Source organism: Trichosurus vulpecula, chromosome 8 (genome assembly GCF_011100635.1).
Source record: "Trichosurus vulpecula isolate mTriVul1 chromosome 8, mTriVul1.pri, whole genome shotgun sequence".
NCBI classification, from domain to species: domain Eukaryota; kingdom Metazoa; phylum Chordata; class Mammalia; order Diprotodontia; family Phalangeridae; genus Trichosurus; species Trichosurus vulpecula.
The window spans coordinates 194,000,358-194,144,536 of record NC_050580.1 but is presented as its reverse complement, the minus strand read 5'-3'; the positions used below and the strand labels follow the sequence as shown (position 1 = coordinate 194,144,536).

The window sequence follows — 144,179 nt, the reverse complement described above, 5'->3', positions numbered from 1 at the left end:
GGGGACTCACTGATCGGGCCTCCCTAATCAATCCTCCACTATACCAAGTTTAAGTTTATCTAGGAAGAGATCGAGGGTTAAGGAGAGTAAATTATGGACCAAGAAGAGGTGAGAAGTGAATCCTAGAAAGTGAAGGACATTCTTATTTGGGAAATCCCTTAAAAAAGGGCCTGCAGCAGCTCTTGGGGTTTCCCTGCTATTATCGCTGCTTCTTCAGAGACTTTTCCTAGGAAAGCCTTCGAATAGTCAGTCAGCTGAGAGAGCATTTCAGGAACACAAGAAGTATATAAAAATTAATAATGATGATGATGATAAGGATGATAGCATTTACAGAGCTCTTGAAAACTTGCAAAATACTGTACATAGATTATCTCTCTTGAACCTCATAACTCAGAGGTAGAATCTAGTAATATAACCATTTTATAGGCGAAGAAACTGAGGCTGAGAAGCTAAGCGATTTGCCCAGGCTCACACAGCGGTATCTCATTCACCACGATCCTTCTTCTGGTTTATTCCAATGCCCAGAGCCCCTTCACGACGGTAGCAAGCACTTCTTAACATAGTAGTTTGTACTAGCTTGGATTCTGAGACCAAGCTCTGGGTTCAAGCCCTACTTCAGCTACTTACTACTTTGTGTGAACTTGAATAAGTCATTCAAGTGATTAGCACAGGGCCTGGAAACACAGTAGGTGCTTAATAAATGTTTAATGACTGACTTAACCTGGCAGGGCCTTCATGTCCTTTCCTGTAAAATGAGAGGGCTGGCCTAGGCCAACATGAGGGTCGCTTCTAATTCTAAATCCCATAAGGATGAGCAGCCTGGCATAGTTTAGGGGAAGCATGCCTGAAGGCCTGGAGCAGGGCCAGCAGACCTCTTGATGCCGCTCTCATTGAGAGCTTTCTCCTTGTCTTTCATCGGCTAGCCTCCGAGTCAGAGATCAGCTGAAGTCAGAGTTGCCTTCTCCGGCGGCGGACAGTTTATTCTCCCCTATGATGATTTGGTGTTTAGCTTAGGGAGCAGCTAGGTGGCTCGGCTGATAAATCATTGTCTCCCCTCCCCCACCCCCACCCCCCAGTCAGGAAGACCTGAGTTCAAATCCAGCCTCAGACACTTACTCGGTATGAGCCCCTGGGCAAATCACTTAACCCTGTTTCCTTATCTGTAAAATGAGCTGGAGAAGGAAATGGCTGACTATTCCAGTAACTTTGCCACGAAAACCCCAAATGCGGTCAAGAGAGTTGGACAGGATTGAACAGCATCATAGCCATGGAAGCCTAGACAACATCTGGTTAAACACACTTATCTTCTCTCAGAAGAAAAATGGGACCAGGGTGTGGTAGATGGTGCCAGGTTTAATCAGTCTTTGCTTGATCTCATAAATGTTGTGACCCCTTCTCTACCACCCCACCCCCAACAAATGAGATAATATTTACAAAGTACTTAGCACAGTGCCGGGCACATAGTAGGTGCTTCTTCCTTCCCTCTCCACGTGAGCTCCTTGAGGGAAAACACTGTTGTTGGTTTTTAAATTTTGTCTTTGTACCACCAACGTATAGCATGGTGCTTTGTATGTAATAGATATTTAATAACTAACGTTTATATGGATTTAAACATTGCAAAATGCCTTACATTACCTCACTTGAACCTGGCAACAACCACATGAGGTCGGCACAACAGGCATTATTAGCTCCCTTTTACAGAGGAGGAAACTGAGGGTCCCAGAGGTTGAATTACTCACCTACCGTTACACAGAAAATAAGAAGCCGGATCTGAACCTATGTCTTCTTGACCCCAGGCCTAACACTCTTCCTACTACAACACGGTATTTATTTAATAAATTTTATTTAAATAATCCATTTATTAAACAAATGCCTCCTGAACTTATTTGGTAGAAGCGCTTGCTCCAGGACGCGGATGGAGGCCTTTCTTGGGCAAAAAGTAGGATGACTCTGACCCTGTGACCATTCAGAGCTATGGGTCCTCAATCCAAACCAGATATGACGAGACAGAGTAGAGAGACTTTTTTTTTTAAAGAAATAAACCAGGACTTTGACATTCAAATAAATGCTGTCTACTTCCAAATTGCCACCTTGGGAGGACTCCACGCTCAGCTGTGACTGTGCTGGAATTGCACAAAGCATTTTTGGAGATCCTCATTTGGAAGTGGCTTCAGAGTCTGTTTCCAAGCCACAAAGAGAAAATGAGTCTCCGTACCTTACAGTCATGACTCATTCCCTCGGACTCCAAACAGCACCACTGTGCTCCCGCACCCACTTCATTCTCCAGTTTTAGGATCATACAGTCAGAGCTCTGGGGCTCGAGGGGATCTTGGAGCCAGCTAATCCAACCCTCTCATTTTACAGACGAGGGAACTGAAGCTCAGGGAAGGAAGGCTCTACCTCCCCAATGTCCTTCCCGTCTGTCCTCTTCCCCTTAACTCCACTGCCACGTGCCCTCTCTCTTCATCTCCACCTTTCTGAATTCTTATCTTCCCATTCTTTAAGGCTCGTCTCAGGTACTGCTTCTGCCTTGAAACCTTCCCTATTGCCTGGATGTTAGCACTCTCCCTCAACTATTCCAAATGATTTGGTTCCTTTTGATTTAGGGCTATTTTAAAAAAAATATAAAATACACACTTGTCATTAGAAAAAACAAAACATGCATTGGGTTCCAAAGGCAATTCCCAAAGAGAATCCAAAACAGTTTGGAGCAATGGGGGCAGAGTTAGAGTTAAGTACTGGCCTCCTCGGGTAATAACCGAAGGAAGGGGATAGTGCTTATCTTCATGTGTTCATTCTGGCCTATTTGTTTAAAAGTCAGTCATGTGACTTTTATAGTTCATCGCTCAGCCTTGATGAATTGGTTTGGAACCTGGCCAACTGCTCCCAGTAACAGGACTACTGGAAGAATCCTTTCGGGCTTGTTTCCAGACACCAGAGTCCCCAAGGCTCACCATTCATCACCAAGTGGTTTCAAGAGGGTGAGAAACATTCCCATCCATCAAAGACCTATGGACACTCAGCATTCCAGTTAACAAAGACATTCAGGTGGGAATGAATCAGAGGAGAGGAGCATCAGAAAGAACCTGAGGGGACGGGGGAGGAAAGAATATAGTGGGAAATCTAGGTAAAAACAAAAGCTATCAATAAAAAAAAATATTTCTTTTGAAAGAAGGTATCTGAAGCTATCAAATCCAACCTATATACATATAAGAATCTCCTCCATAACACCCCTAATAAGTGGTAACCTAGCCTTTCCTTGAAGAACTTTCTCAAGAGAGGAATTTACTACCTCCCACCACAGCCCATGTATTCCTTCCATACAACCTGTACCTGTGGGCCAGCCTGGCCTGCTGAAACCATGTGCCAGGCGACTTCAGGGACGGCCAGAAGAGATTAGGGCTTTGGGTATGTGGGTCAAGGAGAGAAGAAGGGTAGTAAATGGAGGAGTCTAGGGTTCCTGTGGTGACTAAAAACATCATAGATTTAGAACCAGAAGGGGCCTCAGAGAACATCTTTTCTGACCCTCTCCCCCTCATTTTACAGTTGGGGAAACAGAGGCTCATCTGGGGAGTTTAGGGGACTTATCCAAAGTCACATAGGCTACTTCAGAGGTGGGATTTGTAACTGTGTCTTTCTGATTCTGATACTGGTTATGTGAAAGTAGCCACCACTCTTTTCTACACCTTAGGGTCCCCATCACGGGGAATGGGAATGATGTCACTTGTCCCCTGTGAGCATCATCCTCAGAAGCTGTCAAGGAGGAAGCGATAACTACCCAGCTCTCAGAGCAATTTTTAATAGGCTGAAGTCATCTGACCTCTATGAGGTTTCTGATCCATCTTAGTCAAGAGATTTTGGAGGAAAGTTTTTTCTAAGGTGCTTGGAGGTGCCCTATGCCCTCTGACCTCGATTAATTTCTACAACTCCGGGGATAACACCCCAGGAAAAAAACCTGTGGGGATAAAATTTTCCCTGATTTTCTCCTAAATTCTGTATGGGGTCTCAATGAACCCACTTCATTCACTAAATATACAACAGGCCTTCAGGTATCTTGCCCTGGTTAAGTTCCAGCCTGCCAGGGGTATGTATGTATAGGAAGCATAGAGCTGTAAGAGACCTCATATTCACCTACCACCTCATCTTACAGATGAGGAAACTGAGACCCAGAGAGGTTTGAGACCTTGCCTAAGGTAGAAAGTGCCACAAGTGGGATTCGAACCTGGATCTTGACTCTAGAGCCAGTGATCTTTCCACTATACTCAGGTAGGCCTAGTGAAGCCTGTCCTGTAGATGCCTTGGAGAGATTATAGATGGGATAGCAAGAGACCAAGGCAAGTCCAACAATCATAGGTTTGGGCCTTACCAGTCATCCATTCCAGTTCCTTCCTTTTAAAGATGAGTTAACTAAAATATGGAAAATAATGTGATTTAGCCCAAACTCACTTAGGTAGGTAGAAAGTAGCCTTAGAGCCCCTAATAGTTCAGGCTGGTTGGCTAGGGAGACTAAGAGAAACTCTCTTTGGGCTTCCTATTTTTCTCCATTCAAGTAACATCAAGTCCTGACAATTCTGGTAACAAAGCCCATTTAATCTCTTATGTCAACATTCTGTCCTCTGGGAGGCCGAACCTTGGGATCAGCACAATGCAGTTAATATTGATCCAGGGCTAGCAACTTTAGAGCTCTCCCTTGCTACTCAAAGCTGGGAATAGGTTCCTGGGGCTCCCACTAAGGTCATTCTTCTCTTCTTATTTGACAGGCTTGATTAAGATCCTAACCTTTGCTCTGATCCACAGCATCAGAAGAGGTAGCATCAGTTCTACAGAACTTGAACCTTTACGGGTGCAGGGCACAGGCTGCAGACCTCTCTTGCTCCATCCAGCACTCCAGGGCAGCCTGTACCTCAATGTGGTAAAGCAACTTGCAGCTGCTCCCACTGCCCGGATGAGCAGGGAACCACCAACTAGAATCTTTCTGGTGACAATGGTAATTCTTGAGTCATTTTTCAATCGTTTTTGATTCCTTGTGACTCCATTTGGGGTTTTCTTGGCAAAGATGCTGGAGTGGTTTACCATTTCCTTCTCCAGCTCATTTTACAGATCAGAAACTGAGACAACCCAGAGTCGCACAGCTAGTAAGTGTCTGAGGCCAGATTTAACTCAGGAAGACAAGTCTTCCTGACTTTAGGCCTGGCCCTCTTTCTGCTGCACCACCTAGCTGCCTAATAATAATAACAGTTGTCATTTATATAAGCACTCTAAAGATTTCAAAGCACTTTAGATATATTACATCTTTGGACAAGGTAGAGGACTACCAGCCCTTACTATCTACCCTGCTACAGCATCCCAAGGCCCTGGGCTTTAGCATCTGTCCTGTTGCTATGCTCTCTTTAATCCTGGGCACTGCTACCTAATCTGCAGATGCATCCTAAGGATGCCATAGGCCTTGCCATCCAACCCTAGGGCATCTGTACATTTCCATCTACTCTGTAGCTAACCTTTTATATATATATACATACATATGTATTTTATATATAAAATATATAAATCATATATTTTATATATATAATATATAGAAATATATGATATATATATATATATATAAATATATAGTATTCTCCAGTTAGATTGTGAGCTCCTTGAGGACTCACATTTTTTATTTGTATCTCTAGCACATAGTAAAGCATTTGGCAGAGAGTAAATGTGAAATAAATGATCACTCATTCATTTAAAAAATTGTACTCCCAATCACTAGATCCTGGATGCTCAAATGGACACTGCCCTTTCCCCACCTCTGAAATAATGGAATAGGAATATCACCTTTCTTGCCAATTTATAGAATCTTTTTGTAGGGAAATCTAGGAGTACACAGTAAAAGTTATGAAAATAACTTCTCTCTTTGCCCCAATGATTTCACTGTTGGGACTGTGTATACCCTGAAGATGTTCATAGTGGTTCTGAAAGGGTGTGCCCCGAGTGTGCTGGGTGAGCTCCTCTTGGCTAGCATCTACATATATGATCACACACAGAGGCTCTCCCAGGGAGCCAGATTCCTCCTGGCAAAAATAATAATGACGATGACGATGATGATGATACTGTATCATAGGCAAATGAAAAAAGTCCCCACTGGATCGCAGAATCCTAAGGTCATTGGTTTAAAGTACAGCTAAGAGAGACCTCAGAGGCCATCTCATTTTGCAGATGAGAAACCTGAGGTCCAAGGAAGCTAAGTCTTATAATAGAACAAAACAAAAACAGGAAAAAAAGGCTGTTTTCCAAAGACTTCCATAGTAGCTTTAGATGTAATTGCGAAACAGCCTATATGTCCAACGGCTGGGGAAATGGTCAAAGACATTATAGTCATCAAGTCAGTAGGATGCTACAACATAATTAAAATGGACAAGTTTGAGAGCACAAAGAAACCTGGTATGACATTTATTAAATAATGCAAACCTCAGCCAAGGGCCAGGGGCACCAGTCTGCTTTCTAGTCCCACAAGGGCCACCAGATACACGGACATTTCAAGAAGGCACTAGGCATCCCTCATAGCTACATCAAACCATATGTCCCATACGTCCAATCCAAGGTCTGAAAGTTCAAGTGGGCCTTCTTTCCATCCTTTTCTTGAGGGGTGGGATGGAGGGGAAGGTTGATCAGGGTCCAAAAATCTTTGATACAACAGGAAGGAAAGGAATTAGCATTTGTAGCCTTAACTGGCATGGTAGCCCATGATTATAAAAATTGTAATGACATTTTTTTTTGAAGGGGGGAAGGCAAGGCAATTTGGGTTAAGTGACTTGCCCAAGGTCACACAGCTAGTCAATGTGTCAAGTGTCTGAGAGTGGATTTGAACTCAGGTCCCCCTGACTCCAGGGTCGGTATTCTGCTCACTGCGCCACCTAGATGCCCCTGTAATGACATTTTATTTAAAATAGGCAGCTTGGTGATGCAGTGGATAGAGAGCTGGGTTTGGAATCAGGAAGACCTGAGTTCAAATGTGACCTCAGACATTTACTAGCTGTGACCCTGGGCAAGTAATCTAATCTCTATTTGCCCCAGTTTCCTCATTTGTAAAATGGGGATAATAGTAACCCCTACCTCCTAGGGTTGTTGTGAGAATGAAATGGGATAATAATTAGAAAGCATTTAGCATAGTGCCTGCCACACAGTAGCCTCCATATAAACATCAGCTATTATTAGATATAAATAGTTATTAAGCAGGCTTAGCTAGTTATATGCATGCTCAATGTTACGATTTTAATTACACATTTAATATTTTAAACATACCACATTCCTTTTTGAAGCTCTTGTACAGTCTCATTTCATGATGTCCACATCCCAAACCCCTGAGCAAGCAACCAGGGGTAATGATATCACCTCCATTTTACAGATGAAGAAACTGGAGTCCAAGTGACCTCCCCAAGGTCACACTGCTAGCAAGTGGCAGGCAGACCCCTGAAGCGGAGTCTAGGCTTCTAGACCTCCTAGCCAAGGTTTGTTCCTGTACCCCCAGGCTGGATAGCATCTAACCCCACTAGGCCTGGCAAAGTCAGAACCTATGATTAGTGCGCTCCTGGAGTCTCTGGACACCTAAGTGGCTGTGTGAATGGGAGTGCTGTTGGGGTCTGGGCATCAGATTCTTCATCTCTAAGAGGAGTGGGGTTAGATTAAATTATGTCTAAGATCCCTTTTGGTTCTAGTATTCTCAGGGGGGTGGATAGACTAGCGGACCTGGCATCAAGGTTTTAATCCTTCTGTGGATGCTTAGCAGTTTGGGGACCTAGAAGAAATTACCGAACCTCACTGACCCCGTCTCTTCATCCACAAAAGGAGGATTGCTGAAAAGCTTAAAAGAAATAATGTATTAAAGCACTTTGCAAACCTTAAAGCGCTTTATAAATGTGAGCTATGATTATTATCATTCCTTTCCACTCCCCTCCTGAAAATACTAATCATAGTTCACATGTAAATGGTGCTTTATGCACAACCCTATTACAAGCTCCATTTGGCTTGTTTGCTTTGGTTTGGTTTTTCAATCCAATAAATACTTGTTAAGTGCCTACTGTATGTCAGGCACTGTGGATATAATTAATAAGAAGGAGCTTACAGTCTAAAGGGGAAGACAACACACAAATGGAGGCAGGAAAGTGGGGGACCAGGGGCACCAGAGGCACCCTGAATAGAGGCATCTTGTTCTGTGGAATTGAAATCGGGCAGGGCAGCAGACACAAAGTAGAATGACTCTATTTGGCTTTTAAAGCCCTTCACACCCTGGCCCTGACCTACCTTTTCTGTCTTCCTACACTTCACTGCCCTCCACTTTCTTGATGGTCCGACAACACTGGCCTTCTCGACATCCCTTGGACACCACCTCCATCTCCAGATTTTCATTGGCCTGGAATGCTCTGCCTCACTGCCTCTACTTCCTGGTTTCCCTGCTTCCTTCCAAGCTCAGCTCAAATTCCACTTCTTTTTGGTTTTGCCTTTTTTTTTTTTTTTTTTGGTATCTCCAGAGCTTCGCACAGTGCCTGACAATATGCAATGTTGACTCGTCCATTGACTGAAGCACAATATCCCTTTAAATCCCCTTAATAGCTCTGTGAGGTAGAGTGTATTTTCAGCTTCATCTTAAAGAAGGAACTGAAAGATGAAGTGAGCATAAAGCAAACAAATAAACAAAAAACCCAACCAAAAACCAGAGAATACTAAAAGAAGCCAGGTATGTCTGAAGTAGGAACAAGAAAGGAAACAAAACCTGCCAGCCATTGTCCTGGTGTCTGCTCCAAGATATCCAGATTCATTCATTGCCACAATTTGTATTCTAGGGGTGTTGCTCCCTTACTGTGAGAAGGGCTTGATAAAGGGAATTTGACAGGATTAATCAGCTTGGCTGGGATGAAGCAGCCAAAGTATCAGTTTGCTGAAGAGTGGAGATCAGCCTTCCAGGCACCAGAAATCCAACTATGTCGCTAAGAATGTTTCCCCCTTCCTTCTGGGCTCTGGGTTAGCAGGAGACAGTTTCCCAATCTTATTTCCCAACCTGTGAACTCAGAACCGTGATCTGGGTGACGTGACTTTACCCCAAGGATGGAAACCAGAACTGATAAGTAGCAATAGCCCCTGCCAGGTGTGTGTAATGGGGATGGGGAGCAAGGATATGGACCAGAGTATGGGGCCGAGTTTGCTGAAGGAATGAGCTCATGAATACCCATCCGTGCTCAAAAAATGAGAACTTTTACCTTTTTTTTAAGGGATTATTTCTACCCTTCCCCCCCTCCCCCATTAGCTCCTATGAGACAATTGACTAGCAAGACAAGAAAGAATCCCTGGTGTTCCTAAGAAAGGGACTTCATTATCTAGGGAAGATATCTCCTCTTTGGGACGTCTCCCAGAGAGAATTCCTTCCCACCCAGGGTCTTGCAGGTACAAAAGTTGTACTTACCACTTCCTGGCTTTTCCCCCTCTTTTCCTTCTCTTTCTTGCTCTCTTCACTCCACTGTGGACAGAACTTTCAAAGGTCTGGGAACCACAGGGGAGAGTCCTTAACCACAGGACCTTATTCAATGATCCCCAGATGAATAAAGATGCAGATACTGCCGTTTGCTGAAACAGATCAGAAATAAGTGACGAATATAGCAAATATCTTTCGAAGATTGTGTCACTGGTCAGCTTTCAGGATATTCCAAACCTCCCCTGCTAGATTTCACCTCTGGTGGAAAAGGGGGTGCTGGGTTTCACATTGGGTACAAAGTGAGAGGTCAAGAATATTCTATCAAGGTCATGGGTTATAATGCCTCTGATCACAAGATCATAGATCTCCATCTGGAAAGGACCTCAGAAGTGATCTAGCTCATTCTCTCACTTGGCAGATGAGGAAACTGAGGCCCAGGGAGGTTAAGTGACTTGTCCAAGGTCACACAGAGAGGAAGAGTCAGAAGTAGGATTTGAACCCAGGTCCCTTGGTTCCAGAGCCAGTAAAATGTCTTTTCTGCTTCTCTCTCCTAGCCTCGAACAACCTGGAAGGTGCTCTCTTGGCACCAAGGAAAGGGATAAAGTTTATCTTTGTGTGAATATCTTTTGTTAGAAAGCCTGTTAAATTCCAATCCATTTCCATCAATCATTCCTTCTCAGCTGTCTCCTGCACATTCATATTGGTTCCCTGTACCAGAACATCACTACCACCTGGACTCCTCAAAGGCAAGGTCAGCAACCTAGAACCCTTGAAAATACCTAGCCTGGATGATCAGAAAAGCCAGTCGGCCTCTGTAAATCTTGGACCACAAGAAAAACAAACGAGAACAATTCCCATTCTCAAAAGAATCAGATTTCTAGTTTCTTCAGGGAGATGTCTGAGCACACCTTTCCCAACTTCCTTTCTCCTCCACCCTCGGCATAATCAGAGGTAAGCCTTCCTCCCGCCCCACCCCCCCACCCCCAACTCCCACTCCCCCTTCTGCACTCACACCCGGGGCAAAAGGACCTGAGCCAAGGAGACTTGACCGGAGTCTAGCCCTCCACTGGAGAAATCCGACAGACTTGTCAGTCATCGAGCAGGGAGAGAAAGGACAAGCGGGAGGAGTTTTTTCTACCTCCTAGCTCCCTCCGCAGCCGAGCTCGGAGAAGCTTTCCCAGTCCCAGTCCAGGGAAAAAGGGAGGAAGGAACCCCACCTGCCAAGATGTGCTGAGTCCCAGAGAAACTTGTGAGAGGCGGGAGCGCGGCCGGCGGCGGGAGAGGAAAGGTGGGAGGCGGGGAGAGGAGCAGGAAGGAGGCAGAGACCCCGGGCTTACGTGTTTGTACAGTGCTGGCTTCACCTGGCTCAGGTCTGATCTCAGGGTGTGGCATCAGGTGAGGCACAGCCTACATTCATTTAACCAGAGAAAAGCCACGGAGGAAGCTGGCAGGCACACCTAGCTCCGGCCAGACTTCTCTTCTTCCTGGCCCGCTCCCTGGGGAGCGGGAAGGCCGAGGGAAGGAGGCCACCCTCCGCCCCCCTCACCTGGGTGCCACCAGCCATTGGGGGAGAGGTGTCCCCGCCCAACGGCTTTCATCTGGCCTCCCATCCCCAAGCTGCGGCTTGCTTCCGAGACGGGCTGCTCTCTTCCCGGATGCTCGGCCCTCGGGGCCTCGCTCTGCAGTAGCCAAGCGAGGAATCCTGCCGCTGTCACCCTAGACAGTCGGGCATCCCGGCTGGCGGACAGATGCCCAGCTCTGCCAGGCAGGAGCCGGGCCTTGCTGAGAGAGCAGCGGGGCTCGGGCGATCGGCCCCCTAGCTGACTGTATGGTAATTAACTCATTAATTTGCATTGCAGAGGCTCGGCACGTGACTCAGCTCTGTTCTTTCTAGCCTGGATCTGAGTGAGTCTAGTTAGGTCCATCCGAAGGCCACCAGAAAGCCAGTGGGTGAGTTTAACACACACACACCACTGGAATTTGGGCTGCCCTCTCCAATCTTACATGTCTTGCACAGACACACACATACACACCCCACTGGAATTCAGGCCACCCTCTCTAATCTGGACATGTCTTACACACACACACTGGAATTTGGACATGTCTTGCTGTTTATAAGGCAAAGATCAGTACACCTGGTGAAAATAGGAAAAAAGTTTTGAAAGTCATCCAGTTCCAATCCCTCCTCTCCCTGGAATTCCTGGCTCCAGCTGAGATCTCTTGGAAATTGCTGCATGAGTTTAAACAGGGAGTGGAACACTAGAATCTGGCACCTGATGCCAGGCTGCAGCTCCCCAGGAATGTGTTGTTTGTCTTCACTTCTAATTCTCCAAAGGGGTGTGCTCCCCCAGGGAAGGGAGTGGAAGTCCCTGGTCTGGAACCAAAAATCAGGTTGGAATTTCACGGTGGAACGTGTGGAATTTCTCCCCACCTTAATTTGGTTGTTTGGTGAGTGCCAACTGGGCTTTATTGGCTTACCACCTCTTCTCTCTTGTCCATTATAAATGCAGAAGGGAATCCTTGCTAGTGTTTGTCCTTAGTACCATGGATGGGGCTGGAGCTGGGGCTAAATGTTAATATGCCTCTGGCAATGAATGAATGAACTAACATGCATTTATTAAGGGCCTAGTATGTGCCAGGCACTAAGGATACAAAGAAAAAAGTGAGAGTTCCTGTCCTCAAAGACCTTACATTCTAAGAGGAGAGTGCTACAACATAAAGAAGGAAGTAGGAGGCCCATCAATGGGGCAGTGAGGTGGTTCAGTGGATAGAGCACCTGGCCTGGAGTCAGGAAGACTCATCTTACTGAGTTCAAATCCAGCCTCAGACACTTACCAGCTGGGTCACTCTGGACAAGTTACTTAACCCTGTTTGCCTCAGTTTCCACATCTATACAATAAGCTGGAGAAGGAAATGGCAAACCATTCCAGTACCTTTGCCAAGAAAACCCCAAAGGGGGTCATAAAGAGTCATCAGACCAACTGGGATGAACAAAAACAGGGGCCATGAAAGAGATTTTTGTCTGGGGAGCCCCAAGGCTTGGTAGTGGAGCTATAGGGAAGTAGATTGTCATAATCTGCCCAGTGGCAATGATTTGGTTGCTGCTCTCAGAGGATGAATAAAAGGTGGAAGCCAGGTAAAAGTGCTCATGGAAGGTGAAGATAGCACAGTGTTTGGACGAGTAGGCCCTAGTGCACTGGATGGCTGCATGGGATATGACACATGGTCCGCCTCTCTGGGTAGATTGGGTTAGCATTAGATCACTCATTCACTCACCAGATCCGCTCAGTCCCAAGGCTAGAGAGTCAAAAATGAGTGAATCAGCTCTTGGTGCAAGGCTGGGGGCCTTAGTCTCTGGAGGTCTGGGCCAGAAGGTTGCTTTTCTTGGAGCAAACAAGGGAGGCCCCCAAACTAGGGAGATGATAAGATACCCAAACTTTATTTGTCTTGGCTTCCTAGTGGAAGGTTGGATGGGATGAGAAGCATAGTCTGAGGCCGGCTGGGTAAAGTGACCTCTGACCTCCGACTGAAACAGCTTGCATTTGCTCCAGAGAGACAGCACAGAAAGAATGCTGACCTTGGAGTCACAAGAACAGAATTTGGATCTCTGGCCTCTGCCACTAGGAGGTGCAATGGATAAAGAACTGGGCCTGAAATGAGGAAGACCTGAGTTCAAATTTGTGCTCTGATACTTGCAGTTTGATCCTGGGTAAGTCACCTAGCCTCTGCCTCAGTTTCCTCAACTATAAAATGGGATCACAATAGTACCTCACAAGGATCAAAGGAGATAATATCTGTAAAACATTTATTATAGTGCCTGGCACATAATAGGCAGTTAATAAAGGTCTGTTGCCTCCCTACTATCAAATTGATGGGATCTTATGTGGACATTGGGAGTCAACATGGTATAGGAGAGTGGTACAGTGTGGTAGAAAGAGCATTGAATTTAGAGTCAGATACCCTAGGTCTGAGGACCTGGAACAAATTACTTGACCTTTCTGAGCCCCATTTTCTTATGCTGCCTACCTGTAGCAGCAAGCACCCACCAGGATGGCCTGCTAGCACGGGTTCTCTAATCTGCTTTTAAAGGAAAGCCACTTTAAAGGGGTCAACAGTCTTTTTTAATTACATTCACTAGTTTAGCGGAAGGTCAGCACACTGAAGTCAGAGAAAATAGAGAAAAAACATTGGCCAGAAAAAAAAATAAATAAAAGAAAATACAGAGAAAACACAAGCAGAGAAATTAGCACAAAGCCCAACAGACAAGGCTCTGACTGCCTAAATCAAAGCAAATATTCACTTTACCTACACCACTGGATCCAGAGAGCCTGTACAGCTGAGCAGTGCGGGGTCTGAACTGATCAAAAGATCCTTCTCATAAGGGAACCGCCAAAGCAAAATACCAACTTAGAGTATATATACACTTCTCAGAGCCAGAAGGCATCACAACCTTCATGACTCAGTGGCTAATCAAGTTAGTACCAAAAGGTGTGAAAGCCTTCCTACAAGCAAGCCTCCCCTAAGCAAGCTTCCCTTAATGGGATCCACATGAGGTCTACTAATGGGTGGGGAAGATCTTCATACCCCATTAACATTACACTACCTCAAAGGGCTGTTGTAAAGTAAGCATTTTTCAATTATGCAAACGTGGGCTATGATTAGAGAGCAGTTATGATCCAAAGTTTCATTTTGGTTCATTGTTTATCAAATGCCAAATGCTACTAGAGGCCTTTCTTGATCCCCCAAATGCTCCGAAAATTACCTTGCATTTATCTTGTATGTTGTCTATATACACTTATTTTATGTGGACATTTTGTTCCCCCCCCACCAAGAGAACGCTTTGGGGACAATTTTTGTCATTGTATGATCAGGTACTGAACTGGTAAATTTTTATATCTAGCTTTCCATGTTCTTAAGACACATTTTTAAGTTTACTGCATTATTAACATTTTCTTCATTACTTTACACAATCAGCAAAAATGAGAAATCAAACCCTAATTTGTGGTGTTTGCTGATTTCTGAGGTATAGATGCTCATGCTGAAAATTTAACAATTATCTCTCCTGTCGGAGCTGGCTCAGGACCCATGGGAGGTCGTATAGAGTAATGAATAAGGAACTCTCCTCGGGCAGCTAGGTGGCACACTGGATAGAGCATTGCTGAATTCAGATTTAGCCTCAGATACTCACTAACTGTGACACCTTGGGCAAGTCACTGAAAGTCCATCTGCCTCAGTTTCCACATCTGTAAAATGGGGATAATAGCACCTACCTCCCAGGGTTGTTGTGAGGACCAGGTGGGATAATAATTAATAAGCACTTAGCGTGGCACCTAGTAAGCACTACATAAATGTTAGCTATTAATAATAGTAATTATTATCAGTTGTTCATCCTTCATTCTTGAAGAGAACCAATGACATTAGGAGGACAATGTCTTGATTTGCGAATGACCTGGATTTAAGTGAGGCAGGGCTGTGCACAGAAGGAAGTGTGGTGCAGTGGCAGAAACACTTAATTGGGAGTCTGGGTCCTGAGTTCAAATCCTACCTGTGTGATTTGCAGAGGTCACTTTGGAGTTGCACTAGATGGCCTCCAAGATTCCTTCTAACTCTAGGTCTGTGACCCTATGACCTCTAGGACAGTTTCCAACTTTGAGAGTCTCTAATGATAAATGGTTCTATATTTGAAACTACTAGGTTGTGCTTCTGCTCATTGAGGCAGCCAAAGGATGCTGGTGCTCCCCAGAATAGGATCATAGATGTAGGGACCTTAGGAGTCAGGGCTGGTGACCTCTGAGGTCTAAGAGGTCACCAACATTGACCCCTTCATTTTACAAGGGAGAAAACCGAGAGGTGGAAAAGACAAGTGTCCCTAGGGGCGCACAACTGGGAAATGTCAAAGGTTGGTTTTGAACCCATATCTTCTTGATTCTAAGTTCAGTTCCCTATGCACTCTGCCCAGCTGCTTCTTACAGGTGAAATACAGGTGAGAACTGGGTGATTTTTATGCCCCCACATGTCCTATCAACTGCCTATTCCAGCCCCAGGTACTGCCTTTTAGCTTCAGCCAAAGTGGAGAGGGTTGGGCATCACCGAAGGAAGGATCAGTAGGAGGCTACATGACACGGTCCCTTCTTACTGTGTGTCTGGCTCACAGGCATGCCCTGGCCTTGAACCCCCAGCCCATTACTGAGCCACAGGCATAATGCTCAGGGCAGGGAGTGTTGCTTTGACCACTAAAGACTCGAGGAGGTTTTTGGGCACTGTGCCTTAGCATTTCATCCTTAGGGAGTGGCTTGGGATGGAGTGATCATGGGTTAGGTACCTAAGCTCTCTGGGTCTCGGTTTCCTCATCTGTAAAATAAGAAGGCTGAACTTGATGGCTTCTAAGTTACCTTGCAGCTCCAGATCTATGAAGTTATAACACCAGGAAATAAACATTTCTCCCCTAGGGACACCCACGTGAGCCCTGACAGCCAGGGAGACAAACTGAAACCATCTCGGGATACCACGATAGGTGTGACAGAAGGGACAAACCCTTCCCAGCATTCCCTCTCGGTGAAGAGTAGAGCTGTCTGGGCCTGTTGCCACATCCGGAGCAAGCAGTGACAGCCGAGAATACCATGTTAGGGCCAAAGAGGAAAGATACAGATCTATTTGTGGTTATAAATACAAACACATTATCATTTCCTCTACACGTTTGGGTGAAGTGGCTGGAAAACCAGATGGAGGAACTCTGACACCTTCACCTGTGGTGCCTAAAGACCCTAGATGGGTTAGATTGACACCGAGGGCAAAGCAAGAGGGGTGGATGGGTGAGGGACACAGGGACAGGACCAGACCTAACTTCGACTCTGTCTGAAGGATCACTTTTAGCTTGTCATACACAGGCCAAGGCTTCCTGTGCAGCTCAGTAGGAAGCTCCTGGCTTCAAGGGCTGTCCTAACCTAATCTCAGTATGGAATGAGAGCCCAAGGAACAGAGAGAAAGGACTTTTAACCCCTCTGTGACAACATGAACTTGGTCATCCTCAGTTTCCACATTTATAAGAGGAAAGGTTGGATGAGGTGACCTCAGAAGTTTCTTCTAGCTATAATAATTATAATCATAACTAATAATAATAATTATGAGTAATAAATTAATATATAATATAATATATAAATTAATAATTTATACAACCCTTTAAGGTTTGCAAGGTACTTATGTACATATATTTATGTGTATTTCACATATATGTGTATAATCTCATTTTTTCCTCACACCAACTCTGGAACATAGAATCTATTACCATCCTTGTTTTACAGATGAAGACACCAAAGCAGACTTGTCCAAGGTCACACAGGTAGTAAGTATCTAAGGCAGGATTCAAACTCAGGTTTTCCTGACTCTAAGACTCAGGCTGCACCATTACATCCTCTACTGGTCTCTAGAATGGGGATTCTTAACCACAAAACTTCAAGGGGTCAATGGCTAGACTTGACAGGTCCGTAAACTTGGATAAGAAAAATAAAATCTTTAATGGAATTGGTTTTCTTTGTAATCTGCATTTTATTTTATATAAAAATATTGAGAGAAAAGGTACCTGAGCTTCACTGGACTGCCAAAGAGGTCCATGACTAAGAACATCTATTCTAGATAAGATGACCCACGGCTGGAATGGGAAAGGACCCCTTCTCAAGCACACACACACACACACACACACTTACACACACTCGCACACTCACTCATCAAGAGCCATGAAGTATAGGAGGTGAGTTGGGAAAAAAGGGATCTTCTCTCAGAAGGGAGGAGCTTTCCTGAACCTTGTGCTTACAGATGGTGTTGGGTTTACCCAGCCAGGAGCCAATGTCATGCCTGAAATCTTCCCAACAGATTGTCTAGCGCACACAAACAACACATCCAGCCAAGCAGACAGCCTGCCTGCCTGCTGCCAGAATGGGGAGCTGGCCCAGAGAGGGGGCTGTGCACCCACTGGAAGGTTGGGATGGCTGCCTTTCCTCTGAGGCACAAGGGGGAGAAGGCCAACTTCATCGCTAACCTAGCCTAGCCTTGCAGCACCAAAGTAACCAGAGAGCTCATTCTGGGATGCAAGAGACTCCTCCTCACATAGCTCCTTTCACTTTTCAGCTGTCCTCCTCCCTCCTAACTCACCCTCTCCCTTCCTTCAGGAATCTAGAATTTGAACAAACCTTTGGGGCATCTGGTTTAATCCTCTCATTCTACAGACAAGAGAACAGCCTCAAGGACATTAAGTGATTTACCCAAGGTCACATGGGTAGTAAATGTCAGAGGCAAAATTTGAACCCAGGTCCTCTGATTTCAGAGACAGCGGTCTTTCCAACTCAACTCCTGCACAATTCATATAAAGGCATACCTCTCGGTTTTTGTGCTTCACTTCATTGCACTTTGCCGATATCGCATTTTGTACAAATGGAAGGTTTGTGGAAACCCCGAATTGAACAAGTCTATTTTCCCAATAGCGTGTTCTCTGTGTCACCTTTTGGTCTCTTAACATTTCAGACATTTTCATTATTATCGTATCTGTTGTGGTGATCCATGATCTTTAGTGTTACTATGGTAATTGTTTTGGGGCACCACAAATTGAACCCTTATACGACAATGAACTTAATAAATGCTGTGTGTTTGACTGTTCCACTGACTGGCCATTCCCGTCTCTCTCCCTTTTCTCGGGCCTCTCTATTCACTGAGACACAACAATATTGAAATTAGGCCAATGACCTAATGACCCTACGATGACCGCTAAGTGTTCAAGTGAAAGGAAAGATAAATCCATGTGGCAAACTTCGTTGCTGTCTTATTTTAAGAAATTGCCACAAGCCACTTCAACCTGCCATCAACATCGAGGCAAGACCCTCCACCAGCAAAGAGAGTATACTCGCTGATGGTTCAGATGATGGTTAGCATTTTTTTTTAGCAATAAAATATTTTTAAATTAAGGTATGTATATTTTTAAAACATAACATTATTATACACTTAACAGACTACAGCATAATGTAAACCTAACTTTTTATGAACTGGGAAACCAAAAACTCACTTTATTGCGGTGGTCTGGATCTGAACCTGCAATATTGCCAAGGTATGCCTGTGTTTTGCTGGAGACTGTCAATGGGAGAAACATTCAAATAGCCAGATTCCAATGAACTATGCCATTTATAGTGATGGCACTGTAGGAGAAGTGGGAGGAAGAGGGCCTTCAACCTGACATTCCAAAGCCCTCTGGGATCCCTATAGATGGAAGTTTCAGCCATGGGAGTCAGGAGACCTGGACCCTCACAGAGACTTGCCATCGTATGATTCCTGTAAATTTTCTGTACCTCTCTCAAACTCAGTTTCCCCAATGATACAACAGAGAGAAGAGTCTTCTCTCTCTGTACACACCCCAATGCCTCAATGCATTTATATGGCCCTGTATGGGTTTACCAGGCACTTTCCTTACAACAGATGCATTTGACAAATGATATCAGTATTATTATCTGCATTTTACAGCTGAGAAGCCTGAGGCTCAAGAAAGCTTTCCTGAAGGCCCAGAGCTAATAAGCAGTTGCTACCCCTTGGCCTTGTTCCTGACTTTCTGAGCTTCGGTTTCACCCTGAAACTAACCTCTGCCCCTGGAGCCTCCTTGCCCTGGAACATCCTACATCCTCGTGGCCTGCTCACTATGAAATCTCTCTTCCTAAAGCCTGTTCCCATGTGCCCATGGGTGTTCCTACTGGAGCCTCCATTTTGTGGAGGGCCCCAGGCTGACCCTGCCTCTATTACCCTCCCAGATCCATTCCTGCCTTTCTGGACTTTAAAATCCTGCCCCTCTGCTGGGTACTTTCAATTGTCCTGCTACCTCCACCCACTTATCAGTTCTCTTTTGTGTGTTGTCTTCCCTCTTTAGAATGTAAGCGTCTGGAGGGCAGGGTTTTCATTTTGCTTGTATTCAATCCCTAGATTTTGGCTCAATGCCTGGCAAATAGTAAGCACCTAAATAAAGAGATATGGTAGAGACAGAATTTGAACTGGAGTCTTTACTCCAAATCTCTATCTGTTCCAAGGACACCATAGTTAATAAGCTCCTACATAGAGAATACAGAACTTGCTGGGAGAGTGGTATCCTCTGATGAGGCAACTAGATCCTAGCACTAGACTTGTGTGGTGTTGTTGTTCAGTCATATTCATTTGTGTCCTACCCTTCATGACCCCACTTGGAGTTTTCTTGGCAAGGATACTGAAGTGATTTGCCATTTTCTTCTCTAGCTCATTTTACAGATGAGGAAACTGAGGCAAACAGGGTTAAGTGACTTGTCTAGGGTCGTACAGCTAGGAAATATCTGAGGCTGGATTTGAACTCAGGAAGATGAGCTTTTCTGACTCCAGGCCCAGCACTCTATCCACTATGCCACCTAGCTGTACTAATTCTGGTCCAAGTGTGGGGATCCCATGGCACTGAGGCTACATGTGGCCCTTTAAGTCCTCAAGTATGGTCCCTTTGACTGAGTCCAAACTTCGCAGAACAATCCCCTTAATAAAAAGATTTGTTCTGTAAAACTTGGGCTCAGTCAACAGGCTGCACCCAAGGACCTAGAAGGCCACATGTGGCCTTGAGGTCACAGGTTTTCCACCCCTGTATCTGGTCCCAGTTCTCTCAAATGGGACAGCAGAAAGGCCAATCGGTCCAAATTTTAACAGTCAAATTTTCCTGACAAAAAAATGAGTTGCCCAGTGTATTTAAGCCACTTAAATATAGGGCCCCTTCTTCCCGTACCTCAATGTTCCCAGAATCACCATCAGAGAAGGTCTTTTGTACCCTTTCCCAGGGGTACAGTAGATGAACTCACCCTGGGAAGGACTGGGAAACAAGAAAGGCCTGTCTATGCTAATTCCTCTCATTTCAAAGCTATGATGAATTCACTTAATACCTTCTCCTTCCAATGTCTTTGGAGTCCCTGCTCCTGCTGGCCTGTGAAGTCTCAGCCAAAAGCTGTTCTGCCTACAATTTAGATGCTTGGCTGATGTTGCTAAGCCAAGAAGTAATAACAGGAAACCACCTCCTGTCTAGGTCCTTCCCTCCCCTTTCCTTGAAGGCCAATTGCCTCCACGGCTCTGAGAGGTGGTATTATTTTCTGGGACTTAGGGGCCAGTCAGCCAATGAGTCAACAAGCATTCTTAAAATACTTCCTATGTTCCAGGAACTATGCTAATCGCCGGAGATTCAAAGAAAGGCAAAATCATGGTCCCTGCCCTCAAGCAGCTTATTGGAGGGTGCAACATGCAAAAAAATCTATGTATATACGAGAGAGATGGTGTAAATGGCAGACAATCTCAGAGAGAAGGCACTGGCAGCCTGGGGGACCTAGGAAGCCTCATACATAAGCTGGCATTTGGGACGGCTTTGAAGGAAGCTAGGGAAACCAGAAGGTGGAGGTGAGGAGGGAGAACATTCCAGGAATAGGGAGGCACTGAGTCAGAAGATGGACTGTCCGATTCAAGAAAGAGCAAGACAAGCAATGATGGTGGGTCATAGAGTATGTGGAGGAGAGTGATAATATTAGACCACTGGAAAGGTGGGTAGGGGCCAAGTCATAAAGAGCTCTAATGCTAACAGAAGATTTATATTTGATTTTGGAGGTAATAGGGAGCCACTATTTACCAAATAGGGAGGTGACACTACCCTTCCAGCCTTGGAACCACAGCTCAGTTAACTGGCAGGGTCACATACCTGCTCCCTTTGATGGCCAGGACAGATTTTGATATTATCCTGGCTGGTTCCTTAGCCTAGCTGGCTCCCTCCCAGATAGTGGGATGTAGGGTTGGTCTTACACGCAACAGAATTCTACCTCAAGGACATCTATTAGCAAAGACCTGTCTGTTAGCTATGGGGGAGCCCAGGAGAAGAGGACAGGGTTAGTCCAGTGCTACATATCTGTAAGGCTGCCCCAGCGTCTGCCAAGAGGGAAAGCCAGCCTCTGGGATTTGGGGATCTATTCTTGTGTCCGATGTCCTCCTAGAAGTCTTTCCTTGCCTGGATTTGGTGGCTTGCTCCTTGGCTGGCTGGAATTAACTCAGGCTGTACTTGTCCCCGAACCACTGTGGACAACCCACCCACCATGCATGCAGGGCTTAGGTAAATACCTTCATGCTTTTCTTCCTTCAGGCAGTGACATAAATAGTCCCTGTTAAGAGAGCTGGATGTCCCAAGAGGCAACTTTTCTCAACAAGAAATATTTCTTCCTACTGGCAAGGACTTCTCAGCCATCCCTAGTCCTGATGGTTACCTGATTCCCTACAGAAGTCCTGACCTTCCCAGGGAAGTAGTGCAAGGTCTATTTATACTAAGAGTCAGAGAACCTGGGCTCTACTGGTTCTGCTACTGGGAGACCTGGGATAAATCACCAACATCTCCGAGCCTCAGTTTCCTCAACCATAAAGTGAGAGATGGGGACTATATGATTGCTAAGGTTTCTTCAACCTGAAAGTAATTTTTAAAAAAACCCATGAAATATCAGTAAAATTTTAAAAAATTTATAGGAACAAGATAAAATTAAATGCTAAATTATTTAGTACAGACTCTAAACTATAGAAATTTGGAGGAGGGAGGAAATCAATGAGGGTTGGAATAATTAGGAGAGGCTTCGTGGAGGGGATGGGATTTGGGCTGGGCCTTGAAGGATGGGCAGGCTTTGGACTGGCAAAGAAAAGGAAGTATTCTTGTGAGGGTCATGGGGACTGGAGAGGGGATTTTGATCTTCAAGAAGGCTGGCCCTGGAGTAGGAATGAGCATGGAGTGTTTGCTGGTGGGTATGGAGACTGGCCTGACTAGAACCGAAGCAGAGTGGGTGTTACAGATTAGTGGGAGATAAAAACTCTTCAGGTGGGACAGGACCTAAACCAGGCTCAGAGTTAGTTTGATACTATGTAGGGCAGCTGTTTTTGGTCAGTTGTTTCAGTCAAGTCTGACTCTTGGTGACCCCATTTGGGGTTTTTGGCAAAGATACTAGAGTGGTTTGCCATTTCCTTCTCCAGCTCATTTTATAGATGAGGAAACTGAGGCAAACAGGGTGAAGTGACTTGCCCAGGATCACACAGCTAGTAAGTGTCAGAGCCCAGATTTGAACTCAGGTCTTCTTGACTCCAGGCCTGGTGTTCTATCCACCATACCAAATGTGTTCGGTAGAGGTTCCATACGATAGGCAGAGAATCATAGGATTTAGAGCTGGAAGGAACTTTGCAATTGCAGAATTTCAGGATTGGAAGGAAGCTCACAGTTCTTCAAGGCCAACCTGCACCTGAAAAAGTCATCCCCCTCCCCACAGCGTGCCTGATGACTGGTCATCCAGCCTTTGCTTAAAGACCTCTAGAGAAGGTTAGCCCAGTCCCACCCAATGCAGCCCATTAGACTTTTGGACACTGCCAATTATTAGGAATTAATTATTTATTGTTTATTAACAGAACTAAATTGATAAATTAACTATTGCATGACAGCCGACCCACATTTTGCCTGTTTGCATCTTCGACCCATCATTCCTCGTTCTGGCCCCTAGAGCTGAACAGGACAAGGCTAAGCCCTCTTTCACGTGACTGCTCTTCAGATTCTGAAGGACCACTATCACGTGCCCCTCTCAGGCTTCTCTTCTCCAAGCTAAACACACATCTCCACTCCCTTCGGCCTATCCTCACGCGGCATGACCCATCCTGGTGCTTTCCTCTGCATGCTCTCTAGCTTATCGATGTCGTCACTTAAATGTGGTGCCTAGAAATAAACAGTATTTCAGGATCTGATCCGGGTGGCGTGGAGCAGGATTGTCATCTACTGAGTCCTGCACACTGTCAGTGCGGCCTATGTTGCCATAGCTTTCTTGATGCCATGTCATACCATTGATTTGTACTGAGCTTGTAGTCCACTAACACCCCTGCATCTTTTACCAGGGAAAAAAACCCAGTGCTATTGCTAAGCTCTCTTCGTCTTACAACCCTTCATTTTACAAATGAACATAAAGAGAAAGGTTAAATGATTTGCTCAAGTTCACATGGACTATACCTGACAGGGCCAGAACTGGAATCCACGTCTGTGACTCAGTTTCCTCCTCTATAAAGTGAGAGGATTGGGCTTGATTGCCTCTCAGGTTCCTTCCAGCTCTAAATTTATGATCCTCTGATCCTCTGACTTAGAATCCAGAGCTCTTTAGAGGCCCACAAATAAAACTTCAAGGTTAATATTTCTCCCTTTAAAAATATTAAATGTGACATTACATATACATAAAAAAATTTACTACAGGAAAAGAGTGCCAGGCCTGGAGTCGGGAACTCTTCCTGAGTACAAATCTGGTCTCAGATACATCCTAGCTGTGTGACCCTGGGCAAGTCACTTCACCCTGTTTGCCTCAATTTCCTAACTGTCAGATGAGCTGGAAAAGGAAATGGCAAACCCCTCCAGTAGCTTTGCCAAGAAAACCCCAAACGGGGTCACCAAGAGTCGGACATTGACTGAAACGAGTGATCAACAACAGCAAATCCATCAAAGATACTCATTACAGGGATTTGGGAGCACGGTTCAAGTCTTCTAAAATGTCCTCAAAGTCCTTTTATCTGGAGGGTGCTCCATACCAGGGGAAGAGCCTGGGGCAGGGGCGTGCTGGTAAAAATGCTGGACCAAGGGGACATGCCCAAGACACGTGTTTCAGTTTAACCTGCCTTTGTAACATTTGATGCCCATTAACCACTGTCTTAAGTCTAGACAATCAACAGAACAGGAAGGAGGGAACAGGCATCTGCTGAGCACCTGCTCCTGTGTTCTAGGCCTGCTAAGCCTTTTACAATCACCTCTTTCATCCTCACGAGTGCCTTGGGAGGCAGGTGCTTTTATTACACCCATTTTCCAGTTGAGGATACTGAGGCTGAGAGAGGTTAAGCGACAGCTAGTAAACATCTGAGGCTGCTTTTGAACTCAGGTCTTCCTGACACCAGGTACAGCGCTCAATCCAATGCCCTGGGGATGACAGTTAAGGGTGCTAGGAACCAAGGCCTGAGAGTTGAAGAAGGACCTTAGAGATGGTCAAATCCACACCTCTGCCCTGCCCCCACAATTGTACAGAGGAAATTGAAACACGGAGATTAAATGACTTGTCCAAAGTTGTCGTTTTTCAGTCGTGTCCAACTCCTCATGACCCCATTTGGGGTTTTCTTGGCAAAGCTACTGGAGTGGTTCACCATTTCCTTCTCCAACTTATTTTACAGGTGGGGAAATTGAGGCAAACAGTGACGTGACTTGCCCAGGGTCATGGCTAGAAAGTGCCTGAAGCTGGATTTGAACTCAGGAAGATGAATCTTCTTGACTCCAGGCCCAGGGCTCTGTGCACTATGGTGCCACCAAGCTGCCTCATGCAACTTATAGAACCTTATAGAAAGTGAAACCCAGGGCCTGAGGAGTAAAGGGACTCACCCAGGGTCATACAGCCAGTAAATGTCTGAAGTTGGATGCAAATCCAGGTTTTTCCCACTCCAGTGATCTACTCATTACACCAAATTACCTCTACATATGCCCAATGTTCCCATACTACCTCACTCTTATTGGAGAAGGGGATGTTAACAAATTCACATTCACTAAGGCACAATATATTATTCTTCCCAGATGGATGTACGTTTTAAAAGAGGACCAGAGGGAAGGGGCAATAATTAATTCAGAAGAATGAATGACTAATGGTAGGATTTCAGGCATCAGTGGGGGTAATACTTGTTTTGGTGGGGAGAGAGAGTACCCTTACTGGTGCCCCTCATATACGAAAAGGCCTGTTCTTTACAGCTGATCTACTTAGCAGGGCCCCAAGACAATAGAACAGGACAAATGGGTTTAAATCCTGCCTCTGACCTCTTTGGCCTCAGTTTCCTCATCTGTAAAATGAGGGGGTTGGACTAGATGGCCTCTGAGACCCTTCCCAGCTCTAGATCTGTGACCATGGGCTCTTAGTTGAGGTAGGGATCCATGGGTGTGGAACATTGCATATGGCGCCAGATTTTGCTGATGCATGGATTGGTCTTGTTGACTTTTTATTCTTTTCTTCCTATTTGTTTTTAGTTCTGTTATTAGATATAGCTCTTTGGGATGTAAGGGGAAATGTAGGTGACTTAAAACCAAAATATATCAATAAAATTTATTTTGAAAAAAAAAGACCTATGAAAGTGGGAAAGAAGAGGCAAGAATAATGAGTATTAGCCAGGGTTGGGTGAGGTCCCACACTGGGAGGCCCTGGACCACCAGGGAACCATAAGAGGCCCTGCGCACCCCACCAGTGTGGGAAGGAGACAGGGAGGAGTAAGGGAAGGATGATGGAACAGCATTTAAGACTCCCTTTGTTTAGTTCACATGAGGGATGGAATTACTACCAAAAACAAACACCTCCTTCAGAATTTCATGTTAGGGCGGGCCTCCTTCCTCCCCAGTTATATGGGAAAGCACTTTCTAAACTATACATCACTACACAAATAGGTGGGGCTGTTGTTATTCCCCATGAGTTCACAACTCAAGTTTTTTCTCCTTCGTGATCACTCTCTCCTTCATCATTAGCTGGCCTTACTCATAGGCATGGGTGGACAAGGGCATCTCTTTCTTTTTGCTCCAGGCCATGTGCCACCCTTAGAGTGCCCTCTGCCCTTCTGGACAGGTGGCCTGGGAGCCCTTAGACACCATCTTGTGGCTCCAGATTTCCCCAGGGAGACCCTGAGTGGTTTGACCCTGGGTTTGAAAAGGACATGTTCAAGAGAGGGTGGCTCCATCCCTCTAGTGCTCCTCTGCCCCCCAAGTCCTGACCATCACTGGTGGGCAGTCAGGCGGGCAGCAGCTGTTTGGCTACTTCTGGGGGTAATGGAGTGGGGCATGAAACACCTGATAGACTTAGGGAAATGCATTAGGGGCAACCAGGATGAACTGTGTTTCTCTGCATATACTCAGAACCCTGGAACACTAGAGCTGGAAGGGACCTTGGACATCATCTAGTCCCAACCCCTTATTTTACAGATGAGGAAACCGAGGCCCAAGGAGGTAAAATATGTCTTCCAGGAGCATAAGACCACAGGATCAAATTTAGAGTTCATAGAATCATAGCAGCAAATAGAGCCTGGAGCCAGGAAGACCTACGTTCAAATCCAGCCTCACATACTTACTAGCTGTGTGACCCTGGGCAAGTCACTTTACCCCATTTGCCTTGGTTTTCTCATCTGTAAAAATAAGCTGGAGAAGGAAATGGCAAACCACTCCAGTATCTGCCAAGAAAACCCTAAATGGGGCATGAAGAATCTGACACAACTGAAAGGACAAGAATCATAAATTTGGAGATGGAAGGGACTTTAGAAGTCATCTAGTCCGACCCTCTTGTTTTACAGATAGGGAAATTGAGACCCAAAGAGGTGAACTGGCTTTTCCAGGGTGATGGGGTCATAGGTTTAGAGCTCATAGGATCATCAATTCAGAGCCAGAAGGGATCTCAGAGGCCATCTAGTCCAACCCTTTAGTTTTACAAATGATGAAACTGAGTCTCAGGAAAGTCGAGTAGCTAGCCTGAGGTCAGATAGGTACTTAAGTATAAGAAGTGGGATTTGAACCCAAGTCCTTCACCTCCAGAGCCAGGGCTCTCTAGTTAATAGCATAGTCAGGATTAGAGCCTGGATCATCGGTGCTTCTTCCAGCCATGTGTCTGTGATGCTTTGTTGTTACTGTTGAGTCATTTCAGTCGTGTCTGACTCTTTGTGGCCCCATTTGGGGTTTTCTTGGCAGAGATACTGGAGTGGTTTGCCATTTCCTTCTCCAACTCATTTTACAGATGAGGAAACTGAGGCAAATAGGGTGAAGTGACTTGCCCAGGGTAGCACAGGTAGTAAGTGTCTGAGGTTGGATTTGAACTCAGGAAGATGAGTCTTCCTGACTCCAGACCAGGGGTGGGGAACCTTCGGCCTCAAGGCCACATGTGGCTCTCTAGGTCCTCAAGTGTGGCCCTTTTATGGACGTGGAGGCCACAGGTTCCCTGCTCTAGACCCATAACTCTCCACTGCGCCACCTAGCTGCAGCAATAAACTGCTGCCTACCATGAGAAGGCTCTCAATACCTTTAGTTGTCCTGATGACAAAGATGCTGATCTAAGGGGTAGTACAGTATAGCAGAAGTCAGCCCATGTGGGTTGTGGTGCAGCTCTGCAGTGAGATCTTGGACGAGTCAGCGGTCTTCACTGTACTTGTTTCATCATTTGATGAATGAAATGAGGGTTAAACTACACTAGATTCAATTCAATTTAGCCAGCATTTATTAGGTGCCTTCTGTATGCCAGCCACTGGGCAGGCAGAGACAAAGATGAAACAGTTGCTGCCTGGTGGGGGGGGGGAGGTAGCTGTAGAAACAGGCACTCAGAGTGAAGTTCAATAATTTACCCAAGGTCACACAGCTAATAAGTATCTGAGGCAGGATTCAAACCCAGATCTTCCTATCTCCAGGTGCAGCCCTCTGCTTTCTGCACCACCTCTAGACTTTCACTAGATCATAAATCTAAAACTGGAAGGGACCTTAGAAACCAGCTAATGCAAGACGCTTGTTTTACTAGTGAGGTAACTGAGGACAAGGATGGACAAGTGACTTGCCCACAGTCACATGTGGGTGATAAGCATCAAATATAGGATTTGAACTCAGGTCCTCTAACTCCAGAGTCAACATTCTGGACCATATGGTCTCCCCCAACCCCCAAAGAAAGTAAGTTCCATAAACTAAGGGATTGTTTCCCTCTTATCTTTGTGTCCCCAGCTCTAGCACAGCTCCAGGTATACAGTAGGCACTAAATAAATGCTTATTGATGATTTGATTGACTCTAAGGTCTCCTAAGGTCTCTTTCAGGTCTAATATTCTATGATTATATGATGACCCCAGACAGACTATTTTGATGAAAATGAATTCATCTCTGAGCTGACTCTTCTTCCTTTGAACTTTCCCCCACCAACCTGTGAAACACCATAGACAAACCCAGGTACAGCCTCAGCTCTCTCTACCTGGCTGGTCTGTGTCTGTGCAAAAGGGAGCCTACTTTGAAGGGGAAAGAAAATGGAAGGTGGAAAGTTCCTTGTTGGGAGCCAGCAACCTAGAAACCAGTCCTCCCAGTTTTAACCACATAGCCGCTGCAGAAGCAAAGGCCAGAAGCAGAGAACAGGAGCAGGGTGATGAGGCTGGTCTTATTGCCCTCCTGGAGGTTGCCCTGGAAGCTGGACAGGCTGGTCAGACTGGGTTAAGAGATTGGAAAACACTAGCCGACCCTCTGAGTTGAACCCCTGGATTCCAGACTGCCAGATTCACTCCCTGTGGGGCATTAGGAGGACTTTTTCTCTTCAGCTGTTTCCCTGTCTGGGTCAGCAGCACTTGATACCCTTTGGAGAGGTCAAAGGGGAAACATAGCCTCCCCCTTTCTTGTTTCCTTAGCCAGAGTCACATTTAACCCAAATTTTCTGCCAGGCTCATCTCAAGCAACACCTTCTACGTGAGGTCTTTCCTGCTTCCCCTGCTCAATCCTCAGTACCCTGCTCACCTCTTCTCCCTCATCCCTAACATTACATGAAGCAACTGGATGGCAGAGAGGATATTGGACCTGGAGTAAAGAAGATCTCAGTTCAAATCCTACCTCAGACATTTGTTGTTTATCCTTTGTTCTTAGAGAGGACCATTGACATCAGGGGTGATGTCTTGACTTGCGAGTGATTTGATTTAAGTGAAGATGACTTAAGTCTTCGGCCTCACTCTCTTCCTGAGTCATCAAAGTCCAGGCCTGGCCCTGACCCAGACAGGGAAACAGCTGAAGAGAAAAAATCCTCCTAATGCCCCACCAGGAGTGAATCTGGCAGTCTGGAATCCAGGGGTTTGACTATGAGGGTCAGCTGGTGTTTTCCAGTCTCTTAACATCGGGGGGTGATGTCTTGACTTGTGAATGAATTGATTTAAGTGAGGCCTGTTTAAGCCTTCAGCCTCACTCTTTCTTCTTGAGTCATCGAAGTCCAGTGGCAAGAAGACTGGCGATGGCCCAGGATGAAGCGGAAGAGCTTGGTCAGGCCTCTGACTAATCTCCAAGTGCTCCACAGTGACTGCTGCAGCCACTTTCATGGCCTTTGGAACAAATCGTTCTCATCCGCCCATTCCTCAGGGAAAGTCCTCATGTGCTTGGGATAGACATCTCCCTCACTCACCAATGGATCTGAGGCCTGTCGGTTACCCTCACCTTGCTTGTCTGCCAAGATGCTTTACCGAGGTGTGGCCACTGCACATGCTACAGCTTCTTGGAGCCTCAGGTGAGAGTTAGGTGACACAGGTGGACACCAATGGTGGATGAGCAGCCCTGAATAGGATTCAGCATGCCCTCAGACCAGAGGTGCTAGTCCTCCCTAAACGCCCCATGTACCTCCCCTCAGACATTTACGAGCTGCGTGACCCTTGGCACATCATTTACCCTCAGTTATATCATCTGTGGAATGGGGACAATCGCAGCACCCAACCCACAGGGTTGTTATGAGGATCAAATGAGAGAATTTGTGTAAAATGCTTTGAAAACCTTAAATCACAACATAATGTGATTACTTTGTAATTACTTATCTGCATCCGTGCTGTTTCCCCACAATAGACTGTAATCTTGCCGAGGGCAGGCACCTCATTTTTGCCTTTCAGTCCTCAGCTCCTACCTAGCACAGAGTACACACTTAATAAATGCCTTTTTGAATGAATGAACCCACAGGCACAAAGCCAACAAACATGAAAAGGCCAGATGATCAATTAGGCAGCACAGATGTCTCTGAGGCCCTGATCGAGACAGGAAGCCTGCTACCAAGAACCTCCAGGTGAACCATATCATCTAATCCTCATTTTTCATCTCTAAGTACTTGGGCCTCTGCACCTGGCTCTGGAGTTCAACATCTGATCGTACAGAAAATGCCACCTGCCCCGGGAGCCCCTTTAACTGGGCTAACTTCACCTCTCGTCATGTTTCTAACAACAGTTTTCTCATCGTAATTCTCAGCAAAACAATGCTGTTCCAGAGGAAATAAAAAGCATAAGTGTGTGCCCATCTAGATCTCTCTTTCCTTTAAAGGATTCTGGGAGGCAGGATGGTATAGCAGGTAGAGAGCTGGCTTTGAAGCCAGAAAGCCCTGGGTTCAAATCTCCCTACTGGCACATGCTGTGTGATCTTAGACAAACTGCATAACCTCTTGGTGTTCCAAGAAGCCTCTCTGTAACTCAAAGATGCTGACCTACCTGGATAAAGGGACTTTCCTTAAGTTCCAATTTCCTAACCAAAGAAATCCAAGATCAATTAATTAATCAATGAGCTCTTATTAGCTGCCTGCTAGGTGCTAGGGATATGAGCACAAAGAATGAAAACCTCCTTCTTGAAAACAGGTTACCTTCTAACGGAGGAGATAACAAAAATGTGAAGTGAAAATGTAAATATGTATAAAGTAATATTGGGGGAAGGCACTAGCAGCTGAGAAGAATCAGGAAAGACTTCATACAGAATGTGGTGCTAACAGGACCATGGAAACCAGCAGGTCCTACCTTCTTGGTTTATAGACAAGTGCTGGACCTGAATTCCAGTCCAGCCTCAGACACTTACTTGCTGTGTGACTCTGGGCAAGTCACTTACCACCGTCTGCCTCAGTTTCCTCAACTGTAAAACAGGGATAACATTAGTACCTAACTCCCAGGATTGTGGTGAGGGTCAAATGAGGTAATATTTGTAAAGCATTTTAGAAATCTTAAAGTGCTGTCTAAATGCCAGCTGCTATTATTACCATTATTATTATTATTATTATTAATGATAAGGAAACTGAGGTCCCGAGAAGTATAAGTGATCTGCTCAAGGTGACACAGGGAAGCAAGTATCAGACGTAGGAGTTGGTCCCCAGATCTTCTCCCTCCAGAACCAGTGTCTGGTTTTGTTGTTTCATTGTACCAGATTGGGTCCTCCCAGCTTACCCACCCTGGAGAGCTAGTTTCCATAGGCCGTGCTTAGATGATTCTGGAAACTGCAGGTATTTCTATGTTAACCACTGTACCAATCCATAAATCATAAACTGCTGCTGAAGCTACCCAGCCTTTGCTAACCTAGGAGCTGTGTTCTTTTATTTTTGTTTTTGAAGTGTTCACAATGTCAGGGAAATAGGCAGGCAGCAAAGCATTGTTTACCGTCAGCTTTACTTGTCATTCTGTTGCTTAAATAAAGGGACTCAGTCTCAGAGAAGGGTGGAACCAAAACCAGGACTCCAGCCTCCCAGAGTCGCTGCTTCACCCATGAGGTCTATTCGTCTACACTTATTTCCTGGGTCTTTGAAGGAGAAAAGCTCCTCCTTCTTCAATTGATCTGACAGGCCCCTGAGCCTCAGAGGAATCCCCTGGAGATGCCGAAAAGAAGAGAAGAGAGTCCCAGACATCTAACACTGAACCAATAAAATGCACCATTGGCAAAATCATAACCAGTATTACTTTGCTTCCTCAGCTTTTTGCGAAGGGATCAAGCGGCAAATTGGGTATCCAGAAAGAATCGCAACAAACTGTATGCTGTCTGATTAGGATGGCCAGACTTGGCCCCAAAGAAGAGAAGAGAAAATGTAGGGGCAGCTAGGTGGCACGGTGGACTGAACAGCCCTGGAGTCAGGAGGACCTGAGTTCAAATCCTCCCTCAAACACTTACCAGCTGTGTGCCTCTAACAAAAGAAAACGTAACCTCCTCTTAGACAGGCAAGGAAGGTTGCAAATACTGTCAGGCCCAGGTGGTGGATTGGTTAGTTTTGCTGAACTATTCCCTGCTCCTTCTCCCACCTTTTTTTCATTCTTGGTTGAAAGAGTATGGCTCAATGGGAAGGGGGGAGAAATGATGAGGCTATGAAAGATTTCAATAAGAATTGAAACCAAAAAAGTGAGTGTCAAATCTCTTCCTCAAATTCTTAGGTGCGTGCTATAGTGAGAAGAATAAAGGGTATCCATTGCCTTTGAAGAGAACCTTCGAGCTCAGCTTGCCCAGCACCCCCGTGCTGCTAGCGAAAATCAGGGTCCCCTTCTCTGATCCATCACCAACAGTCCACCCTGATGAGGTGCTTTCGCTACCACTCCTGCTGGGCAGCCCGACTGCTCCCTGACCACAAGGGTCAACAACGCAGATGTAAGAAATCCCACCACCTTCCACAAGGTGAGGTTCTTGGAAAATGGCCTCTTTTCCCTTTGCCGGATTCAGTATCCCCCCATAGTCTGGCTGTCTGGGGTGCTAGCACCCTTTGTGAGGCCCACGAACTTGAAGTCACCTGGGAACCACACCTGAATCTTAAGCTGCTATTCATTAGACTTCCCCAACTCCCATGACTGATGGCAAAAATGTTCAGCGTTGACCTGCGGCGTCTCATTGTGTGTGTGTCTGTGTATACACGCATGTGGATGTGGATGCGCTTGTGCGCGTGCGCATGTGTGTGCATGTGTGTGTATTGGGGGGCACACTGAAGGCAGGGACTTCTAAGCTGAGGATATGACACAGGGTACAGCAGAAAGAGCCCTGGATTTTGAGCCAGAGGACCCGGCTTCGTGAGATCATAGATTCAGCAGTGGAAAGGACTCTCTAGGCCATCTCATTTGATAGTCGATCAGAGAGGTTTAGTGACTGTTTATGGTCACACAGGTAGAACCTGACAGGGCCAGCATTTGAACCCGCATATTTTACACTGTGTTCACTCTACCAGATTGCCTACATCCTGTCCTGCTCTTGTGTGATCTCGGGCAGGCCACTTAACCTAGGCAACTAGGAGGTAGTAGGGGGTGCAGCTGGGCCTGGAGTCAGGAAGACCTGAGTTCAAATCTGCCCTCAGACACTTACTAGCTGTGAGACTCCAGGAAGGTCACTTTATTCCTGTCTTCCTCAGTTTCCTCAATTGTACAGTAAGGATAATGATAGAACCTACCTCTCAGAGTTGTTGAGAGGATTGAATGAGACATTTGCAAAGTGCTTGGTATACAGTAGGTGTTTAATGAGTGTTTGTCCCCTTCCCTCCTTTCTGGGCCTCAGTTCCCTCATCTTTAAAATGAAGGCTCAGGCTAGCTGATCTCTAAGGTACTTTTTAGCTCTAAGTCCTCAGATTCCATTTATAACCAGTGGCCCATTAGGCTGTCTTTCTGTTTATTTTCAGGTTGCAGCCAAGGTCCTCTCCCTGGCCAGCAGAGCCCAGCGGCATTCCAACCGGCCTGACAACATAACAAGCTTGAGAGTCCATACTAGGCCCTGTTATGACACATTGTTGAGAATGATACTGTCTGTAGTTGCAGGATTTATTAAAGCCTCTTGGCACCTCGGGGGAAGGACCTTCTGCTCTCTACCTGTCTCCTCCCCATCCTTAACAATGTCTTCCCTGTCCTTGCTTGCTGGCATGGCTCTCGTGCCCTGCCTGTCTGCTCACTCTGCTTGGCACTGCCCTCCCATTGCTGTTCCCTTCCCTGCTGTCGGGCCCTGTCCAGCAGCCACTCTGCCCATCTGCTCTCCGCCTGGCAGGGTCCGGCTGCTGCTCAGCTTGTCCTCCTGATGCCTGGCACTCTACAGCTACTGCTGCTCGGTCTACCTGCTGGCATCCAGCTGTTCCCCAGTTGCTGCCCAGCCTCGTATGCTTGGAATTGGCATTTCATCTGCCCAGAGAGAAAATTCCCAGGGTTGGAGTCACCTTTCAAGAGACAGCAAGCTGGAAGAACCCTCGCTGCCTGGGCATTTCCTTCATTATGGGGCCAAAAGCCTTGCGTCATAGACATCATAGTTGGGGACCTGCCTGCCTCAGTACAAGGGGGAGAGATGTGTTCCTGAGCTTCCCTTCTCACCTGCTGTTTTACCGCTCCTGGAATCAAAGGAGTATTGAGTTATAGCTGGAAGGGAGAATAGAGGCCATTTAGGCAGCTGGGTAGCAGGGAGAGCCTTGGACATGGAGACGGGAAGACCTAAGCTTAAATCCTGCCCCAGACACTTGCTAGCTGTCAGGTGAGTCATTGAATTTCCTCCCCTCAGTTTCCTCATCTGTAAAGCAGTTCATGAGGGCTCCTAGCCCAGGGGACTGTGAGAGAATCAAATGACATACCACATATAGAAGGTACTTTGCAAACCTTGAAATGCCCTAGTAATGTCTGTTACTATTATTACCTAATCTAACTCCATTTTGCCAAGAAGGAAGGTGAAGCGCAGAGATGGGACAGTGATCTCCCTAAAGTTACACTGGTAGTGAGGAGTAGATGTCTGGAAGGATTCAACTTGGACTGTCCCTTTGCAGTATGACCACTGACACTTACACCAGTGTGGATTAGAGCTGGGAAGGAATCACTCTCTCCTTTGGCTTCCTCAACGCTGAGCTTTCCTTTGTCTCCTCTCACCTGTCTGACTAACCTTCATTTTCCTTTGCTGGGTTATCAGCCAATTCCTTCCTCCTTAGTCTGGGGGGGGCTCCCGGGACCTCTTCTTTGTCTACTCTCTCTCCTTCAGTGAGCTTATTCTTTCATGGGTTTTAGTGTTATCAGTACGGAGATGATTCATGGGTCTACATCTCAAGCCTAGGAATGGGGAACCTGGGCCTGGAGGCCACACGTGGCCTTCTAGGTCCTTGGGTTCGGCCTTTTGACTGAGTCCAAGTTTTATAGAACAACTCCTTTTATTAAGGGGATTTGTTCTGTGAAGTTTGGATTCAGTTAAAGGGCTGCACATGAGGACCTAGAGGGCCATATGTGGCCTTGAGGCCGCAGGTTCCCCACCTCTGCTCTAGCCTTTGCTTCTCTCCTGAGCTCCAGGTCTACAAGTCTACTGGATATCTCCTCCTACATGTCTTGCAGGGATCTCAAACTCAAAAAATCTAAAAATCTACCAACATCTTCTCTGCACTGTATGGTCTTAGAGAATTGCCTAGAGCCCCGAGAAGTTAAGTGACTTGCCCAGGGTCACACAGCCAGTCTATATCAAAAGTAAGACTTGAAAGTAGGTCTTTCTGGCTCTAAGAGAGTACCCTAATGGAGAGAGTACTAGTGAGGGGAATCAGGAAGTATTTAATGAAGAAGATGGCGCTTGAGCAAAGATAGACACGGGTTCTGAGATGTGGAGCTGGGGAGGGAGCATCTTCTAGGCACGGGAGATAACTTCTGTGAACGGGGAGGGTCAAGTTCAGGGAAACACTAGTTCGGCTGGAATATTGACTTTGGTAAGAAGAGCAGCTGGATGGTGCAGTGGATAGAGCGCCAGGCCTGGAGTCAGGAAGACTCATCTTCTTGGGTTCAAATCTGGCCTCAGACACTCACTAGCTGTGTGACCCTGGGCGAGTCATTTAACCCTGTTTGCCTCAGTTTCCTCATTTGTCAAATGAGCCAGAGAAGGAGACAACAAACCATTCTGCCAAGAAAATCCCCAATGGGGTCACAAAGAGTGGGATGTGACAGAAACACCTCAACAACAACAACGTTGGTGGAGTAAACTGCGGCAGTCGTGAGTTCCCTACACCTGTGAGATCACAGGTCCAGCCCCCTATCCCTATCCAAGGCTTATTTTTGAGCTTAGGACCACAGATTTGGCTCTGGAAGGGATGTTACCCGCTCATTTTGTAGATAAGAGAGGTGACATTACTCACCCAAGGTCATGCAGCTAGTAAGTGGCAAAGCTGAGATTTGAACCCAGGTCCTTGGCCTCCAAATCCATAACTCTGTCCACAGTATCATGCTGCCCGTGTTGTTTCTCCCGTCCTCCCCCACTAAGATACAGGTTCCCTTGAGGACGGGCTCTTCCATTTTTGTCTTAGCCCAGTGCCTGGCCCATATTAAATGCTTAATAAATGTGCATCGAATTGACTCATCCCTTCCAGCCCCCTCATTTTATAACGAAGAAATTGAGATTCAGAGAGGGTGACAATTTAATGAGTTATTGGCATGGCCAGAAATAGAATTCAGATCTCCCTCCAGCTCAGTAAGACCACCTCTCCTGGATTGGTGATGTCATGTTGGTCCTCTTTGAGTACGAAGAAACCTCCCAAAGAACTAGGAAAAGGCCTATCTGACCAGAGGAATCCATCCAGGCCCCAGTTCCCACGCTAGTGCGACATCATGCAACCACAGAAACTTTAGCAGATGGAGATAAGGATTTCCAACATGAGCCTGGCTCATTATGACCAGACAGCTCCATGGACCTGGCACGATGCTCTATGGTATCATAACCACCTTCCATCTTGGAAAAATGGACATCAGGACTCACTAGACTTGCCGGAGAAAGTCCTCTTTACCAAAGGGGCCTCTTGCCTAATTCTGGCTGTTTGGTACATCAGTCATCCAGACTTCTTATATCCCCAAGCTCAGCATAGTGCCTGGCATATAGTAGGCACTTAATATGTGCTTACTGTCTGACTGATTGACTGATAGACTTCCCAAGGCCTTTTGCCAGGACCAGAGTATGGGACTAGGGGGAAGGTGAATATCCTACCAGGGGACAGTTGACAAGTAAAAACCAATCTTACCTTCCAAGTCTAGATCTCTCATGATGATCTCAAGGAGTGCTAGACTTGGATTCAGGGCACCTAGGTTAGAAGCCTGGCTCTGACACCTCATGGTCATAGGATCTTGGATGAATCTGGCATTAGAGGTCAACAAGTACAACTCCCTCGTTTCACAGATGAGGACACAGCTCCAGAGAAGTTAAATGACTCAGGTAGGGTCACAAAGCTAATATCATGTATGAGATGGGATTAGAATCCAGGTCTTTAGCTATTTCAAGCACAGGTCTGGCCGTATTTGTTCCTTTTCCCCCTCAAACTTAATAAATCCGATTACTTCTGAAATTAAATGCAAATATCTTTGGCATTCTAGATCAGGAGTGGAGAACCGCTGTTTCAAGGCCACATGTGGCCCTCTAGGTCCTCAAGTGTAGCCCTTTGACTGAAACCAAACTTCACAGAACAAATCCCATTAATAAAAGGATTTGTTCTGTAAAACTTGGACGCAGTCCAAAGGCTGCACCAGAGGACCTAGAAGGCCACACGTGGCCTTGAGGCCCTCAGATTCCCCATCCCAGTAGATCTTCACAATCTGGCCCCACACTACCTTTCTTGCATTAATACACATTACTCTCCTCTCTCAACACTGAGATCTGGCCAAATTGGCTATCTCACTCACAACACACACACAACATTCCATCTCTGTCTTTATGTTTTTGCCCAGGCCCCACATTAGAAATGAACTCCTTCTACACCTCTGCCTTTAGGAACCGCTCCCCTCCATACTTTTTCCATCAAAGCCCCACCAAAGCTACATCCTAAATGAGGCTTTCCCTATCACCCCAGCTGCTAGTGAGCCCCCCAAATTATCTCCTATTTGTGTGTCCATGTTGTCTTTTATGTGTCCATATAGAATGTAAGCACTTTCAGTGCAGAGACTACTTCATTCACGTAGCTGTATCACCCTTTATCAGTCCTTAATAAATGCTTGGTGATTAATTGACTAATCAATAGCTGAACATTTTTTAAGCATCTACTCCGGATTGTAAGTTGCTTTTGCTCAGATTCCCAATTTCCTCATTTGTAAACCTGGAATGAACTTGTCCTATCTACTTCATAGGCTTGCCACAAAGAAAGTACTTTGTAAACTATAGAGTACTATGAATGAATGAATGATGAATAAATGAATGAACAATATTTATTAAACAATTGCTTTGTGCCAAGCCCTGGGACGCAAAGAGAAAAGCAAGACAATTGCTGCCCTCAGAGAGCTTGCGTTTAAGAAATACCCTTAACAATCATAAGCTCTAGAACCCTGGTTCTGAGTCCTGTTCCTGAGGTTCTCCCGCTGAGCTGAAGAGCCAACTTCCCTAGCAAGTTCCTCTGGTGCTTCGTGGCAGGATGCGTGGACCCTAAGCAAGAACACTGCACCCAGGTATTTTAGACCCAGGACAGATAATGATGATGACTGCATTGCTGCAGCCTTGCTTCTCTGCTGAGCTCCAAACACTTTGTAAACATGAGCTCATTGGTGCTTACAAAACCCCTGGGAGAAGTGGGGGTCATTAACACAACGTCAGAGGCAGAGCCAGAGGCACAAATGGGGAAGGGATGTGCTCAAATTCCCACCGCAGTGTGGACTAGAACCCAGGTATCCAGCCTCCCAGCATGGCGCAATATTAACTAGGTCAAGCTGCCTCCCTTGCATACCCCAGCAGACTCAGGATTGAGGGAGAAACACTTTTCTCCAGAGAGGGACAGATGGGGACCTATGAGGGAGGGGGAAATGCTTTACCTGCCCCAAAGGGGAGCATTTCTATAAAGGGACCAGGTGCTGCCTGCTTTGGCATAGCTAGCCCAAGAAAAGTGGGAACCAGCTTTTATCCCCTTGAATCTCCTGGCTCCTGCCTGGCTTCCAAGATGCTACAAAGGTCCCTTTAATCATAGAATATTAGCATTGGAAGAGATGTCCCATTTGTAGCCCCTGAGCTTTACAAGGGAGGAAACTGAGGCCAAGAGAGGTCAAGTGACTTGCCCAAGGTCACACAGCCAGCTCAGGGAAGAATCAGAATAGAATCTTGACTCCTTTTCTATTCCGGGCTCTTTGCATTATCTTTCTTTTGTATGCTTGGTACTTTGTAAGTCCATTAATTAGTTAATTAATCACCAAGCATTTATGAAGTACTGACTATGGGCCTGGCATTCCGGATACAATAGCATAAATGGAATATACAGTCTATAAGGAAGACAATATGGACATAGAAGGGCTTTTCATGGCACCTTGATCATTCCTATCTGGTGTCTTTCAGTTCCCAAACACCTGTGGATTTAGGAGAGCACTGACCTTCCCTGGAATCCTACCACTCACCCCTCACCTGGGGACTGGGAACAAATCCCAATCTGGTTTCAGGAACCCACCCCCAGGTATGGGAAGGCTGAAACCACTGGTACTATATAGGATTTCAAGGGTTAAGAGGGCTCTGTCAAATCTTGCCCTTTCAAGTTTAGGACTGAGAGGCCAGTTCTGATTGGCCAAGGTTTAAACCCTAGCTTGGAAAGGGAGTGGCAGGGAACCAAGTAGCTGAGTCCAAACTCCCCAGTCCAGAATCTTTCAGAGATCTCCTTCTCTAATGTCTCTAGAAGAGCTTTTCCTCCTAGCCTGGATATGGAGGAGGCTGGACCACTGTGCTTCCTGCTCCTGGGCCCAGGATGCCCAGGGAGGGAAGCTTACCTGGGACACTGTCCGGTCGGGTTCTCTTGGCTCCTTTCTTTCTCAGCAGCTGGGGCCCTTACAGCTCTCTGTCGGCAGGCTGCTGCATGTCTCCAACCCAGGAAACAGCCCTCCCTTCAGGCAAAAGAAAAAGAAAAAAAAAGAATCTCAGTCCTTTCCTTTCTCAGCTTCTTTCTAAAGCTCCTGGTTTGCTGTAATCCTGTTTCCATATGCATAGCCTCCCTCCAGCTGCTTACTCACCGGCACTAGCTTGCTGCCAGCTGCTGTGGAGGAGGGCAGGAAGGGGGATTGGCGCCCCCTCTCCCTGGCACATGCCAGGGGAGCTACTTTGGGGGCTGAATACTCTGACACAGCAGGTAGAGGGCAGACATTTGACTCATTGCTAGACCTAAATAAAGTTCTGGGCTCTTACTCTCTGGTGAGAATGATGGCTCCCTAGCTGGGGGATACAGTAAGTGAGAGATGCTCCTTGGGACCCCATTAATCGCATGATGCTGGTGTGACTGGTGGAGATTAGGTGCTGACTGACGCTCAGGAAATCAAGATTCCAGGAGAGAAAATGTTGTGGGTTTTTTTTTTCCCAGGTGCCTTGGACTGAACGTGTCCAGTGAAAGTACCTAGTGTACTATTTGCCCCTATGAGGAACATACCCTGGGGCCTCCCACATTAATGCTCCCAGCTGGAAAAATGCTGTCCTGAGCCGCTATAAACTTGAGAAGAGTTCAATGCCCCTGTAGATGCAGAATGAGGCTGGGCCCTGGGAAGGCAGGTGGTTTTTGGTTTGTGTTTTGTGTTTTGTTTCTCTTCTATAATATTGACCAAGTCTAGTGTAGCACAGTGGAAAGACTGCTGGCCTTGGAGGGAGATGTTATAGTTGTTCAGTCATGACCCCAACTGAGGTTTTCCTGGCAAAGATACTGGAGTGGTTTGTCATTTCTTTCTCATTCGTTTTACAGATGAGGAAACTGAGGCAAACAGGGTTAAGTGAATATACCCAGGGTCACACAGTTAGTATCTGAGGCTGAATTTGAACTCAGGTCTTCCTGACTTCACGCCTGGCACTCTATCCATTGCGTCACCTAGCTGCCCTGGAGTGAGATGGCCCAGGTTCAAATCCTGCCTACTTGTGCAGTTTTAGCCAAGCCTCAGCTTCCATAGGTCTCAGTTTCCTCCTCTGTAAAATGAGGAATTTGGTCTAGATGACCACTAAGGTCCCCTAAGAGAGGTAGCCCTGAGTAGCAGATAAGGTACTGGAATTAATATCCGGATAGACCTGGGTTCAAATCCCATCTCAGACACTTATAACAGCTGTGGGACCACAGGGAAGGCATTTGACTTCTTGATGCCTCATCTGTAAAATGAGGAGGTTGGATTCAATGACCTCTAAGGTCATTGTCACCCTATTATCCTTCCAGCTTTAAACCAGTGATTCCTGATAGAAGCCATCCATCCAGGAGCCATACTGGCCCTTTGCCTCGCCTTCCACCGTTAGTCCCAGAGACCTGTGATATCCCAGTGTTTATTGGGATAGAGCCCTCGTGGAGGACCCCGTTATTCACCTGAGCAAACTGCTCCCCTTGGCAATTCCACACACCTGCCTAGACCAGGCCAAGACAATCTAGCACCTTTAGACAAGCGCTTCTCATAACATTAGTTGGCATTCACATAGCACTTTAAAGTTTTGCAGAGATGTATAGACACAGATATAGGTTGATAGATATGTATCTCTCTCTTTTCTCTCTTCATATGTGTGTGTATCCACACCCCACTCCCCACCCCCACCCTCCAGAAATGGGTGCTCTTGTCTCACACCCCCGGTTGTGGTGAGGGTACATGACATCTACCCATTTTACAGATAAAGACTGGGGGCTCAGAGCGGTTGACTTGCCCGTGGCCATACAGCAAGTGTGCAATTCTGAGACAGTTTTCAAATCCCAGTCTTCCTGACTCTAAGCTCAGCGCCCTCTTCCCAATACCACGCTGCCTCTCTCCACAGACTCCGGTTCATAGGAGAAGCAGCCCATTGGAAAAGGAGATGGAACCTCCTGAGCCAGATCGGGTGGAGATTGCCCTTCTTCTCCCAGAATTAGAATTAATGAAATCCACGCACCCCGCCCCCTCCCCTTCTCCCGGCAGCTTTGAAAGGGACAGAAAGGGAAAGTCACCATACCTGCCGTTTGACGCTGCTTCTTCTCTTCTGACCAGAGACACCTCAGGGCCACACAGCGCGTCGGGAACCGCTGGCCGTTCACTCCATCCTCTTAATACCCAGGGGGGAAGGAGGGCGGGAAGAAGGGGAGAGCTGAGATAATCGCTCCAAGTTTCCCAAGCGAAAAAAATCAAATCAAATGAAGACTAAAAAACGGAGGCACATAACCTAGGCGTGAGTCACTGGTCCCCGTTCTCTTGCTTAGTCACCTGGATTGCACGTTAGGGATGGGAAAGAGAACGCCCTGCCCCCCACTTCTCCCCAGCCTCCCTCCTTCTCCTTCCCGCTTTTGACTTAAAAAAGGGAGAGCAGCAGAAGAGGTAAGGCTTCACAAAGCCCTCGTCTCAGACCCCCAAGGCTCTAGCCGATGAAAGCTGCCGCCTGCCAGAGTCCCCGTCACGATTCTCCCCATGTTTCCCCGTAACACACAGGCACCCTTGGCTCTCTCAATTAAACCATCGGGCTCGTTTTGGGGGCACCAAGTCTCTCCAACGTTGCTTGGCAATTTCGATATCGTCGGGAGTTGCCATGGGGAGAACGGTGATGTCATTGACACAAAAAAACCCCACTGAATTTACAAATCTGCCGGGGCTGAAGCTATTTATAAAAAGCCCGTGTGTTCAATTAATTAATTTATTTTAAACCCCTCTCCCTTTCTTTGTTGGCGGAGGGAAGGGAGGGCTCCGTCGCTCATAGACTCCACACCCCACTCCCCACCCCCACCTCCAGCCTCCAGAAATGGGTGCTCTCGTCTCACACACCTGGCTCTTTGGAGCTGCCCGGTTTAGACTTCGCAGGATGCCGTCCAGAGAGCTTGGCTTGAACTCCTCTCGCTGGTTTATTGTCGGTTTTCCCCATGAAGCGGCAAGAGGTGGAGCCCCAGGTAGGCTGGGAATCAGGTAGTCTGGGGTTCTATCTTCAGCTCTATCAAGGAAGAGAAACTGGTCACTCCACCCTTCCGTTTCTGAATTCATGGATCGGGACACGTATTTGTGTGTAAACCGCTCTGAGAGCCTTAATTGGAAATGAGTAACCTTTGGGCCTCAGTTTCCTCATCTGTAAAATGCACCCAAAAAATCTGTAAGATATTTCATCACCAAAAAAGGAGATAACACTGAGGTCCCTTCTAGCTCTATGATCTTAAATGCACCTAATCTGTATTTTCAAAGCTCATATTAGAAGCCAACCTCTTTATCATAGGATTGCCAGGAGGAAGTTCAGAAGCCATCATCTTATGGATGAGAAAACAGAGGCCCAAAGCCACACAACATCGGAGGCAGGATTTGAACCCAGACCCTCACTCTAGAATCGGTGCTCACTCTATTATGCCACACTGCCTTCCTCTCATCCTACCTGTCTTCCTTCCACATCATCCCATTCCTTAACTATAGGATATCCCAAGATTCTAGCTTTGGTCGGTGCTCTGACTCTCTCTCTCTGTCTCTCTCTCTTGTTGGAGAGCGAGGGGAGGCAATCAAGGTTAAGTGACCTGCCCAAGGTCACACAGCTAGTAAGTATCAAGTGTCTGTGGAAGAATTTGAACTCAGGTCCTCCTGACTCCAGGGTGGATGCTCTATTCACTGCTCCACCTAGCTGCCCCTCTTGTTCTCTCTCTTAAAACAAAACCACGAAACCAACACATCCTTTCTAATGACTTTTTTTTTTTTTAAAAGAGCACTAGCTTTGAAGCCAAAGGACCTGGGTTCAAAACTCACCCCTGGCACCTACCGCTGTGTGACCTCCCGCAAGTCACTTAATCTCCCTAGCCTCAGTTATCTCAACTGTAAATTGAAAGAGTTGGACTAATGATGGCCATGGAGGTTTCTTCTAGCTCTAGGTCCATGAGCCTATGAAAATTAAGCTATCGTCTTCTTCCCCCCACCCTGCCCTAACCCCTTAAATCTTCTCCTTCAGATTTCCTACTTCTGTGGAGGGTCCCACCATTCACCCAGGATTTTAGCCTCAGTGGCAGCCTTGATTTTTCCTTCTTCCTCACCCTCCTATGCAATCAGTTATTGATTTTGGTGGATTCTGCCTCTATGACATTTCCCATACCCCTCCCCTCACATGGCTCCTACCCTAGCGTTCAAGCTCTGATTATCTCTGACCGAAGCTTCTTTAATAACTTCCCAACTAGTCTCTCCCAACTTCTTGTCTCTCTACCTTCGCCACGCCATCTTCAACACAAGGGCCAAAACCGTCTTCCTGAAGCTCAAGTCTGACTGTGTAATTCCACTGCTGAGAAGTCTTCAGTGGCTCCCCATTATTTCCAGGATAAAATAGACTACTCAGCCTGGCATTTAAGGTTTCCCACAATCTGGCTTCACTTTACCTTTCACAGTTTTCCCCTTCACACACTCTTCATGCCATCCAAGCTAAACCAATAACTATCCCCAGAGCTGGACATCTCATCTCTCAATTTCAAGTGTTTGCTTAGGAGTGAAACCTTTCACCTCTCAGAATCCTTATTTTTCTTTTAAATGCAAATCAGAAGTTGCCTCCTCCATGAAGCCTTCCTGGATCTCCATGTTATTAGTTGTTCTTTCTCTCCCTTCTCAAAATATCTCTTCTGCATCTGTAGAATTTGTGCAATAGAATGAAAACAAACTTGACTTAGTGAGGGACTGTGTGATTTTTGTCTTTGTTTCTGAGCACAGTGCTTTGCACACAGTAGGTGCTTCATAAGTATGTTCCTTGCTGTGGGCTTCAAGAATTTCCTTTATGTTGGTAAATCTGCACCTCTAGCCTCCATCTCTTATCCAGGATGCAGCATACTCCACATTTCCTGCCTGGGGGACTTTTCCATTTGGATGTTCAGCCAACTGAGAAGACAGTGTATTTAAAACAGAACTCATCTTCCTCACCAAAGCCAGCTTCCTTTTCCAACCTCTCCAATCCCTTTGTTGGCTCCATCATTCTCCTAGTTTCCAAGGCTTGAAGACTCAGAGCCATCTTTGACTCCTTTTCATTTACTCCTCATATCTGAGCAATCAACAGCTCTGGTTGATTCCTCCTTCAAAATGTCTCTTGAATTTATCTTTCTCCGTTCCGACTGCCGCTGCTCTCATCACACACATGGTCTATCCTGACTGCCTCCCAACACTCAACAATCTTACACACTCGCTCCCAGGAGGAATCTCCCTAATATATCATTTTTATGATTTTACTTAAGGTCTCACAATGTTTCCCTATTGCCTATTGCACTGAATCAAAATCCCTCTACCTGGTTTTAAAGATACCAGGGCTGTCCAAAATGCGCCCCTCGGGCCACATGAGGCCCGAGGGGTGATTTATGCGGCCCGCCTACAAGCACAGAAATGTACATAAATGCTTTAGTAAATGAAGCCGAGCTACTGCAGAGCTCTCACTAAAATGGCAAATCAAAATATATTGTCTATTGTTTCAATAAAAACCTAAGGTTGGACAGCCCCACTCTACAAAAGCGTTCCCCTTTTCCATTTTCCTCACTGGCCCACCCTTTCCTCCCTAGACCCAGATTGGTATTCCCAAAGTTTAAGGTCTGGTTTTAGGTCTGGTTTTGTCTTCTCCAACCATCATATTCCTACATCCATTGCCTCCCATTCCCCTCTATCCTGTCTCCTAGGATTAGGGGAAATGAAAGGTCAGAGACTGCAGGGCCTCAGGCTGAGTTCTCTAGGGAATCGATTTCTACCTGTTTGGGGCAAAACTGCCCTATTTGGCAACCTGCCTTTGGCACCATGCCCAGCACACAGCTCTCTGATTCCTTTATCATATCCAAACACAAACAACATTGAAAAACACATACATACATATATACACATAAATGCACACATGTATATGTATGTATGCATGTATTTCGTTAGTTGTTCCATACAGCTGCATTTAATATTTCTTTCATAGCCCAAGGTACCTTGTCCAATGCTAGGGACAGGAAAGATGTTGTTAACATTTACTGACTGGTCAAGTGATGGGGCCCAATCCGCCATTGCTCAGTTCTGCCTACCCACCAGAGACAAAATATTTTCTCCATGATGGAGGCAGGGGCTGGAAGGGAGGAATCAGACATTTTGGTTAAAATTGAAATAAATCTCTTTTAACTTTATCCTATGAAATGAGTTCAAATTGTCATGAATAATCAACAAGCATTTATTAAGTGCCTACTATGTGCCAGACACTGTTCTAGACCTTGAGGATATAAATACAATAAATGAAACAGTCTATACTCACAAGAAGCTGACATCTAACAAGATATACAAGAAGATATAATGGAAGGAATAAGAACACATGTGAATATATAGAGAATAAATGTAAGGATAATAAAACACAAAGAAGTATTAGATAGATCCCAAAAGTATTTATATAAATACTATCGAGCTTTTTGCCCTGACCCGCTGATTCAATAAAATAAAAGTAATTAACAACAACAATATTAACTAGAATTTATATAGCACTTTAAGGCTTGCGAAGCATTTTATAAATATCTCTGTAATGTGATGCGTTGTTTTTGGAATCTTAGATGAATAGGTTTATTACTAACCAATGTGAAGGCTGTGGATCACAGTGGAAAAAGTCCTGGATTTGGAGTTGGGGGGTTTGGGTTCAAATCCTTGCTTTGCCACTTATTAGCAATATGACCAGAGCCAGAAATCTAAACCAAGTCTTCTGACTGCAAAGTAAATATTTATTGACATCTTTTTGTTTTACATTGCATAATTTCCTCTTCTCCCTCTTCTCCATTCCAAAGAGCCATTCTTTATAACAAATAATTTTTCTTAAGAAAAAAAATTAGCAAAAATGAGTAATACAAAGACAAACATCTGACAATATATGCAATGATTCATACCCATGGACCTGCACCTCTGCCAAGGAGGAGCAGCAGGAAGGTGTCTTTTTATATCTCTTTTCTGGGGGCCACACTTGTTCTTCGTAATTTTGGCCATTCGTTTTCAATGGTCTCTTTTTTACTGTCCCACAAGTATTGGTATTTGCCACAAAGCCTATGTGGTACATGCACTTTGTAGCAAAGAAAGAATACTCAGGCCTCTGGAGTGTGTTAAAAGAGTCATGTCTTAGGTCACCAGCATCAGATTCTCAAAGCAGGACGTATTTTTGTCTCTATTCAGTTTTCACTTCTTGCTGTAACTTTGTCAGGAGTGGGGAACCTTTGGCCTTGAGGCCTCATGTGGCCTTCTAGGTCCTCAGGTGTGGCCTTTTGACTGAGTCCAAGTTTTACAGAACAAATCCTTTTATTAAAGGGATTTATTCTGTGAAGTTTGGATTCAATCAAAGGGCCACACTTGAGGACCTAGAGGGCTGCATGTGATCTTGAGGCTACAAATTCCCCACCTCTGGATGAGATGATCTACAAGGTTCTATCAAATGAGATAATTTTTAAAAATTTTTAGTTTTTAAACATTTTTGTTCAAAGTTTTGAGTTCCAAATTCTATCCCTCCCTTTCTCTTTTCCCTCCCCACTCCCTGAGACAGTAAGCAATCAGATATAGGTTAAACATGTGCACTTGTGTAAAATATTTCTGTAATAGTTATTTGTACAAGAATACTTGAATAAAAGAAAAAAATGAAAGAAAGAATGCTATATTTAGTCAATATCAGTTCTTTCTCTGGAGGTGGATAGTATGCTTCATCATTAGTCTTTTGGGATTGTCTTGTTTTACTATGCATCAGTTCATGTAAGTCTTTCCAGGTTTTTCTGAAATGATCCCGCTTGTCATTTCTTGTAGCACAATAATATTCTATTACAACCACATACCACAGCTTGTTTATCCATTCCCCATCTGGTGAGCATCCCTTTGATTTCCAATTCTTAGTCACCACAAAAAGAGTTTCTATAAATATTTTTGTACGAATGGGTCTTTTCCCCTTTTTTTGGATATCTTTGGGATACAGACCTACCAGTGGTATTGCTAAATTAAAGGATATAAACAAAGCCCTTTGGGCATAGTTCCAAATTGCTCTCCAGAATGGTTGGATCAGTTCACAACTCCAACAACAGTGCATCAGTGTTCCAGTTTTCTCACATCCCCTCCATCATCCAACATCCATCCTTTTTTGTCATATTAGGTATGAGGTGGTACCTCAGAGTTGTTTTAATTTGCATTTCTCTAATCAACAGTGATTTAGAGCATTTTTATATGACTATAGATAGCTTTGATTTCTTTGTCTGGAAATTGCCTGTTCATATCTTTGACTATTTATCAATTGGGGGATCATTTGCATTTTTATGAATTTGACTCAGTTGTCTATATATTTGGAAATGAGACATTTATCAGAGATTCTTGTTACAAAAATTTTCCCCTAGTTTTCTGCTTTCCTTATAATTTTGATTGCATTGGTTTTATTTATGCAAAAACTTTAATTTTTATATAATCAAGATTATCTATTTTATATTTTGTGATCCTCTCTATATTTTCTTTGGTCCTAAATTCTTCCCTTATTCATAAATCTTACAGATAAACTATTCTATGCCCTCTTAATTTGTTTATGGTATCACCTTTTACGTATAAATCATGTACACATTTGACCTTATCTTGGTATATGGTGTGAGATGTCAGTCTATACCTAGTTTCTGCCATACTGTTTTTTAGTTTCTCCAGTAGTTTTTGTCAAATAATGATTTTTTGCTCCAAAAGCTTCTATCTTTGGGTTTTTCATATACTAGATTACTATGATTGTTAACTATAATGTAATTTGCACCCAATCTATTCCACTGATCCACTGCTCTACTTCTTAACCAGTACCAGATTGTTTGATAATTACCATTTTATAATACAGTTTGAGATCTTTTACAGCTAAACCACCTTCTTTTGCATTTTTTTCATTGATTCCCTTGATGTCCTGAGCTTTTGTTCTTCCAGATAATTTTTGTTATTATTTTTTCTAGCTCTATAAAATAATTTTTGATAGTTTGGTATGGCACTGAATAAATAGATTAATTTAGGTAGAATTGTCATTTTTTTTTTTTTAATACAGTTAGCTATTAAACCTATTCTTTTAATCAATGATATAGGGAAGCTCTCTATCCTAGATGCATGAGTCACTCCTAATAATACTTTGTGTTGATCAAGTGCCTTTCATCAGAAAGGGTATCGCAGTAGTCTCATAATGTCTTGGTGAAGCAGGCATTAATACTCCCATTTTACAAATGGAAAAAAAAATGGTATTCTCTGGTCAGTGATGTGGGAGTACACCAGGTCATCATAATCATTTCCAGTACTAGGAGCTCCAGTCTCCTCTCTCCTCTCCAATAGACAGTAAGGAGTCTGATCAGAGGAAAATAAACATGAAACTATCAACAATTCACAATCTGTGGCTTGGACAGGCTCAGCTCCCAAGTGAGGTAGTTTAGAAGTGAAATAATTCACCCAAACCACATAGGATATGGGTGAGGCATTTGGAGGATATAGTTTGAAATGCTCTTGGTTCATGTCTCCTTTGTCTTGTCAGAACCATGGCAGGTGGTCAGAGTCCCAACTTCCACTAGCGTGGTGGTCATCAAAGGAGAAGTCAGGCAAGGCCAAGGGGGATTGCCCCTGGAAGCCTTGGAGACCATTTCCAGCTCTCAGTCTTCTTGGAGCACAGGTTTCTTTAGGAAATAGGTCAGCTTTTGGGCCACTATATCCAACTCACTTCTGCTGGCATACTGAAGCATGTTGGTGTCCTTGATGAAAAAGTGTTTCAGGTAGTGCTGGTTCACACACTTGTGTAGTTTACGGACCAGGCGCAAGAAGGCTTTTTTGAAGATACGCCAGTCTTTGGAACGTGGGTACTTTTCACAAGTCCAAAACAGTATAGTCTGAAGATGCTGGGATGTGATGACGGGTCTGTTTCCAGGACACCAAACGTCCTCTTTCATCTGTCTCAGGACCCGGTAACATATCTTTCGGCAGCCGCCATCGTCATCTATCCCCTCCATCAGCATATTCTCAGCTCGGTCGAAGCTCACTTGCCAGTGGTAACTAGAGCGAGCCATCAGGTTAAACCCGAATGACTTAACACACTGTACTTTCTCCCGAGAAGGCCATCGGGAGAAACATCGAGGCCAGTGAGCTTTCTCGCACCAACGGTTGAGGATCTCCACCACCGGAATCAGCTCTACCTCCACCTGAAATTCTGATGTCTCCACCGTCAATCGAACAACAGGGCCAAAACTGTCTAATATGCTGACTTCATCAGAGAGATTGCAGGCTGTAATTGAGTCTTCCACCAGCTTCTGGAACACTTCAACGACCTTAGCTGGCATGATGTCTCCATCCAATGTCACATCCGTTTCATGCCACTGCCGTAGAGTCTTCAAAAACTGATTTATCTCTAGCCATTGGTACATTTCTTCAGGATCCCGAATAGGAGAGAAGAGCTTAGAGCCACTCACGGAATAATACCTCCATCGTCGGGACTGGCTCTTTCTATACCCAAGTAGTCCTTTTATTGGGACTGTGACGACAAACAGGGTGGGTGCCAAAACCTTTAAGTTTTCATTGTGATAGACTGATTTAGAAACGGCTTGGAATCTAATGTCTTTGTAGCTGATTTCTTTGGTCAATCGATGAACGACGTCCTGTACCTCTTCCACAATCTTGGAGAGCAGACGTTGTCTCGGATCCACCTTGTTCATAATATAAAACTTCACAGCTTCTTCTGTTAACGAGTCCATGGTTTCTTTTTTTCTTTCTTTCTTTCTTTCTTTCTTTCTTTCTTTCTTTCTTTCTTTCTTTCTTTCTTTCTTTCTTTCTTTCTTTCTTTCTTTCTTTCTTTCTTTCTTTTTTGTTTCAGATTATGCCTTAGGTTCTTGGGTTGATTCTAACTGCACAGAGAAATGCTGGTGTGCTGTTTGTCTTGAAGCTGTTGTCCACTATCCACATGTTGCCCCTCCCAGTTTCTCTGGGAGTTAAACAAAAGGGCCGTTCCAGCAACACGGGAATCCTTCCTCCTCAGCTCTTGGCTCAAATCGTCTTTTGCAAGTCAGAAGAACATATCTGTCATTTTTCAAAAGAAAAATTACTTTGGGGGTGGGGAGGAAAGAGAGAAATGGAATTTCTCATTCACGCAAGTCTAGGACATTTTTCTAGATTATCCCTGAAGAGTTTGTAATTTTCTAAAACATATTTCCCACTCAAACATTTGAATTTTCTTTTAGAAGACAGTCTTCTAGCCAGCCATCCTTCCAAAACCTCTCCTGAGTTAATCTCTTCCCAACCTCCTTCATTGTATGCAATTTTACGAAGACTAGAGAATTGTCATTTTTATCATATTATCTTGGTCTTCCCATGAGCAATTAATATTTTTCCAATTATTTTAGATCTGACTTTATTTGTATGAAAAGTGTTTTATAGCTGTGTTCATATGGTTCCTGAGTTTGTCTTGGCAGGTAGACTTCCAAGTATTTTACATTGTCTACAGCTATTTTAAATGGAATGTCTTTTATCTCTTGCTGTTGGACTTTGTTGGCAATATATAAAAATGTTGATGATTTATGTGGGTTTATTTTATACCCTGCAACTTTGTGAAAATTGTTAATCATTTCAAGTAATTTTTTAGTTGATTCTCTAGGATTTTCTAAGTATAGCACCATATCTGCAAAAAGTAATAGTTTTGCTTCCTCTTTGCCTATTCTAATTTCTTTGATTTCTTTTTCTTCTCTTATTGCTATAGCTAACATTTCTAGTACAATATTAAATAATAGAGGTGATAATGGGCATTCTTGCTTCGCCCCTGACTGTATTAGGAAGGCTTCTTACTTATCCCCATTACAGATAATGCTTGCCAATTGTTTTAGATAAATATTACTTATTTTAAGGTAAGCTCCATTTATTCCTATGCTCTCTAGTGTTTTTAATAGGAATGGTTTTTGTATTTTGCATCTATTGAGATAATCATATGGTTTCTGTTGGTTTTGTTATTGATATGGTCAATCATGCCAATAGTTTTTCTGCCAAGATTTGCAGCAACATAAATGATTGACCACAAAATTATTCCAATTTCTTATAGGCATTCTCATAGGCAGCTAGGTGGCGTAGTACACAGAGCACTGGGCCTGGATTCAGGAAGACCTGAGTTCAAATCCAGTATCAGACATTTACTAACTACATGAACCTGGGCAAGTCACTTAAACCTCTGCCTGCCTAAGTTTCCTCATCTGTAAAGTGAGGATAATAACCACACCTATCTCCCAGGGTTGCTGTGAGGATCAAATGAGAGAATACTTGTAAAGTGCTTAGCACAGTGCCAGCCAGTAAGTGCTATATATAGTATATACATACATATGCAAATATAATAAGTGCTATATAGAAATATTAGCTATTATTATTTTTATCTTATTGAAGTATTTCACTTTACTTTTCTGTACTTATAAGTGGCAATAGGCTTAGATTCTCAAAACAGTTCATTTTATCTGGGCCTTTTTGTAACCTTTGGATAACAGAAGTGAGGTCTGGTCCAGATATCCTGATTGCTATAGAAAGTTTTATATCCACACTTTCTTATTGCATTAGAAATTTGGAGCGGGAAATGGAAAGGAGGGGCAAAAGGCAGGTATCACTACAGGAATACCTTATTTTAAATATTTTATTCATCAATCTAGAAAAAAAAGAAAAATTCCAAGTCTTTTGTTTGTTTTTTTTTTGTTTGTTTTTAAGGGAAAAACAAAGTGTGAGGTAGGGGTAGGGAAAAAGAGAAAGCTTTTTATTTTTGTTTCCAATTTTTTTTGCAGGCATTTAGAGCTGTTCTCTAAGCAGCTTTCCCTTTAGTGGTGGAGATCTTGTCCAAATGATTTCTGCAAAGTCAGGTTGTGAGTAGGAACCCTATGTGTTTGGGGGCAGGAGGGAAGATGGGGGAGTTTTTTCAACTGTTCCGTTCTCTGGAATGACTGCTGTACTCAGCCTGACTATACTTGCCCATGTTTTCACCTGCCTGTCTAAGAAGAAAAAAGCAGATTCTCCTTTCCCCCAGGGCAGCCTCATAAAGAAAGGAAGGGATTAGATTTGATGGACATATGTTCTCCACCGGATCTGTCAAAGTCAAAAGTGTCCATGAGAGACTCTCAACCAGGGACATCCATGTAGACCAGACATCCCCCAAGGCTCTGTTCAACCCATACCAATTTAATGAAAGTCTGTTCCAGAAGCAAAGATGCTTCCTCTCACATCTGGAATTTCTTTCTCCTTGTGGTAAATGAGGCAGCCAACAAATCTAGTCAACAAACATTTATTAAGCACCTACTATGCACCAGGCACTGTACTAAGCTCTGGGAATATGAAGAAAGGCAAAAGACAGTCCCTGCCCTCCAGGGTGCTCACAATTTAATTAGGGATACAAGATGTGAACGACTATGTACAAACAAGCTGTACACAGGATAAATTTGAGATAATTAGCACAGGAAAGGTGGTAGCACTGAGGGGGACTGGGAAAAGCTCCACGTAGAAAGTGGGATTTTATTTGGAGCTTGAAGGAAGTCAGGAGATAGAGGTGGGGGGGGTAGAGCATTCCAGGCATGGAGACCAACAATGAAAATTCCTAGAGACAAGAGATGGAGTGCCATGGGTTCAAGGAACAGCAAAGAGGCTGGACTGCATATTACATGGAAGAAAATGATGTATAAGAAGACTAGAAAAGTAAAAAAGAACCAGGTTATAAAGGGCTTCAAATGTCAAACACAGCATTTTATACTTGATCCTGGAGAAAGTAGGGAACCACTAAAATTTAGTGAATAAGAGATTGGGGGAGTAACAAGATCAGACCTTGGTTTATTAAGATAGATTTGACAGCTGAATGGAAGATGGGCTGGAGTGGGGAAAGATTTGAGCCAGGGAGACCAACCAGAATAGTCCAACTGTGTGGCAAAGATTTCCTGGGAGGTAGACGAGACCCTCTTTTGGTGTTTGTATTGGACTGAAGGACAGACCTATTTAGATGCAGTACAGTGAGAACAGGAAGCTCATGTCCCAAGGTCGGGTACAGTCACTTACTTACTCCTCTCTGCCTCAGCTTTTACTATGTAAGAGAATGAGGCAAAGGCAGATGCATTTTGGGACCGAGGAAAGCAGTAAGGATGACAATGCAACAAAGGATCCTCTTCATGGTTGCTGCTTCCTTCCAAGCTACTGCCCCAATCTCTAACCAGCTGAGCTGGGAGAGTGTAAAGGGTGGAGAACCTGAAGCCTTGAGGCCACATGTGTCCCTTTAGGTCCTCAAGTGTGGCCTTTTGACTGAGTCCAAGTTTTCCAAAACAAATCCTTTCACAGGGATTTGTTCAGTGAAGTTTGGATTCAGTCAAAGGGTTGCATTTGAGGACCTAGAGGGCCACATGTGGCCTCAAGGCCGCAGGTTCCCCACCCCTGGGTAGGCGATTGTTTCTGTTTAGAAGTGATGGGCATAGGGCAGCTAGGTGGCACAGTGGATAGAGCGCTGGCCCTGGAGTCAGAAGGACCTGAGTTCAAATCCAACCTCAGACACTTTCTAGCTGTGTGATCCTCTGCAAGTCACTTAATCCTGATTGCATTAAAAAAAAAAAAGCTGTGATGGCCATAGGTGCTAGGCTAGTGGAAATTAGGAAATTCCTTGGAAAATAGCCCTTGCTCATCAAAAGTATCAGTTTAGAAAGCCTAAGAGGGGAGTATGACAAAACAGATAAAATCTGGGAGTCAAGTAGATATGGGTTCAAATCTCACCGCTGATGTTTGCTAGCTGTGTGATCTTGGGCAAGTGAATTAACCTCTCTGAGACTTAGTTTCCTCATTTGTAAAATGAGGTGGGGTCGGACTAGTCTCTGAGGTCTCTCCCAACACTACGATCCTATGAATCCTACCTCAGAAACTTAGCAGCTGGGGGTTTCTGGACAAGTCACCTAGGCCATCAGAGCTTGTGCCCTTGAGGCTGCAGGTGGGGTGGATGTGGCTATCCCAATACAGACCTGGAGACTTGAGTTTAAATTCTCCTTCAGATATTTCCTAGCTGCATGACCCTGGATAATTCACTTAACTGCTCAGTTCCTCAGTTTCCTCATTTGTAAAAAGAGGGGAGTTTAACCCTAAGTGCCTTCTGGATCTATGATCCCATGAAACCATCATCCTTTGGGGATAAGATTTTCAACCCTGCCAAGGCCAAGTTACTTAGCTGAATATGAGATCAGTGATGCAGGGGAGATGAACACAGACTCAGATCCTTCGAGATAACCCACATATATTCATAGCTGAGGCCTCAGGGGTGATGACCTTCTTTTTCTTGGGGATAGGTGGGTGGGAGGGGAAGCCGATAGCTGCCTTCAAATATTTGAAGAGTTGGAAGGATGAGACTTGTTCTGTTTGGTCCCAGAGGCCAGAACTAGCAACCACAGGTAGAAATTGCAAAGGCTCAGATTTAGGCTTGAAAACCTTTCCAGTCATTCAGTTGTCCCCAAATGGAATGGCCTGCCTGGAGAAGTGGTGGATTCCTTCTCCATCGAGCTCTTCAAGAGGAGGACTGATGACCATGTACTGTGTAGGTTATAATGGGGATTCCTTCCATGGATAAGCTGGACTAGATGACTGTAGTGTCTTCTAAATCTTAAAATTCTGGGATTCTGTGAGTTTTCCCTTCAGTCATAGCTGAGTTTTCGAGATTAGAATTCCTCTGAGAGAGGATCATAGAATTAGAACTGAAACAGGGTTGGGGAACCTGTGGCCTTGAGGCCACATGTGGCCCACTAGGTCCTCAAGTGTGGCCCTTTGACTGAATCCAAACTTCACAAAACAAATCCCCCCTTAATAAAAGGATTTGTAGAGTAAGGTGTAGACGAGAGTGGAAAGCATTGAGATAGGGAATTCAGACAGGTTTTTGCTTCATTTCCAGCTGGGAACAGTGGACACCTGAGGCCTGTCATGTGTTACCTGGCTGAATGAAGGGTGTGACTGGGCAAGAGGTCTCTGGGACCTGCAGCAACATGACTGCCTGCTCTCAGCTTATCTGCCTCTCACAGTGGATCCAGTAAAGTTAGAAGTACTCCAGGTACCTAGCCTTCTCTTCTGCATATTCTTCCAGGAAAAGAACCAGAACCAGGGGATTAAGGCGCTTGCTTAAAAACCGGATTTTTTTCTCTCTTCTTACCTTCCTATTGTTCAGTGGTTTTTCAGTCACATTCAACTCTTCATGACCCCATTTAGGATTTTCTTGGCAAAGATACTGGAGTGGTTTGCCATTTCCTCTTCCAGCTCATTTTACAGATGAGGAAACTGAGGCAAACGGGGTAAAGTGACTTGCCCAGAGTCACACAGATTTGAACTCTTGACTTCAGGTCCAGTGCTCTATCCACTGCAACACTGAGCTGCCTTATCTTCCTAACCTTCCTATTAACCACTGTCTTAGATCCTGATACTTTACTGAGTAAATAAGCTCCTTTCAGCAGAGATGAGTTAATTCAATTGTTTGTTCCTTCCTTCATTTGTTTAATAAACATTTATTAAGCACCTGTAGTTTCCCCAGCATGGCACTAAGAGCTAAGGGGGATGCACAAGAGGCTCTTTTTTTTAGAGGCAATGTGGTTTAAGGGAAAAAAAAAAACACATTTGAACTGCTTTTCTAGTTGGAGGACATGGGTTCAAATCCTCCCTCTGATATTTATGACCTGGGGCAAGTCACTTTTCTCAATCTATAAAATGAGGAGAGGAGGTGACCTAGAGGACTTCTGAGGTTTTTTCTAGTCATCTTGTGACATGTGCCATCTCCCCTGGCAGCTTAGGTGGCGCCATAGTGCACAGAGTGCTGGACCTGGAGTCAGGAAGACGTATCTTCCTGGGCTCAAATCCAGCCTCGGACACTTACTAGCTGTGTGACCCTGGGCAAATCACTTCACCCTGTTTGCCTCAGTTTCCTCATCTGTCAAGTGAGCCGGAGAAGGAAATCGCAAACCACTCCAGTATCTTTGCCAAGAAAATCCCAAACGGGGTCACAGAGAGTGGGATATGATTGAACTACAACCACCTCCTCTCTTCCCCACTGTCTCAGCTTATAAACTAAAAGATGCTTTTGGACTAAACAGTTCAGCATTTATCAAGTCATGGTTATATGCAAGGCATTGTGCTAGACGATAGGAATAAAATAATCCTTGTCCTTCACATGTGTATGTATGTATATATGCATACACACATATATTTACATATATTCATACACACAGACACATATTTGGGGGGGAACCTAAGAGATCTGTTTAATTGGAACATTATGAACAACAGTGGATAGGGTTGCCAGCTGGCCTGCATTTGACCAACTCTGCGAGTGTTTTGCCAGAGAGGCCTTAGGTTACTCTTACTAACGTGTCATGGTATCCTTTTTGGTTGCGGTTGTTTTGATTTTGGTAACGCTAGAGGATGGAGTAGTTAGACTGAGGGCAGATCTTATGGAACCTAGTCTAGTCCTGGCTTGACTTTGGGCCTTGGTTTGTCATCTAGAAAATGAGTTTAGATCAGGTGGTGGCTAAGGTTTGCTCCAGTTCTAAAAGTTTACGATGCTATGGTTTAAGTTAGTGCCATGCATTCCACGAACAAGACAATCTGGTCTGAAGCTTAGACATGAAATGAGACTTTGATGGACATGACTCAAGTGCTCCAAATGGAACTGTACACTTCATGAAAGAGAGAAGAAGAGAAGAGAAGGGAGGGAGGCAGGCAAATGGTTTGATAAAAGGCCAAGGTTGAGTTTCAGTCTAAAGCAGGGGTTCTTGATCTGGGATCCAATTCTCCCAGATCAATTTTGGTGGTCTGTGAACATGGATAGAAAAAAAAATGCATCTTTATTTTTTGACTTCACAAATTTGGAAATATGATTCTAAGATGGGGTTCACAGGCTTCACCAGACAGCCGGAGGGGTCCATGACACAAATAATGATGAAGCACCCTTGTTCTACAGAAGGGGTGGGGAGCCTGAGGCCTCGAGGCCGCATGGGGCCCTCTAGGTTCTCAAGTATGACCCCTTGACCGAATCCAACCACAGGTTCCCCACCCCTGATCCAGGAACTATTCTGGATTATAAAGACCAATATAAGCACATGCTCAGAAACGAGTTAAACCAGAGATGTCAAATGCCAATCTGAATTTTTTCTACTGAAAAATAAGCACCCGTGCTTGCCTTTAGCCCTGGCTTTAGAGGAACCTGCCCCTTCTTGCCATAGTTCACCACGGTCCGGTGGAAGAAGCTTTCACTTTGGAGTCAGAGAACCTGAGTCCAAAATTCTGGCTTCGCCGCTTACTGCCTGTGTGACCTTGGACAAGTCATTTGACACTGCTAGGCCTGGGTTTCCTCATCTGCAAAATGGACTGGACAACCTTCCAGATCTAACCCTACCATCTTATCATCTCGGTTTTTCCTCTGAAGGCATTTGGTTAATGAGTCAGAAAAGAATAAGGCAGTTCCCAGGCTCTTTCCCAAAAAGACTGAAAAACTATTAAGAAGGACCCCGTTTCTCTTATCTATGTCTCCCCAAATCCTCCCAGGCTTAGATTATTCGTTATCCGTCTTTCTTCTCTTTTCCCTCCTCCATGAAGGCCTCCGGTCTCACAATGATGTCTCCTTTGTGCAATAACTGCTTTCTGAACCCCTATGATATACTGGGCACTGTGGTAGATAGGGATGTAGGCTTCCATCAAGATATCCTTGGTTCAAAATCTCACGGAAGGAGAAGGAAATATGCATTTATTAAGCACCTACTGTGTGTCAGCCACTATTCTAAGCACTTCATAAATGGGATCTCATAGCATTCCGAGAGGCAGGTGCTATTATTACTCCCACTTTACAGACGAGGAAACTGAGGCAAACAGAGGTTAACTGACTTGCCCAGAGTGAAACAATTTGTATCTGAGGCCGCATTTGAACTCAGGGCTTCCTGATCCCAGGCATGGTGCTCTATCCACTGGACCTCCAGCTATCTCTTGGAGGCCTTCGACTTTGGCAGACCTCCGAGAGGGCCCGCATCTGCCCACCAAATCCAGCCCCCTCTCTCTTTCTGAGCCTGTTTTGGGGGCAAAGAATATACTAGTCACATGATACCTTATGGCATTTGTTAAACTGTTTGTTTTGTTATTTGAATGTTCAAGTGTTTGTGTCTTGTCTGCTCAACCGGACTATGATAAATCAGCCAATCTCTGGTGGACCTCATGGGAAAGGATTATTATATTTCCTTGTGCCACACACACGTACACACACACACACACACACACACACACACACAGCGAGAGAGAGCGCTTATCTACCAGATTGTCCTGAACATGATAAAGGCTCAGAAATATTTCATTGCTTTATTGTGTTTGGCTGTGTTCCAAGAGAGGCCGCCTAGTGTAACAGACACAGGGCTGGCTTTGGATTCAGAATAATCTGGCCTGAAGCTCTGCCCCTGATACCTTCTGGCTGGGACGAGTCACTCTCAGTGCCCTGGGCAGCTCTCTAAGACGGTAACTTACAGATGATATGCCAAGTTTCCCATGTCAGGAAAATCACTTAATGAAATCACTGATTCAGAGCCTTTCCACCCCATCCCTAAATAGTTTAAAAATGTTCTGAGATGTCGTAGGGGGTGGAGGGAGATAGCTTTAGACCAAGGGTAAAACTAGATTCCAGGTAAATAAGGACTCAACTTATAGAAGGAATACAATCGGGGTGAATGAAATTTTTAGGAAAACTAGAAGCCAAGTCACCTACTTTGGGACAGAAGGTGCTACAGATAAGACCAAATGACCCAAAAGTGAAATAGGCTAGAGTCAGACTGCGAAAGGCAGGACTGGGGAGGCAAAATGAAAAGTTTAAATTTTATCCTAGAGGCGCTAGCATAGGTTCCTTTATCCAAAGATCCAGTAGAGTTTCTTGAAGAGGGCACTGATAAGGTCAGGCTGGTACTTTAGGTAGATTTTGGAACGTGTGTGTGTGTGTGTGTGTGTGTCTAGGATGGATCAGAGAGGAGAGAGACTAGAATTCACTCCCCAAATCCACTAGACATGTTTGTTCACAAACAGAATTAAGGTGGGTGGGTGTAGATTTGTACAGTCTGGTAAACCATATATCAGAACTAGCTTCTTGCCTTAAGGCTTGTTTAGAATATTATGAGGCAAATCATCCAACCCACTTGCAGCCTTTAGCTTCTTTCAGGATTTTTTTTTAAAAAGCAAGCATGTTTTAGAATTTGAGTATGTGAAAGAGGAAAGGTCTCCTCTCTCTCTGGAGACATTTGTCATTTCATAAAATGAAAGTGATCCATATAACATTAAAATTCCAAATAAATGTCATTTCCCCAGCAGCGTAATAAGCACTTTCAGGTTTTGCTTGTTTGTTTTTGTTTTTCAAGCACAGGGGATATTTGTGTTGATTTGTCTAGTCTCTCATCCCATTGAGTTAGGTAATACAGTGGATAGGGTGCTAGACCTGGAGTGTGGAAGATACGAGTTCAAATTCTCCCTCAAACACCTATTAGCTATGTCATAATGGGCGAGTCATTTAATCTCTTTGATCTCCCTCTCTAAATAGGGATAATAATGATGATGATAGCACCTACCTAACAGAGTTGTATCAAATGAGATAACATAAGTAGAATGCTCTGTAAACCTTAAAGCATTTGACTTAAATGCTAGCTATTATTCTGGGCCAGATAGGTCACTCAGTGGACACAACACTGGGCTTCGAATCAGGAAGTACTACTCTTCTTGAGTTCAAATCTGGCCTCAGACACTTAGTAGCTGTGTGACTGTAGGCAAGTCACTTCACCCTGTTTGCCTCAGTTTCCTCATCTATAAAATGAGCTGGAGTAGGAAATGGCAAACCACTCCAGTATCTTTGCCAAGAAAATGCCAGATGGGGTCACAAAGAGTCAGACACAACTGAAAAAATGACTGAACAGCAACAGCTATTATCCTGTTTAAACTATCTATAAATGGATGGAGAAGGGAGAGAAGGAGAGGGAGAAATGTGTAGGATGGCTGGCTGGGATTAGGGTGCCTTCTGGACCATGGAATTGAGTGAAGATAAATGGTCTTGCTATCTCAGTCGTTTAGGACAAGACCTGAAACATAAATATGTCCAATAAACTCTTTTAGAGGTTTTTTGGGGGAGGGAGAAAGAATAACCTTCCTCAAAAAGCATATAAAGTCAGTGAAATCAGAGAGGATATGATCCAGGATAACCAGACCAGAAGCCAGTCTCACTGTTCACAGTAAGTGAGATGCCAAAAGTTATTTGTGGAAAGGAAGTTTGCTTTGTAAACAATTTCATTTTTAAAATGACATGGATTAAATAGAAAGCCAAGTAAAAACATCTACTGAGAGCAGTGACTGATCTTGGTAATAAACCTTTTAAGTCCAAATCTTTTTGATTCTCAGAAGGTGGCCTTTGTAGATTCTTCTCCTTTATTCAAAATAACTGATCTTCTCTGGTCATTAGGCTCCAGGATTCAGTGGCTATTCTTTCAATGGCCATCATTTAATGGATTGGATTCTTTATTGTACACTCAGTTCCTATGGGTGTTGGCTGTGTTTGTTTCAGAGAAACAGTAGCATAACCGCATCGGGTGGAAAGAGAACCAGTCTTGGAGTCAGAAAGATCTGGTATCAGTTCCTGCCTCCAATATATACTGGGTGACCCTAGCCAAGTCACTTAAACTCTCAGTGCAACTCTCTACGACTATAAATTGCTGAGAAGATGCCAACCTGAATTGGTAGAGGGAATTTCTTCATCTGGAAGTTGCTCATATCAACAAATAAGTGACCAACCCAGTTCCCGTCTCTAACCTATCACCTACATTTTCTAGTATCTCCTCCATTCCCCTCCTACCCAATAAAAGAATTAAAAAAAAAAACCAGTTCAGCAAAACTAACAAACATAGAAAAATCTGACATTATATGCATTACCCCGCCTACATGGTCCTCCAGCTCTGCGAAGAAACAGATGGAAGTCCCTCCTATCTCTTCTTTGGAGACAAACTTGTTCATTATACTTTCCTAACTTTCTGTTTTATTTCATTGCTGTTCTAACAGTTACCATTGGGGCAGTCATTGTATACATCATTCTCCTGGTTCTGCTTACTTTACTCTGCATCAGTTCATATACATCTTCTCATGGTTCTCTTGTCATCATACTCACTTGTTATAGCCTAGCAATATTCTATTACATTCACATACCATAGCCTGTTTAGCCATTCTTCAATAGAAGTGCATAAACAAACTTTGTTACCAGTTCTTTACTATTACAAAAAGTGCTGCTGTAAATATTTTGGTCTGTAGGGGGCCTTTCTTTTTTAACACTGACCTTCTTGGTGTATATTGCCTAGAAGTGGAATCTCTAGGTCAATGCATATGAGTTTTCATCATTTTGTTTGCATAATTCCAATGGTTTTCCTATAATAGTTGAACCATCAGGGTGGGGAATCTGTGGCCCCAAGGTCACCAGTCAAAACGCCTCACTTAAGGACCCAGAGGGCCACATGTGGCCTCGGGGCCACAGGTTCTCCACCCCCGGACCAATTCATAGCTCTACCAACAATGCATAGCTCTTTCTACAAGCCCAATGGTGGCTCCTTATCACTCTTTTTTGTCAGGAATACATTACTGATCTTATACCACAGAAGTACCTACAAATAAAGGTCCATCAGGCAACCTTCAGTTGCCCACTATTTTTCCCCATTGGGAGGCAACCCTGAGGTCAGGGACTGTGTTTCTCATCTTTCTTTATATTCCTAGCAATGCTTAAGAAATGCTTGTTAACAAGCCTCTTATTTTCTGAATTTCATCAGTTACCAGATTCCCTTTGCTATTTTTTCTCTCTCAGACTCATTTCACTGGGTATTTGCTTTCTGTTTTTTGTTTCTGAAAGGCCGGCTGAGTATTTTTGCATCACAGGGCAGGAAAAATTATTTAGGGCAAAGTTCACTTCAGCTACATAAAACCATCATATCCAATGGTTTAATAAAGTATGTTAATAAGCTCATGTAATAGGCGCTTAGTGTTTCCATCTGGATCAAAGGTATGTACATTTTGGTCATTTAAAAAAAAAGTATGATTCCAAATTGCCTTTCAATGGTTGATCAATTCAGAGCTCCACCAATGGTGTTAGTGTCTGTCTTTCTGACACCTCTCCAGCACAGGCCACTTCTCTCTTCTGCCACCTTTGCCAATTTCCTGGGTGTGAGAGTGAAGCCTCAGAGTTGTTTTGACTTGGCTTCTATTATTAGTGATTCATTCAGGCAGAAAGCATTTATTAGGAATAGGGATAGAGACTGAACCTGTGATTTCATTGATATAAGAGCTATATCAGTCAGAACTCCTCCTACCAATGCAGGTCACTACATCTGCAACTTAGAATCTGAGAGATGCCTAATGCAGTGGTATCAAAATCAAAATCCACATCCACTGAACTGTATCTAAGGATCCCTGTGGGCCACATATTGACTTAGAAAAGCATACATTAACATTATCTATATTTTACTGTATTTTATTTGTTAAATACTTCCCAATTATACTTTAATAATCAGGTTGGGCTCCTCTCCAGAGTGTTGTGGGCTGCTTTCATCTGGTAGCTGTGTTTGACACCTTGGGCCTCAAGCATTGAGAGGCTAAGGGGTTTGTTTTGAGACAGAATTAGAACTTGAGCCAAGGACTTCCTGGCTTCAAAGCCAGCAGTCTCTACATTGTACTTTTAAAAATGTTTTAGTAAGAGACCTACCATATGAAAAGAACTGTGCTAAGTACTGTGGAAACAAAGATAAAACCAAAACAATAAGCTCAAGGAGCTTACATTCTATCCAAAGAAACAACAAGAACACATATAAAAAGCCAATCCATCAACTAGCATCTTTTAAAGCCTCTACTACGAGTCAGGTTCTTGTCTAAATACTGGGGATAAAAAAAAGACAAAAACCAGTTTCTGCCTTTTTAAGAGCTCACAGTTGAATCACATGCCTACAACTATACAAATAAGGTATGTACAGGTTATATTGGGGGTAGTCTCAGAAGGAAGATTCTTGTGTTAGTCCTTTGTTTTCAAAGAGGACCATGGCATCAGGCAAATGATGACATGACTTGCAGTTGACTTTGATTTAAGTGAGGGAGGGCTGTGCAAGATCACCAGCCTCATTTTCTCCTCCAGAGCCATCTGGGTCCAGTGACCAGATATTCATCAGGATGACTGGAGATGACCCAGGATGCAATGGGAGACCCTGGCCCTTTTAGGCTAAGGCCTTTTCACATTCTCACTCAGAGTGAGGTAATGCCCATTCAGTGAATAGGCCTCTTTAAGAAGAGAGTCAAGAGATGGCTCCTTTAATTAGAAAAAAAATCAAACTGGGGAAGACCTTCAGGGTTGCTGTTCCAAAGAGAAACAGTCACCATTGACATTCACTATAAGTCAGGAGGGCCCAAAATACAGCCATTAAGCGGAGCTTGGGCAGGGACCTATTGTGGTCCAATCTAAAGGAAGATCTGGGAAAGTTTCTTGTAGGTGAGACTTTATCAGGAGACTGGAAGGAAGCCAGCAATTAGAAAAGGCAGAAATGAAAAAGGAGAGAGTTCCAGACAGGGGAGACAGACGGTGAAAAATCTTGGCGTCTGGAGATGGAGTGTCCTGTGAGAAGAACAGGAAGGAGACCAGTGTCCTTGGATCACAGAGTCTGGAGAAGAGTGACCGGTAAGAAGATTGGAAAGGCAAGAATGGGCCAGGTTATAAAAGGCTTTGGAAGTCAGATGGAGGATTTTATATATGGAATTAACAGGGAGGCACTGAAGTTTACTGAAAGGGAGAAAGGGGTGCGACATTACCTATGCTTCAGGAAGATCACTTTGACAGTTGAGTGGGGGCTGCATTTGAGGCACGGAGGCCAACCAGCAGGCTATCGCAGGTGTGAAGTGATCAGGGCCTGCAGTGGTGGTAGCAGTTGTCGGAGGAGAGAAGAAGGTGTCCATAAGCAATGTCATGAAGGTGGAAATGACAGGACTTGACAAACAACTAGAGCCGAGGGAATCGGGAAGATGGTGGCACCCTCAACCATAATAAAGAAGTAAGAAAGATGGGAAGGTTTGGGGGAAAAGATGAAGAGTTCATCTTTGTCCATGCTGAGTTTAAGATGCTTATGGAACATCAAATTTGAGATATCCAATAGGCAGTTGGAGAAGTTAGGGCTGGATCTGCATAGAGGAGATAATAGAAACCATGGGATCACCAAATGAATGAGACCACTGAGTGAAATAGCATAGAGGCAGAGGAGAAGAGGGCTCAGAGCTTTGTGGGACAGGAGATGAAGATCTAGCAAAGGAGACAAGAGTAAATACAATCTATACAGAAAGGAAATGTAATTTTGAGTCAGGGAGAGACTCTAGCAGATGTGGGAATTTGGAAAAGTCTCGAGGAGAAGGAGGTGGTGTTTGAAATGAGCTTTTAAGAAAGCTAAAGATTTTAAGAGGTAAATGTTAAGTCAAATCAACAAGCATTTGTTAAAGCATTTATTACCATGTGCCAGGCCAAGTACTGGGGATACAACGAAAGGCAAAGTCAGTCTCTGCTTTCATAGAGCACAAAGTCTAATGGAGGTGAGGAGAGAGTGCATTCCAGGCCCTGGGAATAGCCTGTGCAAGGCCAGAGATGGGAAGTGGATTATTGTGTGTGTGGAATATCAGTTTGGCTGGACCACAGAGTCCATAGATGGAGAGTAATGTGTAATAAAGTTGGAAAAGTAGGCTGAAGTCAGAGGGGAAAGAACTTCAAAAGCCAAACAGGAATTTGCATTTGATCCTAGAGGCAAAAGAGAACCTGAGTTTTTTGAGTAGATAAAAGAGACTCAGATCTGTTCTTCCTGGATATCACTTTGGTAGCTGAGTGTAGGATAGATTGGAGTGGAGAGTGATGGAGGCAGGGAGACCAACAGAAAGTGACCACAACAGCGTAGGTGAGAAGTAATAAGGGGGGTAGCTGTTGAATGAATGGAGTAAGAGGCTAGATTTTATGAGAGGTTATAGAGATCAAATCCACAAGACTTGGAAATTAATTGGATATGGAGGTGGAGAGAGAGTGAAGAGTTGGGGATCATGGAAGAAGGGTGTTACCCTTGACAGAAACAAGGATGTTAGAAAGAGATGACTTCAATATAGTCATTCCTAGTTTATAGTTCTTTTGAGAACCATTTGTTCACATCTTTTGTACCAACTAGAGAATGGATTCGGGGCTTACATATTTGTGTCCCCATAATTCTTAGCTATTAGACCCTTATCAGACATATTTGATGCAAAGATTTTTTTTTCCAGGAGAATGTTTCCCTTCTTTTTCCTCACTGCATTTTTCTTAGTCATGCATAAGCCAAAATAAATTTTAATATTCTTTCTTCAAACTATTAAATTGTAGAGATAAATGAATAGTAACAGCCAAAGCCTGCATTCTTCTTTAAAAGCTGCATGCCTGCTTAGAATTCAGTTATACTAGGTAAATTTGCCTGAGGCTGTTCCAGGCCTCGGTTGCTGGAATCTATTTCAATATTCTGGGTGTGGTTTTATTCTGGTGTTCCTTAAACTTAACTTGAAATTCTTTTTTGTGCTTATTTTAGGCTGATTTAAAATTCAATCTCCTCTCCACTCAAATTCCACTGGACCCTTTAGATTATTTTATATTCTGTAGACTGCTGGTCCTCTTTACTCTGAATCTTCCTTTCTCCCATTTGCCATTGTTATTGAGGCCGAAAGCCCCAACTGCAAAACCATAGGTAACAACTAACCACATTGGAGCCATGCCATTTGAGGGTGTGGAGGCGACTCCTTCTATCATCTCAGAGAGAACGCAGCAGAAAAACAAATACATGAGCCAAACATAAAACTGTATGAATATGTACCTCCTACTTAACTAGGTGCTCCTGAATGTGGAAGCAGTTAAATAAAAAATTTACATTAGGATTCCCTCATTTAATATAAGAAATATTTATTAAGTGCTGACTTTGTTTAAGGCACTGTGTTAGGCAATGAAAACACACAGATAAAAAAATCCTTACCTTATACTAGGAGGATAAAGCACATACAGAAGTATATGTGGAGTAATTTCATGAAGGAGAGAGTGCTAATAAATGGAAAGGAAGGAAGTGGCCCCTGAGCTGTGCTTTAAAGGAAATTGAAAATGTACAAAGAAGAGGTATGAAGGGAGAGTAGAAAAAGGTGAGTTGGAATGTTGTTTATACAGAAGGATAGCTCCTAAACTAATTTGACTGTAATAGAAAATATATACAAGGGGAGGTGAGAGCTAGGTGAAAGAGGGCTTTGAATGCTAGGTTGAGCATTGAATTGATAAGGAATTGGTTACTCTAACTTTTTTAAAGGTTCTTTTTTTTGTTTAGTTTGCCATGGTAGTTTTAATTTTTTCCTTGGGAAAAAAATACTTTTTCAACTAAAAAGCATTTCTCTTCTTCCCACCTTCCTATTCTCTCCTCCTCCATCCCATCCACTGAAAAATAAATCACAAAATCTTTGTGATAAATATGCAGTTAAGCAAAAGAAATTACCCTATCATGCTCAAAAATTCATGTCTCTTCTGCACTGAGTCCTTTACCCCTCTGTCAGGAGGCAACATACTCCATCAATGGATTTGTTGGAATAGTGGTTGGTTAAAGTTGTTAAGACTTGCAAAGTTGTCTTTATAATGTTATTATAGTGATGATGATGATGATGATGATGATGATGATAATAGTAATAGCATTTACATAGCACTTTAAGATTTGCAAAGTGAGGGATTACAGGGGATCCTTTGCTGGCACTAGGTGCAGCTGGTGCGGATTGGCAACCCTATTTCCCATAAACCGTTCCAGGTCACAATTCCAGGGCAGAGAGGAGCAGTAGCACTTGTGACTGCAGGAGAACAGAGGGCCCTTCCTGGTTGTAAAGACCAGAGAGCCAACCAGGACAGTAGTGACCACATCTCTCCTTTGATCACACCACCTTCGAAACACTGAAAACTTGCAGACCCAGGGAACTAGCTCTGAAAACAGCAGCATGAAAAAGCCTGAAGCTTGGCACAGTGCCTCTCCACCCCAGGTGATAAGAGCCCAATTTAACATATTAAAGTTCAGGGTCAAGAAATAGGCTGGGAAATGAACAAACAACAAAAAGGAACTTGATCATAAAAAGCTACTACGGTAGCAGAGAAGACATAAACATAGAAGAAGAGAACAATGTTGAAAACAGCTACAAGTAAAGCCTCAAAGAAAAAATGCTAATTGGACCCAGGAATTCCTGGAAGAGTTAAGGAAACAAATAAAAATAGCAGAAGAAAAATTGGGAAAAGAAATAAGAGGGATGTAAGGAAATTATGGAAAGAGAATTAACAGCTTGGTAAAAGAGGCACCAAATTTAAGATACTGAAGAAAATAACATCTTAAAAAACAAAATTGGCCTAGTGGTAAAAGAGGCACAAAAATTCACTATAGAAAAGAACTTGAAAGACAGAATTGGGAGAAACCCCCTCCATCATCTTCTCCCCACACCCTATTTCCCAGGGTGAGGAGAGGACAGGCCCCAGAAAGGAGGCTTGCTACCAAGGAAGAGCCGCTAAGAGGAGTTCAAGATGATAGAGACGCTGGTAAAAACTGAAGCTCAGAAACTGCTGCACCAGCTGAGTGTCCTGTTGGAACAGGAGTCCAGAAGTCAGCCAAAGGTCTGTGGCTTGAGACTAAATGAATCTGTTCATGATAGTGGCTTACGAATGACTGCAAGGGTGAGGGACTTGGAAGTGACAGACCATCTTCGCCTAACTCAGTTCTTTGGTTTTGACACAGAGCCTTTTTCTCTAGCTGTGAAGTTAATGGACAGATTTCTATCCAGAATGAAGGTACACCCCAAACATCTTGGATGTGTGGGATTGAGTTGCTTCTATCTATCTGAAATCAACATAGGAAGAGAGAATGTCCCATCAGCCACTGATTTGATCCGAATAAAACCAATAAAAATTCACAGTTCATCACCTGATGGGAATGGAAAAGATTGTATTAGAGAAGGTGTGCTACTGCTGCCCTTCAGTCTCTACAGCTCTATTATTCACTCATTCATGAAAATTCACCATTTGAAAGGAGAAAGAACCTGAGTTTTGAAAGACCGGAGGAAGTTCCACTTAAGACATGCTCTGGTAGGATTGTTTTCTAAAGCAAAGCCTTCGAAAGCAAAGCAAATGCCTATTGGCATTGTCAATAATTGTACTGGAGATTCCAGGACAGAAATTTATAGTTTTTAGAAATTTATAGAATTGACAGGAGTAGAATGTCTTCAGAAACATTCCAAGATGAATTGCAGAGATCTGACCTTGTAGTAGGAACTTAGAGCAAAGTGCCTAACTGAATACGCATCAAGTAAGTGTGTTAAACCAAATGTTCAGAAGTTGAAGCGGACCGTGTTTAGGAGTACCTGCATGTCAGTTGAAGCATAGTTATTACAAAATTGCTTGTCTTCCAACAATCCCTGAAACTGGGTCTTATGGATTCTCACGGCGAAGAAATTCGACTACTTTGAAGACTTATTTCACGTCAGAACTGTGGACTCCAATGTTAGAATGGGTTTAAGCTGTGAAGCCTGAAACATAGCAACTAGGTTAGCATCGATGTTTTCAGACTTGAGGGGAAAACAGGCTATAGTTGGAAATTGATTATGTGTGTTGCAGTTGGAAATGTGTTCAGGACTAAATTATGATCCTCTTTGAAGTGTATTTGTAAAAACTAAAACTCAAATGTGAAACCCTAATGTAGAATGAGGATAGGAAACTACATTGTGAACTGACAGTTAATATTGATCCAATCTAGTAGCATCTGGATCAGTATACTGATTATAGGTAGTATTGATGGCAAGGTGTGATTGACTTTAATTGATGTTAATTGAATTGTGATATAAGTTCACATAACGTCAGAAAAATTATATGATGCACTTTAGATATAGCCAGGGTTACTGATCTTGGAGGCAACACCTTGTTAAAGCCTTATACAACTAGATAATCCAATAATTTTAAATATTTATTTTTGTTTGGCGCATTATTTTTTTTCATTTAAATTTGAGTTGAATATAAATTCTATTAAAGTTGTAGACAGACATGTTAAATTTAAGTGATCTTCAACATTACCCTAGGGAACAAGTGATGTGATATACAAAGTTTTATACAGAATGATTTTTATCTCAATATCTATCCCCTTAGAAAAAAATTAATTTCTATTGTACAACTCTCATAGTTTGCCAATCCGAAACCTCAGCTATGCCCTCCTGAAGCAATATACGGTAATGCTAACACTTTAGAGCTTTGAAATAAGGATTACTGTTGGCATGAAACTGGACCACTAGTATAGAGCTTTGTATTTAAAAGCAATGCATACGGGATATACTATTATCATAATGCTCTTGTAACAATTCAACTTAGAGAGACTAAAGTGAGTTAGTTGTCTATCCAGATTCAAGTAAGCAGCAATTCAACTGACTAACTACGTGGTAGTTGGAGCACTTAAGGCCAGCTGTAGGTTAATGAATCTAAACTGACATACAGGGTTGGGAAAGCATATAGTTAATCAGTGCAATATATAGCTTAACTTCCACAATAACTACAGCTAGTTCAAATTTCCCTATGACATCATGTCATAGAAAAAAACCAAAAACCTTCCCATTTAAGATAAACCAAAGAACCATGATATGTCTCATTTTTGTAAAGCATTTTGCAGATGTACTCTTCAGTTACTCCTAAACACCTGATTCACTGAATTATTTCTTTTCTAATTCATCGATTCAAACTTAAGGTGGTTGAAGTAACCTAACAAAGTTCCATTATGTTCTGGTGCTTAGAAAGCGATCTTTCAATAAATCTATTGAAGTGTTAAAAAAAAAAAAAACAAACCCCCAAACTCAAACAAATCAAACAAAAAGCCAGAATTGGTCAAATGGAAAAAGAGGTACAAAAGCTCACTGAAGAAAAGTTCCTTAAAAATTAGAATTAGGCAAATGGAAGCTAATGACTCGAGACTTCAAGAAACAAAATGAAGTCAAAAGAAGAAAAAAAAATAGAAAATGTGAAATATCTCATTGGAAAAACAACTGGCTTGGAAAATAGATTGATGAGAAATGTCTTAAGAGTTATTGATTTTAAAAAAGAGCCTAGATGTCATTATTTCAGGAAGTTATAAAGGAAAACTGCCCTCATGTCTTGGATCCAGAAGGTAAAATAGAAATTGAAAGAATCCACCAATCACCTCCTGAAAGAGATTCCCAAATGAAAACTCCCAGGAATATTACAGGTCAAACATCCATTTCTATCTGAGGCTTTTCCTGATTGCTAGTACCTTAACCTCCAAATTACCTACTATCAATTCCGTGTAGTTACCTGAATTTTGATTTCATCATCCCTGTCCCATTAGAATGTAAGTTCCTCAAGAATAAAGCTATTCATTTTTATCTTTGTGCCTGATATACATAGTAGGAACTTAAGGATTAAAAAAATTTGCAAAGTGCTTTATATTTGTTATCTCATTTGATCCTCATAATAACTCTGTGAGGTAGATGCTATTATTCTCATTTTATAAATAAGGAAACCAAAGCACAGAGAAGTTGCGACTTGTCCAGGCTCAAACAGCTAGTAAGTGTCTGAGGCAGGACCAGAACTCAGGTCATCTACTGCTCTAATACCTGTTCCAGCCAGCTCTGTTCATTTCATTCTGCATCAGTTCATAAATCTTCCCAGGTGTCTCTGAAACTATCCCCTTTGTCATTTTTTATGGCACAGTAGGATTCTATTACATATGCCATAACCTGTTGAGCCATTGCCCAAATGATGGGCATCCCCTTAGTTTCCAATTTTTTAGTACCACAGAAGAAGCTGCTATGAATATTTTTGTGTGTATGTGTCTTTTTTCCTCTTTCTTTGATCTCTTTGGGGTATGAATCTAGTAGTGGTGAGCCAAAGGGTATCTACAGTTCAGTAATTTTTTTTGTAATTTAGTAAATTTTTGTCCATAGTTCCATTTCCAGAATGGCTGTACCAATTTATAGCTCTATCAATAAAACATTAATGTGCCTGTTTTCCTGCAGCCCCTCCAACATTTATTATTTTCCTTTTTCGTTAATTTTGTCTCAAAGTAGAACCTCAGGGTTGCTTCAGTTTGCATTTCTCTATTTAGTGACTCAGAGCACTTTTTCACATGGATATTCAGTTTGGATTTCTTCCTATAAAAATGGCCTGTTGATGTCCTTTGCTCATTTATTAATTGGGAAAATTAAGGTTTTGGAGATTATGGAATAATCAAGTACTAGATTCTAGGAATACTTCCTTTTGGCCAGCTGAAAAAAATCAGACTGGTCATTAATTTGCTAAGATGAAGTCTTTCTGGGACGACTTCCTCACTACAGAAGAGTCTCAGATAAGCCCTAATTACATTAGAATTACTACAATCAAGCTGGAATTCTTCTTTATATACAACAGGATAAGAAAGAACTGCTTTCTTCCCAGCTTTGCAAAATCCAGGTGACAGCTTAAAGACCATTTCACCTGCAACCATTTGAAAGCCTCATGTTAAGCTTTTCTACCTCCTTTAGGTGGGCAGCCTAGCAACAATCCAACGCAGTCTTAAGAGATACACATCTTCACTTTTCAGAGTCACATTTGTCCCAAGGAAGCTATGCATTTAGTTACATGGGTAGAAACAATAAAGTGTTTTGTATAGGGGGAATCTAACAGCATGTAAGTTTGCAATAACTGGATTCTAATACTGAAACCTGTTGTTATTTTCTGATCCATTTCTAGTGAAGACTTTGAAAAATGTTTGCGGTGAAAGGCAGTGTGACACAGTTGATGGAGAACCAGATTTGGATTCCAGAAAATCCTTCCTGGGTCCAAGTCTCACTTCAACACAAACTGGCTATGTGACCACGGACAAACATTCAACCTCTTGGTACCCAGGCAACTCTAAGACTACTGCAGAATTGATGCACACTTGTTATGGTAAAGCAAATTAGTTGTCTATATCAATGAAGTATGCACATGCGCACGCACGCAAACACACACACACACACACACACACACACACACGGATTGTGGGGAAGAAATGAATAATTCTTATATAGTTGAGTACTAGCTTTAGTCAGGAAGAGCTAAGTAAAATCTGCCTCTGACACTAGCTGTGTCACCATGGGCAAGTCTTAACCTCTCTGTTTCATTTTGCTCATCTATAAAAAGAGAACTTAGATGCCTCTAAGGTCCCTTCCAGGTCTAAAAATATGATCCCATCTTTTTAGCTTTTCTGAGGGGATCCGCCCTCACATCACCCACTCAATGAGACAGTGAAAGAATCCACTAAAGTTTATACTGGAAAATAAAACTTAAGCAATTTAACCCTGGCAAAATGGACACACATCCATTTGATACTTAACCTTAGCCAAAGAGACCACTCCCAACTAAGCTATGCACGGGTCAGGGGTTCTTATTCCACCACTAAGAGAAGGATAGGGAGCCAAGGTCAAAGATTCCAAATCAAGCCATTTCTTTAGACAGCTTTTCCTGCATTGTTTCATGGACTAAGTTCCCCCATAGGAAGAACAGATTTGATTTTAGTAGCATCTTGGCCAAGAATAAATACTGAAAAATTTACCAGATGGGAAAAGGCGGTCACAAGCAAAGCCAGCACCAGTACAGACAACCAAGTTGGTAGCCTCCCAAGGCAACTAGAGACAGGCCAGAGACATAAGTAGCCAGGGGCCTTGGAAGTAGTAGGGACAGACAGGCATCAGCCATGATGGTAGAGAGGTACTCAGATTAAGTCCCCAGACCTCACATTCAGGGGCTCTGAGATCCCTATCACTTTGTCTTGAGATGCTTTAGAGGACCTAGAAGATGTAGTGCTCTGAATTTCAAAGATCCAGGGAGGCCTAACATCAGGAAGTTGAGGTCAGCACAAGAACTCAAGTGATGCAGGGTGAGACCAAGTTAAGACTGATAACCCAAACATGGAGCCTGGCCTTGGCACAAAACCCAAGATCAGGAATTAAAGCTAAAGAGATGAATAAACCAAGGAAGACATAGACCAGTATAAAAAACTATTGTAGATATAGATTCCCCCACCCCTCCCAAAAAGGGAGAATATCTCTGTAACAACTGCAAGCAGAGACCTAGAGGAAAGAGAATGGATTATCCACAAGGACTACATGGAATGAAGTAACTGATAAAAAATAAAACTTTGAAATACAAACACTTAAGAGAAATCTAGCAGGGTAAATTTATTTGAACAATTAGAAGTTGTGTGATGTAGTGCTAACATTCTAATAGAGGGAAAAGAAATGAATCACTTGAAAGGATAATGGGAGAATTAAGAAACAGAGGTCCTAGGGTATCAGTTTGATTCTGAAAAGGCAAAAGAAGACAGTAAAAGGAGGAATACAGTAGCACAGAAAGAAGGGAAGGGGATATTACGATTTCTCATAAATGTCGAGTGTGAGGGCATACAAATATGGAGGACGGCATTAGAGGAATGGGCATCAGATGAACCTCTTATCTGAAATGGACAAAGGGGGCCAATCCACATAGGTGGTGAATATATCAGTGTCAACAGGGAAACAAGCCGGGTTAGGAGGTGAGGTAGGGCAGCTAAGAAGGAAGTGAAAATGATTTATTAAGTACCTACTATGTGGCAGATATTGTGCTAAGTGCTTTTAAATTATTGCCTCATTTGCTCCTAACAACAATCCCGGGAGGTAGGTGCTATTATCCTATTTTGCAGTTGAGGAAGTGACTTGCCCAGGATCACACACTGGTGAGTGTCTGAGATTAGATTTGAACTCAAGTATTCCCGACTCTAGGGCTGGTGCTCTATTCACTGTACCGCCTAGCTGTCTCTGAGGGAAGATTAAGAGTAAGGACATAGTTACAAACAAAGCAAACTTCAAAATTCTGAGATTAAAGGAGAAAAAAAGAAGAGCCATTGTAATTTTGGTGGTGGGGAGGGATAGGGTGGATGGAGTAAGGGAAGGGGCAGGTAGAGTAGGGGTGGGGTTCCTTAAATTGTATTTTTAGACAATTGTGGAATGGCTGAACAAATTATGGTAAGAAGGAAACAAACATTCATTAAGTACTAACTATGTACTGGGCACTACATTAAGCACTATATAAATATTACCTCATCTGATCCTCAGGACAACCTTTGTGAAGTAGGTGTTATTATCCCCATTTTATAGTTGAAGAAACTGAGGCAGAGAGGGATTTGCCCAGGGTCACACAGATAATGTCTGAGACTGGATTTAAACTCAAGTCTTCCCAACTCCCAGTCCAGGGCTTTATCCACTGTACCCCAGCTGTCTCCTGGTATATGAATGCAATGGAATGTTATTAAGCCATAAGCAATGGCAAAAGAGACAATTTCAACAGTTTGTGGGTAGTTATAAACTGATGCAGAGTGAAATGAGCAGAACCAGGACACTTTACACAAGGACAGAAACAACGTAAAGAAAGGCAACTTTTAAAGACTTGAGAATGCTTTGAAATGCCATGACCTACCATGTCTCCAGAGGACATATGATGAAGACTGGCGCCCTCCCCATTGACAGAATGTACAGCGATGGACATTTTTGGACATGGCTACTGGGTGGATTCGTTTTGCTTGACTGTCCTTATTTGTTATAAAGGCTGGTCCCCAACTCCCCCGCCCTTTCCCTTGGCTTTTAATTGGGTTGAGGGTTAGCGGTAGTGTTGAGAGAGACAGAGAGAGACAGAGAGAGACAGACAGACAGACAGACAGACAGACAGACACAGAGACATTTTTTTTTAAACTTTAAGGGGAACAGAGGGAGGTTCAAAAGGAGGTTACAAACAGGAATGGTGTTTATGTATATATATATATATGTATATATACACACACATACATATAAATATATGTGCATACTTAACTAACATTCATTTTATTTTGTTTACTTCCCACTTTCCTTTTCCCTAATGAAAAAACAAAACCAAATAAAACTCTTCTAACAAATATGCATGATCAAGCAAAACAGCCATGTCTAAAAATCTTGCTATCATTGTGCATCTAAGTAGGACAGTTTTAAAAGTATTATGTAGAATTTATTATATGATTAACCAAAAAAAAAAGCAAGCAGCATGGAGATTCACTATTTCATATAGAATCTTCTTTTTGTGTTCTGCTGTGTATACAGAAATGCTCTTTTTTTGGTATTTAAGTTCAGAATAAAAATGTAATTATTTTAAAAAAATTCACCAGATGGCAGCTAAATTTATCCAAAGAGGTAATTTATATTTGCTTTTTACAACAGTAGAGCAATAACTTTACATGTCAAAGCAGTTCACAGAACCATAGGATTTAGAGCCTCAGAAATCATGCAATCCAAACCCTTCAATTTACAGATGAGGAAACTGAGGCCCAGAGAAGTTAAGAATGTTGAAGCCCATCAGTACACAAGTACTAAGAGGCAGATCTGGGACTTAAACCCAGGTCTTTTGTCTGCAAACCCAGTGTTCTTCCCATGATACCAGTTGATCAAGATATGAGGAAGGGGAAAAAAGGGGTTTCACTAGGGAATACTGAAATAGCTGTATGCAAATGTAAATTTTATTAGTAAAGAGAAAGTAAATGTGAAAGAATATATGCATTTGGACAAGAAATTGAATTTTCCTTGTTTAATAAGACCTTCAAGGTCAAGCCATCTTTTTAGTACCTAATCTATATAAAGATATTTATATGCACACATTCTTGAATTATTTCTAGTTCAAATAGACATAAAAGAGTTGTCAGTGATTGTTCCAAATATCAACCATAGTGGCACATAAAATTTTATCAGGACCCTGGCAAAACTGCAAAGTTGGCAAAGACTGTGAACCCTGCCCTCCCTCTTTGCCACTGATGGATTATGCCTCCATGCTGCCTTTTGGCTGGCCAAAACCTAGAGTCCTAATGCAATGATGAGAAAGTATTAATTAAGCACTTACTATATTCCAAGTACTGCGCTAAATCCTGGGGATACATATAGAAAAAGCAAGACAGTTCCTCTTCTCATGGACTCACATTCTTAATTGGGGGAGACAACACAATTAAAAGAAAGTCCAGCGGCAGGGTCTGTGTCAAGGCACAGAAGTCCTAAGGGGCAATGGTGGATAATAAGTCCCAGGGGTTCTTGGGTTACAATGTTGGGTCAGATGGCAGTGGAAGGTCAGGGAGGAGTCAGGGTGTGTGTTTATGTATGTGTGTGTGGGGGCACAGATGGTAGGTCTGGTGCTCCTCTATTGACTGGAAGGAATACAGTTAGTATTCCCATTTCATCCAAGCTGTGTGAGCTGTCAAGCAGCCTAGGCTGGGGAGGTAAAGAGGTGTTGGATCTTCAATTCAACAAACATTAAGTACCTATCTCAGTGGAAGGGGATGAGAAGGGGGAAAACTCAGTGGGGCCCACCTATACCTGTCCTGCCTACAAAATAGTCCATGAGCTAAAATTATCCTTATCCATTTCTCTCCCAGTGAAATTTCCATTCCAAGGCCACCCACCCACCCACAGAAAAATGAGACATTTCTACAAAGTTGCTGATTTTTCCTTTAAATCAACTATTTATACCACATCCCTAAAGCACAGGCTCCAAAGCAGCAACATTCCTGGATTTTACACCAACGAACACTGAAATCAATATTGACATGGCCAGAGTGGTAAATTTACGAAGCTGAACTTTAAGCAAAGTGTTTGTTATCTGTACTTTGGTACCGCAGTATCAACATTTCCTAATACCTAAACCAGCAACAGGTTCTCATTGATCCTGTCAGAAAAACTTTCAGAGCTTGGGATAAATATGATAGTCCACTTTTATGAATGTTTTAACTTTTACAAAGCACTTCCTCACAACAATCATGTGAAGTGGGTAGCACTGGCATTATTACTCCATTTTATAGATGAGAAAACTGGCATGTCAGAGCCAGTACTCAATCAAGGGCTGTTGACTTCAAGACCAATGTTTTCCATGTTGACTTGCAATTTATAGATGTATAATTTTTAATGCTCAAAGTACCAATTACCTTCACAGCTATGGCATAGATTTTCTTACCCAGTAAAAGCAAATTAAAACTTCTGAGGCATAGAAGTACTAAATGAAATTTTATTTTTTACAAAACAAACAATGATATTAATAAAAGGGACAGGAAAACGTCAGGTGAAGGTCAGGCAAAAGGTATCCCTATGCAGTTTTAGAACAAAGAAGCTCTTTAAAAAAGTTCTAAAAAAGGCCAACACTGGTGACATTATTATATCCAAAAATACCAGACAGCTAGGAGTACACTTCTACCAAAAAAAAAAAAAAGGGCCCAAAGTGTTACCAATGCAGCAGAATATGCCCTAAAATAAATCACATTACAGTTCATATATTCCACAGCAAAGTCAGCCTTTATCTCTAGGGAGGAGAATGGGCGAGACATAGTGACTGTCCACCAGGTTGGGAGAGCAAAGCCCCTGAGCTGATCAATTTTCCCACTTTCCATAAAGCTTTTTTCAGGTAACTTTGAAAATCAGAGTCATCAAACATCTTACTTGTTTCTTCTTTAAGCTCTCTCAGAACAGATATGGTGGACTCATCACTGGCATTTAGAATCCGCCCAAAGAACTTGCTCCACAAATCGTCGTCTCTTAGCCTAAAAACACACAAAGCCATTTTCAGTTAGGGTCAGCTATATGACAGAGTTCAATCATGATTCTTTTTGTGTTTAGCCAACAGAACTTTTTTGCACTAAGATTTAAGAGAATAAATACATCAACAGAGTTGGATGTCAAAAATGGGGAGGAAAAAGAAACAAAATAGAGGTTTGTCAAGCTGCTAGAATTTGATCTTTTGCTATAATAGGCCCATGTACAGAGAATAATTAAAATAGCCCACTGAAAGACCATATCTCCATAGGAATACATAAACTTGAAGAGATCGTAGGAAGAAAGAACCACAGTGTACATGAAGAGAAAGAAATCCTTCCATCTGAGTCTTTAACTCTGTTTTCTGGTCACTGACATGGGATCTATGTTATAATTTATATTATGATGGGCCAAACGTAAAAAAATGAACTTTGCTTCCTCCTTTTTTGAGCCCAGTCGAAACAGCACTGAAAGCTGCTTTCGTTTTACCATCTCTAGACCCATAACTTTGGCAGAAGCAGAGGTACTACCACTATGACCTATCGCTAGAGGAAATCCATCCTAGTGTTGTATAAAATTGGGCTGTTAGAAGACTGACCCTTACTTGTCTCTGGTTGTGTTAGCTGTGCCAACAGTCAACTTGAAAATCACAGGAATCTCAAAAATAGAAAAGGTCTTTAGAGATCACTTAATCATTTTATGAATGAGGAAAAAGGTCAAGAGATTTACTCTAAATTACACAGCTATCTAGCTAGCAAAGACAGGACTAGAATCCATAGCTGAGAGACCAGACCCATATATCTTGAATATTTTTGTCTATATCCTAAAAGAAAAGGAATCATGATTGGTCAAACCTTAAAGCAAGAGGGCTCTAAAGGGTTTGGGAATGCAATATGAGCCAATTATAAAAGATCTTATATTAACATTGGTCAATTACAAATAATTATTTTCATTAAATGCTTTCATTTAAATCTTTAGAAATTTAAATTCAACAAACATTTATTATACAAGACACTTTGCCAGGTGTTACGAATACAAAGACAAAAATGGTTTCTGCCCTCAAAAAAGCTTACATTCTAATGGACTATGCAACAAGTAAACACACACACGCTCGCGCACACACACGCACACACACACACACAAAACTCTACCCTAGAGAAAGATCAGGGAAAAACTTCCCTACAAAGTGGCACCCAAGTTCCACCTTGAAGGAAGCCAGAAGCTTCTAGCAGGTGAGAAGGGAGAGCATTCAATGTATAGGAGGCAGCTTTTATCAAGGTGTTGAAACAGGAGATAGAATGGTTGAGTTAAAGGAAATAGAAACTAGGCATGTTTGACTGGAAAAGGAATACACGAAGGAGAAAAATATGAGTAAGTCTGGAAGCATAGGCTAGAGGCAAAAAGGGAACAAGGAGATCACAGAAGAATCTTGGGCAGGGGAGTCGTGTGCCTTAGAAGACAGTTTTGTGAGCTACGTGAAGGATGAATTGGAGAAGGAAGAAAATGGAATAGGATAGGATAGGAGGCCACTGGAATAGTTCAGGTGAGAGGTGATGTGATGAGAAGCTATATAAGCAGAGAAAAGGAGATGGACATATGAGATACTGAACAAGAATCACCAACTGACTGGATATTTGCAGTGAAGGAAGAGGGAAGAATCAAAGATGAGGTTTCAAGTCTAGATGACTGGGAGGCTGGTGATGGCCTCACCAGAAAGAGGGAAAGAAGGCTAGGTTAAGGAGGGAGGAAGATAATCGGTTCCAATTTGGACATGCTGAGGCTGAGGTGACCATGGGACACCCACATGGGAATGTCCAGGAGGCAATTAGTAATGCAAGATTGGAACTCAGGAGAGAAATAAGGCCTGAATATATAGGTTTGGGAGTCATCTGCATGGAAATGATAGTTAAACCCATGGGAACCGATAAAAACATCAAGAGAGGGTCTAGAGAGAAAAGACAGAGTTTGGGGTGGAGGGAGAAAGTTTAGAGGAAAGGCAGGAGATTCTTAGGAGGCAGGAGATGGATGATGATCCAGTAAAGGAGATTTTTTAAAAAGCGGGGTGAGATAGAAGAATGAGAAGCCAGGATCATAGAAACTGAGTGAGGAGAGAGTGTACAGGAGAGGCAGGTGATTCAGTGTCAAAAAGCCAAGAGGAATGAGAACTAAGAAAACACCAGAGGCATTTTAGCTGGGTGCTAGGGTACAAAGACAGGCTGGCAAGGGCTTGAGAGGCAAGCCAGAGACAACTTTTTTTAAAAAGGAATTGAGCTTTCCAAGTCCTTCTTTCATGCTTCATGACAATAAAGAGGTGACTGTGGGTCCCTTGAAGTGTTGCCAGCTGAGCATCCTGGAAAAGCTTCAAGTACAATACTGGCAACAAGCAGCGTCTTCTTTCCCAGGCCCAATTTAGCTAAGTATACAAAAGCTCATCACTCATAAAACCAAGAAAAAGATAAAATGGCCCTCTATCTTGCCCCCTTCTACTTCTGCAATGATGGCTGAAGGATGGTGGGAAAAGGAGGCAGGCATTGCTATACCATTTGCTCATAAATGGTTTTGTTCTGAGTCAACAAGAAAAATCCTCTATCTCTTCTGCCCTTTGTAGCTCCTTAAAAAGGGCATCTACAATAGGCATTTCTGCCTTTTCTCTTCTCAACACCTTATAATCTGGCTTCTGACCTTATCATTCCACCAAAACTACTCTCTCCAAAGTTCCTAGTGATCTCCTTCCTGCCAAATCCAAACGCCTTTTCTCAATCTTTATTTTCCTTGACCTCCTTGCAGCCTTTGGCACTGTTGATCACTCTTTCTCCTCTTTGATACTTTCTTCTCTTTAGTTTTTTTTGGGGGGGACAGTCTCTTCTGGTTCTCCTCCTACCTAACTGCTACTCTGTCTCCTTTGCTGGATCCTTATCCAGACCATGCTCTGCAACTACAAGGGTTCTCTCGTCTTGGGTCCTCTTCTCTTCTCCCTCCAAACTGTTTCACTTGATGATCTCATCAGCTTCCACAGATTTAATTACCATCTCTATGCTGACCCCTCTCAAATCTACCTATCTTGCCCTTATCTCTCTACTGACCTCCAACATCACATCTCCAGCTGCCTTTGGGACATCTCAGACCTGATGCCTAGTAAACATCTTCAACACCACATATGCAAAACTGAGCTCACTCTCTTTCTCCCTAAATCCTCCCTGCCTCCTAACTTCTCTATTACTGTTGAGGACAACCTCCCCTCCCCCAAATCCCTCAAGCTTGCAACCTAGGTGTCATCTTTGACTCTACCCTCTCACCTCATATATCCAATCAGTTGCCAATAGCTGTCAATTTCACCTTTGCAACATGTGTCTCAAAGAAATATGCCCCCTTCTCTCCTCTGACTCTGCCATTACCCCAGTACAAGCCTTTATCACTCCATGCCTGGGCTACTGCTATAGCCTGCTGATGAGTCTGCTGCCTCAAGTCTCTCCCCACTTCAATGCCTCACCCATTCAACCACTAAAGTACAGGTCTGACATGTCACTGCTCAATATTAACTTCAGTGACTTTCTAGTACCTCCAGGATCAATACAAAATGCTGTTTGGCATTCAAAGCCCTTCCTAACCTAGACCCCTCCGACCATTCCAACCTTCTTACACCTTAATCCCCACCACACACACTTCGTAACAATGGCCTCCTTGTTGTTCCATGAACAAGACACCCCTCCCACCACCCCCCCCCCCGTCTCAATTATGGGCATTTTCTCTGGCCATTTTGCCTAGACCATGGTAGGTACTTAATGTTTACTGAGTGTCCACCTTCTGTACTTTATATACTGAAATGTTCGTGTTTGTTATAATTTTTTTCCACATAGTATCTCATATAATCCTTATACAACCAAATGAGGTAGGTGGTGGAGCATTATGTTTGTTTTAAAAGTGAAGACTAGGCTCAAAGAGATTAGGTAACTTACCTGAGATCATATATTCAAGGGAGTGAAAGAGCTGGTTCAGAAAAAGAGACAAGTTTATTTGGTAATACTTACTTGGAAAGGCTCTGGAGGAGTTTCCAGTGGGAACCATCCCAGGCAACTTGTAAGTGCTCCTTAAACAACAATAAATGCGCTAAATTGGCAATACCCATCAGGTCGACCTGAAATTACCAAAAAGATCTATCAGCTAAAGTAATTCCCCATTAATTACCGTAATTAAAGGAAAGGTCTGAAGATTAATATTAGAGTGCTTAAGTCCATTTCACGATCATTTTTTTCAATAGTCTAAGGCTAGTGCCCTACACCCACCATGACTTTATATTTAATTTATATTTAAGCTATTTTTTTAAACAATAGGTACTTGTCTCTCTTGTTAGAACATAAGTTCCTAGCAAGTAAAGATTGTTTCATTCTTTGTCCTTGTATTGCCAGGGCTTTGCATTGTGCCTGGTACATAGTAGGTACTTAAGAAATACTTGATTGACCTCCCCACAGAACTGACCAGCAGAAACAACTCCAGAAACTGACCTTAAAAACAAGGACAAATAGTTAAACTGCCAAACCTAGAGTTTCATATTCCAGATAATTTATACGTTTCCCAGCTGTCATCTCGAAACAGTACACACCATTCCTAGGGCACAAGTTAGTCCATTAATCATGAACTCCCAGGGTAAAGCTAGCAGAAACTTCAGTATAATACTAATAATGTCTTAATTTCTATATCATTTTATTCTTATTACTCTACTTCCAATATACTTTCATGTACTCACTAGGTCTTCACAGCAATCCTTTGAGCTAAGAACAAAGACTTTCATTTTATAGGAAAGGAAATGAAGGTTCAGAAGCTGTGACTTGACCAGAGTCACATGACTACTAATTGGAATCTGAGAGAGGAACTCACTTTAATGTGTGTGTGTTGTGTTGTTGTTGGAGAAAGGAGTAGGAAGGTGGGAAAGGAGTCTGCAGAGTTATGTCGCTTAGTGAAATGACAAAGCCACAGAATATTTTACTCTACTTTAGAAGATTTACCCAAAAAGAAGGATACAAGGACAGAGACAGACACTATCCTAGGTCATTTAGCTTTTACAGGCATGCTCAGAAGAGGAAGGACCTAAGATGCCCATGATCGTTTTATACACTCACTTGGTAAGGAGAAACACAGTTAGCAATGATTTTTTGTCCTTCTAGGATCTGTACAGTCCGAAAGCCATGTAGGGTAGGGACATCTGGCTGTGCCTTCAGGTCTACACTGTAGGAGAAGTCCACTATCTTCAAAGCCTGGTCATTTTCATTACAGACACAGGCATCAGTAATCCTGAGCACAGATTTCAAAAGAAGAAAAACTGGTAAGTTATAGCATCCCCAAGTTGCCTTGGGGAGAAAACAAAGACTAGAACAAAATCAAACCTATATTGCAGTTACTTAACCATGCCTATGGCCCCCTCCAATGGTCAGTTCAGAAAACACATGTGCAAGAGTACTCCAATGAAGAGCAAAATGTTACTTGGATGAAGAGGACACTAGGAAAACCATTTAGACCATTTCATAGTTATTTGGACACATTTTTACTGAACTGCTACAGTACAGCAGGCAATGGGGGAAGTATGTGGACCTTAGCTCTCCCTTGGACTTTAACATGCATGAAACAAATAGTACATATTGATTAAAGCTTGTGATAAAGGAAGAAATGAAAATGCGAATGTAAGGTAAGCCATAGCTGTGTTTGCAGCAATTAGATTGTGTTTTTTAAGAATTGTTCGTATTCTACCTTCTTGAAATTATCAAGAAACAAAAGAAAGATGTTTTTCTTAACATTGGGTAGAATAAAAGTTTCAGATGCTCACATTGCAAAACTTCTTGGATTTTCTATTAATTTGACACTACATATCCTACTTTGTCCTCAAGTGAAGAATCTTAACACATTTTCCTAGAAATAACGATTTATTATAATGACTCCCCAACATTCAAAAAATAAATAATTATGGCCTTGGGACTTATCTATCTAAGGTATAAGGCTGCTTTCCAAATACAGAAGCTTTCACGAAAACTCAAAAGTAGCTATTAACCTAATAGACACAAATGAATTACACCTATGTTTCACCTCCAATTTGCTTTCTTCTCTTTACACAGCTAAGAAACACTGTACTTTCAAATAATGTGCATTTGTAGTTGATCCAATTGCAAATTTCGTTTCACTTAAACTAAGACAGGCCCTCTTACTTCAAAGTTAATAATTGCAAATGGTTTTCTTCGGCACAGTACTTCAACATTTTTTATTATTAGAGTGGAATTCCCAAACGATTGAGAAAGGGCTAGGGAAAAGGCTTTATGTTAATTAAGTTTCCTTATGGATCCACACATCTGTAAATTTACTGATGCCCCCTGGTGGCTTGGGGAAGAATGTCCTTTACCTGGCTAAGTTGAAATGCCCCATACACAATAAGAGCTATTGAGAGCTGCAACTGTCACTGCAGCTTTGCCCTGCAATCCTTGCTAACTTGTAGGGCCAGACAGGATGAGCACACACTGCCTACTTCATTCTAGGGCTTTACTATCCAGAGCAAGATATTGGGGCTTCTTTAGATATCCAGCTTATAGATACAAGCACATAACTAAAGATTCTTCGAGCCCCCTTTCCCTTTTATGGTTATGATCATCTAGTCCACCCTCCATTAAGAAATTCAAGACCACCAAAATCACCATCCTTCTCATAGGTTAGGGTCCTACTGATTGCCAGATAGTAGTGTGCCTTATTTATATGGGAATAAGGCTGCATTTCTTTGTTGTTTCTCTTTTTTTGATGGGAGACTCAAAATATTAACCTCAGACAGAAAAACAAAAACAAAAACAAAAAAAAGTACAGGTGGTCCCAAATACAGAGACCCCTCTCTAAATTTCTTTTTCTTAGTTGTTCCTAACTATCACTGGTATTTAGGAAATAGAAACTTTACTTTTAAATGCATTCATATTCATCAAAAGACATGAGAAAGTAGCAAGAATTCCAAGTCTGAAGGCAGAACAGAAGTGAAACACAATGAAGGAAAACCCCCAACCTGTTTCCAAGTATCAAACTCCTAGGACCCAAGTCTCCGTGCACTATTTCTGCTTTGTGTAGCTTCTCCACTAACGCCAAGAGATTGTGAATAAGCAAAATTGTTACTCCAGGGTCAATGGATTCACTGTGCTGGAGGAGATCCTGGAAACAGAAGACAGAGAACTAATGGAAACATGAAATAAGCACCCTTGTTTCAGACAGCTCATACCATACACCATATCAATATTTCTAGTAAGTCCAGGCTTTGAACAAAACTCTAGTTCCCAGGATGTCCGCCCATCAACCTCTGCCTTTCCTCAGCTCCTTCCCTCATCTACAAACACTCAAGTTTTCCCATTCACAAAACCCCCGTTGGGGCAACTGGGTGTCGCAGCGAGTACAGCACTGGCCCTGGAGTCAGGAGGACCTCATACAATTGACACACTTACTAGCTGTGTGACCTTGGGCAAGTCACTTAACCAACCCCAAGTGCCCTGCCTTCCCCCCTCCAAAAAATAAAATAAAATATAAAAAACCCTGCTAAGTCCTTTTCCCACTCAGCATCAAGTTTCTCCTTTAACCCCTGCAATATGATTTCAATCTCAACAACTCTATGAAGCTAATTTCTTCAGGATGTCCTAATGACCAAATCTAATGGTGTTTTCTTGGTATTTCTTTTCAACCCTTCTGAAACATTTGAACCTAATTCTTCTTGAAATACTCTCCTCCCTTGATTCTTGTGACACTGAACTATTATGGTTCTTTCTTTCTGTCATCTGTCTTTTGTGGGCTCTCTTCTCCCATCATCTGTATGTGTGCCTTCTCCAAGATTCTTTCTCCAGCCTTCTCTCCTCTCACAACTCTTCTTTGCAATCTCATCTATTCCTGGTGGATTCAACCATCACTTCCCTGTGGATAACTTCTAAAACTACAGCTATAGCTCCAACCTTGCTCCCAAGATCCAGCCTGCATTACCAACTCCCTGCTGAACAGCTTATAAAGTCCCATTGGTACTTCAGACACATGCTCAAAACCAACTTCACATCCCCACAGCATCCTTCACCCTCCTGAAATCACCCTCTCCTCTTGAGCATTTTATTTTTCTTATATTCATTTCCCCAGACACCAAAGTTCAAATCCTTAATTATTCACTTTTTCTTCCCCTCACTCTACACATAAAACTAGTTGCCAAGTTCTACTAAGTCTACCCTGGTTGTAGGTCCTACCTTTACCCTCTTTTCCACTCCTACTTCCATCATTCTAGGTCAGAAATTCATTTTTTGCCTGAATTATTACAAAAGGCTAAGTAGTTTCTCTATTATAATCTTTACCCTTTCTGATCCACGCTAAACAACACTGTCAGATTAATATTGCTAAAGGAAACTTTGATAATCTTTTCTCTGCTCCAAACTTCAGAGATTTCACCACCATACAAAGAAAAAATTCCAACTCCTCATTCTGGCATTCAAAGCTGTCTAAAATATGACCCTAACCTATCTTTCCAGTTTTATCTCGTATTACTCCCCTATAAGTATTCTATGATCCAGCAAACTGGAGAACAGCAAAGTAGCAGTGTTGTGTAATGGGGGAAAACATTGAACTTGGAGTCCACAGACACAGACACAGTTGTGCTGCTCACTACCTGTATAGTCTTGTACAAGTTATTTAACTTCCCTGGGCCTTAATTTCCCTGCCTGTAAAATGAGAAAGTTGGAATGGATTATCTCTAACATCTTTTCCAAGTCTGAATCTTGTGGTTTTATGAATCACTTGATGCCAAATATACCCCAAGAACTTTGACTTGTGCTATTTTCTCAACTCTGAATGTTGTTCCACAACCCCACCGGGCTACTAAAATCCTGCCCCATTCTTGTGGCCCAGCATTAATGCCATTTCCTTTATCAATTCTTCTTGATCCACTATCCCCTTTAAGTCACGCTCTCAACCCTGTCTTTCTTAGGGCTCCTATAATTCCTACCTGACACAAGTTATCCCTCCATACTAGACTGTAAACTCCAGAAGAGCACTATACTCATCTCTGAATCCTTTGCAGCACCTAGCCTGGAAGTTATATACACAATAAGTGCTAAACAAGTATTGGCTGAACTGAATGAAATCTTCACCCCAGTCATTTCAGTCACTCATACGCTTTTCTCAAGAATGTATATGTCAAATAGAGAAGAAGCTGACCCAATGCTAGACATCCAAGAACCATTATCAAAACCTCTGCTGGTCATATTTCACTACTTGAGAAATACAGTCATGTTACACTTTTAAAGAAAGTATTTCAACAGACCCAAAGCGTGAAACAGTTTATATTCTGGTGCAAAATAATACAGCCATCTTGGTATACATAACAGCTGCAGTCATTACTGAAATTGTGATCAAACTCTTCATTCAGACGCTCTCTTAACTTGAGGATGATATAATAATCCCATGGAACAGGCTGAGAATACACCTGAAAATAATTATTTAAAAATAAAAACACTGATTGTATTAAGTTAAATTCATTGTTCCTGACCCTTCCCTTCTTCCTCTACAGAGGTGCTGATTAAGAGTGGGGAATACTTCAGGTAATGTCAAACTTTTCCCAATGTTGGTTAGTTTTGATGAACTGCCCCCCCCCCTTTATTCTATTATAAAGGATTGCTCCTTGGAAGTTACTACTTTTGGGAAAGTGAAGAGCTATACAAACAAAAGACATTCAAACAAATTTATTTGAAATATAAACAAATCAGTCTGTCTTAATGGATTCAATTACAACAGGGCTGTGACCCAGAAATCTCAAGCTCTACAAACAGCTGCAACAAAGATGTGGCCTTGGCTAAGTCACCTCTATAACAGTTCTACTTTTAAAATGGATTAAATTTTGCTAATTCATTTGGAAAGGCAGAATAAAAAGCTACTTAAGTGAAATCTTATAAAATTCTAATGCTGATTATAAAACGTTGGCATTTTAATCATGTGAGTCCTGTTCATATACAAAAATGTATTATTTGAACCCTTCTATGTCTATAAAGCTACATAGGGGCAGCTTGGTGGCGAAATGTGGATAGAGTGCCAAGCCTGGAGTCAGGAAGATCTGAGTTGAAATCTGGCTCAGATATTCATGAGCTTTGTCACCCTGAGCAAGTAATTTAACCCTGTTTCCCTCAGTTTCCTCATCTGTCAAATGAGCTGGAAAAGGAAATGGCAAACCACTCCAGTATCTTTGCCAAGAAAACCCCGAAAAGGGACCACAAAGAGTTAGACAAGACTGAAAACAACTGAACAATAACAGAGCCACATATTTGTATGGATGACTTATAATTATTGGTATGGTCAAAACTCAGTGACCAAAGGGTGTGGAGGCAGAGTAGTAGAATCATATAGCTATCTTTACCTCTTAGTCAGTAACCCTCCCTAGTACTTCTGGGTGTGCAGGGAGTGGATGGAAGGGTGGAGGAAACACTCTTACAACTTTCCTTTTTCTTGATATGAAAAGAGAAATTTTGTTTCCTTATAAATTGGTCTTTTATCCAATTTAGACAGTGGTTGGATTACTGAATAATATTTCCTCCTTCAGCACATCTATAACTGTAGTGGATTTCTTCTGAAGTTCTTGTTCTCTACTTCCTGGGCTAGTTATGAGAATTTTTTCTAGCTCACGAGTGTCTCTGTAACTGTCAATTCCAAAATCTGATGACTTGCAGCCGAGAGGCCTATATCAGTCTGATGAATTTTGCTTGAGGTCTAATTCTTGTTACACAACTGTATTTAGTTCCTCACTCCTACCCATGAATTTTTCTTAATTCCTGTTGTTTGAACCTGGCCTAAACTAATGATTGGTCGTCCTAACCGTAGACTTTCAGGAAAGGGAATTATGTAGATTTCTGGGAAACTTAAAAGTATCAAGTAGCTATATGGTTACTGATGCTAGATAAATCTATCCACATAAACTATTTAAGATGAAGTTGAGAATACAAACATTTCGTTCCTACCTTTATTGCAGTTAATTTTGCAGAGTCACCTGGAACTACCCAAAATATCCTGTAATCTTCACCAATTAGGTTTTCCTGTTTGATGCAGTAATCCTCATTACCTGTTAAGAATTTTTTACTTTTACGAATTATGAATTTTTACTTTTATGAACTGCTACACTTATGCCTGGCTTAAGAGCAAGAAATACTACCATATTCATATCAAGTGGCATTTAGAATAACTTTCAAAATAATTTTTAATAGTATTTTTCCCCAATTACACATCAAGACAATTTTTTGTATTCATTTTTACAACATTTTGAGTTCAAAATTTTTCTCCCTGCCCTCTTCCTAAAATTGTAGGCAATTTGATATAGGTTATACATGTACTATCATGTAAAACATATTTCCATATTTGTCACAGTTGTGAAAGAACAGATCAAAAGAAAAAATCCACGGAAAAGAATAAAGTAAATGAAAAAAGTATGCTTCGATCTGCATTCAGAGTCCATCAGTTCTTTATCTGGATATGGACAGCATTTTCCTTCATTGAGTCCTTTGTTCTCATCTTGGTTCATTGTGTTGCTGAAAAGAGCTGCATTCATAGTTGTTCATCACACAATGTTGCTGATACCGTGTACAATGTTTTCCTGGTTCTGCTCATTTCACCTTACATCAGTTCGTACATGTCTTTCCAGGTTTTTCTGAGATCTGCCTTTTCATCATTTCTTATTGCACAATTGTATTCCATTACAGTTATATACCACAGCTTGTTCAGTCATTCCCCAAATGACGGGCATCCCCTCAATTTCCAATATTTTGCCACCATGAAAAGGGCTGCTATAAATATTTTTGCACATGTAGGTTCTTTTCCTTTTTTTATGATCTCTTTGGGATAAAGACCTAAGTAGTGGTATAAATTGCTGGACCAAAGGGTGCACAGTTTGGCTGCCCTTTGGGCATAGTTCCAAACTACTCTCCAGAATGGTGGGATCAGTTCACAACTCTACCAACAGTACATTAGTGCTCCAATTTTCTCACATCCTCTCCAACATTTATCATTTTCCTATTTTGTCATATTAGCCAATCTAATAGGTGTGAGGGGCTATCTCGGAGTTGTCTTAATTTGCATTTCTCTAATCAAGAGTGATTGAGAGCACTTCACATGCCTATAGATAGCTTTGATTTCTTTATCTGAAAACTGCCTATACATACATACATACATACATACATATATTTACATATATATATACATATATATATATATAAAAATAAAAAATAAAACATACTGTAGGATTCTGGCTTTTGCTCTCCTCTGCTTTGCACTTCCATTTTATGGGAAAGTTCATCCCATTCACATTCACAGTTAGGATGATTATTAATGATTTCCCTCCATCCTATTTTTCCTCCTACTTGTCCTTGCTTTTCCTTTCACCCTTTCCCTTGACAGCGTTTTGCTTCTGTCTACCACCTCCTCCAATCTGCCCTCTCTTCTGTCAGTCCACCCTACCCACTCCGCAACTGACTGTGTATATTATTCCCTCTTTGAGCCAATACTGATGAAAGTAAAGTTCAAGTGATGTCCATCACCCATCTTTCCCTCCATTGTAATAGGTTTATCGTGCCTCTTCATGTGAAATAATTTACCCCATTCTACCTCTCCCTTCCTTCTGCACCCAGTGTACTTCTCCTTCTCATCTCTTAAATTTTTTTTTTTGTCATTCACTCAAATTCACCTTATACCCATGCCTTCTATGTATATCCCTTCTAGCTACTTCTAATACTATTAGTGGTACAATTTTTAAGAATTACAAGTATCTTCTTCCCATGTAGGGATGTAAACCGTTCAACTCCACTGAATCCCTTCTGTTTTCTTTTCCCTTTTTAGGCTTCTCTTGAGTCTTGCTATTAGAGAACAATTTTTTTTATTCAATTCTGGTCTCCTTATGAAAGCTTGAAATCCTTTTATTTCATTAAATGATCATTTTTTTCCCCTTGATGTATTATGCATAATTTTACTGGGTGGGTGATTTTTGGTTATAGTCCTAGCTTCTCTACCTTCTGGAATATCATGTTCCATGACCTCCGATCCTTTACTGTTGCAGCTGCTAAGTCCTATGTAATCCTGATTGTGGTTCCCTGATAATTGAATTGTTTCTTTTCAGCTACTTGCAGTATTTTTCCCTTGAACTGATAGTTCTGTAATTTGGCTTTAACATCCCTTGGAGTTTTTAATTTTGAGATATCTTTCCTAAGGTGACTGGTGGATTCTTTCAATGCCTATTTCGCCCTCTGGTTCCAGGACATCAGGGCAGTTTTCCTTGTTCATTTCTTGAAAGATGCTGTCCAGGTCTTCCTTTTGATTATGGCTTTCAGGTAGTCTGATGTTTCTGACATTGTCTCTCCTAGATCTATTTTCCAGGTCAGTTCTTTTCCCAATGAGGTTTTTTATATTTTCTTCTATTTTTTGACACTTTTAAATTTGTTTGATTGATTCTTGATGTCTTGTAGTCATTAGCTTCCACTTGCCCAGTTCAAAATTTCAAGTAGTTATTTTCCTCAGTTGGCTTTTGTACTTCCTTTTCCATTTGGCCAGTTGTACTTATTAAGGAATTGTTTTCTTCAGTGGATTTTTGTATTTCCTTTTCCATTTGGACAGTTCTACTTTTTAAGCAATTTTCTTTTCCCAAGCTATTGACTCTTTTTTCATAACTATTGTATCACTCATTACTTTCCCCAATTTTTCTTCTGCCTCTCTTATATGATTTTTAAGCTCCTTTTTGAACTCTTCTACAATTTCTTTCTGGGTTTGAGATTACTTACCATTTTTCTTTGGGGTTTTGCCCATAGGTATTTTGACAGTGTTATCTTCTTCTGAGTTTGTATCTTGATCTTCCCTGTCACCATGATAACTTTCTACGGTCAGTCCTTTTTTTTGTTATTGTTGTTGTTTACTCATCTTTTTTGGTCTCATTCCTTTCTTTTAAATTTGAGCTCTGCTCCCCAGGTGGAAGGGGCATTGTCTCAGATTTTTTGTGCCAGGGGTTACAGGCCCTGGCTGTTTACCTGGTCCTGCACTGATGTTGCCCTGGGACCCTCATATTTGGTGCTGTGCTAAGGCGGTGGTGGGGGAGGGGAGGCGGTGGATGGAACTGATAGAGGTCATAGGGATCTGGCAGCTTACCTGGTGCTGAACTGGGGGTCCTAGTTTGGCGTGTGCTGAGGGTGGTGGGGTGTTTCTGCACTTCTCTGGGGCTTCACTGAAGCACATGGCAGTTCTTGGAGCTGCAGTCTTCCTGTTCCCTGGCTACGTTGAGGCACATGGGGGGTCCTGGTGTTGGCATTTGCCTGCTCCACCCCCTGGGGCTCAGGATCTCCTGCGGTTTGCTGAGGTGGGACTTGTAGCTGGCTTGCTGGGATGCTTTTATCCAAGTGAGAAAGATCTTTCTTGTCGATCTTCCAAGTTTCTTGGGCTAAAAGATTGTTTTTGCTGATCTTTTGTTTTTTGCCCATCTTTTTGCCAATTCTGCTGTTCCAGGATTTGTTTTGGGGTGCTATTTTAGGGTTGTTTGGGGATGAATATGGGAGAATTATGGCTACTTACTGCTTATTCTGCCATCTTGGCTCCCAGAAGTCCAAGAGACATAGTTTCTGGTTAATTCATCAAAATAATGTTTTAATCCAAAAAAGCTCATTCGATAAATGACTTACTGTTGTTGATTAAGCCCTGGATCACCAATATTTATATTTCTATAAGTTTTTTTTCCTGCCCAGAAACTTCTAAGATATTTGCAACAGCATCCAAGCGTTTAGGTACCTAACCATCTCCAAGTGTTAAAGAGGGATGTATGCTTTTAATGGCACTTACCTAACTCAATCTCTTTTTCCACTTCTAACTCAGGCATGGATCTCTCTTCTAAATAGAATTCTGGAGAGGTCCTTAACTCTGGCAGTGAGTCTAGCAGCTGCCTACGCTGCTGTAAGCACCAGGGTGAGAGAGAAGAATTATCTGCAGGGGCAGAAGTGAAAGTGTTACCCAATAAGTCTGAACTTAAAGAGAAATTTCAAATGAAGAAAGAATATAGAGTATGTGACCAATACTTACTTACCAAAATCATTTTCAAGATTAAATCAGGGCCATTCTATACACTTTAGATGTTTCAGGGTTCATGACCATTTGTCCAAAACATATGCCAGAACTCACTGAGATAGGTAAGTTTCTACTAGTTACAAGAATCACTTACCCAAAGAATGAATGATGCTCTCATCATTAGTAAGTTCCAGTTTCTCAGGGATCTGAAGGTATTTAGTTGAGGAAATATTTGTAATTGAGGAGGCAGAAGAGCCTGAGAACCCAGAGGAGCAGGTGTTTTCTTGACTATTTTCCACAATTGGGCTGAAAGAACCACAGGTGAGTCAACCTCCAGCAGAAGCAATGAATGTTAATTCTCATCTAATTGAAATTCATTAGCTAAAATAGAGGAAAGGATTAAACTCTAAATTCAATGGCCTTTTAAAAAAGTTATTATTTTTCAACACTATCCCAGCAAGTTATTACTGTTTCTTAACAACATAAATAATTTCCAGATATACACTCTCTATACCGCCCCCCCTCCCTGAAACTTCCCTTATAACAAAGAAAACCAGTTAAGCAAAACCAACTGACAAAGCAACCATACCCTTAAGCACTTAGCTTCTCATCCTTTATCTCAGACTAAGTTTACATATCATCCAGCTTTACTTTAATGGGAATTTCTTTTTACATCATTGGAGTTGTTGTGCATGCTGTTTTTCCAATTTTGTTTGCTTCACTCTGTATCCACTTACATAAATCTTCCCATTTTTCTCTCAATGACTCATAATCTTAGTTTCTTAAGGCCCAATCCAACTGACTAGCAGTTGGATTCTGACTGAACAGCACGACTTAGCCATTTTAACAGGACAAGCAAACTTTGGGTTTCTAAAGCATTCGACTGTACTTATGGACCTTGATGATATAAAATATCACACTGAACATATCCACTTATATTATTTGTAATTGTCCAGACCCCATTTTTTCTTTTGCCTTTCTTTTTATTTGATTTTTCACTCTTTTAGTAAACTAAGGCAGGTAGGGACATGAAACTCAAATGATCCAAGACAATTCCAAAGGACTCATGATGAAAAATGTTATGCACCTCCAGAGAGAGAACTGATGAACTCTGACTACAGATTGAAGCATATTGTTTTATACTCTGTTTTTCTTTCCTATTTTGGGGGCAACATAGCTAATATAGAAATATGTTTGGGTATCATATTGCTTGCCTTCTTAATGGGTAGGGGAGGGACTAGAGGAAGAGCAGAAATTTGGAACTTAAAATTAGAAAAAAATAAGCATGAAAATAAAAACAATTTGGCTCCCTGTTAGCATACATGAAAATAATTAGGCTTTTTGGATAATCTTCAGATTGTTATTTCTGTGGCTGAGGAAGAAGAATCAGTCCACTACTTTGGGCTTCCTACTCCATCCCTCAAGAAACAAATTCCTTCCTTCCCATGCTCCTCTTCTCTCCCCATCTTGGCTTAGTAGTTTCTTCAAAGCTGACTGTCATGAATTGCCACTTTACTGCATCATTCCTATTTCTCCACAGATTCCTCTACCAGCATAGCCAGAGTCCAAGCTTAACTACCTCCTCCTATACTTTTATCTGTATTCTAATCAGACCCACTCCCTTCTAGGACAACTCAATCTGAATCACTCACCTCTAAACGGCAATCCACTGATCCCTCTGGAATCCTACTCTATACTCAAAAAAAAGCCTTGAACTTTCCAACTATTCCCATTCTATGCCCTTATTCTCTCCTCAAAGAACACCATATCTCTTGCAAGCCTCTTCACTGAAAGTCATTTGTTTTCTAATTCCTTTTCTTTCTAATTCACGAGACTAAGGAGAGGGTGGCACTCATTGTTCCCCTACTTTCATACTACTCTTCTACTAGTCTCTCCTTGAGTCTACTCAATTCATTTTTATCATCTTCTCCCCATCTTCGTGGCTGGCATCTATCAGCTTCCAGGTTACTTTCCAAAATTGTTCTGTGACTTTTGTACCTCTCCTTTCCCCTCATTCATTTCTTCTCATCATCCCCAGAGACCTCAATTTGAGACAGTCTGTTTGAGCTTTGCTCCTTTCTCCTTATAAAGGGTAATGGGGAGGGAGGGAGACATGGACAGAATATTTAAAATTACTGATGAATCCACAGATATACCCACTAAGCAGGAAAGGATTTCTAACACTCTGGCTTATTCCAGATAAGAATAAAGGCTCCTGGGTTCTCTTACTCTCTATCAGTGGCTCTCAAGTTATGGGCTGGGGGTTTTATCTCAAGACCTCTGAGGGTCCCTGAGACTCTTGCAGGGGGTCTACAAGGTCAAAGCTATTTTCATAATAATACTAAGATGCCATTTATCTATTAAAATACTCCAACTACATATCTGTGAGGCCAGATTTTTTTCCACATAATTCCAACTAAAACAACATAACATATTGAAAGCAGAAGCATATTTACAAATCCAGCTGTCTTCTATTAGGCTGGATATTAAAGAGACTTGTAAAAATATGTAAAACAATGCCACTCTTCTCATTAATTTTTTTGTTTTGGAAAATACTTATTTTTCGTACAAATATGATATTCATGTTAACATGTAATGGGTTTATTATTTTAAATAAATTAATGTTTTCCAAAAATTATCTATTAATTTTAATACAGTAAACATTGACATAGCTGCAAAAACAAAAGCTTTTTGGGGTCCTCTGTAATGTTTAAGGGAGTAAAGGGGTCCTGAGACTAAAAAGTTTGAGAACCACTGCCCAGTATGTATATTCTTGTAAATGGTGTTGGTGCTTAGCTCAGGGCCTAGCACATAGTGGGCACTTAGTAAATGTTACTGATTGATGGGTGTCAGTGCCCTTTGTCTACTCTTGAGTATAAAACCATATGAATTCCCAAAGTTTAGGATACATAGTCATACTGTGGTCCTGGCAAAACTAGCTATTTCTTGGTTGGACCTCACATGTGCTAAGCTGTGTCTCAGGAAGACAAGTGGAATCTAAGGGGCTATACCACAAACTAGCATATATATCTTGGCTATATCCTTTGTGGTGACAAATTATGACTAGCTAAGTTCCCTGTAAAGTTGAAATCCATGAAAGCTGATGAAATTATCAAGTGAAGCAGTATAGAGAGAGGGCCCACAACAGAACCCTAAGGGACACCTGCGATTAGAGGGCAGGATCTGGATGAGGATCCAGCAAAGGAGACTGAACAGAAAAAATGTCTCAAAAGACTTAGAAAAGAGTATCAATTTGGAGAGAGTAATCAACAGTGACAAAGGCTGCAGAGAGGTCACGGATGAAGATTGAAAAAAGGCCACTGGATTTGACAATTAAGAAATCACTGGTAACTTTGGCGAAAGCAGTTTTGGTGGAATGATGAGGTCAGAAACTAGATTATAAGGGGTTAAGAAAAGAGTGAGAGGTCAGAGAGTGAAGGCATTTATTGTAGACAGCTTTCTCAAGGAGTTTAGCTACAAGGGCAGAAGAGATACAGTGGTGACAGAAGGATCAAGTACGGGTTTTTTGAGGCTGGGACAATCATGGTCATGTTAGAGGCAGAAGGGAAGAAGCCAGTATACTGACAGGGAGAGGTTGAAAACAAGTGACAGAGTAAGGATAACACTTCCTTTATTGCCTGAGCAGCTTCTTGCAAGGTGACTTTCAGTTCTATCACTTTTCGCTAAAACTGCTCTTTCTAAAGTTCCCAATCACTACCTAATTGCCACATACAATCAGTTTTCATCTTATCCTTTCTGACTTTTCCTTAGCTTCTGACATGTTGACAAACTCCTTAAACCGTATACTTTATCTGCTCTTGTCTTAAAGAGAAATAGCTCCTCATAAGTCTGTCCTTGGCTTTCTTCTCTCTCTATTCTACTCCTAAGCAATCTCATTCACTCCAGTGGCTTCCATTATTGCTTCTGCACCTATAGTACTAACCTTTCTTCTGAGCGCCTGACTCTATCTCCAACTGCCTATAGAACAACACCCTGATGTCCACCTGGTACTCAGCATGTCCAAAATCGTACTTTTATTTTTTCTGGAGGGGGGAAGGCAGGGCAATTGGGATTAAGCGACTCGCCCAAGGTCACACAGCTAGTAAGTGTGTCAAGTGTCTAAGGCTGGATAAGAACTTAGGTCCGCCTGACTGCAGGGCCAGTGCTCTACTGACTGCACCACCAAGCTGCCCCCAAAATCATACTTTTCTGACTTCAATATTCCTATTAGTAACATTAGCATTCACTCAGTCTCCTTCTTGATTCTTCCCTGTTTCTTACTTCTCACATCCAACCGGTAACCAAGTCCTGTCCATTTTACTTGCATAGCATCTCTCCCCTCTATTCTCACTGCTAACATTCTAGCACAGTTCCTCATTACCATCTGCCTAAACCATTTCAATAGCCTTGTAAAAAGTGTTCCTAGCTCTACTTCAATGCATTCATTATGCCATTGTCAGACTAAACATAAACAGACATGATCACACCACCCCTCTGCTCACTAGAAAAAGCACTGGAAATTGGAGGACAGACACAGTAATGCATTATCAGAGCTTTGAAATGATCCAACCATTTTAGAAAGCAATTTGGAACTATACCCTAGATGTCACTAAACTGCAAACCCTTTGATCCAGCCATACCATTATACTAAGCACATGCTCTCAAAGAGATAAATAAGAGACAAGACAATATGGCAACACTTTTTGTTGTAGCAAAAAACTGGGAAGTAAGGGGGTGCCTATCAATCGGAAAATGGTTGAATAAAAAATAGCATATGTATATGACAGAATATTACACTATACTATATGATGAAAGGGATAGATTCAGATAAACCTGGAAGAACTTCTATAAAAACGACGCAAAAGTGAAGTAAACAGAATCATAAGAACGATGTATGCAGAGACTGAACCATTGTTAAACAACTCTGAAACACAAAATAAGCCCTCTGATAAATACAATGGCTAATCATGTCTCCAGGGGACCTATGATGAAGCATGCTACTCATTTCCTGAAAGGCAATGGACTAAAGGTACAGAATGAGATACACATTTTCGGACAGGGCTACTGTGTGGATGTTTGATTATACTTTTGTAATAAGGGATGGGTGTGTGTGTGTGTGTGTATGTGTGTAGATAAGACTTGGGGGGCAAGTGAGAATAGTAATAATAGTCATGCAAAAAAGTTTTAAAAAAATGTCATTGAAGCATTTTTGAAAATAAACAGAAGGAAGATCAGAAAAAAATACCCCACAGGGTAGGCAGGATAGTTTTAAAACCAAGGTGTTAAATTTTTATATACTTTAAATATATAATCTTAAGTAAAGTATAAACTCTGGCTTGACATTCAAAGTCCTCCACAATGTGGTTCTGTTCCTACCTTTTTAGCCACATTCCTCCTCTTCCCACTCTATGTTCCAGTCCTGCTGGATTATCCTTTCTCCAAGAATATATGCCACTGCTGTTCTCTAAGTCTACAACTTATTCCCTCCTCCTTCTTTTGCTGCTTACTTTGACATACTGAGCTCACTTTATCTCCTGGCTGGCCCTGGATAAACAATCGCACATGCATCAACTTCAGAACCCAGCCTGTGGTGCTCTCACCATCTGTTTGTTGCTCCCCAATGGTCCTTTAATTAGGAACTTAATAAAGATTTGTTGAATGAATAACACCTAATTTCCCAAAGCCTCAAGCCTATTCAGCTCACCTGACTCAAGGCTTTGACTCCTGTTTTCCTTTTCTCCCTACCTTGGTAACATTTTCTTTCTAGCACCTTAGGGGAACTCCTATTCCAATGTCAAAGTACTACTTCCTTTCCCCCCAGACCTGTTACTGGTACAGGGAAAATCAGATGAGGAAATGCCTTCTACCAATGCAGACTACTCAGTCAATCAACAAATATTTATCAAACCCCAGCTCAGTGCTAAGCACTGTGCTGGGTGCTCTGGCAGGACTGGTGGTGACGATGTTTTTCAGTATGTCACGGTGTACTGCACTGCCTCTGACCACAGCTTCAGGATTCCCTAACTTGCCCCTAGTTCCTAAACTAGAAGACGACCACGTTCCCCACTCTTAGCTGGCTTTTTCTCTTTGAACACCTTCCCTATTACTCAGCTGCTGATTGTCTCTCTGCACAGATGTGGGCTGGCAAAATGTACTTTTTCCTTAGATGTTTAAAATAATTTCCAAGTCTTTTTTAAACTCCTTGTTGGAGTACTTGTGGGAGAACTGGGCTGTTCTGGTCCCACTCATTCCACCATATTGAGCAGAGTCCCCTTTCACTCTGTTTATATAACTAGTCTAACTGCTGAACTGAAAGTTTAACTTTCCCCTTAGCTCCCATGACCACCGAGGAAATCTACTGCCTACCTCTCCTGCCTCAGGTTTATCCAGACCTAGTTTCCTAATTTCTTTGACTCTCTAAAGAATAGGTACGAACAAGGTAGTCTCTGGCTACCACAGAAATGTTTCACTGAATTAATCAAACTCAGTCTTATCCCAATACCAAAGTACCAAGTACTAGTAATGCACCATTCAATCTCTCCTAGCTACTTATGATTACTCACTAGTACTTAACTCCTGACAATCACTCTAGCTATTAGAACGTATAGTCATTTAAACGGGTACACAAGAGGTAGCTAGACCAAAGACAGAGCGGACAGACTGGACACATACAAATAAAGGCTTTTCAAATTCAAATCCCATAACACTACCTACACCACTAACTCTGTGGATAAGCTGAAGGTGGAAGGTGGGCCTTGCTTAGTCTTCAATGTTGCTCAAACTATAGCGCTGTTCTTCAGCAACCTCTGTTTAATAAAACAAGTATTTGTTCAGATATTACTAATATATGCCTTCTCCCACCTAAAACTGTGAAATGAGGTAAGTGCAACCAGAGGTATGAGAGAACAGAGAAAGATGGAGAGATTAGAGGCCCTGGTGAGGATGAAGAACAGGTTTAGGGAGAGTAAGAAATCAAAGGACAGGAGAGGGGGGAATTCAGACTTCAGGATAATTGAGGTCACAATCACGGAGGTGACAATTATGGGTGATGGTGAGCTCCAAGACATGACCTCTCCTTTGCATATCTGAGACAGTGTGAAAAATGTTAAGTCAGAGGAACTGAAACTGGTGAACTAAGGACTCAAGAGGCGCAGTGGGTCATTAAAATGTATGTGGAATTTTCCAAGTATAATGGCAAGAGTAGGGCTAGTGACCTTCAGAACAGTGGAAGAGCTAGATGAGACATAAAGTATGTGTGCATCCAGAGGTAGGAAATGCTAGAAGAAAAGAAGGATGATGCTATGAAGACAGTTGACAAGAGAAGCAGGGCCTCTTTCTTTTGTTTTCCCCACTTACTGTTAATCTTGATGTTTACTGAATAAATGAAAGAATATTGATTACATAACTTTCTTTTAAAGATTCAAAGCCCCAGAATACATAATTTCATTTACTGACACCATCCCTGAGAAATGAGGGGGACCAAATGATGGATAACTACAAAAGACTTAGATCATATCTGCATAGAATGAAGAGAATTTGGAATTGTTAAACACAGTGGTCACTGAACAACACCACAAAAAATGAAGCTAAGTATATTCTGAGAAGAAACAACCATATACCAATGTAGGACTCAATTCCACAGACTTCTTAGAGCATAGATCAAAATCATTACCAAATTAGAATTATAAAAATAAGAAGCTACGACAAGTAATTGAGGTAATGCCAACCTGGCTTACTTAAAAAAGCTTTTAATGCCCTCAAAATGAGCAATTAATAAAAAGAGCAGACACCAATATGACTACCACCATTTCCTAAGTGTAGAGATATAAATCAAGTGTCAAAAGGAAAATAAAAGAATCTAGAAACTATCTTAGCCAATAAACATTTGACATCACCATCAAATTAAAAGATATGAAGCTAAAGAGCAGCATTGGTTTAGAATATAAATTTGTTCATAAACTCTTATGGAGGAGGGACAGCCTGGTATAGTGGATAGAGAATATATATAGTGGATAGAGTCAGGAAGACATATATCTCTATATCTTGGACAGGCACTGTGGAAGGACAAAGAACTAGGCCTGGAATTGAATAAGATGAGAGGGGGACTGAACTGCATTTAAGAAACTGCACCGTTTTTTTTTTAATGATCCCAAGCTTCTCCCTAAAACAAAGGCCCACGTTTTTTAACATCAGTATTCTTACACTGGTGCTATATACCTCCGAGTCACAGAATACTAGTTTCCAAAGAATTAAAGCTGCAGTTCACTCAAAGGTCAACAGAGAAGCACAGGATAGGTGTGAACATATAACCTATGAGGAACGTGTTCTCAGGAGAAGTAGCATAAAGGACAGCCCAGGAGAGAGATACTAGTTGAGTTATATAGGAAGGGCAATGGAGCATGGAGCTTGGGTGTTCCAACGGTATCCATGAAATGATGAGATCAAGAGAAAGGCCCCTAGCATGGGGTCTAATGCAGCCCCTGTGAAGAATGCTGAGGTGAGCAGAGACAAGAATTAGATAGGGTAAGGAGGTGTGGATCTGCACATGGCTTGATGGAGCATCCACAATGAGATCATCACAGGATCACAGATACAGAGCTGGAAGGGACTTCAGAGGTCATCTAACATACCCCCTTCATTTTAAAGAGGGGGAAACTGAGGCCCAAGGATATTAAGGGATTTGTCTAAGGTCAACAGTAAATATCATCAATCAGAACAGGTGACACACGTGTTACAGTGAGGAAAAACTTAGACACATCATATGATCAATAATCATCTAGCCACTTAAGTTCTCCGTCCAGTGGCCTTTCCATTAGACTCCACTACTTTAAACCACAGGCATTTGAATCTAACAAAATAAGTATAACTTTAGGGAAATTATTTTGTTAATAATATTTGGGTAATGCTAGTTCATTTAATGGTTAAAAACATAGTAAAATAGTGACTGATTAACATTGTTTGGGAAAATGGAAGTGAATCTCTATGTTTCAGCTAACACTTTGGGCTTAGTATTATGATGAAGTTAAAACAGTCTAGACAGTCATATAAAACACAAATTAAAAGCCAAATTCTGAATGTAATTTAGAACCACAAAAATGTTAGGATGTATACCTGGTACTCTTAAGATAAGTCATATTCCTGGGAAATTGACAAGTATACACAGAAAGGAAGGAAAGGCATAAATAAGCAAATTCATGTATATTATAATCCACAATCACCTCAATTTCTTAGTGCCAAGAGCTTGGTTGTAAGTAACCTCACAAACAGTTTGCTGGTTTAAAGAAGTTCTCTTCAACTGTAGATCTTCCTGTAGAATTCTCTCAGGATTGGTAGATAGGTGCTTCTGTGTTATTCCATGAAAAGGAGTTGATACAAAGCGGGCTGCCCTAACAAAGTCACAAGTATCTTCTGGGTTGGGACATATAGGCATATTTCTAAAACCTGTGATAATAGCATCTTCACTCAGGGGCTCAATTCCAATGAATTCATCCTGAAATATTTAAGAGAGAAGATTTTTATGAGAAATATATTAGTCTATGGAATTTTGTTAAGGGTCTTGGACATTAATAATAAACTCCTTGAAGAACTTGTGTCATTAAATTGTGCTTATCCTATATGCATAATCTAAGAAGACTACCTATTACTAGCACCCTCCAGACTGTGGCTTGTTGGCCATCACAAAACTTGAAGCACTACATAAATTTGAGTTATTATTTTGTACCTGAAATGTCAAGTCTGGTATCTCATTGTTATACAAAAGTATCCCTGGGTTTTTAAAGGCTAACCTAGTAGAACACAAGCTTTGACAGGCTTGGCCTAGCTAAAAAGTCTTCAAATATAAATCTAGCAATGAAATGCAAACGTATCTTAGGCTCAGCTAAATTCAGTCAGACATCACCAAGTGACCAAATATTTTAGTCGTAATAATTCACAAAAACCATTTACTAATGTGTAGATAGGTGATGATCTGCATCAGTGGAGTAGATACCTTTCTACCTATGCCGATGAAATCACAGAACCTTGAAATATTTTAATTAACTTACCCAGAAAAGGTTTCTGGTAAACCTAATCATTCTCCACTGTTCTGTAAGTCTTCCTCTGCAATGCACTTTTGGTATAGTAAGTTTGGTTCAATAAAATCAAGTGGAAAGGGAGCGTGGGAGGGAAGGCAGAAAAGTCTAGTAGTAGCTAGAGTTTCAAAAGTACCAAAGAAAAGACCTATAGTTTTTGTAGATGTGTATACATTTTATTCAACTACTTTATAAACTTAAATGTGATCTATGGGAAAAATGTGAATGGATATTAAAATCAAAACAAGTAGAAGTTATGAAAAAAGATAGAAAAAATAGATGAAAAAGAATCCTCCCAATGTTTTAGCCACCCCAATTAACTTGAGATAAAAGTCTTTTTGAATATACCATGTCTCTAGCAAAGCTATCTAGAAAAAAATAACTAATCTTTTTCTAGCTCCTTATTCATTTTTAATCCAATTACCTTCTTCTTTATCCATTTGAGAAAGCTCTTATTGTGCATGTGTTTAAGCCTTCACTAAAGACACTTTTAGGGTCTTGAAAAAAGGGACAGAAAAAGACTTTGATAGGAGAGCCAAGTCCATCGGAATGGGAAGGAAAAAATAGTGGTAAGTTAGGCCCACTGTACTCTGCCCTTGACAGACCTCACTTGGAGTATTATGTTCAGTTCTGGATGACAACAGCATAAAAGGTCATTGATAAGTTAGGGAATCTGTCAAGAAGAGGGTAACAAAGTTGGCAAATGGGCCTTGAGTCCATGCCATATAAGGAAATAGGGATAGTTAGCCTGGAAAAAAAGATTCGGGGGATGGGATAGGTATATTCAAGTATGTCACATGAAGAAGGGATGAGACTTATTCTGTTTGGCCCCAGAGAGAGCCAAGTCAGGTGCAATGGATGAAAATGGCAAGAAGGGAATTTAAGTTTGATGTCATGAAAAGTTCCCTAGCAATGAGAGCATCCATAGTGCAACAGTCTTCACAAGCTGGACTGGGTAGACGCTGAGGGGCCTTCTAGCTCTCAGATCCTGTTGATTGGTGATTCCTCGCCATTTGATCCCTACCCTAGCTGATCATTGCTCCACTTCTGCCCTCAGGGGGACCAAAGAAAAATCTAATAATTTTTTTCCAGATGACAGAAGTTCAAATGTTTGAAGGTATCTATTGTCACCCATTCTCCACAATGTATACACACACACACACACACACAGACAGAGTACACAAACACATACACTCAGTTCATGACCCACTGACCTGAGGGTCATAATGTGATGTGAATCCTACCTCATACATTTTCAAATTTAGTCAATATTAATGCAAGAGATTTTTGGTAAAGTTCACTTAAGGATATTGTTACTTACACAAACTTCTAGAGGAAGATCTTCCTTTGGGGTCATGTCTTCTGAAGATTTTAGAACAGCAAGGGCTCTTCGTTGGCCTGATGCCTGTAGAGGTTCTGCAGGAAGACTTGAGAGAAACACACCCTCTGTTCAGTATATTTCTTTCAGAGTTCGAATAGTTACCACCCAGTTGAGCCTCACATAAGTATGACTATTTTTGAAGTAAATCAAACCTGATGTTCTGGTTTTCTGAAGGAACAGATTCATCAAAAATGGAGAATGGTATGACAGGACCTATAGAACAAAATAGATTGAGTCACAAACTAATTTTCAACATAAATATAATTCTTCTCTTGAGTCAGCTTCCCACAAGAATTTGGTTAATAAAAAATTCCTTTAGTACTCCTTTAACATAATTTGGAAAGGAAATCTAGTTTTTAATATCAATTATAATAAACAAAAACACCAAGTCAAATTACATCCTTGTTTTCCCTCTGTTTTCTAGCAAAGTGCTCCAAATCCCACCCTGACCTGAACTGCTGAACACTATGGAAGGCTCTAGCCCAATTTTCTAGCAGCTGTCTTGGCAGATGCTTTTTTGCCATTAGCTCAGGTTTACACAAAAGATATTTAAGTTACATATTAATGAAAATTTGCTTGAGTGCAACTATAACATGCCAAACGTATGGCTCCAAATCCTTCAAGAAGGTAGTATGTCACTCTGCTCTGCTGTATCTGGTACTATATTCAAAAGCTGCTATGAGACACTCCTATCCCCTTCCCTCCCCCCAAATCAAGTTACAAATGTTGACAGTCAAGTTAGAAGTACAGGAATTCCTGCAGTACAGCCTTGGTTATCAAAGTCAATGAGCCTTATGTGGTTAGAGCACACAGGGCAAACATGAGAGAAATCCTTGATCACTAGAGAAGCAGTGTCCTTGGAAAATAGTAGCTGGTTTTCTTCCTAGTAGCTAACTATTATTCTAACTTCTTTACCATATTCTCAGCTACTTTTTCCTCAAGACCAGGAAGGTTTTCATTTTGTAACGAGGGCAACAAATGTAGGAAGAAAGGTAATTCACTGTTGACCTCATACAAAATCTATGTACAAATTAAACCATTAACACTCCCTTTAAACAACAAGATTTTAGAGGCTTCAAGTGGAATCAAGGCAATATAAGAGGTTTCCTTTTCCATTCCTTTTATCATAATCAGGAACTTTTATGTTATATCACTATGCATGCATTTTCCCCCTTACCCGCAAAATTTGCTTTTATTAATTTCTGAGTAGTACTTACCTTTAGAAGATAGTTCCTTCCACGTGTTTTCGACAAGTGAAGTTTCCCTGTTAAGAAGTTTACATTTTAAATAACTGTACTTACACTTTAAAATAGAACTGTGCTTTTATTAAGCTCAAACTCAGTTATATGAATTCTTCCTTAGGCTATCTAATTTCCAAGGCAATGAAACCATTCTAAATCTGTGACCCTCAAGCCCTTCAAGAAGGTAGGACTGTTCCCTACCCTCTCCTCAGATCTACTCTACATTCAAGATGTTGGAAATACATAAAAAACACTAACCTATATGAGGAAAAAAAAATGCAGATCTTAAGTCATGAGTAGAGAGCCACTTATTGTATTTCAAAATGCTCTTCTGTGTCCCCCTTTCCATTAATGAAGCATTGGTCCTACCTGAAATAAGAGCTCAGTGAACACAGACCTGAAAAGAACCTCCTCTCCTGGTATGTCCTGAACCCTGGAAGTACATCCTTCATCAGCTATCTCTCTTGTTGGTATACTTTCTCCAGGCTGTCAACATTAAACAAACAAAATCAATGACTCACCACACTCTAGGAAAATACACTATGTACTTTCAGAAATTCATGTTTTGTTAAAAAGCAGTCTTGACAAGAATTAGAAATCCTGAGTTCTCTGCTCTTACCTTGCTGAAATGTAACCCACCCTCATGTTACCATCATCTTACTACCTCTTTTCCTTTGTAGATGCACATGCACCTTGTCATGGCCATGCACATGCTATATGACAGGGGTTCTTCACCTTTTTGTGGTGTCACAGACCTCTTTTGTTAGTTGGGTGAAACCTACAGACTCCTCAGAAAAATGTTTTAAAATGTGCAAAATACATAGGCTAACAAAGGAAACCAATCGTATTAAAGCACAAACTGACAAGAAGGCTGTGATCGCATGCCATTTAGCAACAAGGTTGGCAGCAGATATAACTAGAGCAATTTCAAAGTAGCGATAAACAGAAATACCATGTCCAGCTATGGCCACCCTTGACAACTTGGTCTCCTCTACCTTTCCAGTCTTCTTACACTGATGTGTACTCTGAGAATGCACTATACAATCCAGAAACCCTGGTCTCTCCTTGCGTGCCTCAAACACAATAGTCCACTTCCGCATTTGATTCCTTTTTACCATCTGTTCCCCATTACCTCTGCCTCATGATTTCCCTGACTTCCTTTAAGTTTTGGCTCAAATCCTATCTTCTTCAGGGAGCCTCTCCTAGTCCCTCCTGTTGTTAGTTCCTCGCCTCCGAGATTATCACTAATTTGCATGTATATATCTTGTTCATAGCTATTTGGATTTTGTCTTCCATTAAAATGTGAGGTCCTTGAGGGCAAAAACTGTTTCTGCCTTTATTTTTTATTGTGTGCCTACATATTTACTATAAGCAGATCCACAGCAAATATATTTAATAAATGCTTGTTGAAATCTGCAACGACAGTAGTGTGATATGAAAATATTTATGATTACCATTGGTGATAAAGTTACAAGTTCTACCAATATTACTATGGTTTGTTGCCTATGTTCCTAATTGAAGAAAATGATTTATTTTAATTAGACATTAATAAAAATTAGGATGTTTTTATGTAATAATGATTTTCCCCATTCAAGTTCACACTGAAATTTCTCCATGAGTCCCTAGGTTAAGAACCCCCACTTTGGTGAAAAAAAAAAAAAGAGTTCCTTAACAATTTGCATTTCCAGCATAAACAACTATAAATGCTTACAAATCTAGATTTAGCCTAATGATACCAGATAGCATGCTGAACTTTTTCAGAAAACTTTCATTTTACCAGAATGTGAATAAAGTACAGTGAGAGACTATGCCAAAATCAAACACCAAAATAATGGTTTTGGGTTCACCTGGAATCTCAAGTCATCCTACTTACTCAATGACCCTTTAGCTTTTCCTCTTCAATAATGTATTCTTAACTGCATGAAAAATAACAATCCCAAAAGGCAAAATGCCAACACACTTTTAAACTCAACTTTGGAACCAATTTGCTATCACTAATAGCTAAGAAATTTACCTGATCACAAAGCCTTTCTTGCTGGGTTGTCTGGATTTCCTTTAGCATCTTTTCCATCTCCTCAATCTGCTTCCGCATTTCTGCTCTTTTCTGTGCCCCAGTACGCAACTCGGCTAGGGACAAGGAAGTCTAGTGAGACGTAATACCCCTTAACAATCCCCATTTTGTTTCATTCTTAAGCTGTGTTTTAAACTCACCATTCTAGTTTGATTCTGATATTCTATCAATCAATTAACATGCATTCCTTAAGGACTTCCTATGCTCCAGGCACTGTGGTGGGTACTTGGGTGCCTACAAAAATGAAACAATCCTTGCCCTAAAGGAGATTCTTTTTTGGGGGGAAATTGTTCATACATACCACACACATGTACAAAATAAATGCAAGGTAATTTGTGGGGAAAGACACTAGCAGCTGGAGATACTAGGAAAGGCTTCATATACAAGGTTGGTAATTGAACTAAAGCTTGAAGAAGGCCAGAGAATCCTTAAGAGATAGAGGTGAAGAAGTAGTACATTCTGAGTGGAGGAGGGAGGAGTGTCATGTGTGATATCAAGAAGTCCAGTTTGGGGGCTGGAGCCAAGATGGTGGCTGGAAAGCAGGAACTGGCCTAAAGCTCTTCCCCAGGACCCTCCAAATACCTATAAAAAATGGATCTGAACAAATTCTAGAACTGCAGAACCCACGAAATAGCAGAGGGAAGCAGGGCTCCAGCCTAGGACAGCCTGGATGGTCGCTGGGTAAGGTCTACAGCACGGAGCTGGGAGCAGAGAGGAGCAGAGACTGGCATGGGCTACGCCTGGACCAACCAGACGGGGAGCCGGGTAGAACAGGTCCTAGTGCCCTGAATCAGTGAGCTATGGCAGTTACCAGACTTCTCAACCCACAAACACCAAAGACAACAGAGAAGGTTAGTAGGAAAAAACTGTGGGGACACAGTGGTTTGGCCCCTGCCGAAGTGAGTGGTGCAGCTACAGAACTACAGGTGCAGTTGCTTCCTGCCCCAGGCCCACCTGATGGGAGAAATTAAGTGGTAGATCAGAGAGAGAGTGCAAAGTCTGCTCAGATCTGAGTTGTAGTCCAGGTTGGCAGTTCTTGGGGGAGGAGCAGCACTGGTGTGGCAAAGCTTGCTGAGTAGAAAAAGCTCTGAAAACAACAGCACAGTCCCTCAAGCTTGGGACAAAATACTCTCTACTCTACAAGCAGTCATATCCCAACAAAAAACTCAAGGGTCAAGTAGTTGGCTGGGAACATGAAGAGGCAGCGAAAACGGACTCAGATTTAGACTCAGACTTTGGAATCTTTCTTTGGTGACAAAGAAGATCAAGACATACAGCCAGAAGAAGTCAACAAAGTCAAAGAGTCTACATCAAAAGCCTCCAAGAAAAACATGAACTGGTCTCAGGCCATGGAAGAGCTCTAAAAGGATTTGGAAAAGCAAGTTAGAGAAGTAGAGGAAAAATTGGGAAGAGAAATGAGAGTGATGCAAGAAAATTATGAAAAACAGGTCAATGACTTGCTAAAGGAGACCCAAAAAAATACTGAAGAAAATAAGACCTTAAAAAATAGACTAACTCAAAAGGCAAAAGAGCTCCAAAAAGCCAATGAGGAGAAGAATGCCTTGAAAGGCAGAGTTAGCCAAATGGAAAAGGAGGTCCAAAAGACCACTGAAGAAAATAACACCGTAAAAATTACATTGGAGCAAGTGGAAGCTAGTGACTTGATGAGAAATCAAGATATTATAAAACAGAACCAAAGGAATGAAAAAATGGAAGACAATTTGAAATATTTCATTGGAAAAATCACTGACCTGGAAAATAGATCCAGGAGAGATACTTTTAAAATTATTGCACTACCTGAAAGCCATGAACAAAAAAAGAGCCTAGATACCATCCTTCAAGAAATTATCAAGGAGAACTGCCCTGATATTCTAGAGCCAGAGGATAAAATAGAATTTGAAAGAATCCACTGATTGCCTCCTGAAAAAGATCCTAAAAAGAAAACTCCAACTTCTACATTAAGGGAGCGAAAGGCTTGGAATATGATATTCCGGAGGTCTGTGGAGCTAGGATTAAAACCAAGAATTACCTACCCAGCAAAACTGAGTATCATGCTCCAAGGCAAAATATAGACTTTCAATAAAATAGAGGACTTTCAAGTTTTCTCAGTGAAAAGACCAGAGCTGAATAGAAAATTTGACTTTCAAACACAAGAATCAAGGGAAGCATGAAAAGGTAAACAAGAAAGAGAAATCGTAAGGGACTTACCAAAGTTGAACTGTTTTGTTTACATTCCTACATGGAAAGATGATGTGTATAATTCATGAGATCTCAGTATTAGGGTAGCTGAAGGGAATATACATACATATATATACGTGTATATATATAGACAGAGGGCACAGGGTGACTTGAATATGAAAGGATATCAAAAAAAATAAAATCAAATTAAGGGATAAGGGATAAGAGAGGAACATATTGAGAGAGGGAGAAAGGGAGAGATAGAATGGGGTAAATTATCTCACATAAAAGTGGCAAGAAAAAGCAGTTCTGTAGGAAGGGACGAGGGGGCAGGTGAGGGGGAATGAGTGAATCTTGCTGTTATCGGATTTGACCTGAGGAGGGAATAACATACACAATTGGGTATCTTACCCCACAGGAAAGAAGGAGGAAGGAGATAAAAAAGGGAGGACAATAGAAGGAAGGGCAGACAGGGGGCAGAGGTAATCAAAAGCAAACACTTTTGAAAAGGGACAGGGTCCAGGGAGAAAATTGGATAAAGGGGGATAGGATAGGAAGGAGCAAAATATAGTTAGTCTTTCATAACATGAGTATTGAGGAAGGGTTTTGCATAGTGACGCACATGTGGCCTATGTTGAATTGCTTGCCTTCTTAGGGAGGGTGGGTGGGGAGGGAAGAGGGGAGAGAATTTGGAACTCAAAGTTTTAAAAGCAGATGTTCAAAAAAAAAAAGTTTTTGCATGCAACTAGGAAATAATATACACAGGCAATGGGGCATAGAAATCTATCTTGCACTACAAGAAAGTAAGGGAAAAGAGTATGGGGAAGGAGTGGGGTGACAGAAGGGAGGGCTGACTGGGGAATGGGGCAATCAGAATATATGCCATCTTGGAGAGGGGGGAGGGTAGAAATGGGGAGAAAATCTGTAATTCAAACTCTTGTGAAAATCAATGCTGAAAACTAAAAATATTAAATAAAAAAAAATAAAGTCTAGTTTGCCTAGAAAGTTAAAGCACATGAGAAGGAACAACATGTAATAAGAAATCCTGCCTTTTCTGTTGTTATGTAAAGGTTTGGGGCTTGCTCCTTCCTGTGGCCCTAGCCTCAAAGCCATCACCAAGTGCCCATTGGATGTTCTGAACTTCATATGTCCCATAGGCATCTTAAAATTATCATATTCAAAACAGAACTCTGTCTTTCCTTTCCCCTTTTCTGAACTCTTATTACTGTCAAGGGCCCCCTCATCCTTCACCTCACCCAGAGCTGCAATCTCTGTGTAATCCTAGATTCCTCTCTTCCTCCCCGCCCACCCCACATATCCAATCAGTTGTCAAATCTTGTCATTTCTTGCCCTATGTCTCTCTGTCACATATATATTCTCTTCTTTCTATTCATATAGCTATCATCCTCATTCAGGCCTTTATCATTTCTTTGCAGTTGCCTTTTTTAAAAAATTGATATCTTTTGTTTTTATATCAACTAAATTTCTTCCTGCCTCCCTTCCTCTCACCTCTCCCAAACAATCATCCTGTAACAAAATTGTTATAAAGAGGAAAAGAAAAAAAAATAGCAGCGAAATCAATACATCAAAAAAGCAAGTTCCATACTCATGGAACTCCCCACCTATCCAAAGAGGTGGTGGTGCTGAGCTGGGGAGATATATCTTTTTATGTCTCTTCTTTGAGGATATTGCAACAGCCTTCTAGTAAGACTCCCTGTTTCAGGTTCAAATCCTTCTTCCACTTAACAGCCAAAGTGGTTTTCCTAAAGCACAATGTCACTCTCCTCTATTCAGTAAGCTCCAATGGTTCAATTTTTATTTGGAATTTAGAGCTCTTCACAACCTTCCCCTTCTCATCTTTCCCATTTTATAACACAGAACTCTCTGCCATGCACTCAAAGATCCACCCATATCACTTACTATGCTCCACCTTCTTTGTGCTTCTGCATTGGTTGTCCAACACACCTGGAATACTCTCTTCGACTCTACCTTTTAAAATCCTTGGCTTCCTTTAAGACTCAAACACCGCCTCCCCTGGGAGGCTTTTTCCAATCTTCCTGCACTCCCAGTGTCTTCTCCATAAGGCTACCTTCCATTTCTCTTGTACTTAACTTTTATGTATGTGTTGTGTCCTCATAAGAATGTAAACTATCCTAGGGCAGGGATTTCTGCTTTGGGTAACCACTGCTTAGCACGGTGCCAGGTACAAAGTAAATGCTTAATAAATGTTTCCTGACTGATGTTTTTATATTAAAAAATATAATAAAAAACTACCAAGAGTAAAGTTAAATAGTTGTCAACAACAAACTAAAAAAATTACTTTACCAAAGGATTTACAAGGACAGAAACTACATAAGGTGGGCAATGAAGTACAGAGATTACATAGAAAGTCTAATGTAGGACATAAGCCTGTATCTTTCAGTTGGATGCCAAATTCAACCTGCTCCCCACTCCCCAACTGAGGTCACTTTCTCCATAGCTGAGAAGATCAAAATTCAAATTCTAGACTGCTTCTGGAACCATGGTCCAGTTTGGACTTTTCCTAAGCATCTCCTAGCCACACTAAGGAAGTAATTTATCATTTCAATTTCATCAACTACACATCAGGTGCTCACTCTATGCCAAACACTGTGCTAGGCTCTAGGAAAAAATACAAAGTTTAGCTAAGGCTATTTGGTGACAAAATGTACACAGATAAATACTTAACAGAATATGTGACAAGCCCATTGAAGAAGTGCAATTCCAAGAGTTGGGGCTAGAGGTAGTTATTGATTTGGGGTAGGTGGGAAGCAGAAGAGGAACTGGCAGATTCATGGAGGTACAGAAAGGTAGAAATTGAAAGCATAGCAAGAGAAAGCACAGGAGAGGGCACAAGGAACAGTTTGAGCAAAGGTATTGAGGTAGAAAGGTGCAGAATTTGTTTAAGGAACAAGTTAGTCAAAGTAACCACCTAATAGTCATGGCTTTTAGAACATAATTTTTGCTTTTAAAAAGATGATCAAATCCAATATAGCCAAGTTGTCATGTTCAGGAATAGAGAACAGAAAGACGTTAACAAGAAGTCTTTGAAGTTAAAAGTAAAAGGACTGTGATAAATTTCCACTGTCAAAGAATTAATCCAATAATTTGTCAGTCAACAAATAATTATCAAACAACTACTGTGTGTATTACACTGTATGAAGTGCCGTCATGGAAAGTAGAACCTGGGATCTCATTGCTCCATAATTAGTTTACACTGTTATTAGTCCTCACTGTTTTACAACAGGCACAGTGAGAAACCACAAATATTTTAAAACTAGGTGGCATTTATGGAGTACTCACCAACTTATGTCAAAGATTGAAAAATTAGGAATTGTTATTCTTATTTCTCTTTCTTTAAGGTTTTCAGAGCTCTCATAATGCTGGCAAAAACTCTCCACACCTAGAGCAATTCTGCTCTGTACAGTATATGCCTAAACTGGTATATTCCCTGGCAAAACCCTACACTTCTATAGTGGGCCTGTTTCTGTCCCTAGCTTCTTATAAGACTCACTTTAATTCATTTGTTTCCTATTTTCTGCCTGCTAGTGAGATATCTGAGCTCTTTTACTTCAAGCTAGAGCCTGGAGTCTTATCTCTCTTGATTGATGGTATCCATTACCAGTTAATTCTTAACAAATACAAGTTATACAAATAACCACAACATAAAGACAAGCAAAACAACTTTGACCAATCATGACTTCAGAAGACTGATGATGAAGCACTCTTCTTACCTCTGGGCACAGATGATGAAGCAGGGGTGGAGAAGGAAACAATTTCAGACAGGGGTAATACCTTAATTTGCTTTGTTTGACTATACTTGTTACAAGGGAGGGTGCTTCTATTTGAGGGTGAGAGTTGGTAGGAAGACATAGAGATGCAAAACAAAACCAAAACCCCCACATTAATAAAAGATACATACACATTCAACAAAGTCAGAAGGTACACAAAACAGGCCAATTATGTTACCATCCTGTTAAGTGTAATATATATCCTTTGAAAAAAAATTTTTTTTTTCAATTAATGAGCATTTAAAGAAATAATTCCTCTTTCCCACCCCCTTTACTGGTTCTATCTCCCCACGTCCTACTGAACAAATAAAAACAACAAAATGAAAAACAAAGCCCCAATATTATAGTTGCATAGACTGGTAAAACAAATCGCCACTTTGGCTATGTTGGAAAATCTTTCTGCATTTTAAGTTCAACACCTGTCAGGAGATGAATGGCATGTTTCATCTTCCTTTGAACTTGTGGTTTATCATTGCATTGATTAGAGTTCTAGAGTTTTTCAAAGTTGTTTTCTCTATAATTTTGTTATTATACATAAATTGTTCTCCCATTTCTGGTCATGTTGCTCTGCATTAGTTCGTAGATGTCTTCCCAGCTTCCTCCGAAATTCTCCATTTCATCATTTCTTATGCCATTTATATAACACAATTCATTTAGCCATTCCCAATAGGAGGATACCCTATTAGTCTCCAATTTTTGAGTACCATATATTTTTGTACTAATATATCTTAAAAAAGAAACTAACATAAGTTTACCCAATCCTCTTATTTGTTCTTTGTACACTGATGACCATCAGGGTTCATAATAAAAAAAATGAAAAGCAAAGCCAAAAAAAAAAAAATACAGGTAGTCCATCAGCTGGGGAATGAGCAAACAAATCGTGGCACTTGGGTACAATAGGATACTACACATGCCATAAGAAATAATGAATTCAGAGAAGGATGGGAAGGTATATGAACTGGTGTAGGAAGAGATAAACTGAACCAGGAAAGTTAATATGTAAAAGACTACAATGCTACAAATGGACCAAAAAAGAAAGAAAAGAAACCAAATGCTGTGTAAATATAGTGACTAACTTTGGCCCTGGAGAAAAGTTGAAAAATGTACCTTTCTCCCATAATGCAGAGGATAGGGACTATGGGTCTGAAATACTGCATATATTACAAAAACAGATATGATGTTAGTTGGTTTTGCTAAACTGTTTCCCCCATTCTCCTTTTTTATAAGAGATAGCTTAATGCATATCATATGTTAGGAAATAAAGAAAAACAGCAAGATAGCAATAAAAATAAAATCTTTTAAAAATCAAAGTACAAATAGACATAAGCTGGTAGGAACTTGAAATACATGTTTCCAAAGCAATAATATTACCAGTAGTAGTTGGCCATTCCTAGGCCAAAGCTTCTTTGATCCACAATGTGGCTTAACTAAAGAATTATTATTCTAAGTCCTAGGAACAGGGTCCCACGTGGCAGAAAAGGAAGGAGACGACAAGGTTTCCTCTTGCTTTCCTGACATAGGACCACCATTAAGAAAATTCTGGAATGGGTTAATTTTTTGACACCTACCCACCTTGATTTTTTTTTATCTCTCACCAACCTCACCGCATTCTTCTTACCTTCATATTGTACTGAAGACTCCATTATAAGAGTACAGCAAGGAGAGAGGAAAGAAATAGACTTGTTCTATTTCCCTCAAACATTCTACACGCTAAAACTCACCTACACTCTCAAGTCAGTACCTTGATTCCCTCAATGAGTCAGTTCTCTACTATGTGTTAAAATAAACTGATTAAACTCATACTAATGCAATCTCCTAGACATATTTGCATTTTTAAAAGGGGAATGCTAGTTAAGTTAATCTCTTAAATGGCTGAATTTTAGGTAGTTATAACAAGTGGAAAAACTTTAGGCAACAGAGAGCAAGATATTTTATTAGGAGTTGTAATCGGAGAGGGCTGTTCAGATTTCTAGTAATACATGGCAAACATGAAATGATGAGACTGATACACACCTTCCCTTTTTTCCTTCAATTTCTTCCAGAAAACTTCAGCCCGGATTTCCTCAAAGGAGAACTCCCCAACTCCAGCGTAAATCTTCTCCTTACAACACATCATCTTCTCTTTCTTCTCCTGAGACTCTTGTTGATGACTTTGTACACGTTGCAAGGGATCTTCTTCTTCCTTTCCAGGTTTTCTAGTACTGAGGATATGATTTATGCTGGGTTCAATTTTGCAAGGAGTCCTAAAAAGAGGCAAAACAGTTACTATTGACCATAGTTTGAAAAAGATCATGAAATAGTTCACAGGTTAATTATAGAACACCATATTATTATTGTACATGCTACCACAAATAATATATTCAGTATGCCAATGATTGTCACCAAGAAAATAAAAATATCTAACCATATAATCAAGATTTCAGTGAAGAAATTAAGACATTTTCAAAGTCTAGCAACAACCATCACTGAGAACTGCATTAGGTTCTTCACTGGGGAGGGAAGATGGGGAACATGTCCCACCCTCAAGGAATTTCCTTTCATCCTCAAGGAGTTTTCTAAGGTAGGTAATGATATATAATGTAGAGGCCCAGATGTTTCTTTACTTTAACCTAACCCAATGTATAAAAACCTTGTTTTACACAAAAAATTAGATAATTGATTTACAGAAACAGGACATACAAACACTCAAAAGGTAACTTTAAAAACAACTCAATTTACAAAAAAAAAAAATCATAAAACTAGAGGATCTACATCAGAGACTAACAATAATGTGAGACTGGTGAGAAGTGATTTGCTGTAAAAGTCTGAAAACCAAGCAGTTTACATTAGACAGATTCATAGAGAGCCACTGAAGGGTCTTGAGTGATAATGACTCTGGACAAATAAATTCCAACACCAAAAAATAAAAAGACATTGTATTAAGTTGAAAGGTTCTATACAAAATGATAATATATGAATCCTGAAGTATATGCATCCAGTAATTCTGCAGTAAAATCTATGAAGGAAATCCATTATAGTCTTTATAAAAAGAAACAGATTTTTTAAAATAACAATGAATATGAGTAAATGACTCAGTAACACAAGACTAAAAATGCACACTCGAATAGTGGAGAAACGGTCAAAGCACATAAACAGTTTACAAAATAAGAAATACAAATCGTTAATAACCCCAGATCTGTCACTACCTATGTGACCTAAGGCAAGTTAATTAATTTCTCTGGTTCTCAGTTTCTAATCCGTAAAATGATATTTAGATGTCTAGCACTCAACAAATTCCTAAAAAGAAACTACTTCAGTAAGGCCTTCCTATTTGACAAGAACTACTGGAAAAAGTGTTAAGCAATTTGGCAGAAATTTAAACCAACATATAACATACACTATATTCTACAATAGTCTCCAAATGAATGTGACCTAAATATAAGCCTTAAAAAATTAAAGAAGAATGGGAGGAGATATCTTGACTGTTTACAGACATGACTAGGGGAAAAATGTTATTAACAAGGGACAGTGATGACCTTAAGAGATAAAATAGGCAATTTCGAATACATAAAATGCATCTAAAATGGAAAAAAGCCTTTCTGGGAAAATTGGGGGGAAAAAAATCTTTGTAGTAAATATCTATAATCGTGGTTAGATATCCAAAATATACAGAGGATTGGTACAAACGTATAAGAAAAAGAGCCATTTCCCAATAAATTAAGAGATCAAAGCAAGAACAGGAAGTTTTCCAAAAGAGAAACTTCGAATTTCTAACAACCATATGAAAGAGTATTCCAAATCACTAAAAAGAAAAAGACAAATTAAAACACTGAGGTTTTACCTTACACCAATCAGAATGACAAAAATGATGTTTAGCTGTTTTTCTACTGCAAATTTCTAAGACTGTATTTCTAAAAATAGCCAATACCTTTTTTTATTCAATGTTTTTCAATTTCAGATTTTCTCCTTCCTCCTACCCACTGAGAAAGTAATAAATACAAACTCATTACAAATATGAAGTTATGCAAAACAAATTTCCACACTAGCAATGAGAAAGAGAGAGAAAAAAAAACTGCTTCAGTCTGCACTCCATCCATCAGTTCTATTTAGAGGTGGATAGCATTTTGCATAATGAATCCTTTGGAACTGTAGTGAGTCACTGTATTGATCAGCTACAAAAGCCTTATACAGTTGATTATCTTTAGAACGCTGTTGCTACAGTATAAATTATTCTCCTGGTTCTGCTCACTTTGCATCAGTTTACAAAGTCTTCCCAAGACTTTCTAAAACATCCCTTTCATCATTTCTTATAGTACAATAGTTTTCCATAACATTTATATACCATAACTTGCTTAGCCTCAATTGATGGGCATCACCTCAGTTTTTAATTCTGTGCCACTATAAAAAGAGTTGCTATATATACTTTCTTTAACAGTTTTTTGGATGTAGTTCCAAGTTACTTTACAGAATGTTTGGACTAATTCACAGCTTCACCAACAATGCATTAGTACTCATATTTTACCACATCCCCTCCAGCATTTGTCATTTTCCTTTTCTGTCATCTTAGCTAACCTGAGTGGTACCTCAGAGTTGTTTTAATTTACATTTGTCTAATTATTAGTGAGAGCATTTTTTCATGACTAAAATAGCATATATATGTATACATACACAAATATATACATACATATATACACATCCTTTTAAATGAAGAAATCTTTTTTTGCTCTCTTCCATGTACATAATAAAAAAGATTTGCTGCGAATACAATTGTCCATGCCTCCCAACAGCCCTTTATTTTGCTACAATTTCCCAACAAATTTTTCTGACAGATGGTGAAAACGGTTAAATGGTAGAGCATCTACAAGACAGCCACATCAACACACTGTTGATGAAGTTGTGAATTATTTCAATTACTTGGGAAAATAATTTTATATTATACTAGAAACATCGCAAAAATGCATATACCCTCTGACTCAGTGAAAACTACTAAGCATAAACCCAAAAGGTCAAAGATAGATGGAAAGGTCCCATATATGCAAATATAATTCATAGCAACTTTCTGTGGCATAGCAGCAACACTTTGCAAACAAATGACAATCAATCAATCAATAAACATTTACTATGTGCCAGGCCCTGTGTGAAGAACTGGGGATAGAAAGAAACTAAACAGTCCCTACCTACAACAGGTTTATATTTTAGGTGGGGAGAGAATAACACCTATAACCAAGTAAATTAAAAGCATATACAAAATAATTGAGTAGAAGAGTACTGATTGTTAAGAAATCAGGAAAGGTCTCATCTACACTTAGACCTCTCCATAGCACGACATTATTGAAAATCTCTTCCTGGATACTCTTCTCCTCTTTAAGTTTTTTTTTTAAATTTAAATTTTTTTTTTCCTGAACTTACATATACATGAAAAGTATTTCCATATACACAACAGTATAATGCAAAAAGGGGCTTGTATGTGAAACCATTTTTTAAAATTTTGAGTTCCAAATTTTCTCCTCCCCCTACGCCTTGAGAAGACAATAAACATGATACTGATTAATCATGTGAAGTAATGCAAAACATTTCTATATTAGCCATGGTGCAAAACACATACATACATACACACACACACACACACAAGAAAGTGAAAAACTGTGCTTCAGTCTGCACTTAGTGTTCATCAGTTTTCTCTCTCTCTCTCTGGAGGTGGATTGAATATTTCTTCATGTAAAATATATTTAAAGTAGACAGTAGATAGTCTGAAAGGGGAGGAATTAGTAGTTGGAAAGATTGGGAAAGGCCTGCAGAAACTGTGCTTTGAAGTGGATGCAGAGGTGAGGGGGCAGAGCGTTCTCAGCGTGAAGGCCATGTATAAAGACCAGCAAGCAGCTTGGCTGGCCTCTAGAGTACGTGATAATGTAGATACAGTAATGTTTAATAAGCCTGAAAAGATATGTACTTGCTAGACTGTAAAGGGTTTTAAATATGGAACAGAGTTTGCATTTTATTTTAGAGGCAACAAGCAAACATTAGAGCTTTTGGAAGGAGGGAGTGACATGGTATAGTAGCAATTTAGATTTGAAGATCTTTCCCACCCATTAATAGGCCATGTGACCTACTTATGTCACAGGAAGCCTAAGTCATGTGTAGTAGGAGGGGCTTCCTGACAGGAAAAGGAAGTTGTGTCACAGGGAAGAGAGAGAGAGAGAGAGAGAGAGAGAGAGAGAGAGAGAGGGAGAGAGAGGGAGAGGGAGAAGGAGAGGGAGAGAGGGAGGGAGAGGGGGAGGAGGGAGAGAGAGAGAGAGGGAGAGGAGAGAGCGAGCAAGCTGGTAGCTAGAGCTGAACAGACGGTGACTTAGCTGTACTGTGAGTTTGTTTTTGGGAAGACCCCAGGGGATCAGAGAGGTTTTGGGAATGTCGAGGCTCCAGGCTGTGATAGTGTGTGTGGAATGCTTTACTGCTCTGATAGACTGGATGAGTGGCTTGGGGGATCTGGTTCTCTGGTGTCTGAATAACTGGTTTACTTCTTCTACCTTCTCTGTGGAGAGTCTCCTATACTGTGTGATACAGAACCACACAGGCATGCGTTGTCATTATTCCCTCACTGATACACATGGTCAGACCCACGCACCTGGAATTTCACTTTGGAAGTTGTGTGAAAAATAGATCACAAAAGGGGGAGACGTAAGGTAAAAAGTGCCCATTGATTAGAGAACAGCTAAACAAACTAGTACATAAATTTAATAGAATATTACTGTGCTGTAAGGAAGGATGAATATGAAAAATTCAAGGAAACTTGGTAGGACTTGCATAAAATGACGCAGAGTGAAGTATGAGAAGCTGGACAATTTACACACTTATCATAACAAAATAAAAGACACCAGAATACTGATCAATGCAGAGACTGGGATCAATCCTCCACATGGCTTTGGTTACCTGCTGGTGAGGTATGCCGCCCTCCTCTCAAGGAAAGTGTGGAATCAGGCATTTATTATCAGACATAAGCAATGTGTGTTTCTTTTGCTTAGTCAAACTAAGGCAATATTTGTTTAGCTACAGGTCTTTGATGGAGAAGGAAAGGTTTACTGGTGGTAGGGGGAGGAGATGGAGATAACTACAAAAGTGACAACATTTTTTAAATTAAAAAATCGACCAATAAAATGCAATTTAAAAATAAAGTGAAAGGGTTAGCTTATACGACCTCTAAGGTCCCTTCCAGCTTCAAATCTAAGATGCACAAATTTCTTAGCAATCAGAGAAATACTCAGACTCAGATACCACCCCCGTCAATCCACTTGAATGACAAATATGTTTTAAAAAAATTATAAAAATTCTGTATTGGTAAATTCCTGTATTCTCTCTCACAAGACAAATATTCCCTGAGAAAAATGTACCTCTTCCTCACTATCACACATTAGATAAAAGTCAAATTTTAGATTCTGCACGGTACCCTCAAGAGCCTCAAATAATCAACAAAAAAGATGTGCTGCAGTAGAAAAACAAAAAGTTAAAATGAATCTAAGTAATAATCTAATAAACCTAAAGTTTTTCACGGCACTAAAATGAAATTTCAAACTTGGAACTCCTCACATTCCATTCTAAGAACTGCAAATTTACAAGTTTCTCTCTCTAAAGTAAAAGGGGTACAGATCTCATGGCAATTTGAGAATTACCAAATTGAGGGACTAATGGGATCAGAGGCATCAGTAAGCAGTAGTTTCAAAGTGTAGAAACAGCCCATCTCTATGTTTCAAAGTTTTGAGCAAAGAAAGAAAAAACTACTTCTTTAAGAATTCTTATCTTAAGAAGCTATTGCTTCAAAAACAAATGTTTTACATCAAATATCTCTGATATATCATATCCAAAATATACAGGGATTTAACACACAAATATGTGTGCGTGTGTGACAAGAATCACTGCCCAGAGTAGTAGTCAAGAGATATACAATTCTCAAAAGAATTGCAAAGATGATCAAACATAAGATTACTCCAAATCACCAATAAAAGATATGGAAATTAAAACTCTGAGGTTTCACCTCAAACATAGAGAATTAGCAAAGATGGCAAAATATAGAAATGGTCAATGTTGAAGAGATTGTGAGAAGACAAGGAAACTGATACATTGTTGGCGGAGCTATGAATTAGTCTAGACATTCCAGGAAGCAGTTTGGAATCAGACTAATATATATACATTCTTTGATCCAGAAATCTTACTTCTAGAAATATTCTCCAAGGGGGTTTGAGACAAAAAAGAAAGGTATCATACACACCATAATATTCATGACAAATAAAAAACCTCAGCATATTATTTTTTGTGATAGCAAGAAGTAGAAATGAATTAGGCATGCCTTGGTTGGGAAATGACTAAACAAAATATGCTACATAAATGTATTATTATTATTGTGCTTTATAAGAAAGGACAAATGAAGAATTCAGAGAACCATGGACATATATGAATTGATGCATAGTGAAGCAAATAGAACTAGGAAAAATACAATGACTACAACAATGCTAAAAAAAACCAATAGAAACAGCCTAAATGCTATGTAATTATAATGACCAAGTCTAGTTCTGAAAAAGAGTTGAGAAAACACATCTCCCTTCCTTCACTACATAGGAAAGGGATTTTCAATACGGAATATTTCATAGACTGTCAGATGAAGTCAATGTACTGCTTGGTGTTGCTGAAACTATTTTTTTCTTCTCTTTGCCAAACTTTGTTACAATGGTGGACTTTGTTGGTGTAGAAGGAAAGGAGGGTATATTTGCAAACAAAATGACATAAAAGCAAAGGGCATTATTACAAAATAATTAAAGATTCTTATCTTTTCTTTGAAAACCTACTCATTCCTTATGACCAAAACAAAAAAGATCTTTAAATAAAAAAAACTAAAATGAAGCAGATACTCAATAGTTACTTAAGACAGTTAAAGTAAGAGAAATTGTAAGAACCTAATTATCATGTTAACTTATCATATGTCTTGATTAGCATAGCCAGTATAAGCTTTATCAATATTTCTTCACTGTGAAGTCAGATCTGTACAATTTAAAAACTGAATTTTGATAGCCACTAATTACTTTAACGAAAGCAGAACATCTATCTTAAAATAAAATGACTATCTTTGATTATCTTGTGTAAAGAGAGCTCAATTCCTTCAATAACAGTTCTTCCCCACGGAGGTTATTGGCTAGTGTTTCTAGAGCATGTACAAGTATAAAGAGGTCACCCAAACTAGTTTAGGCTGATGACCCTCACCCCTAGAATATGAGCAGTCCCCATTACTTACTAATTCCTACTTTACAGCATCTGAGAATCAAACTCACATGATTTGTTGTTGTGCAGACTCTTCAACATATGGGATAAAATTTGGTAGCGTAGTTGGCACAGTAGCCACAGAAGCTGGATTACTACGAAGCTGTTGGAGGGTAAAGCAGGAAAAGATTTAAATGAACAGATAAAATGGCAGTAGCTCTTTCATCCAAGATATTTCTAAATATTTCTGCCTACTGCCCTATTGAGAAGATGCCAGAAAATGTAAATGCTAAGGTATTTCCATTCCTTTCCTCAATCCTAACCCTCTACTACCCCACAGGCAAATGTAGCCAGTGTGTGCATCCTTACTCGGGCTTTGGTCCAAGGTCCCGCCTGCAGCTCATTCTCTTTGGCTCTCCGAACAGGTGGTGCTTTCCATGGCTCAGCTGTAACCATAGGCAGCTCTGTTCTGGAGGCTCCATCAGCATTTTCATCAAAAACAGCAAATTTGGAGCCACTTAGTATCTGCTGATTAACTGGATTTGGAAGCCCTCGGACCTGGTTTGCAGCTAAGAAAAACAAAAAAGGGGAATATGTATGTTTTCAATAATTATAAACTTAGTAACAACTACAAAGAATATGAATTTTTACCTCAAGCCACTCTTTCATTCTGATTAACTAAATCTGCATATCTGTTAACAAAGTAACAATGATTTACTTGCTTTTTGTCCTATGCTGATCTCTTTCATCAGTGTACTTAAAAAATTCTGTTATGGGTTGTTTTTTTTAAAAATATAGTCATAGATAATATGTATATTGTTATTCTAATTCTGGTAAAGTTACTTTTCAGAAAAGTAACCTTTTGAATAAAAACTATTATTTGCTCTTATAAATCAGATAAAATAACTATTCTTGAAATTAAAGATTTTCTATCTTATACCTGTGAATAGTTTGTCTATTAGCATAGAATCAAAGATAGAAAGGGTTTTTCACCAACCTAATTAGTTCATCACTCTTTTTTAGCAGTCCTATCCAAAACTTATCAACTTCCATAAAGAGATTACACACTCCCCTCAGGCACCTGCCAGCTCCTCTTTTATGCTCACCTAAGGCCCAGGGTTGCAATCTAAGCCAATTTTCTGTCTATAAAGACAAAGAGGTCTTGTCTAGTTATTCTTCATCTGTTCAAGACCCTAAATCAGTTTTTACTCTTTTTTCTTCTCTGGATTAAAAAAAAAAAAAGCTCAGTTCTTTTAACCTGTCTTCATGTACTAATTTTCCAGGTCTTTCACTGATTCTCATGATTTTCTCCTGAATTCCTTATGGGCTCTTTATGCCCCTCAAGTTAGAAATCTCAAAACCGAATATGACTACTCTGTAGGTCTGTTGCCTTTGCCAATGCCAAACATGGAGACACTAATGAATCACTGTTATCAGCTTAAAGCACAGAGCTTGTTTGCAATGGCACAAAATGCCTAACCTGTTAGAATTATTACCTGCCACTACCCTTTGCCCCTAAATGCTGTGTAGTCCTACATGACCATTAAGTCCTAATTTTGTATTTTTGCAGACTCTCTTCCTAAGTCCTCTTGTCCTTACTTGTTTCTCCTTATGCATGTTAAGTATTATTTATAAGACTCGGTGATGCCCTTGTGTGCTGAGCTTACCCTTAAGAGCACCTCCTACACGGTTAATGGGCACTTTAGCTATTTTTTTCCCTTTGCTTTTCAGATCAGCCAAGGTGCTTCTCTGAGGTCCAGAAGCCTCAAGGACATCTTCTTCCTCTTCTTTTTCAAGTGCCAAGAGAGTGTACCGAGACACACGAAACTGGAACTGCCTGAAAAAAATGGACAATAGGCTGAAGCAGTATGCAGTACTGTGGGAAAAGTGCAGGCTCTGGAGTCGGCCAAGTTAGATCTGAATGTCAGCTCTGCCACAGGGTTTTGTGCAACCTGTGTGACCCTGGCCAAGCCACTCCCCATCTTGGGATCTTAATTTCTTCATCTTCAAACTGAGGGATTAGACCGAATAAAGCCTAAGGCCTTCTCTAGCTCTAAATCAATGACCTTCAGATTTCTGGCCCAGCTTCAAGAATAAGGACAAGAGGCTTAAAACTGACAAGATCTGATCTAAGCCTCCCATTTACAGATAATGAAACTGAGGCCTACAGGGCTATAGGAACTGAAGTGCTCTAATTCACAAAGCAGTTAAGTGGTGAAGTTAGAATCTGAACCTAAGTCCTGGGCTCTCCAACTTTGATACTCCACCTCCCACCTTTGTGTCTTTTCATAAGCTCCTCCATGAATGGATGCACTACCTCCTCATCTCTGCCTTAGAACCCCTAGGTTTCTTCAAGTTTCACCCAGAGGAATTTTTTTCTTTTTTTTTTTCTGAGATTTTTTATTTTTAGTTCACAACACTCAGTTCTACATAATTCTGAGTTTCAGATTCCCCGCCCCCCCCAAGGCAGCATGGAATCCGATATATCTTCTACATATAACTTTGCATTGAACTTATTTACGCAATAGTCAAGTTGTAAAGAAGAATCATGACCAATGTAATGAATCATGAGAAAGAAGAAACAGAACCAAAAAAAAACCCCAAAAACAAAAGAGAAAAAAAAAAGGAAAAAAGGCGAGCATAAAATGTGCCTCAATCTGCATTCAACTCCATAGTTCTTTCTCCGGATGTAGATAGCACTCTCCATCGTGAGTCCTTTGGAGTTGTCTTTGCACCTTGTGTTGCTGAGAAGAGCAAAGTCTATCAGGGTTAGTCATCACAGAATCCATATATCTTGGTTGTGTATAATGTTCTCCTGGTTCTGCTCTGCTCACTCAGCATTATGTCATGTAGGTTTTTCCAGGTTATTATGAAGTCCATATCATCCCCATTTCTTATAGCACAATAGTATTCCATTACCTTCATATACCACAACTTGTTCAGCCAATTGATGGGCATCCCCTTGATTTCCAATTCTTTGCTACTACAAAAAGAGCCACTATAAATATTTTTGTACATATGGGTCCTTTTCCCACTTGTGTGATCTCTTTGGGATACAACCCTAGAAGTAGTATTGCTGGGTCAAAGGGTATGAACATTTTTATAGCCCTTTGGGCATAGTTCCATATTGCTCTCCAGAATGCACCCAGAGGAATTTTTATTCAGTCATTTTTCAGTCATGTTCAACTCTTCGTGACCCCATTTGGGGTTTTCTTGGTAAAGATCCTGGAATGGTTTGTCATTTCCTTTCTCCAGCTCATTTTACAGATGAGAAAAGTGAGGCAAACAGGGTTAAGTGACTTACCCAGGGTCACACAACTAGAACGTGTCAGGCCAGATTTGAACTCAGGAGGATGAGTCTTCCTGACTCCAGGACCAGAACTCAATCCACTGTGCCACCTAGGTGCCCTCAGCTAGAGGAAGCCTTTTCTAATCTCCTTAGTTGTTACAGTTCTCTCCTTCCTCCTCAAATTATAGGGCATTCCTGCTTCTGTTCACATGTTCCATCTCCTAGGAGACAGTAATTTCCTTGAGAGCAAGGGCTATTTTTTATTTTGTTTTTGGGTCCCTAGCCTCCAACACAGTGCTTTGCACAAAGCAAGTGTTTAATAAATATTTGTTTCTTTGGATTATGTTGTTGCAACCACAGTGGAAATCACAAAGAGTGGCTACTCAAAGTATGAGCATTAAAATTTGTCAAAGATGCTCTCTATCGTGGGTTGACTTGTATTCAGAAGCAAAAGACACAAGCTCCCTACCAATACTTTATACAATTTTTACACTGGTGTAATGGCAACCACATTGGCATACCCAGGATGGCTGCTAGGACAGGTTTTTGGATCTGCTGTATTAGGAAAGATAGCTGTTTAAGGGGTCAACAATCTTTGATTATATTCACCAGTTCAGGGGAAAAGTCAGCATCCTGAACTTCAGAGAAAATACAGAGAAACAGAGACCAACAGACAGGGCCCTACAGCCTGAATTAAAGCAATACTGCTATACACTACATACATCACTGAATCAAGAGAGCCTTTATCTCTGGGCAGTTGGGGAGCTCTGAACATACAGCCACTCAGAGTCTCAACCAGGGAATCACAAGGTCCTTCTCATAAGCGACCCCCCTGAAAGCAAAAGCTCACCCCTCAGAATATATACTCTTTCAGCTAATAGGCTCAGAGCCAGAAGGCATCACAACCCTTGCAACTCAGTGCCTAATTAGAAATTAGCAAAAGGTGTGAAAGCCTTTCTACAAGAAAGTTCTCTCTAAGCAAGCTTCCCTTAATGGGCTTCACCTAAGGCCCATTAATGGGTGGGAAAAATCTTACACCCCATTAATATTACAACTGGTCATCTCCATTTTATCCAAGAAGGTAGCTTACCGATGATGTGACTGCAGCTTCTCCAGTGGCTCAGCTTTGCATTGAAATCCTTCTTGGAATATCAAATCTGCTTTCTTATAGTTTTCTCTGGCCTCATATTCTTCAGCCCATGAAATGTAGAACTGCGCCAGAGAAATGCCAATCCCTTGGCTATGCAAATAACTATACATATCCAAAGGTTCATTGCATAAACGTCCCTGCAATAATTGCAACATTTTAAATTTATTTTTAAAAAATAACCAAGTTTTAATAATGCATCAAGCCAAAGACACCCAAGCCAAAAACTTACCCAGAAGAATTAAATAAGACATCAGACAGCGGGCAAGTAATTAGGCTTACTCAAGAATCAGAGTTAGGCCCATATAAATCTTGGATTTAAGAAGTAATAGTAAGGTAGAAAGCCTTCAATTTAGTACCCTGCCACCACCAGCTTTTTTTCCCCTCAAAACACAAAGACCATGTAGATTGGACAGGGCAAAGGGTAGTTGCTTGGTTTATCTGGCTTAAGTAAGAAACCTTTAAAAGACACAGGGCAGGGGGCAGCTAGGTGGCACAGTAAACAGAGTACTGGCCCTGGAGTCAGGAGGACCTGAGTTCAAATACAGCCTCAGACACTTGGCACACTTACTAGCTGTGTGACCTTGGGCAAGTCACTTAATCCCAATTGCCCTGCCCACTGAGCTCCAAAAAAAAAAAAAAAAAAGACGCAAGGCAGAGGAGAAGAAAGTACAGAAGGTAACTTTTGTTTATTTTAAATGGTATAAGGGGGGGAAGAGTTAAACACTTTCCTCAGTAGGCAGGTAGTAAAAGGATTATTTTTCCTCAGAATAATTGAGCAAAATGAGGCAACTCAAACACTACCAAATGGCAGAAGTGAGGCTCAAACAAGTCTTTTGATTTCTGAGTAGCGTTCTTCCCAGTATGGCATACTATCCCATTACCTGGCTCTAAGCAAAACTACTTTTCAGCCAACCACAGAAATACACAATTGCCCACTTATCCACAGAACCTAAGGTCCATGAGTATTCTTGGACTTCACACCTTACTGTAGAAAGCCTATTCTACTGTCATCTTGATAGTACTCTATCATCTCAGTCTTTCACATTATCTACTATGTTCCTCTGTAAAAATCCATTCTCCATTTTGTCCCATTTCAGCAATGTTTTTTTTATTATCAAGAATTTTCTCTCCCCCTATTTTCCTCAGTAGAAAAAATAAACAACCCAAAACAAAACTTCTAACAAATAACCAGCAGTGTATTTCTTTCTAAGTGGAGAGGCTTCTCAGTATGGCCCACTATTGAAAATAGTGCTCTTCCTACTGACATTTTTAAATTCACCACCCCTATAGTTGGCTTTATATTTTACTTTTAAAGCTCACAGGACAGACAGGTCTAAAGCTTCCTTTATTATTATTGCCACTGATTCCACTGGTTCTTAGTTGGGAAGTTTTTTCTAGGACACAAGTAGTTAAGTTTTTCTTTCTCTAAAACTATTTCCTAAAGAGATGACTATTCAATTCTACAAACATTGCTGTCTCCAGGAAAGCATGCTTTTATATCAGTAATGATTTTTCGGAAACTTTAAAAAGTAAAATTAATTTCAGTTCTACTCTTACAGCATTAGATGTAGATGTTAACAGGAACTACACAAAGATACCATTTTTCATAGAAATTATAAAAACAGCCTTGCCTGAGCTGCAACTTCAAGTTTCTATTTTGCTTACTAAGCTTATTTATCAAAAGGCAGATCCTGGCTCAGAGCAGATACTGAGTAAATGCCTGTTGCTTGATTTATAACTCATTTGAATGGGAAAAGCAGAAGATTATCAAAAGAGTAGCATATATAGTTATTGAAGATGACAACATAGACAGAGAGAGGAGAACAGAGTAAGAGCAACAGAACCGTGCTCAGAATTGACATAGAAATGTGTCTCCTGGCAACAAAGGATAAAAGCAGTGGAATGCCCAGTAGAATACAAACTTGGAAAACAGCAGCTCCACAGACTATGTTGGCATAGGCTAACGGCCTCTAAAAGGAGGTCATCCATAGCCTGTGGTAATAATGAAAGAGCTTATTTGAAGTTTATTTTTCCAATACATATATACTAACAGTTTGCTGGACAAATTAAAAATTTCCCTGGCAATTTTGTTCACACTAGTCTGCTACTTAAATATAGGTGAAATGCTTTAAAAGCAAGCATTACAGACAGCCAACAACTTAAGGACATCAATTAAAGCAAGTTGCTTAAGTACCACAAGAAAGAGGGAGGACTAGTTACTCTATGAGCAAGAAAGCAATGCAATTGAAATTTTTTTTCGACAACTGCAATTTTTAAAAAAATATGTTTTATCATTCAGGGTGAGTTTTCTGTTTATTTATCCAAATTAGTGAAATTTGGTGTATGCTCTTACTTTTTTGAAAAGGTGCTGCCCTCTATGGGCTGTCAGCATTAGCTCTAGTCATGGACACAGACCATCAAGTGAATTTTGAAAACAAAATATAAAACCCCCTGTTTGAATTCACAACACTCACAGGCTTCTGAGAATTCCTGTAGCATTGATACCCAGAAAGAATATGATTATTCCAGAGTTCTCAACTAGGCCATTTTCAGAGAACAAACTCTTGAGAAAAACAGCTAGGTCATGATTAATTTGAGTTTGAATAATACAAAATTTGATTTAGTATGATTTACAAAATGTCTCAGAGGTGGTTGGTGCAGATGAGGATGCAGCTAAACACCCCAATGGCCTGAAGAAAATAATCTGTGGCTTATACATTTTTGATGTGGATGAGATTTCTTCCAGAACTTAAAAAGAAAAACACTCAACCTGGGATTTTAAACTAAAATCAATGCTTGGTCTCAAAATTCTTGGGTTCTGAAGCGCTACAGTAATCAATCCTTCCAATTCTTTAGCATGAAAGCATTGGTGACTAAAACTGATTCTGAAGATTGGTTTTCAAGTTCTTTTTTTATCCCAGCTACTGGAAAATATTGCAAGGACAACAATATCATATTTAAAGCATTACTGATTTTAGATAATGCCTCAAGTCATCCAACTACACTGGGTTCACTGTGTGAGAATGTGAACATGAAAATCTACTGCAATGTGACTACATGGAAATCTGCACCTACAAGTTTGTATAAAGATTTAAAGAACGAGAAGATATCTCAGTCTTCACTGCTAAAATATCTTAAAAGAAAATAACAGGGTTTTTATCATATAGTCAGCGTAAGCTTATCTTGAGGTACGATATTCAGTAATTTTTAAAATTTTGCTTTTTATAACTACTCTATTACTTTGTAATAAATCTGATCTGAAATACATTTTATTATCCTTTGCTGTTATATTACATTAGTAAACATTTATAACCTTATTTTAAAAAAATTCGTTACATATTTTCATTGGCCTGGAACTAATGACCACATTTTACACATAACTTCTAATGCAACTACTCTGAGAATATATCATTTGCCCTAATCAGTAATCCAACTTTGCCCAGAATGCTTAAAGGGAATGGAAATTGATACAGTGACAATTTTCAAAGTTAAGTAAATGCAAAATTTATAAACATTGGTCTTTTAGGAGTCTAGGAATAGTAGAAGTATCCCCTAAGTAAAGGATGTAAAAGGAGAGCTTCCCTTGACCGAAGACACTATTTGCTTTTGGCAACAAATTTCTCTTCCTCAAGATGAACAGAATCTTTAACACGAAAAATAAATACAAAACTGTGATTGCTATAACAGTAGTTAGGTCCTAATTAGGAAACTTTTTGGCAAAGTGATGGCACCACAGGTTTGAGGGAATGAGAACATGCTAGTCACTATGCTCATACACAATCCCTACTATATCCCCTTCCAGATAAAAACAAACAAACAAATAAAAAATCAAGAAGTTGATCTCAACAAAAACACAATTTTATTCCTGGGCTTATAATTCAATTTTGTGCATCCAAGACCTATATTTTTTCTTATTTTTCTTTTGATTGTCTTTTTACCATTTCACTACTCACAAATAACTCCAATAGGCCAGCAAGGGAAATGAAGATTTAAGTTAAAAATTTGGTGGAAAAGAAGGTAGCTACAATTAACACTAGAAGGACTAGGTGCATCAAGTGACACAAAAATATTATAATTTTACTTTGAAATAAAAAATTTCATCCTATCTCTATTTTCTTTGCCTTAGGGATAAAAAAATACCCTGTGTAAAGTGATGTACCTTGGTCCTTGGAAGTATCCTTAAATTCACTCCTTTTAGTATTAAAATTAAGTCTTAAAAATTATCTATGTATTTTAGGCATCCCCATGGTCTTGTGTTACCATAGTTTTGGTCAGATCATACCTTACTACTATTCATGTGCTCTCATTCCAAACCAACTGACCTCCTTGCTATTCCCCATAAATAACAGTCATTCCAGATCCTGCTCTCCTGTCTTTCCAACAAGCCATTGGTCTCCTATGCTGGAATATTTTACCCTCCTCACCACCACCTTATGGAATTCCGCTTTTCCTTAAGCATAGTGCAGGCTACTTCCTAGAGGAGGAGATCCTCCTAGTTGTTAATTTTCTCTGGCACACTCTTTATTTACTTTGTCTATAATCATGTGTGCCTTGGATAACGTCCCTCCCAACATGGTCCCCCCAAACCACAAACTCCTTGAGGTCAAGGACTGTTTCATTTTTGTCTTTGTACACCCAGCACAGTTTCTAGAACACAATAGGGGCTCAAATGCTTGTTGAATAGGACTGAAATCATGAACATTGAACAGACGAGGAGTTAAGACTCCTATAGTCAAAGTCTCTGAAAGCTTTTTTTAAGTTCCTTGTGACATCAAGACTCATTCTATAAATCTTCAAAGACTTACTTCAAATTCAAAGAATTACCCTAACAATGTCATTCACCAAGTATTTATTGAGCATATTAACTGCCATGGTAAATAGAATTCTGAATCACATTTTTTCCATATAAATCAGGTTATACCATGCTCATAATGTATTAGCTATCTCTAAAGAATAAAACAGTATTTGAAAGTGGGTGGTTCTTGACAATTACTCACCAATTTAAGCCAAAGACTGAGAAACCGGGGATCATTATAATACCGTTTCTCCTCCTGAAGGGCTTCTACAGCTCTTTCTAATAATGTTGACATATTACTTTCCTTCCCACCTTGAGGGAAGTTCTGCTCTGTCCAGTTAATGTATCTAAATAGGTACAAAGGGAGAAAGAAATTGAACAATTCTCAGCTAAGAAGACATTTTTTGTTCCAATACCTATTCTGAACAGTGATGCTACTCTAATTTAGAAGAGAAATACTTTTCTAAGGGCAGTCCCCAAGCCTCCATCAGTCAAGCTATTTCATTGGATGATCAATGGATCAAGTAACAGTGACAAGAGCACCTACCTCACCCAAACATCTAGTGGATCATCTCCAGTGTAAAAGCGAATTTCAGACTCAAATGCTCTGCAACAAAGATGGGCAATGACTTGTTAGCACTTCTAGTACATTAGAGAAAAACCATAAAATGAACTGTCTTAATTCCATTTTCATTTATTAAGGATATATTGATTACCTATTGTGTGGCTAGCCTAGTACTAGACAATATAAGATTTTAAATTTCAAAATGTGCATAGTCTATGCTAGACAACAAGTACAAAGAAAACTCAAGCCACAGGTTAACGGATTATTATAGCTAGAATTCAACAGACATATGTACAGCATAGACACCGAGAAGGACTGAGAAAAACCACCGACCTTGCTAGAAGAGATTACCAGCAACCTAAGGAAGGAGAAGCTCAAGAAGCAGGATAGATAAGGATCCAAAGCCCACATAGATGGAATTCGAATGTCTCAAGGGTATTCCCTGACTTTTCTATAACTAGATAGTCTTGTAATTCACTGTTAAACTTTTTAGTATCAATTTTGGTTCTGGAAGGGAGTGTGGAGGTTAGAGAAGCAGAGAAGATTTAGAGATAGAAAAGATCTCACAGGTTATATAGTACAACTTCCTTATCTTACATATGATCAACTGAGACTCAGAAGGCTTAAGTGGCTTTGTCAAATAGCATACAGGTAGGTAATAAGTGGCAGGCAATCAGTTAATAAACATTTATTAAGTGCCTACTATGTTCCAGGCACTGTGCTAAGCACTGGGGATACAAGAAAAGACAAAAGCAGTCCCTGCCTTCAAGGAGCTCCTAGTGTAATGGGAGAAACACTGGACTCTGGAGATGGAGTTTCTTGTTTGAGGAACAGAAGGAGGCCAGTGTCACTGGAACAAAAAGTACTGTGTGTGTGAGGAGGCAGGGAGAGGTATTTAAGAAGGACCATGAATGCCAGAGAATTTCTTATTTCATCCTGGAGGTCATAGGGAACCACTGGAATTACTTTTGAGTAGGTTAGGGGCATGGGGGAGAGTGACATGGTCAGTCCTATGCTTTAGGAACATCACTTTGACAAGGGAGTGAAGGAAGGAGACCAACCAGTAGGCTACGACCACCATCCAGGTTTGAGGAGACACGAGAGTCTATACCAGGGTGGTGGCAATGTCAAAGAGAAGAGGGAGTACAAGAAAGATATTTTACAAAGGTAGAATCTGGCAACAGATTGGATATGGAGGGTGAATGGGAGGATTTGAGGATGACAGCTTAGCATAGAACCTGTGCTGACTGGGAAGATGGTGGTACCTTCAACAGTAATAGGAAAGTTAAAAAGGGGGAAGGTTTGGGGTAGAATTAGACTAAATTTGGTTATGGACATGTTGAATTTAAGATATCTATGGACATCCAGTTTGAAATGTCTAATAGGCAGAGCCAAGATTCTAAACTTCCTCTGACTTCAAATCCAAAATAATTTTCATAACAACATACTAAAACTTCCTTTATTGAGGGAGGAAGGAAGGAAGGACCTAATGCAGGGATACCTTTAAACATCACTGTGGACAATTAATTAACTTGAGGACACATTAAAAGATAGTACATTTAATCTCAGAAGAGAGTAAATCTTCATCACTAATGAGAAATTGCCTTAGAAGGCTGCTATACCGATGAGGAGGCGAAGAACACACCGACACACTACCAGTTCTCAAAAAATAGGATTTTATAATCATCGTTACAACTCATTCTGCCACCTGGTATATTCCCACCCAAGTGGTTGGTCTATTATTACTAAGGATAAATGGAAGCCACAGAGAGGCTGGAGGATTGATTTTTGACAGTCCCACTCACCTTTTTTGCTGATGGAGAGCAGTATGACTGGCAGTATCCTGCTGTGCCAATGCTTCCTGCAGTGTGGACATGATCCGGCCCTGCCTCAAGGGCAGCACATTTTCTTTACTCAGCTCCCACTCATCCCCCTCCATGGCTTTACTCTACAGAACAAAAACCAAAATCAGACTCCTTTTTATTACAGCAGTAGAATGGTATGTATTTACAGATTCTTTAAAATTCAATCTTGGGCAGTTATTCTTGCTGCATTGGATGAACAAAAGTATAGGCAGACTGGCATTAATGTGAGGCCATTATCCTACTGGGCGCAAAGCCTTTTAGTTAACCCCATTATGTTGCCTAACAGAGTAAGTGACTGGGCGGAAGGCATTATTATTGGCTTAGAACTACTGGACCACGGTTGAGGCGAGGCAAGCAAAGTGAATTAATATTTGATTATATACAGACAATTAATACATAGACAATAAAATAGTACTTCTATGTCTATCCCTGAAAGTACCACATTGTTTAATTAAAAATAGATAGTGGTTATATGAGATTCCATGCCGTCTTGGGGAGGGAGGGGAGAAAATCTGGAACTCAAAACTATGTAGAACCGTGTGTGGTAAACTAAAAATAAATAAAGAAATTAAAAAAAAAATAGATAGTGATAAAACTGTACATACCCTTTGACCCAGCAATACCACTACTAGGACTATACCTCAGAGATTAGAAAAAGGGGAAACGATTTATATGCAAAAAATATTTATAGATGCTCTTTTTGTGGTGATGAAGAATTGGAAATTGAGGAGGCCCATCAATTGAGGAATGGTAAACAAGATGTGGTATATGATTGCGATGGAATGCTATTGTACTGCAAGAAATGATATGGTTTCAGAAAAACCTTGGAAGACTTACATGAGCTGAAGGAAAGTGAAATGGACAGAACCAGGAAAACATTGTACACAGTAACAGCAATATTATAAGGATCAACTGTGAAAGATTAAACCACTCTGATGCAGGAAATTCCAAGATAATTCCAAAGGACCCAGGATGACAAATGCTACCCAACTCCAGAAATAGAACTGATGAACTCTTGAAAACAGGTTGAAGCACACTCTCTTCACTTTCTTGCTTTTTTCTGCAACATGGCTAATATGTAAATGTTTTGCATGACTTCGTATATATAATTGATATCATAGTGCTTGTCTTGACTCAAAATTTTAAAAAATGAATGTTAAAAATAAATTAAAAATTAAAGGGAAAGAAATTAACACGGTGGTAGTCAATTAATAGCTGATCTTTTCCCTGATGACTTAGTTACTAATTCTGTTAAATTTGCCTTAACATGTATTAAATGAAAACTTGTCATATGCCAGTACTCTGCTGTAGATATGAATATTCTGAGAGCTCACCAAAAAGGTATATATAAAAGTAACCATAGCACGTGAACAGAAAAATAAAGCTACTAGTCAGAGCTGGCCACCAAAGTTATTTCCATTCAGCCCACTTAGGGAAACCCATGTTATTTTGTCTTGTGACAAGATAATTACCGTAATTTGTTGGTTCTCAAAGTGTGGTCTGGGAACCCTTGGAGGACAGGGGGTGTTCACTGGGTTTCCACTGTTACGATAATACTAAGATATTTAATTTCTAATAAAGCAAATATCAAGACATAACTTACATAAACAAAAGTTTGGTGGGAGTCTTCAATAATTTTTCTGAGTGTTTACTAAAGGGGTCCTGAGACCAAAATGTTTGAGAATTATCATGACACTGACAGAATCCCAAAGCTCTCAAAAACCAAAGTAGAAGCCCTAAGGCTAAATAACCACCCATTTATGACTAAACCTATTAAAAAACATGAAACTGAAATAAAAAGAATATTCTCCAAAAACTGAAGGACTGGGTATCTCAGAGATTCTTTCAGGAAGTCTTTGAGGTCAAAACTATTTTCATAATAATACTAAGATGTGTCAATAGCTAATACAGTAAATACCAATAGACATAATCCTCTTAAACAAAAGTTCTTTGGGAGGTCCTCAATAATTTTTAAAAGTGTAAACAAAGTGTAAACATTTTGTAGACAAAATGAGAACTGCTGCATTCCATCAAACATACTATTTTTCACATGGTTCTTGTGAGGTTCCAATGAGTGAAATATATAAAGTCCTTTGCAATTTCAAAGCACTATATGAATGTTAATCATTATTACTATGATATATGCACACCCACATATAAAATCATGTTTAAGCTTTTTAAAAAACCTAAATTCACTCATCTGGAAGGACTGCTGCCAAATTGTGCAAGGTTCACTAGAATCAAATAACACCATACCTTTTGGATAATTGGCAATTATCCAAATTAATTCCTCAGGATACCTCCACTACCAGTGATAAAATGCAAAATTTATTATTATTATGTTTATTTTCTTATCTCAAGTCAGTCTTCCCTATCTATGGTCTGTCAGCCCAGGATCTGCAGGCTTATGACTCCAAAATCTGGCTTCTTCTCTCACTACTCAACCAAGAAAGGGCTCAGGGTCGTCTTCAATATAGAAGCATGGCTTCCCCTGACTTCCCCTCCTTCCCACCTCCGGGGCCGGATTACTAGGAAATCTTAGGAAAATACTAGGTGGGGATGTTGGGGGTGGGGGTGGAAGGGAGGAGGAAAATGTATGTATGATTGTGGTGAGGAAAGGGGAAAATGTGTGGGTGTGAGTGAGTGTGTGTGTAGTGAGGAAGGAGGGGGAAATGTGTGTATAATAAGGAGGAAGTGCGGAAATGGGTGGGAGAAAGGAAGAGAGCTGAGGGGGAGGGAAAAGGACGGGGGACCTCTGAGGGCCTACACACGCGTACACACACACACATACACACAGACACACCTACACATACACACACACTTCCTCGGTCTCCTCTGCCACACAACTCCCTCCCCCTCCCCCTTCACGCACCTCATCCCTCCCCAGACTCCCTAACCGTTCCCCCAAGGCCCCAACCGGCCAAGCTCCCATTCTATTACCGGCTCGAAGGGTCTCCCCCTGACCCCAGCCCAATGACCCTCTTCCTAATCGGGGTCCAGTCCCTCCACTTCCCCCACCGTGACGGACCCACCAGCGGCGATCAGAACCCAGCGTCCTCCAAACACCCAGCCCAGGCAGCCTTCGAGTTTCAAATTCAACGGTCCCGCGGCGGGTGAGGCCCCGCCCCTTCCGTCCTCTCGCGGCGTCTCATTGACTCCGGACTTGCGGAGGCATTGTGGGACTTGTAGTTTTCTTTGGGGATCCATGCCTACGAAATCAGCCGGCTGGCCCGTGGCGGGATGCATGCTGGGAGTTGTAGTTCCTAGGGCTCTTCTGAGTTTCAGGGACTGCTCTCCTTCAGGCGTGAAGATTAGAGGAGACTTTATTTAAAGAATATACGTTTCTAGCTGGAAGGGTCCTTAGAGGTCATTAAAAACGGTGTCGTAGATAGAATGCTAGCATCAGGAAGACGTGGATTAAAATCCTGTCTCAGACACTTACTAGCCAGCTATCAAGCATTTATTAAATGCTTACTATATGCTTAGTGATATGGTAAGGCATCATGCTAAGCACTGGATAGGTAGAAAATCCCCTGCCCTCAAGGCACTTACATTCTAATAGGGGGATACATAGCATGCAAGTAACTATGTACACACAAGATATACAGGGTAAATTGGAGGTACTAATGGATCCCATGCAAATCACCTGCCTCAGTTTCCTCATTTGTAAAATGGAGATAATACCTCTCGAAAAGCTGCTCTGAAGATCGAATAAAGCAATCATAGTATCCTAGACTGAGCTCTGAAAGAGACCTGAGAACTCATCTGGTTTATCTTCTCCCTCCCTGTCCCTCCATTTTACCAATGAAGAAAGCAGCCCAGAGAGGTTATTATTATTATTTTTTTTTTTGTCTAGGATAGTAGAGCTGGGTTTCACAGTTAAGTCCTCAGATACCACATCTCCTGTTCTTTCCAGTTCACTAAATTGAGATATCTGTTAAGCCTTGGAATCTTTGTCCTGAAGTCAGTGTTCATTTCTGTAAACCACAGTTAGATGAGGAGCCTAGGCGAAGGCTCTGGACCATCCCCACCCCCACCCAACCTTGGCCTGCTGCCTCAGGGCTCTTGCCTAGTCACCATCTGCCCTATGTCAAAACTACAGTCTCTTCTGGAGAGATGTGTCTGCCTATTTATTCCATTTCCACCCTGCCACCCATCTCCTCACTCTTCTTCAATCCATCCCAGAGCCCCTATCTTTACTTCCATTTATAATGATCTGGAAATTGATAACCCTTTCTTCATTAATTTCAGATCTTGGATTTGTAGCTCCCTGAGAAAGGCTCTGTTTCAAAGGGGTGTTGAGACATATCCTCTCCTGGAAAAAAAACCCATCAAAATAAATTAGAACTCAATTCAACATATATTTAATTAAACATTTACTGAGTGCCAACTATATTTAAGGCACTGTATCAGTGACTATTCATTCTGTGACAATATGTATTGTCTTCAAGAACCTTGTTTGAGGATAGTAGAAAGAGCATTAGTTTTGGAATCAGAAGACCCAGAAATAAATTTGTAATAGCAATTAAGATGGGACTTTTTGCTGTACTTCTCTTAAGTGCTTTTAAGGATTCTGGCCTTTGTCTGAATGGGGTACATAAAGTTGGATTTTGCCTTGGAGTGTTTCTCAGTGTTAAGACAATCAGAGAGTCGCTGAATTGTATATGAGGTGATACTAGGGATGGGGAACTTTCACATACCCAGCCTGGGTGAGGTCAGAGCCCTCAGGGCTCGGAACAGGATATAATTGAGAGGAGCTTGGCATTTGACTTTTGGAGCACATTCATGGAAGGAGTGTTGAGACTCTGGGCAAGCTGTTGTAACTGCCCCCCAGCTTTCCAACCCAGATGTTGATTCTTCTCTGGTAACTATAAATTGTAATTTGAAGCAGACAAGGTCTGTCTGTTGATGTTTGTAATTTCTGTTTGTATTTGCCTTGACGTTCAGGGAGCTGTTCTTTTCCCCCTGAATTGTGAATGATATTTGTATGTTGGATTGAAATAAGATTGTTAACCCCCTAACGTTACTTTCCTTAGTAAAGCAGATCAAAAGAACCCGTGCTGACAGCATTCTTGTTGTTGCGCTCGTGTTGATCTTTCACCCCCACAACAGCTGCTAGCCGGATTGTTGCAACAAAAATTCAGCTGAATCACCCACTCACTACCTGTGTGACTTTGGGCAATTGTCCTAATCTCCCCGGGTCCCAGGTTTGTCATGTGAAAAATAAGGGGGTTGGAGAAGAAAATAATGATAATAAAACTAAATTTCATATAATGCTAAAGGTTTGAAAAGTGATTTTTGCATATTATTGATAAGGGCACAGTCTCTGGGAACCCCCTTGAACCTGATGGGATATAGTCTCTGGGAACCCCCTTGAACTCTCCTAGAATCTTCCCACTTGATCTGGCCTTCATCTGAGACTGAAAGCCTTAGATTATCTAGGCCCAAATCTCTACCTGGACTAGCTCTCTATTGTCCAGCTACTCCCCACCCTTAATCCCATCAAAATCCCATTCTCTTGTTTCCTGGACTCTTGACCTCTAGTCACTCCAATCCCATCAAGATCCTACCCCTCTTTTGGTCACCCCAGACCACCCCTCAATCCCTCCCACAATCTTTCTTCATATAAGATCCATCTTGCCTCCACAAAGGCGCTCAGATTCCATCTAGCTCTGCTCAGATAAATCTGACCTGCTGGCATTAGTGTCACAAATGCTCAGGCTCCTTAAGAGTCTACCTGATATGGAGAATCCTTAATGAATTTTGTTTTTCTTTGGCTGAGAAGGCTCATTCAGCAGGACCCGGCGTGTCAGTATTTTGGGGTCTTGAGCACTTCTCAACCCCAAACCTCATCATTTTGGTTCCCTGACTGGGAATACTGCTAATCTCAAGTTCTTCTCCAGCCAAGACTGGAAGGTATGTAAGCCTCCCCCTCTCCCTATCCCCTTCTAGCTCTCCCAAGTACCTCGGAGGTGTTTTTTTGGGCCTGACCTCAGCAGGTCCCAGCAGGTCAGACAGCTAGAAGCGTCAGCCTGACCCTCTCAAGTGGTTCTCAGTACAGTGGTTATATTGGAGGCCATGGACCTAAACACGGCTTCTGAAGCATGGAGGACATGAACAGATGCCCCATCCAGAAGTGTGTGCCAGATTCTTTCAATTCTCTTGGCGCTAGGGAATTGGGAAACTCCAGCAGGTATGTTCTTGTGGGGTTTTTTTTGTCTTGTTTTGTTTTGTTTGTCTCTCAACACGTACTCCTAACTTCTCCTTTACTATGGAGCAGGGGACTTCCAGCCCAAACACACTAAATGGGTCAATCCTTTTCAATTCCTACAAGTTCGTCTTTGGGTTGTCTTTTGCAAAATTAGGAAAAATCCAGTTTATCTAAATAACTTAAATAGAAAAAGATGGTATTGTTTTGCAACACTGTTTGGCTTCAGTATCACCTAGAGGGACCATGGCCCGTTTTTGGGACTTTGAAACATAATACTCTCTTGCAGTTAGAATTGTACTATCACCATGAAGGAAAATGGATAGAAGTTGCCTACATGATGGCCTTCGTGGAGCTCTCTTGGGACCCCATCCTCAGAAAAGATTGCAAGATGCTCGTAGGTAGAGCTGCCCCATGAAGGGGTAATGGGGGTGAACAGGACATTTTGGATGACCCCCTTCTTATGGCCCCCAGGGCTTCAGGCCCTCCCCCCTCAGCGACTCCTGCTTAAGTCCCAACCACAGGTCTTCCTGAGGCAGCTCCCCCTTCAACCCCTTTCCCAGAGGAGGCCCTTACTCAAGTTCTGGCCTCAAGGCCTGCCCCTACTGCAGGCCCTTCAGTATCTACCACCATGGGCCTTGCCCCCATGGCAGTCTCTGGGGTATCTTCCCCACTGACCTCTTCCCCTCCTCAGGTACCACCTGACCCTTTCCCTTGCCAGCTGGATTCCCTGGCCTTGCAGGCCAATCTAGTTCAGCTGGCACCCCCCAGCCCTTCCCTCACAAGAAGTGGGACTTCCTATATCCCTCCCCAAGCCTTAGTCTTCACAGTGACTTCAAGGCTTTTTCCCCTGGGGGAAGTGCCTGCCTCCTCTATGAGGACAATGAAAGTGCATGTTCCATTCTCCATTTCAGATCTCATTGGGGTTAAAGAGAAACTGGGGAGATACTCGGAAGACCCCACTAAGTTTATGAGGGTTTTAGGCATCTGTCCCTACAATTTGAGCTTTCTTGGGGTGATTTACATATCCTCTTCTCCACCTGTTGTACTACTGAGGAGAAGAAGAGGATCTGGGAATAAGCCCCAAAATTTGGGGATTGTTTAACTAGTGATAACTCCATAAAATATCCCCCAGGTACAGCTGCTGTTCCCACTAGTGACCCAGGATGGAATTATCAAAAGAGTGAGGACAGGGAAAAGAGGGAACATATGATAATTTGCCTGTTAGAAGGCCTAAGAATGGCATTCCAAAAGCAAATAAATTTTCAAAAAATTAGGGAAATTACTCAGGGAGAAAAGGAAAACCCTGCCCCTTTCCAAAACTGGTTAGTAGAAGCTATTAAAAAGCATACAAATTTGGATCCTGATTCTATAGAAGGGATAGCAATCCTTAGCATATATTTCATTAATCAGTCTGCCCCAGATATTAGGAGGAAACTGCAGAAATTGGCAATGGGACCCCAAACACGTCAGGCCCAATTACTGGAGATGGCCTTTGGAGCCTTTAACAACAGGAACCTGGTTGCAGCAGAGGAAAGAAAACACAGGGAAAGAGCTAGAGACAGAGAACATGTTCAATTCTTGGCTGCTGCCATGGCCAGGGAAAGACCCTCCAGGGGTCCCCCTTGGAGGAAACCTGTCGGCTTGGGCAGTGGGGAAAACTGCTTTTGATGCCACAAGGAGGTTCACTGGTCCAAGGAGTGCCCTTCTAAGGTGCCCCCCCCCCAGAGGAAGCCCTCAGGACAGATGCCTCCAGGACCACGCCCACATGACTAGGAGGGACATTGGAGGAAGGATTGTCATCAAGGTTGGAAAAGTGGTAGAGTCTCCTCTCAGTACCCCGTCCTCCAGTCTTCTCAAGACTGGGAAAGATGGGGGGAAGGGAGTTGGGGGGGGATCCTGGGGTTTGGCAGCACTCCCACTTTCTCCACCTCTTTCACTGAGCCCTGGGCAAAATTGAAGCCGTAAGGTTACCCATCTTATCACAGCTACATTCTCTTGTCTTAACTAATTACTCTTGCCCTACACACCCCTCGACCCATTGGGTCATGGGCATCGAAGGGGAAATTAAGGGATGTCTCCCAACATACCCTCTCCCCGGCCTACTTGAGGATCTGTTGTTTGAACACTTCTTCCTTATGCTCTCCTTTTGCCCTGCCCCCTTGTTGGGAAGGGACCTGATGGTGAAATTGGGGAGCCAATTTTCTCTAGTTAAACCTCACATCTCTTTTCCTTCTGCTCACCAGACTTTCCCATGTTCTCCCTGAGGTGTGGGAGACAGTTGAGCCAATTGTTTGGGATCAGGGAATTCCTGGGCAAGCTACTTCTGCCACTCCAGCAACAGTTCCCCTCAGAGATCCTAAAGTGTTCCACCATTGCCTTCAATATCCAATTAAGCCCAAGGCCCGGGAGGGATGACAACCATTAATTGCTACTCGAGGCCCTGACTCACTCCCTCTAGAGTGGGGCCCAGATCAGGCTAAAGCTTTTGAGACTTTGAAAACTGAATTGACCACCATTTCAGCAAAAGCTTTACCTAATCTAGAAAAACCTTTCACTCAATATGTTGATGAAAGGAGAGGACGGGCTTTGGGAATCCTAACCCAGTCCTTAGGATCTGACCCCAAGCCAGTTGCCTGTTTTTCAAAACAATTAGACTCCCTGGCTGCTACAGACACTCTAATTGAGGAAGCTTCTAAACCTCTAGTTGGCCAGCCCTTAGAAGTTCTGACTCCCTATGGAGTTCAGAGCATCCTGGAAGCAGAGGGCCACCAGTGGCTGGCTAACCACAGACTCACCAAATATCAA

At 41.5% G+C, this 144,179-nt stretch overlaps 2 protein-coding genes and 1 pseudogene across 2 annotated transcripts; 1 reads left to right on the top strand and 2 right to left on the bottom strand.

The window, feature by feature from the left end:
- Positions 1-49,444: 49,444 nt before the first annotated feature.
- On the bottom strand, positions 49,445-50,542 carry LOC118830015 (protein mab-21-like 3). Its single transcript, XM_036736882.1, has one exon. The coding sequence runs from the start codon at positions 50,534-50,536 to the stop codon at positions 49,445-49,447; it is 1,092 nt and encodes a 363-aa protein (XP_036592777.1). The 5' UTR covers positions 50,537-50,542.
- Positions 50,543-68,415: 17,873 nt separating this feature from the next.
- On the top strand, positions 68,416-69,403 carry LOC118829814 (annotated as a pseudogene).
- Positions 69,404-77,930: 8,527 nt separating this feature from the next.
- On the bottom strand, positions 77,931-138,316 carry BUB1B (BUB1 mitotic checkpoint serine/threonine kinase B). The gene is made up of 23 exons (XM_036735809.1): positions 138,196-138,316; positions 135,104-135,246; positions 133,281-133,340; positions 132,936-133,080; positions 127,879-128,075; positions 125,167-125,336; positions 123,869-124,068; positions 123,571-123,662; positions 116,291-116,520; positions 108,234-108,346; positions 106,617-106,705; positions 106,196-106,242; positions 105,131-105,191; positions 104,919-105,024; positions 102,746-103,017; positions 93,682-93,833; positions 93,306-93,446; positions 89,459-89,559; positions 87,775-87,936; positions 85,498-85,640; positions 83,588-83,759; positions 82,499-82,605; positions 77,931-78,478 (listed from the first exon to the last, which is right to left on the bottom strand). Exons 2-23 carry the CDS (start codon positions 135,235-135,237, stop codon positions 78,241-78,243), a joined length of 3,132 nt encoding a protein of 1,043 aa, XP_036591704.1. The 5' UTR covers positions 135,238-135,246; positions 138,196-138,316; the 3' UTR covers positions 77,931-78,240.
- Between the last annotated feature and the right edge of the window lie 5,863 nt (positions 138,317-144,179).

Coding starts and splice junctions, on each gene's coding strand:
- LOC118830015 (XM_036736882.1), bottom strand. CDS start 50,536: ATGGACTCGTTAACAGAAGAAGCTGTGAAGTTTTATATTATGAACAAG.
- BUB1B (XM_036735809.1), bottom strand. CDS start 135,237: ATGGAGGGGGATGAGTGGGAGCTGAGTAAAGAAAATGTGCTGCCCTTG. Junction 106,706..108,233: donor AAGAAAGGCTTTGTGATCAG/GTAAATTTCTTA, acceptor TAATGTTGACAG/CCTGGAGAAAGTATACCAAC. Junction 93,834..102,745: donor CTTGGCACTAAGAAATTGAG/GTGATTGTGGAT, acceptor TGGTTCTTTCAG/CCCAATTGTGGAAAATAGTC.